General features: G+C 44.7%; 1 protein-coding gene across 1 annotated transcript; it reads right to left on the reverse strand.

Moving 5' to 3' along the window:
* Window positions 1-10308: 10308 nt before the first annotated feature.
* LOC144093607 (glycine receptor subunit alpha-2-like) lies at window positions 10309-93638 on the reverse strand. The gene is made up of 9 exons (XM_077627166.1): window positions 93204-93638; window positions 32016-32101; window positions 31842-31909; window positions 27849-28072; window positions 21091-21173; window positions 20502-20636; window positions 18429-18811; window positions 13290-13322; window positions 10309-11462 (listed from the first exon to the last, which is right to left on the reverse strand). The coding sequence occupies exons 1-9, from the start codon at window positions 93320-93322 to the stop codon at window positions 11286-11288; spliced, it is 1308 nt and encodes a 435-aa protein (XP_077483292.1). The 5' UTR covers window positions 93323-93638; the 3' UTR covers window positions 10309-11285.
* Between the last annotated feature and the right edge of the window lie 50541 nt (window positions 93639-144179).

Raw genomic sequence — 144179 nt, forward strand, 5'->3', positions numbered from 1 at the left:
ACAAGTTTCGGACTCCATGCGTAACTTTTTCTCTAAAAATCCTAGCTCGACTGCTGTCGCCCGCTTCCAGCATTGAGCAGTTTGTCTATTGCTGCAATAGTGTTCAGGAAACAAAGTCATCATGAGCGTAAAAAAAAACTAATTCAAGATCCATCTAATTTATTATAACTGACTGTGCTTTCTTATTCGCATACTCCCCCCATGTTTTACATACTGAAAAGTTTTCAAAGATAACATAGCTTGTTGTGCACAAAGAAGGAATCATGCTTTCCGCGATATTTCCCCCGAGATTTCGTGTTGTCATCCGCATGAAATGAAAACATCCTATACAAAGGACGCATAACACAGCGCGATCGGCCGTGTGAGTGGGTATAAAGGGTCATGTAAAATGGCTCATCGAACTCAAAACACTTGACCACAGTACCCTTGCATTCTATGACCCCCTTAAGCCCTTTCATAAAATGGACCTCCTACCGGCCGACACCGCTGGAAAAGTTCCACGTTAGGTAAACGTCGCTTGAACTTTTTGTCGGTTTCTTTTCGCTAAGAAAGACATGAACAGAAGCACACATGTCAGCGAAAGTAACAAAATTGCCGAGAGAAAGGAGACCTGTGCAGTTCTATACACCGAAGCACTGCGAGAAGCGACCGAGTTTCGCAAGACGAACGACTTTGACAAAATGTGGATGCCCTCAACCGCAGAGACGAGCTCCTCGTCCGGGAAGCATCGAGGAAGCCTCCATCTGCATTCCCTTCGGCAAGGAAAATGATCGCTTCGTTGGAACATGGTCGCACCGTTAGATTGTGATGAATAACCTTAATGCGGATTCAGAGAACGAACAACGAGTCGGCTGCAACAGCAGGAAATGTGCCTTGTGTCACGAACGGTACAAATCACAATTTGAATGCTACATTCGCACACCGTTAAGAAACATTCATGTAAAAAAAAAGACTGTTGGAATACGAACCTTCTGAGCTACTTTCTTCTCAAACCTGGCGTTCTACGTGCTCTTTCTAGCTGAGGTAATGTGAATGTCAGGCAATAGGCGAATACATTCTGCAGAAATGACCTTTCCGCCATCATGCTTACACCATTGGCATGGTAGCGGCAGCTGACCTATAAATTCTGCTGGAAGTGTTGCAGTTCACGAAAAGTCAATACGGTCGTCAGTGCACAAGGTCAAATCTTCAGATCCTGCTTCATCCCACATCAGCGGAAAGGAAATGCGGCTCTAAATTTCAGACCCTGCACAGTTCATTTAGGTGCAACATTAATCCTCTTCCTCTCAGTAGGTCCCCTGCTATGTTTGCCTCCTGTATTTCATGTTTTTTTTTGTTAAGGCGGAGCAGAGTGAACGTCAAATCATCATGCTTTATAATATCGCACGTAAATGATCTGTACTATTCATTTCTCTTACATTCATTTGGAAGCAGGACCTTTTAGGTTCAGCTATCTAAGTTCGCAAGGAGCAGTGTTCATTTTACCATGAACCAAGGGTAAGACAGGAGAGCTGACTCTGGCACGCTGCAACGTAATTAGCCGAAGGAATTTCGCTGCATCAAGAGCCAGTACGCTTCCCGCGCTCAGCCTTGCGCTATACTCTCTCCCTCCACTCCCTTTCGCCCGCCGACGCGGCTCTGTGCACAACTTCCCGCTTTCACTATCCTCCTTGCAGAATAGATGGATGGATGCATGACTACGGCTGAACCCTATAAATCGGGCGGTGGCTCAAGCCACCTAGCCATGACTTATGAAATTTTGCTCTTTTCTTGATTTTAGCCACCAATCAGATAATCTTCGCTTGGTTACTTCTACCCTAGAAAAAGCCACATCAATGTGCCACCTATCGACGTTGCCGCAAAATAAAATGCTGCAGCGACAAAGGTGCAGCGGGCGCAGACGGCTCGCAAACACCAATAACTAACCGCAGCGCACCCTAACAGATGCCCCGTCGAGCATTCTCTGATTGAGCACAATCGATTCCCTCTTTTCGGCAGAGTAGGAGTTGTCTTTTTTGCGCTTACCGCAGGCACCCAAACCAAAGTGTTTCTTTTTTTTCTTTATATAGATACATTTCATGTGATTATCTTTCCAGCAACGCACAAGTTTCGTCTTTCTTGCCACTTAGCCTGCAGGGTAGGATTTTCTTGCAAGCTTGAGCTTGACTGTCGTGAAGATAAGCGTGATTACTGAAATCACATTGGTTCATGTATATTCGAATTTGATGCATATCTGCTTGAAAATATTGAGGGCAGCACTAGCCCAACACTTATGTAAGGCGGTTTGCAAGAGATTTTGACGTTCTTTTACTTTTATCCTCTTTACATTCTGCGTCGAGACGCAAAAGCACAGAAGTCATGAAAATTGTTGCATATCAAATGTTCGTCGTACGAGTGTCTTCTATCGTATTTGGATAAAATAGAGCTGCCTGATGGTTTTTGACAGGTCGCCATTTCCAGTTTTATTACGAGCCTTCAACTACTGCGAAAGGCGGCTGGATATTCAAGCGATCAGATAACGAACGGAGGAAAATGCACTATTTTTCGCTGCCTTATAGATAGCATTGTTTAAGAATGTATAAAAAAGCAATTGCTGTAGATATCACATGTTAAGACCCACATTAAAATTAATGATGAAAGTTTCATTTACTGAAATTACTCGGCAAGAAGTCGCCCGTTTTACACGGTTAAATATTTATTCAGTTTAGACCTGGCCACATTCTGCTCCTACCGCAATATGCATATGTGTTCCTACCACTATACAGCGATATGCACCCTACTGGTGGGTAAAGCGCTTCGCCGGCGCGTCACAACACCACATAAACTAACGTTCACTTATGTGCCTGCATGAACCCGTAGCTCACTAGTTTTATCGCTCATCCTGAATGGAATTTAACGTGTGATATCGGTTTTTTTTTTCCGGTCAGCCTGCTTACGCACTTTTAATCCCTCTGTTTCATCATAGCAACGTGTCTTGTGGTTTGGCGGGAGTAATATTTACCTCTTTCCCTTTTCCTCTTTCCTTTCTTTCTGCTCCTCCTAATGGCTGTTCATGAAACCAGCTTCCGCCAATCCAGTACGCTATAGTTTGTCTCCCTCAGGCTTTTTTCACAAATAAGAAATTCACCATCACCTTCAACGATACGTCCACTTGCTCTGCCTCAGGGCTAAAGACCTGCTTAGCCGCTATGCTGCATTCTGCGCACGTGTCGCAATTCCGGAAGTAGGCACCTAACATGTATACTCTGTATGGCGGTCACGTGGTTACGCCCAGCTACAGGCGCTGTTTTTTAGCACGCCAAAGCGTAGGCTTCTGAAGCCAGCATGAATTACTTTGCCCCCGAGAGGCGACGTTGTTTCCCTGCTGATCGCAACCGGGTGGGTGACCCAGGAATGAGTTAGCTCACGAAATATGCGCAGCTATCATCCATAATGCGCTCTGTTAGCCAACCCGGGGAATCTTTGGTTTAGAAGATATTTCTGCCCCTTTCATGCCAGACTCATTGAGTGAACTTTGTAAGCCAAGCTGCAAATCTGAGAGGTTTGCGATGGCTATCAGTGCTACGCACCTTGAATGTTTTGCAAGGCATCGGCTGTAAGAGGCCGGTCGGGCGCTTTCCATCTACGCTTGCCGACCTTTACTTCATCCCCCTTTTTCCGTCCCCTCACCAGCACTAACTTTTTGCCCACCTAGATAGCCTAGACAATTTGATTAAGATAAATATTCAATCAATCATTCATTTAGATTTTTCGAAAAGATATGCTGTAAGGTGCTCTGATTCAAGTGGCTGATTTCTGTCTTCCTTATGTTTATTGTTTCTACTTGGCGATACGCTAGCGCACGCTATTTGCTCACAAATTGTCCTATTGTCAAAGGCAGGAGTGTCAGTCTTTCGTATGCAACGACGCTTTCCCAAAGATTGTCTTTGTCAGCATGAATCTACTTTTGCGTTAATCTTGAAAGTACTGACGGCTTAACCGACCACACCAAGCATTTACTTTGTATATTAGGCTCAAACAACATATATATTTTGAATCAGGGTTATGATACAAAATAAAGGCCACTTCTGAACTGCGAATTACTTGAGCAGCCATTTGGAAGTTGGAACGCAAAGGGTTTATGGCTTACGGGGTTTAACGTCCCAAAGTAACTCAGCCTATCAGGGACGCCGTAGTGAAGGGCTCCGGAAATTTCAACCACCACGGTGGTTGTTCTTTAGCGTGAACTGACATCACACAGTACACGGGCTTCTAGAATTTCGCCTGCATCGAAATTCGGCATCCGCGGCCAAGATCGCACCCGCGTCTTTCGGGTCAGCAGCTGGGCGCCATAACCACAGGTCCACCGCCGCGAAGGAAAGAAGAGAGGACATGGCATTATGTAAACGTTCCCTTGAACCCAAGCCTCACTGTATTCATACAACCAATGAACTCGACATGTCCCGCCATTTAAAGCTTTTCACTTTTTCTCTTTCTCTTTTCAAGTGCGGTTTTTCTTGTCCACTTGCCGGTCCAATTTTTCTAAACCTTAAAAACCTGATTTCCTCGCTGCTTAGATTCTGCTCGATAATGCAGGTTTCATACAAATAAATACAGATGACACCTTTCACTTCGTCGCTCCTTGATAAAACTATCGTGTAATTCACCTTTTGTGTGATTGCCATGCATTGAAAACGTTCGTCAACATCACTGCACTTATTCTGCTAAGTAAAATTCTCGAGCATTCAGAAAGGAAAGTGTGCATAGTGATCCGCACCCTAGCACTTGCTGTTATAGTACGCAAGCTTCCCTTCAATAGTTTCTTCGGTGCCTTCCCCGTGAAGATTGCTAAAAAAATTAACTAAATATAGTGCCAACAAAATCGTCACTGCACTCAGCAAGCGCACAAGAACGCTGCAATCTTCTATGCTTTCCTTGGTTTCAATAACTGTTGGGTTCCTGCGCGTAAAGTTTTGCAATATCTGGGCGACCCACTTCTCTAGAACTGCATAAACGCTCGCAAATTTACTTTTTGTTACACAAGCAAATATACGATTCCTGCCCATCATCTAGAGCTAAACACAAAACAAGGCCACCGTTACTGACATCATTTCTCGGCTTCACTATGACAGGAAGTCTGATTTCCAGGGAACAAGCCATACGCCGCTTGAAAGTCGCTATCTAGGGACACCACGCCGTTAGCTAATTATAGACGCTTGATCTCTTCCGCCGTATGTGCTCGGCAAACTAAACAGACTGTAAGCCTTTCCTACACAGCATCGTATCAGTTATTTCAGACTGTCGGGCTGCGATATCTTCCTGCATGCAGTAGCTATGTCTCTGTTTTTGACAGAAAAGGCGCAGGAGAAAAATGGGCGCTTGTGAGGTATCTGAACTTATCTTGACTGAAAACAGTTCTCTTGCAAGCCGTCCATAGAAGGCGGAAGTTGCGAAAGTACGAAAATGACATCCTAGTCAAAAGGGCATTTATATATGCCATTCATTAAAAAAAAAAAAACTCCGACGTTCACTGAAGCCACGACGCGTTAGAGAGGTGAGTATCAGCATCGGCTAAGAATAAGGACGAATTAGCAAATTTAGTCGCATATGGATCTTGGCTCAACTAAGAGCTTACTGTTCGTAATTAACTCTCAAAAATCAACGCCCCTTCCTCCCAATCCTTATACATACCCATTCACAATAGCAGATTTATCCTGTTTGTAAAATGGTTTCTTGACTTGTAGCCAGCCTTTCTGGACGTATTTTGCTAAACATTGCACATGTCCAACGTTCTTGGACAAAAATTTTGGATATTGAGATCGTGAATGTAATGGCTCATTCTTCCGATGTGTAGCAAAATTTTTCTTTTAGAATACTTCCATCACTCGCATCGAGCGGTTAAGATGGCCATAGAGAATCAATGGAGAACGCTTTTTGCGACAGCAAAGACATTAATAGAAAAAAATTCAAGCGTGCCGACGAGAGGTCTGGGGATCTATAAGCCAAACGGAGACTTGGCTACCCTGTGGCATCTTTCCAGACTTGCGATATCATCGTACCCCTGCGACGCATCTTTGCAAGTTAAGCGACAGGCCTGTGGAGAGACGGAAGTTCTCATTTTTCTGCAATAGGAACATTCTACTGAGCGCAGCTATGACGATGAACAGTTTAATCGAGCCCACACGTCGACAGACCACCCGGGAATCCACCAAACGAAATGCCACTTTTTAAGCTATATCTTACCCAATATAACGTCGCGCGAATTAATGCGGCGCACTAGTTGGAAAGTCTCCACAATCCTGAACTCTGTCGAGTTTCTTCACGATGTCAGGAACTGTCGCAAGGCATGGAGGCTAATTTGGGCCGACCATGGAGAATAGAAGTTGACACCTATGCCCTGGTCTTTATTGTAGCACCATTTTTTATTGTGATCGCGTGGTTTTCAAAATCATTTTCAAAGTCAGCAAAGCTCGATATTCGACGTTATGTGACTCAAAGATAATCTGTGAGGTAAAATGGCAAACATTCTTCCCACAGCGATACGATGGCTACGCCCTAAAAGAGCGTTTATGAAGCGCTCGGATCAAGTCTTTCCTCCGTTTTGTCTTAACGATGTCACCTTCAGGCTAGACCGCGAAGAGAAAGCCTAGGGTGTGTCAAGAACTAATGTTTCCAAAAGCTCGAGATTTAGCCGGTGGGTGTAGCAACCACTCTCATTTGTCATCAGTTATAAACAGCAGTGTAAATCAACATTTTGCCACAACACGCTGTTTGTCGCTTCGCATTTAAAAACGTGCATCATTCCTAAGTTACATTCTGTCACTCATATACTAGTTTTCTACCCAAAGTGCAATTTGTAGATATGGAAGCTAATAGTGTCCACTTCGTATATGCGTCAAGTACAAAAAAAAATACCCCGAACGTAACAATAAAAGTTATTGATGAAATCATATCATTTGAAAGAATTCCCAAGCTTACCTCGGAGCACCGTGCAAACTAGGAATTCTATGCATTCCAGGAGCCCATTTCAGCAGGGCTCGCGAAGATACCGTATTTTCGATTTCTCGACGCTTATAGTACCGGTGCTCTACCTAGCGCCCATTAGCGTTCTACGGCCACAAACTTGCGGGCTGGCACCCCTCGCCGTGGATCGTGAAGTAGGCTACGCAAGCCATTTCTAAAAGCGCACATGCACGCTTAACGACCTCCTTGTCAACCGGGAAACGATGATAGCCTGGACGTGCTGAGCCAAAGCTAGAACACGTGGTCATATTCGACAAGCAAGCGAGATTGCAGTGATAAGCGTATGGGCGCAATGAATATTTGAGAGACGGAAGAAAGTGTTTGGCCTAAATAACACAGGAAGACTGCAGGCAATTCTCACGTGTTCGAAGCGCTCATGATCACCTGCAACTTCTTGCAAATGTGGTGGATGCATTATGCGCGCCGCAGTCTCGGCTGCATGTTGTGCGGTCCAACGAGACCTGTTCATAATGACGTAAGAAACGCCATTCCTCACGAGTGACTGCATGACATGGAAGAGAGAAGCTTGCGTTTTGTGCTGCCGGCGGTGAGGCTTATTCTGCAAAGTTTGCTGTTACATTCGATTCGAACGCGCATGTATTTCTGGGATCTGTTTCTTTGATATAAAAACACGAATCAAGAAAGGATAAATATAGCAGTTCGTAACTGGTGCGTGCACACCTGTGTGCATGCGCAAGAAGAATGCATTCCCTGATATAAAAAAAGTAATGTGCCTCTCCGGCGTATTAAAATCGAACGCAACATTCGCAAACTTCATTCAACTCTAGGACGAAGCCGCCTGCGAGAAATTGTTTTAGACTCCATTTGGTGATATTTCATATAAAGTGAAGGCATTGCATTGCTTGCGCAGCAAGCTTCGGCGCGCTGGAAAAAGCCGGGGTTCCAGTGCTTTTAAGTTTAGTGCCAGGCACGCACTTCAGTTGCCCTTAAAAACATCATATCCACTCCAACAAGCTGTTCGTGAGTTCAAACTGAGGCAGAGTTAGAGTAAGCAAAGAATATATGAAAGTCATGAATGTATTACATTCTAATGAAAAAATTCAAATTTCAGTACAACGTAGTAGACGTTACGACGACCTATATAATGACACACGTCATGTAAAGAGGAGATAAAAGGTGATTGTCAGACTTAGTAAAAACCACTATTTTCCGTCTAGTAATCACGGTACGTATGAGAGACTCGTGCAGCCATACGCACTTCTTCCCGGACGACTTCGGCCAGCGACGCAGAAGTCAGTACATCCCCATGTGGTCGAAATTATGCCGGAGCCCTCCATTACGGCACTTCTTCTTCCTTTCTACTTTCACTCCCTCCTTTATCCCTTCCCTTACGGCGCGGTTCAGGTGTCTGCCGATATATGAGACAGATACTGCGCCATTTCCTTTCCCCAAAAATCAATTATTATTTTTATTATTATTATTATTATTATTATTATTATTATTATTATTATTATTATTATTATTATTATTATTATTATTATTATTATTATTATTATTATTATTATTATTATTATTATTATTATTATTATTATTATTATTATTATTATTATTATTATTATTATTATTATTATTATTATTATTATTATTATTATTATTATCATGCAGATCAACCATTGGAGTTGGTCCCTGAAGAAAGGGCAGAAAAGTTTCGCGCAAATCATCCTTGCTGCTAAAGAGAGCCGCAGAAAGGTATCAGTCATCAGCCAGTTGCCATCACCATTTTATTGCTTGGCACGTTGCTGCAGCGTCTTCTACTTGGTTGTCGCCACTCTGGGAAATTTTTAATCAGTGCACAGTGGATACGCGCACATTGCGCAAATGTAGCAGAGCTTCTTGTAACGAGCAATGTGTGCATCCTCTGGGCTGAAAAGTCGAGTCATTACGTCAAACTACGTATACACACCTTAATTTTGACTTTGGTGCCTAGATTAAAGCCCAAGTTCTGCTTTCTCGTGATGTGTGTTGGGGATTGTGGTCAACAAGTTTAGGGGGATCTAGCATGAAAACGGGGATCAAACCCTATCATGGGAGCTTACATGGCTAACTTAAGGCGGCTTCAGCGTTGCTCCGCGGCTTTACTAAGGAGTGTGGTGTGTGTGATTTTTTCCTCCAAATTGAAACGTTGCTGCAGAGGAGAGAGCACTGGTATATGCCACGGATAAAGTGAAAGTTAGTTGTACGGACCATTTTGAATAGTGTACCCGTAGCATTCCGCTCGCCTACTCTTGGACTCTCAAATGCGCCGGCTCGAATTAGGTAGTGCAGATTTATTTTGACGTAAGCAAACTATCCGGTCTATAACGCACAAATATGTTGCGCGCTAAAACGTAAGCTGCAACATAGTATGACATTTCTCGTGGCAGCCTTGGATGACAAACAAACTTTTTTTGTGTTACTGTGCCCATGAGTATCTTAATGGGTACGCGCAATCACCGAGAAGAACCCTCCTAAAGTGGACAGCAAACTTTTCTATAAACCTTCACAGTTTTTATGAAGTGATTCAGAAAGCAGACCTAAAACCTGCGATAGATATAAAATACGCGCTAGCATTCGTTGTACCTAAAAACTCTAACCACTATTATTATCAGGGATAAAAGTATCGAAATAAAATTTAGGGCGTCCAAGTTTTACTTGTTACAGATGCGATTAGTTCATAAGGACGTACATCTTCTTAGAGGTGAATTTTTTTCCGCCATATTTTTCCCACGTTTTCTTGCAAGCTGCATATTTGTCTTAATCTGTTCATTTTTTGTTCTGTTGTTCTCCCTGCCATCATTTTTGTCCTTTAGGCTGTTTTTAAAACTTCAAGACACCCTTTTCTCTGTTATTATCCATTCATTGGTTTTCTTGTTTTTCTCGCTATTTTGTTTAAGCGGGTGCGTTTTTTTCCCGCCTATTTTCACTTTAACATGGCAATTCGCCGGGCATGCCGCCGTTTTATCAGCACTCACAGCTTTGCCTGCCCGAACTCAAGTCTTCCCAAGACTAAGTGCATCACATTCTGACCCTCTCTACATCAAACCTCTTCCTTACCCTCAGACCTATCCTGGTCCTTCCTCATCAGAATGAGGGGCCCATATGATCCGGCTGGAATGATTACCGTAGTCGCTCAGAAAAAAAATCTCTTCTTGTAAAAATGTCATTCAGTGGTCTGAGGCTTCCTTCCCTTTCATCTTTACTGCTTGCCCTTTAGGAAATTCATCATGTCTCCTATATTCTGTCATGCATTGCACTATTTGGAATTTATGTCTTTAAAGAACAAAAATGACAAACAAACACGAAGAGTTTGCTGACGGCGGATATTTATTCACTAAAACGTATGTTTTCACGACCATAGCAACATTTGATGCTCTCGGAGTTAGTCAACAAACTAGTACTTCTAGGTTTACAAAAACACAGCAACAAGAGGGCGCTGCATCTGCACTCCGAACTAATAAAAGGAATGGGTAACCTAGTCTAAGTGCTGTTTTCAACGCACTTGAGCAACGCATTGTCACCCAGAAATAATTATCGTAAACAAATGACGAGCTTTGAAGAATAATTTCTACACCTGAGCTTTATTGAGTTATAAAGGACTATAAAGAGGACTTACTTCCTGGTCAAGCTGACAGCTAATTCTAAATCCCGTTCCAAAAAGTAATTAATACCTATTTGATTTATGCAGCATGAGAATAAAAACTTCGCAAGAATTGCGTACGCCATGCAACACACCACGAAATGTCCAATGTTGGCTCAATGCTTTGTTGATGATTTACCTGCAAAGTCTACTGAAGTATCTATAATAACTAATAACATTTATCTTGTTGTATTCAAGATCATCGTGGATGAAATGGTTTGAGCCACACTGATAGTTTAAGGATTAAAATTTAGCAGTATTTGACGACATTTCCTCCATAATTCATTCATTAGGCAACAAGACCAAATTTCTTGTCAGATATGTACTGCTATGCATTTCTAGCTATCGAGATGATGTTTCAAAATAAGCGGACATGAGAAAATGTGGAAGATCACTGAATGACGTCTAAAGAGCAATAGCTGTTAAATACTGCTACTGACCTTCTCTGGATGACATGAAAAAGATGATAAATTGCTAAAAGTAAAAAAAAAAACGTCACGAATACCGGTACGAATGATTGTGCGGTGAAAACTCCCATCACAAACACGCACACAAAAAAGAACGGGGATGCTACCGCCGCCAGCGCCATCATTTCCTGTCTCTGTTCGTGCTTTTAATACGGACAACCGGGTGCGTAAGCAAGACATCACAAAAGGTAGTATGGCCAGTAGGCGACGCTGAACGCCAGAAATGCCATAGGAAAGGCTACTCGACACATCTGGTCGATTCTTTTGGCCTGAACCTTGTGCTTGTTTCTGGTGCCTTCGACGTCTGTCAGTGACGGGCTGATGTCAGTATTTCCAGAGACGGGACTGCACGGCACCTGCGGAGTTCCAGGAAAACGTGTGAGCAATGGCTTGGCTCGACTGTCGACGTCCGTCGTGCGAAAATTTGTGAGCGTTTGCGCACAGCTGCGTAAATCGTGATACTCCGAGAGAGCATCGTGATGGTGACTCTGGGAAGTACCGCAGTGCAGATCACTTATTTCACAGCGTGCAACGAAAGAACTGACTTAGCTGCCGTGCGTCGATACCCGCGCCTCTCCGCGGACAGCACGCGGCCCTATATCTGCAACGTGGAGCAGGCGCCAAAGTAGTGGCGACGTTGCCCTTCCTCGTAGTTCCAACCGCTATTGCCCTTATTCTTATAGCTTTAGCTCGGAAATGCGTCATCACAATGTGTCGAGTAATCTCACTGATGCAGCTGTCGCTACATTTTCGGAGAGCTTCTCGCTGAAAGAGGATTCTGGTCTGGGCTAGTTGGTTCAATGCTTAGGAATGTTGACCCAGCGTAATGAGACGAGTACACAAAGAAAACATTTCACGGTGCTGAAAAGGCAGAAGACGCCTGCATCTGCACCTCTTCAATCTTTCTACAGGAAGAAGAACGGTCATTCGTGGAACACGCTCCATTCTTGCGTATCAACCCCGGACGGGTGGCTCGGTGAAGTGTTTTTTTTTTAGAGATAGCTGTTTATTCACTTCCTAACGCTTTCTCGCCGGCACTGACTTCTTTTGTTTTAACCGCTTTTAAGTGTTTTGCCCGGTTAATCGTTGGGGGCTGTGTCATAGTCTTCTGTTTCCTTTTATTTGATGTTAGGGGTTCCTGGCGTGTTCTTTGTTGACCATCGTTTTCTGTTTTAGCGCAATGGCTGGGTTTTTTGCCTTTCTTCAGTTCTTTTAATTGATTTTATTAGTTTTCGTTGTGTTAATTGTTGGCAGTTTGTTTTAATCTTTTTTCATCGCTGTCTTTTTTATGCCGGGCCTTAATTTGTCGTGCTTTGCTTGTGTTGCCTTCTGGTGCTATCTTCTCTTCGCGTTTTTTGCTGTTGTTTGCGTGTGTAGGGGACGAAAGGAGGGGGGGGATGCTCACGCTTCTCATTTTTCATTGTTTATGTGCCTTACGCCGTCGGCGGGAACACGTGTCACACTTCTTTGCCATAATTGTCGTCCGTATCTTGGCGATATCTCGCAATATAGGTGGTCGACCGCATCACGGGGTCCACGGGTCAGGCATGTATGTTTTCTTCGTGTTCTCATTGAGTGGCTTATCGCGACCTGGAGTAAAACTTTTCTGTACTCTATACGCGTGTGTAACACAACTGCAAAAGAAAGACAATCTCATTTATTTGTACAATGTTTCTGCCAGTCGTTCTGCACTAGGGCGTTATAATACCCTATGTCCAGAGCAGCGCCATTTCCACCACAGGAGGGAGGGATAAAATATCTGTCCTCAATAGATAAATATAAATATTAAAACGGGATTTTTAGGCATACAGATCAGTTACGCAACAAAACCAAAATGTTTTTGCTCTATCTTCAAGAAAGCCCCTTTCTCTCCTACTGTTCTTGTAATACAAAACTTCTCCCTTATAATACAAAGTTCTCCCTAAGCGGCACTGAGAGGCTTTGTCTCATCACTGCATATCGGCTGTGTCGACTGCAGCGCCTCAGTTGGGATTAGTGAGCGTTTCGCGTATAAGGAGCACAATACTCCTTCTATCCTTGCATGTTTACGTTCAAGCACAAAAAAAAATTGCTGCAGGATTTTTTTGGTCCACTGCAGCTCAGATTGCATGCTTTTTAAAGCACAGTCATTAAAACACGCATAAAGCCGCAGAGCGCAAATATAGAAACGTTTTGAGTCTTACCAAGTTTCCGTTGCAGGCTTTTCCTGGCAGCAGCTGAGCAAAACGAAAGAACATGTTTACAACACTGGCCACCTGCAGTGCCTCAGGGAAAGGAGCCACAAACAGACCAGAATAATCCCCGCCAAGCGAGCCTTCACTGGTTTCATAACGAAAGAACGGTGTGGACCGCTGAGTAGCAAACATCCGTAGTAGTTTGTGGCTTTTGACGCAATAATTCGTGCTACCGACGCGAGCAGACAAGGGACGAATGAAGAGTAGACAGCCCAAACGCTGCACTTCAAATAAATTTTTCACAAACAAAGCCCTTCTACACACACAGCGGGGCCAGACGCCCCGTATGCCAGAAGCTAACTCGAATACAGAAAGACTGCAAACACCTAAAAGAACAATAAAATTACAAAAAAGGGTTTGTAGCATATCAAGGTGCTCAATTCCAGTTGCCTCTTGTCTTTTAGTTTTTCTAGGCTATATCAGAAGCGCGCAGCACATGGATCCTCAAAAAGTTCTCTATTTTCGGATAATGTAGCGGTTTTCTTAATAAAGAAGGAAGCAAAAATAGAGTTTAATGAAACAGACTAAGAAAATAAGAAACAAGAGAAAACAAAAGACTAACTTGGAATGCCGGAAACATGTATTATTTTTGTTGCTGTTTCCTTTGATGCTCGCCGTATCTAGGTCTGCGGGTTGATTTCCTGCCTATGCGCTTTCTAGCGCTGCCTATTGTGTAGAAGAAATTTAATGGTGAAGTAAACTCTAGTTGAACTCCCGCGTTTGTGATGTCTCCACGGCTTTCCCTTATCTCTTCCCGCTGGTACCGTGTTCCGTTGGGAACCGTTCTGCCATGCCCTTATAGGTGACACCACGCACATAGTACCTACCTAATGGCTTTCTCCCACACTGACTATCCAGCGTGCCTTTTTTTTTCTCGCTGGCGGGGCATGCAGTTAATACAATAGGTGTTCGAGAAACCGTCAAGTCAGCGCAATTTGTACGGACTTGACGGAGACTTCTCGGGGACTGCCATACCACAGCTGGTGTTCCGTGCACTGTAGTAAATGGCTTGTTCCTATCACTGCAGACGATGACTTTCGGGTTTCTGCCTGCCTATTCTCCATACGGTACTAAAGTTACGGCGCTAGTTTGAAATTTGCTTTAGAGTATATAATGCCTTGCAACATACCGCAACAACTGCCGAGTGACCTAAACGTTCACGCACTTGTGTATAAACTCGCTACCAGAAATGCTTTACTGCATTTGTATTCGTTGCGTTTGTTACAACTGTAACCGTGGCATTTTGTGAATGGTAGCCGTACATGTCTTTATTGAAGTGAATCCTTGTGTCATATAAGAGACTATTCAAGAGCTGGTATGACGCCACATGAAGACATCGTGTTTAATAATATTGAGAAATTAGACCGCCATCCGACTTACAGACTTTGAGTCCTGTACCGATTATGTGCAGTTCCTTTGCGCTTTGAATCTATGCGTAATCTTTCTATCAAGATTATTCCTCATGCAGCGTGTCTCGATCCGAACTGTTGTCGATATGTCCAATGGGGCTTATGAAGTACGTTTATCGCTTTGAATCAAAAGGAAGACCACTAGTGCTTGACACCTTCTGTATTTTCTTTCACGGCACGGTGCCTTTCATTTTATTTTTTTTTTGCCGTGCGACATCTGTTTGGAACAAAGAACCCGCTCCTACATTTTGACTATTTTGTTATTCCTAGATCGCAAAGAGCATTACCTATTTCTTTTCTTTCCTCCCACAAACGGGAAGCAACTGCTGCAGGCTGCTTCTCTCATGCCTTTTAAGAACATCCCTCGGCACCATTAAGACATTGGTTACTTTTTATTCCGGCCACGCCTCGATCGGTGCCCATTAGCGTCGCAGTTGTATAAGTTCGCACCTCCGCTTTCCCAACGTTTTCTCCGCGGCACAGCCGCCTTTCATATTTTCTCCCTATCGTTACCGCATAATAAGAAACCAGAAGAACGTAGTCGGGCAGTCTTCTCGGCGTTCCTTTTTAAGCAATCCATTTAGCTTGCCTTTTTGAACTCGACTTCGCACTATAGCAACTATCACAGCCATGCGTCCTGCGAGACTACGCGTTCTTGGAGACCTTAGGCAGTTTGCCTAGTGTCCACAACATACTCGTGCGGAAATATAGAAACGGAGCCCGCTATGACCTTCTAAGCCTGTTTACGCGCTAGATATTGGTAAGTGGGAGGTGCAACATGTGCAGGCTGTTAGTCGTCCTTGTTTCGGTTCCTTAAGGGCACAAAGTGTCTCGATACTTGATAATATGTATAAAGGCGTGATTTCACTCAGAAGAAAATAGCGTGCTCCGCCTTCTCAAGCCCGCACCCTTACTTGACTATGCACCCTTCGTAGGATCTTGTTCCTCGCACGGCGCACTGTTCAGTACGTATTTCCCAGCATCGAAAATAAGAAGCGAAAGCTTTGTGGCTAATCAAAACATACTGTGATAGAGCCACAGCAAATCTGTAGTTCACTATGACCGCATTTTACCGCTGCTGACCGTGACCATTTAATTACGGTAATAAAAGTAACATAACGGCTTGACAATTATTTAAGAGCTCTATGGAGGTGTTCTTCATTCCTTGTAATTTTATTATTTACAAGTGGCTTATAATATTAGCTCTGCCATCAACGAGAAATAATTTTGCTTAATATTTTCTCTGTGCACCGCAAGCCAGAGTACATTGCAGATATGCCAGTAGCGGCCACACTTGCTAAAAAACCACAGCCGGAGAAAGTATTTGGAGTTGTTGCTGCCGCTCCTGCAGAAGCTTCTATCACTGCTTGGTGTCGCCCAATTATTTATTTCTTCGTTCTGGGACAAATTTTAAATAGCGCGTTACGAGAGAAAAAAGATTTATGGTGTACTGATCTTTCTGTCCCTTTATTTCAGTCCAGAACGCCCTGAAACGAAGCGGTTCATAGAAACGCCTGCGTTGAGTTAGTAGGCATCCATATTTATAAGCAGCGTTAATAGCTCCAATGCTCCTGGAAATGAATCACGAAAAAACTTTGCTTCGAGAGAGATTCTGAAATTCTGAACAGCGAGTTACGAGAGAAAGAGATTTATGTTGCACGGATATTTTCCCCTCCTTTTGAACCATCCAGAGTTCCTTGAAACAAAGTGGTTCATAGCAACGCCAGCGTTGAGTAAGCAGACATCCACATTTATAAGCAATCCGTTAAAAGCTCTAATGGCCCTCGAAATGACCATAGTGATCACAAAAAAGTTCAAATTCCTTCCTTATGTGCAACCACATCTGTGCAGAAGCTCTCCTTCTGTTGGTCCTAAAGAGAGCAAAGTGATTTCGCCTTATATTTGTTCTTAGCGGCCCGGCGAGAAAAAAGCAACAAGAACTTTGCGGTAATTTCCAACTGCGACGCTTTGTAGCACGTCATTGCAAGGTTCTTCAAGAGAGCCAGGAGTTTTGTGTTCGAGGGCCGTAATAAGGTTCTGGTCTCTGGAGAAATCTGGAAGAAGGAAAACCTGCCAAAAGGACAAGTGGATAAAGTCTCCGTGTTCCGCACGGACCGTTTATGAAGCCTTCCTCCAAATAATCCTCGACAGCAATACAAACTTTCGCTACAGGCAGCAATAGAAGCCGGGAGGCTCTACGCTGCGTCCTTACGGCGTCCGGAAGTCATAAAGCTTAATGAAGGCCAGACCGCGGGACTCCTCGGCTTTGCGAAAATACCATCCAGCTCCGCCACGGCTTAGAAGCCTAGTTACTTCCCGACTGTTACCAGCAAACAAAGCTAAACTTTGCCGTGCTTTCCAAACGCGATAAAGCCTCGATGTATGAGTCCGAAAGTGGGAAAACGCGCAATGTGGTAAGGGCAGAAAAAGTGAGCACAGTGCCACTGAATCTGTGCCGAGGTACGTATGTGAGTGCAGCGGTGGAGCTGCCCAACCTTTATTAAAAGCTATATCTCCTGAAACGACGTTGCAAAAAGGAAACCTTTGCCTGAATAGCGGCAAGCTAGCCTCGATAAAGTTATTAGGTTACGGGAGGAAGTAGCTACACGTGGAAAGGATTTCAGTGTAGCGGTAATCCAGGAAGTTGAACGGTAGGCTGCAGCGGCAAGCTTTTAGAAAAGCCTATGGTTGAGCTTAAGGTTTCCAAGAAAAAGGTTTTCCCCCGTGTAATAATTTTTAGGTTTTCTTCTTTTTTGACTCGCCACTATTACTCGTTCCACCACGCTGTACACGAAGTGTATGGTCTATTTCCTTTGGTGAATTGTTGAGAAGATAAAAGTGCCTAACACGTATGTTTGAGGACCACTTCAATTTGGACTGCAGTTTCATTGATCTGAAGCGAACAAAAACACAGCTAAATAAAGTCAAAGAAGGTCTCGCCTGTCTTTTAAGCATAGCGATTTAGTGCCTTCAAGCAGTCGAAGATATTATCGTGAACACATCAGCCAAATTGCATGAAGCTGAATAGAACCTCGAGCTTATAGACATAGCCTGAAGATAGTTGTCCTCCCTTCTTCCAGCTGTTGTACTGGCTATTCTATCATCGCCACTACAACGCCCTAGAGATCGCCGACGTGTGACGTCCGCGGCCGCAATCGCCGATGTCTTAGCCAACACTACCTCACGAAATTGTGCTCTTGGCGGACTTTCCACACGATACCATGGCCAGACCAGACATTAAGCCGGGTTACCAAACGGATGGTAAAATAATGAGCCCCGGCATAAACCGCTCAAGAATGACAGGCTACAGGACGAGACAGTAGTAGACGCAGCGTTTCGCTCTGAAACGTAGCCCCAAGTCACGAGAAAACAGACTTTAGGATTCCAGTCATAAGAAGCAGCTGCAGCTATGTACTACGCCTGCCACTTTTCAGGTCTTGTCACTTGTACGAAAAACTAAAACAAAAACGCTTGCAAGATATTTTCTAATAATTTTTAGTGATGAGCAAAAAGAGCGTTGTTTCAGGGTTCCTTGAAGATTACCGTAAAAAAGGCTAAGCTTACGAACCCCTCCGATAGTGAGCACGTGAAACAGTAGCAGGCTGTGCAAGTTCCTTTCCCTACTCTCGCTAAATACCTGTCATGTCAGGCTATCTTCAATGGGGGTTGCCATACTTACCACAGCCACTTTGCTCTCAGGCAGCGTCGCCACCACAGGAGGCGGTGACTTTGCAGCCGCCGGCCGCTTCCTCCACAAGTAGTTGACGAAGGTGAACTCGAGTAGCGCGGCGAACACGAACATGGTGCAAGCCCCCATCCAGACGTCGATGGCTTTGACGTAAGAGACAGGGGGCAGGTTGCCCTGTATACCCGCACCCTTGGATGAAATGGTCAGCAGCGTGGTGACGCCTAATGTGATGCGCGCCGGAATGGCTTCCACGTCGAGCCAGAAGGACACCCACGAGATGACCACGATCAGGATGGTGGGGAGATATGACTGGACCAGGTGGTAGCCAATGGAGCGCTGCAGGTTGAACTCTGCCTTGAGGCAGCTGTACTCTCCTGCAGTTTCACAGCCGAGAATATCGGTAAGTTATTTTCAATATATCAAGGAAAATGTCCGCATCCACAACCAAATATTACAGACGGGCATGAGAGCGGTACTGTTCACGAAGTTGGCGCCGAGCCCAAAACAGGATCAAATATTCTATCTCATTCTATATCTTTCGCTAATAATCTTATGAAAACTGTAGATACAACTTTGATCGCGGGTGGTACAACTCTTCAATCCCTTGAATATTTCAGTGTAGTGACCTAGGCAATAAAAAACAAACGTTTGATCCTTTGTAGTCCGGGAGAGCGAGAAAGACAAAGGTTATTGTTGTTAAATCTCGGAGTATTCAGGTGGGTGGACTCCTTAGTTCAGGATTCCGATGGCTGGCGCTGACGTCTGGCCCCGTCGGGTGGTCTGACATTGGTCCTTCATGCCATACGGTAATGAGTGTTCAAGAAATATTCCTGTCGCTCGGCTCAAAACGTTTCTCTGCTGAGCCTAATTGAAAGTCCTATATGCTGACAACATGCATTTTTTTAATTGGTTTTGAGGGAAAGGAAATGGCGCAGTATCTGACAACATCCATTAATGAAATCCGTCTTAACCAGCTTGCAAGCCTTTCCAGAAGAAAGAAGATGGCGACGACAAATAAGAGAGGATGCCAAAAAAAATTATTCGTTTGTGGAAATGTATGCTTAAGAAATTAATATCCTTCAATACGAATGACTTTGCTTCTGCCCAAAGTAAACTATCTGGTAAGAACAACAGTTCGTGATGTACTCATATGCAGTCATGCAACGACTGAACGTAGCATGCGCCATTGGCGACCGGCCGTTTATCTTTGTCCAGACAGTAGATAATGTTCACTGTCTTCAAAAACTTCTTTCTTCAGTCCCTACTCAGTTACTGCTCACAAAATTTTATTCACCAATTTTTTTTTACTTTATACATTTCAAGGACCCAACACTGATTACCTGAATTCAAATAGCGAAAAACGACAAAAAAAGATCGCAGAGTAGACCACCTAGCTAATAAACTTTAGGACGCAATAGGACTATTATTTCACAGTACTTAAACGCATTGTTTTGGTTTCATTTGGTGCGCTGGAAAGGCATTTTTGTTACCTGGTCCTCTTGTGTTAAGTTTACTTGCTGCCAATCTCTGAAGCCTCTTCCACTGGTAACTTGGTTCAAAAGTAATCGTCTCTAAACAATGACTTGAGTGTTTTTGAGCTAAAAGTGTTCTCAAAATATTTAAATTTTTATTAATGCTTATACATGCTAGGATCTTATGATAAACAAAACATTTACTTGTCCTTTGTTGTTATGTTGAGTAGTTTCGTGCTTACTGAATACATCCGAATATAAACTTTCATCGCTGTAAAGGATGCTGCTAACATCAGTGTTATAAATGTCCATCGCCACCGTCGTTGAGTTGTTTTGCCTAATTTATAGCAGTCCTTATATAAACTGCTTTGTATCGCCAGCTTACAGAAAGAGGCTTCAGGGAAGCTGATGTTTAAAGTGTCGATCTCTTTTGAGGGTTAAGCAAGACCGCCGCCCTTAAGGTCTATGACTTCGGTCTGTATTGCCGCCACCCTAACTTTTCTTCCGCGATCAATTTAATACAGTAAAACTGTCGCTGCCAATAATTCATGTTCCATGACCTTCTTCATAAAAATATAGAAGTCATACGTACCGATGTGGAATGTCTCATTGCACAAGGACGTGTTCACATTTTGAATTTCAAATTGAGGGAGCTTCATATTTTCGTAAAGAATGACAGGATTTGTCTTGGACCAGTGTAGCTGTAGCTCGTCTGTCGTCTTTGAGACTGCGCAAACAACGAAACGGAACGTCAGTGAACCGATTTCTTTCGCACTTGCATAAAACTCAGTCTTGCAGAAACACTGTGTGTGCCGTCGGCTGCATTCTAATGTCCGCAAGACTTCATTTACGAAAATAAAAAAATTGTTCCCATTTAAAGTGTCACGCGGAGGAACATATTTCTGACTCGTAAAGAACAAAGATTTTATTATTGCCAAGCATGTTAGAAAGTTATCAGTTTTTGTTGTAAGAGGCTTTGATAGACAAGAGAAGTCCTGTTCGCCCCGGGAACTCAGTAGACACCGACCACATATTTTTATGCCACTTCTGAAAGCCAACGATTATTTTCTTTCGCAATGTAAACTAAAGAATCTGCTTTATTGATGTTCAAGCAAAGTGTTGTTAACATCACTATCATTCGCTTAAATTTAAAGGACTAAATGCAACCAGTAGAAACTTACACGAAGCCAATTCAATCGTGCAAACTTGTGCATCAAGGGGGTACCGGTAAAGATCCATCATGCACGAAAACGTGAGCTTCAACCTGCAAGAACAAGACGCATAAGTTGTTACACAAGAAAGTCTTACCCTAAGATGCATGAAAATGTACATCTGTGAACGTGTTCGGCACGCCAGACAACGCAACACGTCTCTGTAGATATGCAAGAGCAGCACCAGTAAGCGTCTATGACAAAAAAAGTCAAGGAACGCAAGTGAGGTGTCAGCACTACTACAATCGTTTTTCTTTTACACTTCTGATACCTGTCTCCTTTCTCTTCCTTTCTTTCTTTCCCCTGGCATTAAAGTATTATTATTTCAAAGATAAACTAATCGAAGATGAACTTATCGTTGAACTGCGAAAACTTTTTACATCTCTATTCGGTAAACGTAATGTAACCATAAACACATTTTCATGCAGTCATAGTATTGACGTTCTAAATGCGAACACTTGAACAAAATCACAAAGCAGCCCAGAAAAAAATTTTTTTTCAAGCACGCAGTAGAACACTGCAGTGAATCAAACCCTTTCCGACTTACGCGCGACTACATAGAGCCTTCCCTGGCATCTCAAAAAAATGGGCCCCGAGGCATGCACCTGACGCGGGCGTAATTATATTTCCGCACGCTGTCGTTCATCAGCACCTCCTCTCGCCTACGTTTATACGTCACGAACACGCACTTGCGCAAGGCGTTCAAAGCGAACATCCCTCTTTGTTAAGGTTTAAGAGACACGCCCGCTTCTTCTCCGGGAAGATACCCTGTGCGGTAGGCTGTCCTGACTGTCATAACGAGGCGCTTCTCGCAGATGGAAGGTGTGTCGCGAGACACTCCACTGTGGCCACTTTGTATAAAGCGCACGCTTTGTCAACGTTCTGAGAGTGTTACACGAGTTAAATTTAAGAAGAGCACTTTCGCCGTAATCACAGCCTACTTGTTTAAGAAACATGCATGGTCCAATGCTGTACAATGATCTACCTATCTGATCACAAAACCATGTCAATAGCAGAGTTTCGCTATTTTTTTGGCAATTTTTTTTTTGTGGCGTATCTAGAGGGAGGGTGAGGACAGGAGGCGAAGGGAATAGACTGTAACGCGTTTTGTAGTCGTGTATTAAGTTTAATATTCTTTAATGTCTGTAATGATATTTTCCTGAGCTGTATAACTATGTTGTTCATATCTAGCAGCCGCTCAAGAGGAAACGCAGCATAAAATTATGTCGCCTAGTATACAGGGCATTTCCTGGCTTCTTTCTGTACATGCCAGGCTATTTTATATATTCTGCCAAATCTGAGGATGAATTCAACCGCTGCTGCTTACTGATTATAAACCCGTTTCCCAGCCTCATTACTCATCATTGCCCGTGTGAAGCGCCCAGTGTGCATGCTTCTATAAACGGGAAGCATGGCTAAACCTAAATTGGGACTGATTTTGAGTGCCCATATTTTCAAAAAATAAAGAAAGCAATCAGTCTATCACAAGCATTGTTTTTTATGTTTCTTTTTTATTTGATTAGAAACAAGTAATATTCACTGCCATTGAATTCTCAGGCAGTGTTCGCTCACGCTTTTAACAGCGGAGTGGGGACATGGATTTCCCCCCTGGCCACTGTTTCAAAGCCTTCAATTTATACGCCTGGGTGGCTGCAACCATGCGATAAGAGCCACTGCCACCTTTAGTTCTAGGACAATTTCTTGGTTCGTTCTTTTCGCCAGTGCCTGTAAAGTCTGCTCAACGTGTAGGCGTTCTTATCTCAAACTCCCATTTTTCTGCCACAACTTTTCCTGTCTATCCTGAGCACTTAGTCGAAACTAGGGTCCTTAGACTTATCTCTGCTCTATGTTCTGAAAATAAATTTTCGTTGCTGGGATCTCTTTAGAACTTCTTGCGCCTTTTTTTTTCATCTTTCCATTTTCCACAAACAGTGTTGCACTAAAAGCTCGTTCATTACATGGCCATAATGCCTTAGTCTTTAAAAGCTTTCATTTTCATAACCCTAGCCTCGCAAAGTCTTCTTACAAAGCCAATTTACCCAGTCTAGAGCCTCGCACATAATAGAAAGAATGAGCAACCTTTGTTTCCGGAGAAGCGACGGCGTAGTATTGGGGACCTCAAAGCCAGATTTTCGGGGTATTTAGTAAGGCTATTAAATTTAGCTCATATGTTAGAAAAAAATGAATAGAAAATGCCGATGCGGTGCTTCTTGTAAATACTACTGCAGCCTTTAAGATATCTTGCAAATATAAACCAGCACGTTGTAGCCCTTAAGCAGGAATTTTTCAAAATTTTTATGACAAATACCTACCAGGAACCCCATTAAAAAAACAACTCAATTTTAAAACTTCAGGAGCGCCCTTTCATTTTTATTTTTAAAGGGAGGTGAGAGGAGGCGAGTACATGGACTTCTAAACACTTCCGCTGCAATAAAAATAAACTGTATTTGAAGGCTGTGACAAGAATAATTATGTTTGCTGTGTTGATTCCTTAAATCATTGCATTGATGAACTAAACCTTCAATGAATTTACGCAACATGCACAGGAACTACAAAAATAAGCACATTACGGCACCACAAGGAAACAAATGAAGCAAGCTAAGTTGTGTATTAAGGGCCTCTAGAATACGGGGTCAGAAAAAGTGAAAGCGAAAAAAATCTACAGCCCTGTAACTTGATGTAGATGAGTGCAACAAAACTGCGGCAAAAATCATGGTTGTACTTTTATTTGTCACAAGTATGAACAAAAAATGCTTCTGCATTATTTTTTGCTGTCCTGGCATTCCACTCATTATGTATGATGCAGCTAGCTGAATTGAACAATAGTAACATTTGAAGACATTAAAAATTTCAAAATACTCCAAATTTGACCCGATCCCGGCGTCAAAATAAAGCGCCCTTTTGAAAATTGAGATATTGATCATCCTAAAAATAAGTGCACCCATTGTTGGCTTCATGGGCACCGACAAAATTTCTGTATGTCTATCTGCATGATAAACAGTTTTGTCAATAGGATCCGGCACTCTTTCGTGTTATGGCTCCTGCAGACTAGCAAGTTTTACAGCCAGACTCTGCATGTGCCCTGTCTATAAGACGACTTTATATTTCCTGCATTTTTCTCATATTTTTTTCTTTTGTCGTCACATTATTTACTCTTTGGCTCCGATTTTGTTGGACAGACATGTCATTTGGTTCAATTTGTTGTACGCAAACACGAGATTAGGAAAATTAGTCTATGCCATACTGAACAGCGCTTGCTCCTTTGCAAGTAGCCTTTCTTGCCCGCCGGAACAAGTGCGCCGCGGAGGTCACACAGAAACTTTATGCAGTTCCTGCCCTTGAGATTCCTGCACTTTGTTTTTTACTACCATGTGGAGGGTGCCTTCTGGGACACCAAAGCGCTTGTTCGCTCGTGCACTGCTTGATCCTCTCCAGAACTTTCTTCGTGCTTTTTTAGACCAGACAACGATAAAAGTTTTGTTTTCCGCGTTCGAACTATCCTAAACAGCGATAAAACAAGGGCAGGGAATTTGGAGCAACCGATAAAAACATTTTTTTTTGCTTTATACTTCACAGAACAGCGCGACGTCGTGTTTTGGTCTTCGTGAAGCCTGCTGCTAAAATAAATCTCTCGTGAGTACGCGGGGTGCAAACATTCTTAAACTTCGCATAATACAAGACCAAAAACATATTCCAGTAAATGAATACTTATGATAATCTGTCGAGCTACGAAATATTTAATAAAATGCGACATACAGAAATTCGTGCCTTTTTGAGCACTTTCTTTCTCAACAAAGCTAACCTGACAATTTTCTCTCTTTGCTTGGAAAACATCAACCTCGTCAGCTTGAGGTTGAGTTACGGTTGAGATAAGCGAAGTGGTGTTAGATAAGTGTCGAGTTCATGAGATTGCACGTCCAAATGTTGAGAGGCGCTACGTACAAAATTGTAACGTTTAGCCAGCCTCATCCCTACCTATTCCCTCACCTCAAAGAAAGGTCGCGAGGCCCCCAAAAGCTGATGTGTGCCGCCAGCTCTTTTATGCGTGTGTGCGTTCCGCGTCGGACACGCCAAGATGCTCATCACCTCCAGTCCTCACTCATTCTTTGTTCCTGCCCTTCTTTGCCTTCTTCAAGTGCACAAAACTTCGTTGGCGGATAGGACGCTGATGCCAAGCATTTCGGTGCAGCGACCGGGGAACTCAGAGCTGGTAACACTTTCAGCTCAAAGGACACAGCCGCACTCTCACAAACAACCAGAGCAAAAGGCAGCACTGGGAAGAATTTCAGCACACGTCCTGGCCACAGTCATGGGTTGACGCCACACATCTCAATTTGAGCGCGGCTGCACTTGAAGATATCGCGCATACAAAGGCACAGCTGAAGACCTTCATTCGAGCATCCCGGAGAACACGTCTTACGTTCGCATTGAAAGTGCGTGCATAACCGGAGCTCCTTGCCTACCCGTCTTCACACCGCGCATACAAAATGTGCAAACATGCGAGCGGAAACCCTGCCAACCTATATACGGGAAAAGTCAGCAATATGCTACCCACGTACCCCGACCTTCAAGCAAAGATCTACGTCTGCACGACAGTTTACAAGCTGCCCACACGGCCTGGCATCGAAGCCAACAAGCAGGCCTAATCCGAGGCAGGAGAGACAGCCTTTACCATAGCAGACGTTGGTAGGCTGCCTTGAGACGGACGATGCCCCATATCCGGTGCTGAAGCATAAACCTTAAAAAAACCACCCACTGTGCGAACTTCAAAGCTGAAGGCCTGCGGGAACTTGGTGGGTTGCTTGGTTTCAGTTCATCGTGATTAACTAACGGTGGTCAACCCCCTGGTTAAAGGGCCCGTACGGGGCAAAACACAAAGAAGGACGGGACGAGAAGCATCGTACGTCCCGTCGCGTTTATTTGTATTTTGTCCAGCTCGCTTTGTTAACCGAGAACTTCACAGGATGTAGTAAGAAGAAGGTACCGATCCTGTTTGCTTAATGTTCTGTCTCCGTGCAGTGCTATCTTTGTCATTCAAAACTTGCCACGCTAAAAAATAGCACTTAGTAGAAGAGTTTTTCACGAAGTCAGTGAAGGAACCGAATGGTGCTTGCGTAGGTTAGCTACTGTTGTCCGGCAAGTCTATGACTGTAATACGTAATCGCGCACTCGGCAGAAGAGAGTTTGCACTAATTTAAAGTCAGCTCCGTCCGCCTCGTTTCACAGCCTATATGGTTCCCATAGCGCAGAATAGCGCGACCATCTCTGAGCTCTAGATTAAATTTGCAGAGACTGCCACGATTTCACTAGTGACAGGTTTTTTATCACGCATGGCAGGGTTTTTAGCACGCATGGCCGCTATTAGGATTGCGTATTTAAAAAAGGCACCTACTTATGTTACGAGAAAAAAAAACTTCCTAACGCATTCAGGAGTGGCGTGTACGAAAGTGCCGATAGGAAACAATTTTTTTTTATCTACAGCCTTGATGAAAAGATTTCGGTCAACATGCTTTCCTTTGCAGCCATGTAACGTAGTGCTTACGGCAACAATAAAACCATGCAGGCATTGAAAGGCGATGACGACACTCCCCCTTACCCTACACAGATTTTTAACGAAAGTGGGGGAGGCATACGTGAAGTACTACACGAGTGAAGAGTTAACCATGTGGCCAGAAAACTTCTGACAAATGCTGTGCTTGAACACTGTGTTTGTTATTGATCTGAAGTGATGTATAGGCGGTGAAAATGCAAGATGAATTTGCTAGCAGCCTGGTTCAAACAACCCTCCACTCGGCGTGCAAGATGGGACCGCACCGCACGTACACCACGTCATCAGTGTTTGTGGTGTCGGGTGTCCCCCTTTCACTCCTTCACAAAATGCCTCTTTTATTGTCAGATAAAAGTGAAACGTAACGGGAAGTGAGTTCATATTAAACACGAAAATCTGGTGCATGTCGTAAGCAGACTTTGAAACTAATTTCTTTTAAGTTTCCTTTCTAAGTGCCACCACCACAACAAGCGCGGGAACCGCAATGCTAGCTTGCGTGCATTCTTAATTAGTGTCGACGGCTGTGCAGCGAACTTCATATTTATAAATAAAACGTGAAACTCGACTGGGCTATCAATTTTAATTAGCAATCGGCTGAAGTTTATAATGATGCCAAAGTTAAACTAGAGTTCGTTTGCGACAGATTTCTTTGAACCCGCTCTCTTATTAAACTCCATTCGGTGGAAACCAAAGGTTCTTCTTGTGTTTTTAGGTCCAGATATTGAATTTTTTATTAAGCGCTATGGCAAATGGTACGGCGTAATGATACACTGACAGAAGGCTCATTCTTTTGTTTCGTTAATGTTTCTCTTCTAGAATGTTGTCAAAGAAGGGGGGCCAGGCGGGATACGCTGAGAGCGATAACGTTTTCAGCGCGGACCGCTGTGCTTCCGCGCTTATCCAGCCAGTGATAATGAAACCAGCTGCCGTCTTTAACCAGTAATTAGCATAAATTCCAGCCTCGGCAACTCAGGCGTTAAGGACGGCTGAAACAGATAGCCTTGATCTTTTTGCTGCTCTTTTTTTCTCGAAACGATCAATGGAAATTACTATTCAAAATGAATAAGATATACAAAGCGCTCCAAATATTTTTTTTTTTCATTTTCCTGCAGTTCGGTTTATTTTACGTCCGTCAAAGCATTTTCCGCAGTGCCCCAAAGGACAGACCTATGCTTCTTACCTGAGCATGTAGAGGATGTCCCCCGATGGACTGATCCGCACCAGAACGTTGGGTACTGTGACGTACTGAAACTCTGCGTGCTTGGCGTTGGCGAAGAAAACCTCGGGCTTCCATATCCGTTGCACTAGTTTCGGGTCGTTGAGGTCAAGGGGCCCGCTGATGCCGCTCATCTCAAAGCGGTCGTCGTGCCATCGCTGTCTCAAGTACAGGTCCACTTCGTAATCCTAAAAAAAAATGCATCCTCATTTTTTTTTACACAATCGATGTTGCCTTATGCGTTGTCCCGCATCTCAAAAGAGGATTCTTTTCACTGTTAAAGCAACTGTGACTACGAAAGATGGAATGCTAAGCGTTTGTTCATAGGAAATCGGATACGATTCAGTCTCCAGGTTCTTTTCTACTAGTCTTTAACTATCAATCCAGAATGCGGTACATACCTATTTCATCACGCAATGCATGAAGCTAAAATCAATCCCTTTGTTATATTTGTATCAAGTTGTATCTGTTGCGCGTACAGCCAGCACGCAAAGCGACTCATTATGCATGCCTGGATAATCTAGTGGATAAGGCGAAAGTATACAAAATCATTTGTTCAAATAATATAAAAAAAGGTCAAGTCCTTGCTGAATTTACATTTCTAATTCAGCAGCCGAAAGATTTCTATGCAAAGATGATGCAGCCTGCAATTACAGCATCTCTTTGGACACACATTCAAGGTATATTTGAATAAAGTTCTAATACAATATTTTTTTTAGAGAAAGACTCTATCATTGTTCAAAACTAATTTTAAAACAACCTGGCCATTCCAGCACGCCTAGTAAGGCAGACGGCACTCGCCTCAACTGGGATCTTTATTGGAGTTTCTATTTTCCTCGACAAAGCTCTACACAGCATTACAAGAATAAAAAAAGTCTTGCCCATCACTCCACACGCTAGTGTTCCCAACGACTTCTGCAACAGCCCCTGGGTTAATAAACAGAGGAGACCAGTAAAAGCCGAGAAACAAACACAGTCAGCCAAAGACGTAATGAGCGCAAAAGAGGTCACATCTAGTGCTTGAAAGGCAATACACGCTTTTATCCTCTCTCAGCCTGATCAGTATGCACGGTGTGGGGCAAAAGTTTCTCCGGCAGCCTGCCCAAAGGCGTTTTGTATATATTTGCCTCTGCCTAATTCTTCCTTGTCGTTTAACGGGAACTACATGGTAATCGGCCTCAATTACCATTCTCTTCACTTCCGTTTACCGAACACGCTTCGTGGCCCCCGCACCTAAAATAGTACGTTCATTTTGTACTCTGGTTATTGCCTCAAGACGTAAAAAGTAAGTTAGTGGCCATAAGAGCAACTATGACTCTGAATAGCAACTTTGATTAATTTTTTTTCAGAGCTAGTTTGTTTCAGATTGTTCCGAAATACAACTCTGACGTTTCTGAACAGCTGCCTATGTTCTAGCATGCAACTTACTCTTGACTACCTAATGCAGCCTGCAGTGGCGCTAGTGGCCCAAGTGATATACGAATTTAGAGAAATTAAGTGGCAGGTATTTATTTATTATTTATTTATTTATCAATATTGCGAATCCCTGTTTCAGATATTTTTACAGGTGTGGGTTCTGGCCGCAGGCAAACAGTCGACCAGGCATAAACACTATTTCAAGTATGCAAAATGTAAAATGAAGATTATGGGGACAATGAGAATAGGCTTTGGAAAAGGCAATACAAAGATAACCCGTAAGTAATCGCCACCTTTTCTCTTCATAAATGATTGCGAGAAATACAATATAAATCCATGAAATATACAAATACATGGAAAACCCCCAGAAATGTTACAAAAATTAAATAAAAATCACAGTTTCTTTCCTGTCAATAAACTTTTGCAAGCTAGCGCCAAAAATTTCTCAGTAGTTGGCTGTACAATCTCTGAATCATCAAGAGAGTTCCACTCGCGCACAGCTCGCGGAAAAAAGGAGAACATATTAAAGATATAATTTGCGCAGAAATATTCTTGTATGGTGAGTTCATTTTTGTGACGCGTTTTCCTAGAAGCGTTCAAGGTAATGTATTAGCAGAATCAACTTTAAGTTTTTTATGTAAAATCAAGTACAGAATCTTCAGACGGTGAAGTGTCGCACGACTAGCTAGCGTGTCAAGCCCAGTCTGAGATAGCATCACCGTCGGAGAATCGGTGCACCAATATCTGTTGCAGGTAAAGCGCACACTTTTTCGTAGGACAGCCTCAATCGTAGCTATGTTATCTTGCGTGTACGGGAACCAGGCGACGTTTGCGTATTCTAGTATTGGGCGGATTATAGCAGTGTATGCCAAAAGCTTCGCTTCTTCCGTAAAATACCGCAGCGCTCATTTCAGAAACATGAGCTTACGCATCGCTTTGTTTGTTACGTGATCTACGCGAGCTGTCCACCCCAGATTGGCTGATATATTTATGCCCAAATATTTGTGCTCGGTGACTGTCTTGAGTGCAGAGCTGCTATAGCCGTAAGGGAAGCTAAGTTTGAATTTCTTTTTCGTTATAGTCATTGAAACTGTTTTGTCTAAGTTAATGGTCATTTGCCACTTCGACCGCCTTTCTGCTATCTTGCCAAAATCATTGTTTAAGCTTATTTCATCTTCTCGGTTTTTGTTTCTCTATATAGTACGTAATCATCTGCGAACAACCTCAGTTTGGCTTCTACCTGGTCAGCAATGTCATTTATGAAGAGAAGGAAGAGAATTGGGGCTAAAACAGAGCCCTGTAGTACACCGGAAAGGACCGGGACAGTATCTGAAGTGTGGTCGCCGTGTATGACATGCAGTACGGCGTTCGAGCACAACTAAAACGTGTGTCGCCAGAATGCGCAGCCAAAAGGTAAATTTCTTGGTTTTCTTTTCAATCGAGCTTTACGTAGATTACCTTTGTGAGAAACTCATATCACTAGCTCCTTTTCCATTCTTTACGCAACGCATGTACTAGAAATAGCTTTTGTGTGATTCAGCCTCCTCTGGAAATTTTCACAAGAAATTTCGTAACCACATCAACCTATTCCCACTCGCTCCCAACTTTAAGAGAGAATCACAAACACGTGCGCAAGCAAACTGAGTTCTTTCAGTCATAGATCACAGTTTAAGTAATTAATAAATCGTCTGGTATAACTTTCGGCATAACGACACTAATGTAGGCGCTCGGGCATCGTCCGGTAGTTAAGAATAGGGGTTTCCAAACTTCCTCGCTTTGCTCTGCAAGGCAATGTTCTCCAGACCGTGCACTGCAGTCAGCTCGTTTATTTAAGTTATTGCCCCATTTCTTGACCTGGATGTCTGCGCTCCCAAAAGGGGAGTGTCGTTAATTGTTCTCTTCAGCTGACGTCACTGCCTTGACTTTACTTAAGTGTCTACGCTTCCATCGCTGTGCGTTATTTAAACAGTTAGCGCAGCTTGGTTAGGATTCCGATACACATCGCAGTCTTTAGGCGAAATTTCTCGTCGTGCAGTGCACTGCAGCGATATACCTCGCGTTTGGTGGTCCACTCAACTGCAGATAAACTTTTAGGTCTGAAGGTTTCCTTACCAAGTTCCTTTCTAAAGCATTTCAGATGAGAATTATAAAACTAACAAAGAAGAGGAGGATAGAGAAAGACAGGGAGCATAGATTAACAAGGCCACTTAGCAAGACCCTTTGGTAGTTTAACAAGGGTGGTGTATACGCTGACCTCTTAATGTCTACTCCAAGTACCCCATTGAAAATGTGCCATTTACATTTCTTCGGTCACATATGCTAAACAGGACGTGAGCTGCGTTGAGCAACCGTAAAATTACACACAACACTTAGATCAAGAAACCCTTAGTTTATACTTTGTCTTTACGTATCCTCTTTTAGAGTGCAGTGCACTCTGCTAATCGGGCCTATTTGCACGTCCGCAACCTATACTACGTAAATATAGCCTCCGCAGTAACGAATTTTAAGATACGAAAAGTAGCAAGACTAATTTTCTCTTACCATAGTCGCTGGGTTGATGGAGCCGAAACTTCTTATGTAGATTTCGCACGCCACCTGCGTTGGTCCGCCTAATGCAAAGAAAAAGTTAGAAACAAGTTGTCAATATAATTCATATTACGAAGCTTCCGTCAGTAACGTGCGAGTAACGCGCTCGAAAAACGCAGCCCGGCTTACTCATGTGTCCTGTCGGTAGCGCTCGTCTGTCATATTTGCTGAGCAGTTTGTCCAACTTGTCCAAATCACCGACACTGCCATGCTTCCTATGAAGGGGAGGAAAACGGACGACAGTAAGCCTCATGCGTAGCACCGTCAAGGATTTGTGACAGTAAAATGCGGCAACTCTTTCGTGAAGCGAAGAAATTGTCTCAAACTCCTCCAAAACCCGCTATCACATCACGTTCCTTTTTTTCTCTTACAGCTTCACGCACGCTTCAGCTATCAAAATCATTTGCTTTCCCATTCTTTTTCCTTCAACTAGAATGAATGTAAAAAAAAGACGTGAAGTTCTAGCCCCTGCTGACGTCTATTTTGCCATTGACCAAGAAGCTTTCACTGACGGTCCGTTCACTTCAATACCAGTGAGAAGCAGGAGGACGAAGGGTGAATGGGATAAATCTTCCAAACAAATATTGATTCTTCTTGGCGAATCTATGTCACTGTCGGGTATTTATTCACTACCACAACACTCAGACGGGGCTAGCAGAACAATAACCCTGTCACGCCTACGCTATCCGACACGTGGCCAATAAGCAGTGAGGATATTTCAAGCCATTCCACGCGCAAAGGTAAATGCGTTATTCTTGTCGACAGCACCGATCTCCCCAAAGTCACTTACAAAACAAAAGCCAATACCCTTCACTCGCCTCTTCTGTAACCTGGCCAAATCACAGGCCTTCGATTAGTTCAAATCGCGACACGTTACTCTACTAGGTCAAGAACAAAAAGTGATACGAAAGCGCCCAGAGTTACTGCGCATGCCTGTCACCTAAATAAATGGCACGGCGTCGCCTAGTGCTCAAGCACTGGGAACATGGCGCGTGTCAGACAAGTTTCACTGCAGCTGCTGTCACGCTAACAATTCCGGGAAGAACGATAAGGGAAGGCTTGCAGCCAAAAACAGACAGCGTTGTAATGTTGAAGCTGCACGTTTCCTAGGACAAATGTCAAACTTGAAGCTGCCCGCCGCCGACGCTAACCGACACTAACGTACACAGAAGAGGAAATAAAGTATATGCGCAAGCCAGTTAGCGTGTAACCAAAAACAAGTTTTACTACATGGCACAGTCCCACCCTCAAGGTTCCCGCTCATGCTTACAGACCAGCAGCGCGTTTAGGAACATGGGGGAGCTTCTGGGCGCCGGATGGTATTGGCGGCTTCGTCGTCTGCGAAGCTGTTTGGTTTGCGTGTGATGCTTTTTTAGAACTGCCTTTCTGGTAGGCTTTCTAGCTTTAGGTTGTCTAGGCTATCTAGTTTGCGTGACAGTACTTGCGAGCAAAATGTAGCGCGTGTTGCAGCTTGCTGGAACATACAAGAATCTAGACCAGTGCGACGAAACACCCAGCTGATTGCGCGCCAAGGCTTTGTGGCGAAGATGCCCGCCGACACAAATCACATGTTTCAAGGAATTCAAAAAGCATTACAGCTCCAAAATGACGTCTTATACTTTGCTTGATCTTCTCAGCTGTACTCTACAACTGTTAGCGAATGACCGCTTTTATAGGCGCACAGCCAAATCAGAAAACTACTGAAAATATTTGGCATACACAGATTAAGATGGGTGGTGGGTAGTGCCGCATCTTTAGCAGCAGCTCCACGGCGTCTTGCTATGTCACAGATGAGTGTTAGTGTGTAGGTTCTGGCGCTGGCTGTCATGCGAAGCAATGACAAGAAACTGGCAATAGGGGCAAGCTGGCATAGCATTTTTTCAGTGCAAGCGTTAAATTTGATAGATCGGCACAGAGACGAAGAAATTCAACAAGCGCTTACTTTCAACTGTTTTATTTTGCAGGCGGAAAACGCTCTTTGCCGCCTGCAAAATAGAATATTTTAAAGTAAGTGCTAATTCTTCTTCGTCATTTTGTTCATCGTCAGTGTGTCGTTGTATCAAAGTTAGCGCTTCCATTGCAAAAATGCAAGAAGCGATGACCTCCAACCGGTTGCGTTGTGCTTTTTATTGTGTTTTTTTCTACAGATCTGCATTCTTTCTCTTACCGCTTTCTCACTAAATGTTTCTCTTCTTAAAATGTAGACATAATCGCGCACAGATGATAGAGCTATAAAGGTCACACATTTGGCACCTTCGAATAAAACCAAGCTTAACAAACTCCGCGTGTTTCCTTGTAGCCGTGTTTAAAGCCACGCTAATAGAATAAAGCACTTCGGTTGGCGCCGAACTGTCACTTCATCTATGCTCACTTCCCGCAACAAGTCCAGCAATTTCGGACAAAAATTGTGAAAATTGAAAAATTTTAAGGTACTTTTACGGTAATATTGAAGGCAATGGTCTATTTTTCTGATATGCAGCAAAAACTTTCTTTAAAGTGTTTCCATCGGTGGCATCTAACAGGTGAGACGCCCATAAAAAACCAAAGGGGAACGCTTTTGACGATAGCAGAAACGTTAAAAAATTCAAGAACAGAATCATTTCCACTACGCTGACTTCCCGCATCAAGTCCAGCAATTTCGGACAAAAATGCTGAAATTTCAAATTGTAAGGTATTTTTGCGATAATATTGAAGGTAATGGTCCATTCTTCTGGTATGCAGCAAAAGCTTTCTTTTAAAGTTTTTCTATCAGTGGAATCTAGCAGTTAAGACGCCCATAGAAAACCAATGGTGAACGCCTTTCCCGATTACAGAAACGTCAAAAAAATTCAAGAACAGAGTCACTTCAACTATGCTCACTTCCCGCATAAAGTGTAGCAATTTCAGACAAAAATTGTGAAATTGCAAAATTCTAAGGTGCTTCTACGGCAATATTGAAGGCAATGGTCCATTCTTCTGATATGTAGAAAAAACTTTCTTTTAAAGTGTTTCTATCAGTGGCATCTAGCAGTTAAGACGCCCATAGAAAACCAATGGTGAATGCTTTCGACGATAGCAAAAACGTTATTATAAAAAAATTCAAGACTACCGTCGGGTGGTCTGTAGATATGTCGATTGCTACAGTGAAATCCTAAATTATTTGAAAAATAGCGTTCATAAATGATCTCCCGCTCAAAAGTGCTTTTCTCCAGAATTGCTGAGTCTGTCTACAGTAGGTGCTAAAAAAGGTGAAGCTCGATTGTCGTGGTCTTATTTTGCGCTGCTGTTCTTGATGCTCTAGGAAAAAGCTGAACCAAAGATAACGTCTATAGAAGCACGCTGCATGCAACAAGCGACGAAGAAGATATTGTAGTGAGCGCGGAAATCAATTCCGTTTTATGCATTTTATGCAGCGTGCATTTTTTGCATAGCTAGGGTGACGCTAGTCGCAAAGCATGTATTTAGTTTATGTTGGGCGACATTAGTCACCGTTCTGTGCCTTTGTTTTTACGAGGGATGCCATTCCCTTTCAGGCCCGTTGTAAATAAACTTCTCTTGAATTCGTTTTTGGATGTTTCTCACGTAGTACATTTGAGCTCTATTTTTTGAGACAGCAATTTCATATATTTATCGCTGAGAACATATAGTTATTGCATTTATTTTTTGAAACGCCCAAAATAATCAATATAATACAATCCGGCCTTGCTGTCCTGAAAGCCGAATTCGTTGATTGATTGATATATCTCGCTACATTGCGGCGAACTCAGCCTCTAGGTCTCGAACTCCTATTGTTCGCATTCCCTACAGGAGAAAGATATGACGCATGAAAGTTACAACTGCCAGCCGCGCTTTCCTCTATACCGCCAATTCATTTGCGGATCCAATTTTCCACCCTACCCTAAGAAGACCCCGCAGCTTATCTGACAGCTGGAGCCAGCTGCGACTCCGCTATTCTTGGCTATCAATGTTTCGTTCACTTTTATTTCTCCCTGCTCGCCTTGTGTGAAGTTATGTGCTTTGAAAGAAGTTTCATTACCTAGGTTTGAAGAGGGCGACAACGACGTGCACCCATCACGCGCGTAGCGGCACACATACAAAGCGTAAAAATTCTCTTCTAGCGCGTCGGGGTTACACCGGCAAGTTTTGCGAAGAGCTTGGAATCTGGGACAGCGACTGTATAGGAGAACACGCTGCAGACGACGGAAAAAATTAGCAAAGAAATGGATCCACCCATACACCGCAGATTGAAGCAATTTGGGTCTGCGCATCTGAGGCGATGGGCTGCCAGCTCAAGGTTTTGTTTCTTGTTTATTTCGGGGTGCTTTTTTCTTCGCAGTGCGGCCGCCGTTGATTGTCGCTAGCGCGGTACGAAGAGGGTTTGCGCGAACGTGAAGGCGTCGTTCGTAAAGAGAGACGGTGCATCGAGCGATGCCAGCCTTCCCCCGCACATAGCTGTCTGCCGCACCGCGCTGTCCGAGATTTCGGGGCGTTCGAATGATGAGTACGACTTCGCGGGTTCTTTCTCGGCCGCCGCGGACGCATTTCTTTAGGGGCGGTATAGAGAACGTCATGTACTAGGATTGAGCGCGAGTTTTAAAGCCGTAGGTGATTTAAATTAACGCAGGAGTTCTTCTATGGCGCATCCCGATATTAGTTCATGGTATTGCCTTGGCGCAGAAAAATCGATTGCTCACCACATTGGAGTCGCCTGAACTTCGAATCGAACTGCGCGTACCAACAAATATGAGCAAGGAAATCGACCTTGCAGTCAAAGAAAATCAATACAGGCAACATAGCGTTGACCTTTATACACTATTAAGAATGAGTGCGTGTCAGTATTGAGTGCGTGTCAGTTATTTGCAAGCTTTGCACAACGGTGCATTGAAAATGATCTGTCATGTGAGGATCTTCCTTCCCTTTAACCTATGCTTAAAGCCTGTTGTAGCTGTGCAGGCAATTACTATTTGTTTGAAATCTACGGGCGCTAAATTTGTGTAAAAAAAAAAGAGGGTATAGGCTGAAACCACATGCCTCGATATTTAAAAGATAGTTTAGACTGTGCAGCTGGCATAAACCTTAAAAGCAATGTTATACATTCCATACTTCAAATTGTATACTAGCTTAATACAAATAGTCTGAGCTGTGGCCTAAGTAAGAATGGAGAACGAAAATCTACGTCCAGGTCAGCCTCGCCAGCAACGAAACAAGGTGAAATGAGGACAGCTTGCATTATATTTCTTTCATTATTTACTTCATTTTAAGTAGAGCTTTTTTAACATCTTTGTCAGTGCCTGCGTTTGTCATTTTAGTTGAAGCGAATGAAGTACGCGAAGACAATAAAAACGAAAAGGCTCGCTACCTTGCCTGTGTCGTACTGCAACGTTACCGGATGCTTTGGTTCAGGATACGCAACATTTGCTCCAAAATTCTCTTCAGACAACAAATGATAGTAAAGTTAAATCCTAGAGGGGGGTATTCAAATTACACAGCTCAAAAGATCCTTGTAATTTTGTTTCGGCCACTCTGAAGAATCAGCGCTTCTAAAAATTAGTCGCATTAACTTTGAGGGCTATTCAGTGAGAAAGAATAGCTTTTTGTACTTAATTCATTCAGAAAAATACTAGACCAACTGTGCTATGAGTAGAGAAAACTCCACACTTGAAGTCAAGTTTGCCTGAATATTTCATTGGCTCTTAAACAGATGCGAGGGTGAAGCTGCTTCCTCGCCGTAGTCTGTTGATGGGTTCTGTGCTTCAAAACTAGTTACAAAAACAATGCCTCTGGTACAGACAAACTCGCAACAACACACGTTCAGCACTGCACATCTGCACTGTTCCGTTGCCTAATGGGAGGGCGGTGGAGAGGTGCTTGAGCTGCACTGTCAGCGCTAATGTGGCCACGTCGGGCTTATAAATTTTCATTTGCATCTAAATGCTGTCATCACGATACTGCCCGCCATACAGCAGTAGCATCAAGCCAACACTGTGACAATATAATCATGGCAGAGACATATGAGTGGTCTGACCACGGCACTGCAGTGTCAGTGCTGTTAAAGCAGCTGTCCGCTGCACTCACAGTTGGCCGCGCAGCGCTGCGAATACACAGTCGTAAATGAGTGTGGACCGTAAGCTTGTCACTCCTGACGCATTGTTCTTGATGGCACTCTTGGAGCTCTCTGACAGCCCAAATTCGGAATCGGGTGCGAAAACTGAAAACAAAAATCGTCCATAAACTCAACTTATTACTCTTTCGCAGGCTCTGCCACCGTCTTCAGGATTGCGATTGAAACGCGGATGATAACATCAAGTTTTAAAACTTTTTTCACTAATTTTTTCTCATTATTTATAAAACTTGGACCGCTATCTCCTTTTCTCGTCCAAACAAGCTCGCACAAACCTAGTGAATCGCCATCATTTACTATCGCCGTCATTTTAGTTAATCAGGAAAGATTAGAATAGTCATCCTGTATTGCCCGTAAAACATGATTATTCTCTATTGAATAGCGCTTCCTCTATATCAGATAATTCTATGCGGATGTCCTAATTCATTCTGCGGCCAAAAAGAATGGCTTACATCTGCTGGTCGGACAAATTGCTCCTGCCCTCCACAGGTGCAGCTACGAATGGTGGCTCTACGCGACTCGTTTGCATCAAAAACAAGGTATGTTCGTAACAAGTTGTTACAAGCTTTTGTGTTCCTTGAGTAACCCGTCGGGGCTTTTGACCTTCCTTTGAAGCTTTGGAGGTGGGCACACTGCATTTTATCCGTGATACAAATAGACTGAAGTTTTATTAAATCCTTACATTTGTTCTTGTCTTCCCTGTATTGTAAACAACAAGCTGAAGGCCTCCGCAGCCCTCACGTGTCCACAAACTTTTTACTTGTCTCATAACTAGCCATGTTTATCTGGCAATGACATCATGAAACTCTAAATGTTATAAAATTTTACATAAATGAATATGCTTGTCTTTAAGACTGCTTTTTCAGTGCATTAGCAACAAGAGCAAACGGCTACTTGAAAAAAAAAAAAACACGTGTGCTAGAGCGCATGAACTAAGCCTTTTATGCATGCACCTGACAGAGGTGATACCTACTTCAAATAGAAGGAATTAATGACTCGTGTCGCTAGTACGGAAGAACATGGCGTAACAGATATCTTGTACTGGAATTCAATAACGCTTCAGAAATGTGTCCCTGAAGCAGGAAATCGTGTTTCAAGTATGGTACTGAGAACACTGCTTCCTGTGCACTTGCTTTTTTTTTTCTAACTTAATCAGAAGTCGCCGTCTAGTTCGCCTCAGACAGGCACCTGAAAATGTAAATACCGAAACAAACGCGGCTTCCTGCGTGCACGTCATTTTATTTAGTCTACTCTATTGCTTTTCGAATTTCTTTTCCCTGCATTATACGACATGTTCATATAATAATAAATGAGAGAGAGGCTAAGGAAACCAAAAAAAAAAAATGCGCGTTGTAAATTTGCTAGACGGACGATAAAAATTCTTAAAGTAAGGCCAACTCTAAACAAATTCTTTCATATACCAGTGGCTTAAGAGAAATGTTAACAAGGGTTAAAAACTGATAACAAACTATTCAGAGAAACAGCTAGGCGACAATTTATGAATGCGTTTTGCAAACGTGGAATAAAAGTACCTTGTGAAAACAAATCAAAACAGTTTAGTTTATCACAGTGGCGAAATTTTAGTCAATTATAGATTTTCTTCATCACGAGCTTTGACTTCCACTTTCATGAAGCAAGGTCACTGTACAGTGCTTGTACTGGAAAGAATGGCAAGATTTGACTATTTAGTAAATACAAACATAAAATTTGCTTCCGCAGATTAGCACTCCCAACTTGGCAACAATGGACGTGTATATCTCGAAAGGGTTTTTTTCTCAGCCGAAACAACCCCACAAGTGAATATGGTTATCTTATTACAGTTGAACAGCCGCAAGACAGTCATTAAGTCCGCCGCACAACCACACGATGTCCCACTAGACGAGGGATCACAATGGCGTTTTTGTGTCCAGCCAGGGGTGAATCTTGACGCTGGTTTTATAATGTCGATCCGTGATCTATAAGACTTGGCGAATTTAGGACTATGGGACCCAGTATATAAGCATGGTTTAGCGCTTTATAGCACTTGGCAGTCGTCTCGTGATCTCGCAAAAAAAAACTGGTGTTTTTGTTGTGGTGGCGAAAGGAAATAGACGCAGGTGAATACCCGATTCCAGCTCTGCTGGAGTTTTTTATAGTTCAAAGCTCGTCCTTTATGTTTGATATTAAAGACAACCAATCCCCGCGAACAAAAATACGCTTCGACTGCCTTTTTCCACGAGCAGGAGAAAGAGTCATTTCAAGTGTATTGAACAAGAAGAATGCAGGCCAAATGAGTACAAAAATTTAATATTTTAGGAGGTCAACCATGAATAAAAAACCACCAAAGGGACCTCCTAGATACAAGAATGAATAAAGATTTCAACATAGCATACATAGAGCGAAACTGTAAAACTTTATACTGTCTATCACAGCGCATTCGTCATATGTGGAAAATTTTCAGAAGCTGTATGTTCTCTTAAAACAATTCTGAACTAACGACTGTATCGCGCATTTCAGAGAGCAATGCGTTTATTGCGTATCGTCAAAATATTAGGAGGGTCGGGTTTTTTTCTCTAAATATACTTGCATAAAATCATCTGCTTTCATTCTGAGCCTGTTAGCATATACGACGAACCAATGGTTCTATCAATGACCTTCTTTCCAAAATTTGCCAATCTCATCTCCTCATATAAATTTGTGTCATCTTTTTCTACATTTTCTTCCTGCCATAGCGAGTGAGAGGCAACATTATTGTTATTAACATGAAAATCCTTCCGTGCACATTAACTGCACAAATATGTGCTAAGAAGCTTGACCAGAGGATTGTCCCACTTTAGGAGTGTTCTTTTAATAAACATTCCTATCAAAAATAAAATATTAAGAGAAATGGCAACAGATATACTTATCGTCGTCCCATTTCTACTTATTAGTTGAGAATAGTGCTTAATTTATCAAATTTTTTTGTCTTTTGATCTTCATTATTATGTTCACACCCCAATTTTGATCGCCGCATAGTATGATGAAAACTTCCTGCACGCAGTCGGAGCTAACTACTGTCTTTGACTTCTTATTTTGAGCAGCACATTTTAAGCAGCGCAAATATTAACTACAGTGTCAGTGTAAGCCTGGCAGTGAACCTTCCTGTTATGTTTAATCCTTGGAGTTTCCAAAGAGAATAACGCTCTCAAGAATGCTCATTCCTAATTTTTCATTTTGGGCTCCTGTATGAGCAATCTTAACTTCTGAAACTTTCCCGCCGACGTGAAGGTTGGGGCAGTCGCCCAAACTCTTTTTTTTTTTTTTGCGGAAAGGGGATTCTCAGCCTGCATAAAACCAGGCTATCAGCGGGCCTATTGCGTTATGCTTAGAGGTCAACAATGTCCGTTGGCCATCCTCCAAAGCTGTTGCGCAGTACCAGCGCCAGCACCGGCGCTCACCGAGCTAAACCCGGAGCGTTTTCGCGTGCCGGAAAATGTGGTTTGAGGGAATTTAATATTAAATCCTCTTTCCGGCTCATTTTAATGGTACGAAGGACTTGAGCTGCGTGAAAAACGTGACCAGGAACGCTGGCGTCCGCACCACGCAACCAACCGACCGAACAATGTCCTGTAACGCAGAATGGCCCAAAGCGCGTCGCGGCGCTAAAATGTTTTCGCTGACGCAACAGAGCGCATTGTCCGCCGTCAGGGAGCGGTGGTTTAATATACGCAGCCATAGTAAACGCAACCTTTTTTTCTCAATTACATACCTCGAGCAGCCTTGACTGAAAGAAAGGCATGTTGGCCAGCTTATTTGGTTAGGAAGGATGGGTGGAATTCAAGGAATGTGAGCGAGGCTTTGACAGAAAAGGTGCAGGTTGGGTAAACTAAAAAGCGGTGAAAGAGAGATTGAAGTAAATATCGCATATGAAAGAAGATCTAGACTTTTACCTTCCCACAGCTGTGAAGTTGTGGCCACGATGCTGACAAAGACAGCGGTGTCAGTTACTCCTGGTAAGGTCAGTGAACATGTAACGTTTGCTAATGAGCCAGATTTAGATTAACAGTTTTGTGGTTGGTTGCTATTCCTTCTTGTAGCTGTTTCTGTACGAGCGACTTTATCCAATTGAAACGACGCCAGTGCCGTAGGATTCTGTAACTGGAATATTCAGTGTTCAACTTGCACCAGACAGTGTTGCATAGGCGCGTCCAAGCCACAACACACACGTGTGACGAGCAGTAGGCGCTATAGTCAATGTTGACATGCGCTCGAGTGAACTAAAACTTTTTTACTTGATTTCGTGCGCCCACAAAAGATCGCAGGAGCGCTGGATGATGTCATGGGGCCATATAGGCTTGCTGATAAAAAAAAAAAACTCCCGTGGAGGAAACGTACATTTCTACGCGTATAGGGTACGCTGAAAAATTGTCTACCACTCGTGGATATCTGTCCAGTGCGCATTGAGAAGCAGGAAAAAGAGCGTCTTTGCTACTGCAGCGAGGGTAGGGCCATAGGAGGTGTTTTATCGCCTAAGAATTTTTTTATGCGTTTTGCGAAGTAGCGCAACAGTACCCCTCTGGAAAGCTTTCGTTCTTCATAGAGTTCAGGGAAAAGTATATGCAGGAAAGAATCGCTGCATAGACGCAGTGCAAACCAAGATAAAGTTCGAGCCGAAGGAAATCAAAGCATTGCGAAGAGTGATTTATGTCCGCCTGATTGCTTCTAGATAAATAAACTTCGGTTGCGCGAGAACGATCGAAGGCTTCAGCAAAAGTTGTGCTTCGGATTCTTCATTCATCATAGCGAGTGCTATGTGCAATGTTCTGTCACGACGTCTTTCTTACGTGCGTTAGGAAGTCGTCGAGCAAGATAGAAGGCCCCTTGAAGCGTCTGTTCCTCAGTCTGGAATGGGAGCAAACAACAATGTTCGCGAACGCAAATAATGTACTCGCCGGAGTTGGTATAGCAAAACTTGGAACGTGCTACTAGCCCACAGATGTTTTCTATTGCCGTGAAGCCTTTTTTTTTAGTTGCGTCGATTATTCATCGGTACAGCCGCACTTGTGTTATCATTTTCTCGTTTCACCGCAGGGGGAGAGTTAGTCAGTGGCTTTTCGCACTAAGCGTGTGGAATTTTTTCCTTTTGCAAAAAATGGCACTTTTCCAGGGAACTGCGCATGATACTGAGAAGCGTTTGTGATTCTGCTCTCTAGGTGTGTGGAAATTACAGTTCATTCTGAAACAGCGCCGGACCAAGACATATGCAGGCGAAAATACATTAGTGCTTATCATGATCACTTTTATCTCCGCTGCAAATGTTTGGAATTACAAAGGTACCAAAGCTTTGCTCTTTGGGGTTTTTTTTTGCATGTACTGTCCCTTGTAACTGGCGAAGACGTGACGGTGTCGTATGTTAAGTCTTTGCTGTGGATTATAGCTACAACTCGCAAGTGTAATAACCGGGTTAGTTGTGAATTGTATACTTGTATATCTGTTTCTACAGTGCAATATATACCAGGTGTTCCAGGGAAGGTGATCACTAATTTTTAAAAATAAGTTTTTTTGAAGTAACGAGAAGCAATTTGCGGAATAGTAATACCAGCTTTGGCGGACGTCAAAAAACTGGCGAATGATCTTAACTAGCGAAGTGATTAACTAAATTCTAATAGTTATCTTTTAAACTATTGCCAATAGGCACCTAATTGCAAGTAGAGATTTCTACCCGGCAGTTAGTAAAAGCCATATCAGTTTTTAGAATTTTGAAAACTCCATTACTGTCGCCGCTGTCGCACGACAATATTTGGCGTGCGTGCGTGCGTGCGTGCGTTCGTGCGTTCGTTCGTGCGTGTGTGTGTGTGAGTGTGTGTGTGTGTGTGTGTGTGTGTGTGTGTGTGTGTGTGTGTGTGTGTGTGTGTGTGTGTGTGTGTGTGTGTGTGTGTGTGTGTGTGTGTGTGTGTGTGTGTGTGTGTGTGTGTGTGTGTGTGTGTGTGTGTGTGTGTGTGTGTGTGTGTGTGTGTGTGTGTGTGTGTGTGTGTGTGTGTGTGTGTGTGTGTGTGTGTGTGTGTGTGTGTGTGTGTGTGTGTGTGTGTGTGTGTGTGTGTGTGTGTGTGTGTGTGTGTGTGTGTGTGCGCGTGTGCGCGTGTGCGTGTGTGTGTGTGTGTGTGTGTGTGTGTGTGTGTGTGTGTGTGTGCGCGTGTGCGTGTGCGTGTGCGTGTGTGTGTGTGTGTGTGTGTGTGTGTGTCAGTTTGGTCGACACTGTGATTAAGCTATCAAAGAAGAGAAAAAATGTAATGGTGTGAGTCTGTACGCACCAAAAGAACAAGAAACAATTGTAAAAGCACAGGAACAATCCAGCTAACAGAAAAGGAGGGCGTGGAGAGCAGCTCCTCTCGACAATCCTCCCTGGCTTTCCTCCTCCTCCTCTCGGCGCGTTTGTTGCGTGTAGTTGGGAGTCAGTGCCACAGTGCTTTTTTTTTCGTTACTATGGACGAATATGCAGGCATATCTGCAAGCCATCTAACGATGCAACGTGTTTTTCTTTCGTGTTCTTCGATGTAGTGAAGAGGACATAGCGATATGGCGCAACGACCACTTAATGCTGATTTGGGGACGTCGCTGCCTCTAAGTAGACCCGAACGTTTCCTGGCAGTAGCCCAAGAAGACTGCCAGTTCTAAGAGCACGCACTGCAATGCTCCGTGCTGCACATAAAGAAGTGCAAAAGAGTAGCGGTTCTCGGCCGGGTTACTTTCACTAAAAAAGAAACCTCTTTGAAAGCCGCCTACGGACCAATAGAGCGTGGAGACGTGCCGCCTCAAGAGTCAAGCGAATGTACACAGAAGACGGCATCAATTTTTATTCTTTTTAACATGCATCTCCTCCTCGGGAAAACATTTATGGCATACGCATCAAAATGCAACAGCATATTCAGAGCATCAATTGCATAAATTATCCAGAACTAAATATTAATAAATAAGCAGGCCTGAAATTCTATCACTTAGAAAAGTCAGTTGCTTGGAAGAACTGTGGAGGTTGAACCACATTTATTTGACGTCCGGGTAGCCGCGGCGGCTGAGACGGAGGAGCAGGCTAATGACGTTGCTGTCTAGGCCAGTTGCCGAAATCGTTCTCTGTTGCAGCATCGAGAGCTTCTGGTTTGCGCGAGGCAGGTCGCGCCAACTTCATCTTCATCAGCGCTGCTGGCGATACCAGCGCCGCTACAGAACTTCAGTGTCTATGAGCTACATAAGTGAGACTAACAAGCAACGCATAAGGTGGCACTGAGTCTCCTTTTAAGGGACAATCAACCCTTGCTTCTGCTTTAACTTCAAAACCTATGAAAATAATCGTGTAATTAAAAAATACTACATAGAAGGCAAAACGAAACAGGTGCTTTTAGCTCATAACTGCGGACTACAATCACTGACTGCGTGCTAACGTAGCATTTCCTTCTATATTGCTATGATCTTTATAATAGATAAAATTGCATCGCCGCCCACCAGGGATATGAGTTAATAATGCTTCGGCTTTTCATAACAAAAAATTGCCGCGGATAGGTCGCAGTGCTAGAATGTGACACGCTTTGCTTTTGCTTGTGATTTGGGTAAGAAGACAAAAAGGAGGTCCTTTATCTGCAATGTAGAGAATCGCGCATATCTGATAGCATTTCTTAGGAAGAACCCAGGACTAGAAAGTGCGCCTTCCAAAATGAACAAGAGGGAGGTTTAGAGCTACCTTCTTTGATGTTACGCTTGCTCCTCGCTATTCTGTATTTCAAAGAATGATGCTGATGACCAACGTTCTATATTTCTTGGGAGCGGCGGATGGTACGCGGCGCTGGTAAGCTTGAAACGCCCTAGCTGCGTCTGCATAATTAAGTGCGGGTCTTAATGTCACTCCGCATAAGAGACAATTATTCCACCCTTTATGTGCAGGGCACCGATTAGTTCTCGGTGCAATACTGCACAGCAAGATGTCCGCTGTATGCGCACAGATGAATTTTTCATTGAGAGTTTTATTGTGATCTACCGCAATTTGATACTTTCGTTTTTGTTCTGGCCTCAGTGTTATCTCGTTTGCTCCCAAAGACATTTATGTTCTTATGTCAATCAAGACACGCCCGCACGAAGCACACTCGCGCGCATGGAGCAGAGCGCAGCAGAAGCCTAAGGCGTTGAGGCACCCTTAAGACATGACTTTTTTTCTCTCTAGGCTTACTGGCTAAAACACTCTCGGGACGTACGCTGCTCGTTGCACCCTCCAAATTGCACTTACGACGGGCAAAGGAAACGGAACCCTTTTTCTACACCAAGGGAGTGTGGTGGCATTCCGACAGGCGTAGCCAAGGCCCTCCTGCTTTCATTACGTTACCTGACGCCCCAGAAGTCCCAGGAGGCAACAAATACCCCAAAGGGCCAGCTGTGGTCTGCTGGCGGGAGCTCCGTTTTTTTTCGCGCAGTCTCTCTCCCTCTCTCTTCCCTTCGGCACTTAGATCAGGATACGGCCGGTTCGGCAGCCATTTCTGCTTCGCGCGCGACCGCAGGGCTGGCTGGCGGCCTGGCTCCAAATGACTTCCAGTGGTGTTTTCCTTGGCTCAGCTCTATCGGTGGTTTTCTTCCTTTGTCTTCGCCCTCCGCTGCGTTGTGTGGGAGTGAGTTGCTCGTTCCGGGCAAGCAGCGAGCTTTGGCCCGGGTATCTGACAGCAGATGAGCGTTGCGAAGAGGGGAAACTGCATTGCGGGAGACGTTGGGCCCGAAGCACGTCTGTACGGGCGTTTCCGGGAGCTTTTGCAAGCTTCGTGAAATATTGCAGAAGGGTGCCGAAACTTCACCTGTCAATTTAGAAACTGGGCCGGTAAACTTCTTTTTCTTTTAGGTGTTCACCCGTACGGATGATATTTATTGTTATTATATTTATATTTTCCTCTCCAAATGTTGCCGTGAAATCAAAAGGCGTAGCGGATGAGAGTAAATGATGGCTGATTTAGCCCACTGAAATCGTCGCTGCGTGGGAGATCGACCATGAAAATTAGGTCCAAAGCAAAAGAGGCATTAGCGGAACATGTCCGTGTTGCTCATCTTTTTCTCTAAAAAATTATATTAATGCTCCAGAATGCTCCCTGTTTAGGAAAAGCGTTTATGCCCTGTGCAGGTTTGAGCAACGAGAGCTGGAGGCGCAGACGTAAATGAATGGAGCCCACAGGGACGTCCTAGCAGTTTTTTTTGTGCTCTTTAATACACTGCTCTCTTGCCTTCTGTGGGGTATTTTTAAAGCGGCTTTTAGAGAAACCATAATATATTTAACGTTTTTGAGGCTACGCTTTTTGTTATCAACCTAGAGGGCGCACAGACAATTCTGAAAAAATATTTTTCTTGATGAAATACACTTCAATTTTGTTGAAGAAACATTCACCTGTAGGGCAGCCGGATTTTTAATGAGGTACATCGTCGAGGCCAGTGCCCGCATTTTAAGAAGATTATCGACTCGGAAGGCCTTCCGTGTTTATGCGTAAACCGCTGGGCTCCAATTTTCCAACATCGAGGAATGTGACGATTTTTTTATGTTTAGTATGTAGACCAATGGTCCGACACTTGGCTTTTCAATGTAAAAATGCTAGGACAAGGTGCCATTCAGCATTTTTGACTGGATAATTCGTTCTTGCAGTTTTTTGAGCAAATGAGGTCTGTCTCATTCGAATGACTGAAAACATGAACTGCGTTAGGTGCGCGACTATATATAGTGTCATGAAGATACCTAAACATGACACATGGCCAAAAAATTCAGAACTGTTGTAATCTGCGGTTGCGAGCACGGGCATGCTATCTATTAATAAAATGGAGAGAGAACAAGATCAGTTAACTATTTCAAAAATAGATTGTTTTGCAGCTACCTAACAGCCCACAAAAGTTATCAGCCTCCAGGAAACATGAATGGCGATTCATAAAGTCCACTAGGAATGTAAGATCCGTTTTGAACAAATAAGAAGGAAAATGCTCGATAAGATTTGTACTAAAGCGCAATTATAGAGAAAAGAAGACTACTTCAAAACAATGGCTAGAACTACCTCCACTCAAGTCTGTCATCTCTTCTCTCAGAGAACTGCAAGAATCATATTTCTCTGTAACAAATTTTTGGCTGACATGCGATTGCCATCCTGTGTCCTTTTCTCCGTCATAGAGAAGAGATTTGTTGTAGAAGGGCCAATTTTGTCCATAATTTAGAAATGATATTGCCACAGTCCCAATCAATCCAGTGGCGCCATGCCGCGGCCAGTTGGAATCTGAATTGTCAGTTGGAATCTGAACGTGGCAACGTTTAACGCTAGAACTTTATCTAGTGAGGCTAGCCTAGCAGTGCTGTTCGAGAAACTAGCGGGAATTAAATGGGATGTGATAGGGTTTAGCGAAGTTAGGAGGACATTTGAGGCGTATACAGTACTAAAGGACGGACACATACTGTGCTATCGCGGATTAGAGGATAGACGAGAACTAGGTGTGGGATTCCTCATTATAAGGATATAGCTGGCAACGTAGAGGAGTTCTATAGTATTAACGAGAGGGTAGCAGCTATAGTAATTAGGCTGAATAGAAGGTACAAGCTGAAAGTAGTGCAGGCCTACGCACCCACATCCAGCCATGATGACCAGACCGTTGAAAGTTTCTATGAGGACGCAGAATCGGCAATGAATAAAGTAAAATCGCAGTACACTGTACTGATGGGCGGCTTCAATGCGAAGGTGGGAAAGAAGCAGGCTGACGACCACGTGGTAGGTGATTATGGGATAGGCTCTAGAAATAGCAGGGGAGAGCTATTACTCGAATTCGCGGATAGAAATAATTTACGGATCATAAATACCTTCTTCCGCAAACGAGAAAACAGGAAGCGGACCTGGAAGAGCCCAAATGGTGAAACTAAAAATGAAATCCACTTCATACTGTGCGCTAAACCTGGCATCATTCAGGATGTGGCCGTCCTCGGAAAGGTGCGTTGTAGCGACCACAGAATGGTAAGGTCTAGAATTAGCTTAGACTTGAAGAGGGAACGGAAGAAGCTAGTGAAGAAGAAGACCATTAACGAGTTAGCCGTAAGGGGGAAAGCACAGGAGTTTAGGATAGCGCTGCAAAACAGATATTCGGCTTTAACTGAGGAAGACGATCTTGATGTTCATTCAATGCACGATAATCTGACATCAATAATTACGGAGTGCGCAGTAGAAGTAGGTGGTAGGACAGTTCGAAAAGATACCGGGAAGCTATCTCAGGTGACGAAAGATCTGATTAAGAAGCGCCAAAGCATGAGGGCGTCTAACCCTACCGATAGAATTGAACTAACAGAGTTATCAAAGTTAATAAATAAGTGCAAGGTAGCCGACATAAGGAAGTTTAATATGGAGAGAATCGAGCATGCTCTAAAGAACGAAGGTAGCCTAAAAGCAGTGAAGAGGAAACTAGGCATAGGTAAAAACCAGATGTATGCATTAAGAGACAAGCAGGGCGATGTCATTAGCAATATGGATAATATAGTTAACGTAGCCGAAGAGTTCTACACAGACCTGTACAGTAGCCAATGTAATCAGAGCATTAATGAGAAAGACAACAGTGCACAGCAATGCGTCATCCCGCCAGTAACGAAAGATGAAGTAAACAAAGCCTTAGAAGCAATGAAAAGGGGAAAAGCAGCTGGGGAGGATCAGGTAACAGCATATCTGTTGAAGGATGGAGGAGACATCGTGCTAGAAAAACTAGCCATCCTGTATACGCAATGCCTTCTGACCTCAACTGTACCAGAAGCTTGGAAGAATGCAAACATTATCTTAATTCATAAGAAGGGAGACGCCAAGGACTTGAAAAATTACAGGCCGATCAGCTTACTATCCGTAGCCTACAAAGTATTTACTAAGGTAATCGCTAATAGAGTCAGGGCAACGTTGGACTTTAATCAACCAAATGATCAGGCAGGCTTTCGTAAAGGATATTCCACAATAGATCATATTCACACTATTAATCAGGCGATAGAGAAATGCGCAGAATATAACCAACCTCTATATATTGCTTTCATTGATTACGAGAAAGCATTCGACTCAGTGGAAACCTCGGCAGTCATACAGGCATTGCGTAATCAGGGGGTAGAAGAGCCTTATGTCAAAATACTGGAAGATATATATATAGCAACTGCACAGCTACTATAGTCCTCCATAAAGCCAGCAATAAAATTCTAATAAGGAAGGGCGTCAGGCAAGGAGACACGATCTCGCCAATGCTGTTCACCGCATGTTTACAGGAGGTATTTCGAGGCCTGAATTGGGAACAGTTGGGAATAAGAATAAATGGAGAATACCTAAATAATCTGCGATTTGCTGATGACATTGCATTGCTGAGTCACTCAGGAGGTGAACTGCAAATCATGATCAATGAGTTAGACAGGCAGAGCAGATCGATGGGTCTAAAAATTAACATGCAGAAAACCAGGGTAATGTTCAACAGCCTACCAAGGGAACAACAGTTCACAATTGGCAGCGAGAGCCTAGAAGTTGTTACGGAATACGTCTACTTAGGGCAGGTAGTGACAGCTGATCCGGATCATGAGAGGGAGATAACTAGAAGGATAAGAATGGGGTGGAGCGCATGTGGCAAATTCTCGCAGATCATGAGGGGCATTTTACCAATTTCTCTCAAGAGGAACGTGTACAACAGCTTAATCTTACCGGTACTCACCTACGGAGCAGAAACGTGGAGGCTAACGAAAAGAGTTCAGCTTAAGTTAAGGACAACGCAGCGAGCCATGGAAAGAAAAATGATAGTTAAGAGGCCGGAAGCGGGAAGAGTGGGTGAGGGAACAAACACGGGTTAATGACATCCTAGTCAAAATCGAGACAAAGGAATGGGCTTGGGCAGGGCATGTAGTGCGAAGGCAAGATAACCGCTGGTCCTTAAGGGTAACGGAGTGGATTCCAAGAGAAGGCAAGCGTAGCAGGGGGCGGCAGAAGGTTAGGTGGGCGGATGAGATTAAGAAGTTTGCAGGCAAAGGGTTGATGCAGCTGGCAAAGGATAGGGTTAATTGGAGAGACATGGGAGAGGCCTTTGCCCTGCAGTAGGTGTAGTAAGGATGATGATGATGATGATGATGATGATGATGATGATGATGATGATGATGATGATTAATCCGCCACAAGTCCCCTTCCACCAAGTTGGCATGGACTTACTGGGCCCATTTCCGGAGTCCTCGCTGGGTAACCGCTACATTGTGGTCGCCACCGACTACCTCAGCCGGTACTGTGAAACTAAAGCTCTCCCTCGTGGTACCGCTGACGAAATTGCGAACTTTTTTGTTCAAAATGTTGTGCTTCGTCACGGTGCATCCGCCATCGTTTTAACTGACAGAGGAACGGCCTTCAGCTCGGCCCTTACGCAGGAGGTTATGCGCCTGAGCGGCACCAGTCACCGCAAGACAACCGCTTACCACCCTCAAACGAACGGCCTCACCGAACGGTTCAACAAGACGATCACCGACATGATTTCTATGTATGTTGACGCAGACCACCGCAACTGGGACGCCATATTCTCTTACGTCACATTTGCCTATAACACTGCTCTACAAGAAACGACACGCTTCACTCCATTTTGTTTGGTGCATGGTCGCGAAGCCACAACCATGCTGGACGCCATGTTGCTCCCGACTTGTAGTACCTCATCTGTTATGGGTGCTGCCCAATTCGTTCGTCACGCCGAAGCCGCCCGCCAACTGGCCCGACAGCGCATCCGGCACCAGCAAGCCCTCGACGCTCGCCGCTATAACCTCCGCCACCGAGCTGTTAGTTACCTGCCCGCGAACAAGTCTGGGTTTTGAGCCCAATACGCATGCGTGGGCGCTCCGAAAATCTTCTACGCCAATATTTTGGCCCCTACGAGGTACTCCGCCAAGTCAGTGAGGTGAACTATGAAGTTCTTCCCCAGGGTACAGTTCGCTCCTCTAGACGGCCGACCCCCGAAGTCGTCCATGTCGCACGGATGAAGCCGTACCACACCCGCTAGCACTTCAGGCCTGTCCACACCAGCCGCCGGACACATGCGCCGTCCCTTGTCTTCGTGCTTCTCATTGTTGCGGCACCGAGTCGTTGCCCTTCAGAGAGGGGGAGTAATACCACAGTTCCAATCAATCCAGTGGCGCCATGCCGCGGCCGAACTGTTTTAGATGGGACTTGCCATGCCTTGCGCTCTCGAGGGGCTAGAGGTTTTCGTCTTCCTCGCTCGAGCTCCCTGCTGTCCTGGACGCGTAGCACGTCTAATTAAACCTGGTTTTGAGTGCTTTGACCGTTTATCGGTGACAATATTAAGATACGTTCTATTTTTTTTTTAAGTTGCACGCTGCCACTCGCTCCATAATCGCACCCCGCAAAAATAATTGCTATATAACCGCACTCTTTTGACGCGTCCAATCAAGACGGCTAAAGGAGCGAAAGACTGCGGTTACTTCTTGTAATATGTTGTAGGAAAATGTGTTTGTGGCAGTAAACACGAACAAATAGGAATTGAAAGAAAAAAGAACAATAAGAATGCGCTCGCTTTTACAAAAGGTAAGATAAGCTTGAGATACGCATAGTCTCTCACAACTCATTGCTGAGACGATTTATGGATACTTTCTAAACATCATACATTTCTTATTTCTCTTGACTTGCATCAATGCGGACCAAACTACTGGTTTTAAAAGTTTCACCAAAACCTTCTACTCAAAAATCTGTACTATAGATCCCCAAGCTGCAGATAGAACATTAAAAATAAACAGCAACGCAGTCGTCGTGTCGACGCTTTCGCCTGAAGGCTAAAAGAACGTCATGTTCGATCTTTAAGGAGTTCGAAACCGGGTCACGGTAGCCAGAAGCTGGCTTTGTGCGCCATGCCTCGATTGTTTTCAAACTCATATCCCAGACGCAATGGGAAGAACATACTTTGCGGCGTCCTATGATTTCCCGTCTGTGATTGACTTTCAGCAAACTTTTTTTTTGGCGGAATGAAACTTAACAAAACCGGACTCTTGGACAGACTTTTTTGATTCTCGCGAACTGAACTATCTAGTGGAAATAAGGGAAGACTGGCAAGAACTTGAAACCTCCCAGCTGCGGTGCACGCTAATTTTTTCTTTTCATAACAGCCTAGCGGATCGATTTCTGATAGTAAAATAGTTCATTTCGCAAGTTTTCATGTGCAGTCTAACCCACCATGCAAAAAGGAAAGTCAAAAGCATGAGTGTTCCGCCATGTCTACATTCTTTCAGTGAAGAATCGCCAATCTCTTTTGTTAGCCTTCATGCTACCCTTGTTTCATCCTGTGACTCGCTCTCACATTTCACTTCCTTACTCAGCAGGTACCATTTTCTTGTGGCCTTTAATATTTTTTTTTATTTTCTGATGCGTTGTGTATCTCTTAGTCTGAGCTCGTCTGCCCAAGAGACGACTTCGATAACTAGGCCAGCACTCTTCTTGGCCTATGTAGACGTATGATGATAACTGCCGCAAACAAGGCCAGCTCTTTAGAACACACTTAATGAGTCGAGGCTACAAATTTCTTTGCTTCCTCCTATGTGTCTCCGGAGCTACAAAACGTGTGATTCGATGTCTGAATAAAGAAGCAAGTAATGCCATCCTTTTCCGAGACAAAGCTTAAAGTAGCTCGCAGCACAAGAAAACCACAATTTTTTTCTGTCCTGCGACGCAGTTGTGACCGCGCCTGCCGTGCCCGAAGGCCATATTGAGAAAGAACTGCACACATGCTGCCACCAACTAAAAAAAAAGGCAGTTGGAATGTATTTACTCTGTGAGTCGGAAATTTGATGTCATCGAACTTTGATTTCACCGAACTATTGATTTCATCGATGTCAAGAAAATGTCCGTAGTTCATTATGTAAAAAAATAGAGAGAGAAATGCGCAAGCAGCGCAGGTGGCGTTAAAAGCTTCCCGCTTCAAGTGCATCAAGAGCCGAGAGATAGTGCATTTTATTATTTTTTTTTACACTACGCACTTTATAAACGTGTCCTTCAAATCGAAACATTCTCTTCAACAGACAATGTTTCTCGGTAGTCGTATTTGGAGATCTGCTCAAGGGCTGGTTTAAGCGTGCTTGACTACAGGCCTCCAAGCAAACTTTACTGCGACGCACCGGCTTTGGACTTTAGATTATGAACATAATTTCGCAAGATCAAATCTCAGCCGGACCGGTAAGATTTTGCTGGTGGCGAAGTGCTAAAACTTGTTACGCTCTCTTTTCTTCTAGATATTCGGTGTAAGAAGGAAATACATTGAAATAAAAGGCGTTGGGCGCATATCCTCGCCCAGTCGCTTTCGCACGTTGAGCAGCCTACGCCGTCAGTGGCTTTTCTTAACCGATAACTGTGCTCGGCTTCTTTCGCCGCTTTTCGTGCTTTTTGTGCCACCGTGCTCAAATGCCTCCGATTCACGTGATGAGCAGCGCACTCAGCGTCCCTCCCGGCATTCGCTGCTGATGCGCCATAGCGCTCCCTCTCTTAATTACCCTTGCCACGCGTTTGGCAATTTCGGCCACCCTCTCACCTTTGTGTGCGACAATGTAAAGCTGCCAGTGCCAACGTCATCATCAACAGCAGCGCCAGAAGCCTGACTACGCCCACTGCAGAACAAAGGCCTCTATTTTACTTATCTCCAATTACCCGATCCTGTGTCAGTCGTGGCTACCTTATCCCCACAAACATTAAACTCACTCGTTAATCTCATTAATCTCATTAATCTGCCTCCCCCTAGTACGTTTGCCTTCTCTTTCCATCCAATTCGTTACCCTCAGCGACCATCGGTTCAGCATGCCAGATTCGGTTATTAACGAATAATTAAGAGGCCACTAAGTTGGCAGTAAGGTATCATAGTGTTATTTTTTTTCTGGCCATTTAGAAGCGTCTCACTGAAGTAGATGCTGATAAGGTGGTCATGGGCTTGTTCGGACTGCGTCACCCCTCTTTGGAGATATAGGCGCCACTTTCGTGTGACCAGTACCTCGACTTCCTGTTCATTATGCCGAATTTGACGCCGTACATGCACCTGCAAGCGCTCATCTCCACCTCATCGTGATAGGATTCTGCACTTGAGGCTCTTTTATATCGGTGTAGAAGCTCGAAAGGTGACACTCTTGTATTTCAATAACACATGAGCTTCACGTACTGCTCCAGAATACCCTAAGATCAGCCGCCAATTCGCTCTTTCGAAGCCATGAAATGCTCCTTACATGCTGGCCCTATAACGGTTAGTAGTGTTGGCAAGCTCAATTGGCAATGCTTTAAAGTGAATGGTGCTTGAGAGACTTGAATTGTTCTTGCAGAAGAAGGACCTTTACCTAAACAGACTGGGTTTCGGCATGATTGTCGTTCGATCGACAGCGTCATCGATGCTGTACCAACAGTGGAAACACAAAAATGTAGTCAACGGATTGTAGCATCAGACTTTTAACTCCGAAGGTCTTTACGATAACGTCCCTCATGACGCCGTTTTTGATGCCCTTGACGACCTATGTAATGGTGGGTGGAGTTTCTTCTAAAGTGTCTGGTACAGCAGTGGCCGTTCCACTTTATATGTTGACGGCTGATGGAAATTACTCGCCGTCAACAGGATTACATTGATGCCCCACACAGAGGAGTCCTGAGTTAAACCTACTTCAACAGTGCCTTAATTAGTGCTTCGCATGAACTTCCAGATAAAGTGCACTTCACTGCATACGCTAGCGATGAAAGAGACAGAAGGAACGTAGGATGTAGCCACAAAAATGTTTGCGGAAAGCACGTAATGTGTTTTTCTTTGCTTATTATGGAAACTTTTTATGAACATTAAGTTGCCCGCAAATTTACACAAATAAAGTTGTGCAAGGAGCGTGTCTTTTAGCTGAACCATTCGATAGCAAAAAATAAAAGACCTCAAATAAGAGCACTCACGCTAGTGAGACAGTTGAGGGGCCCAGAGTGCTCATTCAACGAGTTCTCTCGATCATAAAAGTTACAGCAAGTACGCCACCTACTCTTACGCTATTTGATCATTTTATTACTTCGACACCATAACTAACCACGGTTTTAGCATGATATTTTATATAACACTGTAGATCCAGTGGTTTACGTTGACAGCTGTCAACTGCGCAAGAAAAGCTATAGGCGTCTAATCACCATCTTGTTTTAGCACGATATCCAATGCGATGGGCGGCAAAACACGATGAAAAGCATGCAAGCGAGACTGGTTTCCGTAGGCTAGCAGCTTTGTTTAGACATTAAAGCTCAGTGAAATCCTTTTTGCTTCAGTTGAAGCTAATTCGCAAAGCAGAAGAAATATGAACCACTGTAATGCAGTGGTATATGATGCGAGAGAGGCCTCCGAACTCACCAAAAGGCGCAGCAGCAGTTTGAAAGGCACCAAATTGCAAAAAAAACGGCACAGTGTGGACTCTTCTGGCAGGAGAGCCAGAACAGCTTTAAACTTGCCCCAAATTTTCAAGAGAAACTGCCGCGGTGATTAATTCTTATGAGCAGCACTCCAAATTTGTCTCCTGCAAAACGAAATTTAAATTTAGGCCGTGTCCCCGAGACAGAAGTGGTTCGTTTCCGCACGCTCCACCTGGAGACATTTGGACCCGGAGGGAGAGCTAATTGGTCCTCCGTGGAAAACGTTTCGCTGAAAGATACTAGGCCCTAGGAACTGTTCTTGCTTCCTTAAGGAAGAAATATTGCACCCGGTAAAATTATTCAGACAGCATACAAACGAAACTTTCTGAACGATCGAAATACTGTCTAAAGAGAGCACAGAGAGTGCCACGAGCACAGTCAGTCAAACGCCTTATGTAAAAAAGGGAGGGCTCAAACGAAAAAGAAAAGTCAGCTTTGAGTTTTCCCTTTATTCGCTCATGAATTTCAATTTCCTGAATATTTTTCGTCCATTAACGAGCTCGTTACCAACGCCGCTCCCATCGGCTTGTATAATACGGGCTAAAACGCTTTAGGGCTTCTTTTTTCAGCCGCTTTCAAAAAGTTTATTGGTAGTTCGTAAATCAGAATAATTTAAACCTAGGCAAACTTTGTTAGCGATGACCGAAAACAAGTTTATTCTCCGCCGCGTATTTCAGTAACAACCATATAGTAATTAATAAACTGTTCCGCACAGGATCAAGTTCCGGTTCTAGCAAAAGGCCCCTAATCCCGATATAAATTATGGCCGCTGATTCCCGTGTGCGTTTTATCTACATCTTTGCTTTAAGTATTAGTTTTCACATATTTAATTTTTTTCATAAGAGCACGAAGTAGATATGCCGTCTAAGAGAATCATTAGTCTTCGCGCTCATCAACCATGTATTAGTTGACAGTAACACAGATTAATAGGTTTTTCATAAAGGCAGGAAATGTCGATGCATATTCTGATGCTTTTGCTGCGTTATTATTTATGTTCTTTTTTTTTCTGAGAAGCGCACTAGGTTAGAGAAAAGCGAACGGCATAAATTCCACTGAAGTAAAATACATTATGGGTGGCACCGCGCGAAACAGACGAAGGAATAAGGCAGAAGACGACACAAATGAGCGCTCGTCTGCGTCGTCTTCTACCTTTTTCCGTACTGTTTCGCGCTGCATCGCCCGGAAGAAACTTTTACCGACTCTTTTTTTATTCTAGATGTGTGCCATGAGGCATAAGTTGAGCAAGGAGTAATGAAATTCAGGAGAGAGCAGGAGGAGGAGGAGGAAGGGCAGGGAGGTTAACCGGAAGAATAATTGGTTTGCTGGAAAGTTGAAAGAATGAGTGAAGACCAGTTTCGCTGAGGTACTCGCAGATGTTGCTGGTGAAGTGATTGATCATAGTCCACTTCACATAGTCGCATTCGCGATTCCACCGTAGGCCCACCTCCCTGAGGAGCCATTTTTTAATAGGAGCTGTCGCTGGGCATGTACACAAGTGCCGACCGTCACAAATGTCCGGTGCAGCGCTACAGTGAGGGCACCTGTCAGTTCCTGGCAGATCGTTTTCACGCCACCGATGACGGACAGATGAGGTCAGTGCCGCCCCTGCCCGAATCCCGCGTACGGATACCTTCTCTTGCCGAGTAAGACTACGGGGGAGAGGGTGCGAACACGGAGGAATTAGAGCGCGTGTTCGCTGGCGCAGAATCAGAAACATGGGACAAGAACGGATCTGGGGGAAGAGGGGAAGCTGGCGGATCGTCTGATGTGTCAAGTTGAGTCATAGCATCCGCTTGAATGTCATGTGGATCCTGAGCATGGCAGCGAATACAGTGTATGCTCACAAGACATGGGTAATTTGTGGAAAGAACATGAATTTATTGTCTAATTTGAATGTGCGCCGAACAGCCTCAAGTTGTTTAAGGACAACGAGGTAGTTGGTGTAACTATGAACTTTATTGAATGGTGGAACGAGCGGAAGGGAAGCAATGGCATTGTAAATGGTCTAAAGTCCCAGTGCCGGGGGGTGCACGTATCCGTGGTGTATGTCGCGCGAGAGTTGAGATACAGAAGAGGGGGACTACACACAGCAGTTACTCTCCGCTCTGCAGTATCTGATGCATCGGTGTACAATATGCGCCGACTTGCCCAGCGATCCATCCTTCCGCAGTAAAATATAGCTTACTTATTCTAAGCAGGACTCTTTTTTTGCAAACGAGTATCAAGTTAAACATCAATATTACGTGTACCCCATAGGAAAAACAAGGATATTAAGTACGATTAATCTTCTTTTTCGAGCAATGCGCGTTTGCTTAAGTATCTGGTATCAGTTCGTGATTATTATACGAATATACAAAATGCTCCAAGCCACCGTGTATATCCTGTGGCTTAGACAATTTTGAAGATACGAAACGAGAGCTTCGTTGTAATGTCCAGTGTCCAATAATATTCTTGCTGTGGGGAAGGCAATAGTTATCCGAAAAAATGACAGCGGGAGTGGGGATCAGCAATTAAACAACGCGTCCAGGTTGGGGTCATGGATGATTAACACATTGTGGCTTACAAGAGATAAACTATAATTTGGAGTGGTCTGTTGCCAATCCGTGTCAACACTCCACAGGACGAATGCATTCTTGCGAACGCTAAAGAAGGTGGGTCCTAGGAGAACCTAATCTATATGTCTTGTAAACAACGCAGAATTTCTACTTTCTTGTCTCTCGTCTTTTTTGTACCAACTTCTCCATTCCTTTGTGCAAACCGATCAGCACTCTTTCTAATTTTTTATTTATTTTCCCCTTACAATGCACATTCTATTTTCACCAGATGAAAAATGTAGCACCAAGGTATAAAATTGGCCTGCAAAATGTGTCTAACGATCTCAAACAGTCTAAGATGACACAAAGGAAAAGCGAATTTGCACATTCGATGGGGGAAACATACACCACGGTAAAATATCCAAACGTGCATCTTTTTGTCCGAAGAGAAATTTACGAATTTGATCTGAAGATTATAATATCCGTGAACAGCGTAACGACACATAGAGCAGATGCCTCAATACTGTATAAGAAAGTTTTTTATCATTGGCACCTAACTTATAGTCAACCAAACCAATCGCAAATAGCATGCCTTCATGTAGGTTACGTGGTTACGTAAAGGAAACAGAAACCCGCCGTGTTTCGAACCAAGGTGGGTATCACGTTCTCCGACAACTTCGATACGGCAGTAAGGGGTGCTGCCGTGTACTAGTGCGAAGAGAATAAATACCCTATTCTAGAGGACGCTTAATTCGGAACAACTAAGAACGCATTGATCGACAAAGGATGCATAATCTCACAGCTATTCAATATTGCCACGAGTCGTCACAATGTTTGTTCATTGTTCAAAGCTGCCGCCACGCCACTTTATCGCTTTGTTTGTGGATGCAAAACGCGACCAGATTTATCTCGATTGTTCGCATCCAGGCTGAGCCGATTCTACCTTGTTCCAGAATGGTCTAGTAACTTTGAACGCTTTATCTCGAAAGTTCACTATCAGCTTTAAATTGAGCATGGCCGACAGTGCCGGGCATTTCTATATTCGACGACCGCCGAGCATGCTTGTTGCTACGTCGCCGCCGAGTGATTCAGTGAATTGTGGGTGCAAGTCACCCCAATAAACACTTTTCTTTCAAAATAACTTTTGGCTGCTTTCCTCCCTGCTTCGACTGCCGTCACCACCACGTGACAATATTAAAGACGCAGTTAACTTCCTTCTATAATGAGAACTGAAAACTATAAAAACTGTGGCTTCGCTTATCCTGCAATCAACACAGCCCTCTGTTTTCCACTGTCGCAATATTTTTCATTGGTATTCATTTTTTTGCACGACAGTGCAGACGTGGCTATGCTGAAAAGCACCGTGCACCGGAACACGGGGAATCGCCTCAGCACTTTCATACATCCCCCCTTTCGCAATGGCAGTGTGGGCATCTAGTGCACAGTGACGGCAGCGCTAGGCACAATTAGTCGCACTTCGCGTACCACCGCGTGTCGTTATTTTTTTTCTTCAGGTCGTCAGAATGCAAGCACGTTTTAAGCGGTTCCACAGCAGCCTCGTTGGGGGCAGCCATTAGTTATACCGAAGGAACAAAAAGTGCCACGTGAAGCTGTAGGTACATTAATCTGGTTGCGCTGTTCAAGATAAAGGGAACGAAATATTCCACAAAACAGAAGGAACAAGCGGTCGTGTACGTGTCTTCCTGGAGAAAGTTGTCCCTTTGTCCGCGTAGAGGAACCAGCCTTTTGTGGGACGTCGCGTTCGTGAAGAACACGTCCTACGCACGCAGCACGTACGAGAGCGAGCGCGAGTTTTCTAAGCGGCCGGGACTAAACTCTCGGTCTACCAAGCTCCACTTCCGGCAAGCACATTCCCTAAAAACGAGGCTAATGGGTGACACGACGAGCAGCCGGCCACAAACGAGAAGAGACGACACGATGGAGGGCACCAACCAGATCGTATCTCATGGGCCCCTGACAAGATTCTTTTTCCGCACGCGAGCAGGCTATGCAGAAAAGCGCGCTTTGCGCAAACGGAGCCAGGCACGCAGGAGGAAGAAGCGAGGGAAAAAGGAAGGAAAAGGTTCAACCCACTTATGCAAATCTCGCTCACGGAGCTGCGAAATGCGCGTCTTCCTTCATTCTCGGTTTTCCTACCTTTCTTTCATCTTTGTTTGCAGTCTGTTTTGTTTTGTTTTTTGGGGGGGTTTTTATGGGTGATATAAGAATTCTGAAAGGACGTCCTACTTTTTCTTTGCACAAGTCGCACCCCTTCATTGAGTTTTATTTATTTATTCTTGTTTGCTTAAAGAAAATCCTCGAAAAAGTTAGCGATGCAAACGAGCCCGAAACGATCGCGATAAAGAGTGCTTTTTGAACTACGCTTAAGGCAGGCAAGAAAACAAGAAAACCGTACAAGTTTGTGCAGCGAAAATAATAACAAATAAATATAAGAAACACCACTTCCCACACGCGTATCACGCGTTAAGAAAAAGCCTGAATAGTCTTAACAGCGAAAAGAGCGCGAGAATAGCAGAAAGACGGGGAGCTATTGCGCTTAAGGCTGTTTTCCAATATCCGATACGACCGGAGAAGGCTGCACCGACAGGCGCGTGGATTCACAGAGAATCCTTCAGGCTAATGGACCCTCAGGAAATGCTACACGCCGTTTCCTTTTAACGAGGCCTGTGCGTAAAGAAAACAAGAATGTCCTTAATCCTGGGGGCTGGCTAGTTACTGAGGCTGGCGTTGTCTGGGGGAACATGAGATATTTCGGGCTATCGTTTTCTCTTGCCATAAAGCCACAGGGTCGTGCACATTTCCTTCAGAATTTGCATGAGTTAAGAAATGACGGGACGCCTTTCCTAAAAGTCCCTTCGATTGATTGCGTAAAAGACTTTCTAAGCCTTAGCCTAGGATGTGGATACATTGAAAGATGACAGCGGGCCTCTTCTGAAACATCCCTTAAATTTATAATACAAACTATTTTCTAAACTTTGAGGTGCTTTCATATTGGAATTACCGGAACGATGCTTGCTTGCACTCAAAATCTGGCTTTCTTTACCGCCTCCCACAGGGGATAGCCGGGCGAAATTTATAGTTCAATGAATTTTACGACAAATTTACCAGAAAAAAGGCAGCTTGTAGCGTTTTATCGCTGTTCTTGCTGAGCTCTACTGTGCCAGTTAGCTTGCACCTCCGGTTTGTTTTTATATGACCGTATGCAGTTATTCCCAGTGTTTCAACACGCACCAGCACCAGACGACGTGCAACGGCCGGCAGTCCTAAAACGTACTTGGGCTCGTAATTGTGAAGACCTTCTTATCGCGTGAACACAGGTTGCGCTCAGGATTTCTGACAACAGTGACCGGTATTGTGAAGTAATAAAACAATTGCAGAAGAGAGGAGCTTGCTACTCAGTGCCATCGCCACCACTGGGCGGTAGTACAGAAATTACGACACTGCAAAGCCCTTCAGAGGTCGCCATCACTTCCCATCTTTCGCTGCGCGCAGCCGTCTAGTACGCTCATCCATCCTGCTCGTTGGTCCCGCTTTCTGTTCTTCTCGCCGAGACATTTTATGCATGATTTATTTTTGTTTCTTTTTTTCAAGAGGCGTGCCCGCCTTAGCTTGGGGAATTACTGTACTGTGAAGCGTTGCGAATAACTGGCCTGATACCAGTGCGAAAAATGATCCATTGATGACGCTTGTAACAGCGCTATATATATATATATATATATATATATATATATATATATATATATATATATATATATATATATATATATATATATATATATATATATATATATATATATATATATATATATATATATATATATATATATATATATATATATATATATATATATATATATATATATATATATATATATATATATATGACATTTAGCTAGCTCTTCAAAGTAAATAATTCTTCAGCCCCAGAGGGAAGTCGGCAAAACTAAAATTGCTATGCTGCAGCAGCATCATCCTTGATTGAAAGTTTGATTTTTTTTAAGTAGCGTTTAGCACAGCACCAACTGAGTAATGTTTTTATGCAAAGAAAGCACTCTTTGAAGTAGCGCCGATGAACATGCATCATTAACCAGCCGGTGGTCCCTGTGTTTACACCTTCAGTGCGGACTAGCAGGTACGTTTGCTCGGACCGGAGTCTCTATGTTCTGTGTATCTCCATTCTCTCACTCTCAATTTTCTTCTCCCTGTTCTTCCTTCTAGTAAACCTAGAAGCAGCAAAAAAAAAAGAAGCTTTTATTCGCAATTTCACAATAGCTATGCGTTCATAAAAGCGACCATACACTAACTAATAACTAACGCACTAACTATACACCAGCATAAAATAGTTCACTGAGCCAGACACAGAATTTTTTCGCGAAGTGCGCTGCTAAGCCAGCACACCGGATCCAAGAATTCAACATTCTTGCTTCGATGGTTGCGATGAACTCCCCAAGAAACCGCAACAATACACTGAGAGCGGCCCGTGCGAGTAGTTCTGGTGAGTTTTTTTCTTCCTCGCGCTCAGTTCGTGCGCTCTTGTGTGCACTTACATAGGGAAGGCTCATAGAGTCAGTACGCGTTTTTCGAACAGAAGTGCCAGCCATGCAGGTCCACTTCTCATGCATCCCAAATCTAGTGGCGTAGTGCGTGAACAATTTATTCCTGCAAGCTGTGCAAGCAACCGTTGAGGCGCTGTGCAAGCTTTTACTTACTGTTAAGTACCCTTTGCTCTCACCATTGAGAAACAGAAATAAAAAAACCTTCGGCTGTAAGAATATAAACACAGCGCTCATCACTATTGGGGAAGTAAACATGCTGGCTTCATTGTTTACTGAAGGAGGTCTAGCCACCTCCGGTGGGACCTCCTTCAGTATACTCTTCGGCTAAGCCTTGGCCTTGCCAAGGGGCTTCTTGTTAAGGAACGAACCACGATAGGTTAGGTTAGGTTAGGTTAGGTTAGGTTAGGTGAGGTTAGGTTAGGTTAGGTTAGGTTAGGTTAGGTTAGGTTAGGTTAGGTTAGGTTAGGTTAGGTTAGGTTAGGATAGGTTAGGTTAGGTTAAGTTAGGTTAGGTTAGGTTAGGTTAGGTTAGGTTAGGTTAGGTTGGAGTTCTGCTTGCTATTTCAGGTGTACGAAAGATGACACGATACACTCGCGGCTCAAACAAATACAGAGTCAGAACTATTTGTGAGGTATTTATTTGTGTGGTTTTAATGGAGGGGTAAAGAGTCTTAATTGCGCCGAATGCGAAGGGGTTGAAGTCCATGGGCCTACGACGTAATGGAGTACAAATAAGCTGTATCATGCGGCCGATATTTGAGTGGGCAATCTTTTCTCGTCAGGACAGGGCAAAATATATGTGTACACTCAAAGCTACGTAGAAGAATCGGCGAACTGGATCGAGAACTTCGCTGGTCTATCTCCTTTAAACAACGTCTCTGCAGTAGCTCGAACTAATAGCTATTCCTTGGAGTTCTGAACAATATCTTATTTCAAAATTTATGGAGCTGTGCCACGTATTGAACAGAGTATATGAGCGCTAAGAAGGTTCTTGGCGCTGTTTTGGCCGAGATTCTGTCTTTGCTTTTTGTTATTTCTATACGCACGCACCTGCGAAAGGCAGAAGAATCCAGCCAGACGACACACGAAACTATTGCTTAGCCAACAGCAACGAGTACGGCATGTCAATAAAAAGTATCGAAATTTAATTAATTTATTTTTTTCTTGCAGCATCACTGAACTCTCGTCCTGTCAAAGCAGCTCTTAGCTGTTAGACTGAGTCTAGGCAATTCACGCTGCAGCGCTACATTATACAGCCTTACATTCTATGCATGGTAAAAAAAAATCCTTGGCATAACACGTTCCTACATATCACAAGACGAAAAGATGCTACCTATGTAAAGGTGTATTTGCAAGTTAGCAATGTGCCTTTTTTTGCCAGGAGTGGCCAGGCAGTGAGGTTCTTTGCTTGTCAGCAGTATATTCGAGCTCTTAAGTCATCTCTAAAGACCAATACGTCTGTTCAGGTAAGAACGAGTGTCTCCTTACCTACGCGCATTTAGACCTTAAGGGTTGCCATAACTGCTCCACCTCACAGCTAAAAAACAAACCGCGCTGCCTGGCTCCTTTTGTCAAAGCAGCTACATAGAAAGATGTTACATTTTTAGAGTTGCATATGGAAGTTGCCAAAAAACACATAAATAGGCAAAAGCAGTAGGCTGTTTGCGTAAGTTCATGAAATATTGCAGTGGCTTTGTCGGGAAGAGCGCCCCCGTATTTATTGACGAAGGCTTGCGACACGATGAGCAGCGGCGGCCAGCTGAAAACCCGCCGGTTCTACCCGCGAGCACCGTTATAGTTCCATTGTGTGCGTAACCAGCGATATGTATATTTTCCAAGCGCCACCGTATGTTGTGGCACAACAACTTATTCTTTAGGAGTGTCGCATTTTCTTCTTATTCACAATAAGAGGAGCGTCACGGTTCGCTCTCGCGTTCAGCTGTGTCGACCCACCGTCAAAATCGGCTGAAATCCATGCATACTTGGAATGTTTTGCATTTCCGCTGATGATCCGCTTCCCTTTTTTCTCGACTAACTGAGCGTGCAAAAATCCACTCTGTATACACTTCGGATTCTTTTCATCACGCGAGACCCGAGGATAGCCTTGCAAAAGCCGAAGCTTGTAAAGTGCGCGCCCAAGTGAAGCCACGGCATCAAGCAGTCACGCGTGTATTATACAGGCACTAAAGAGAGATGCGTAAAGTTTTTATGGTAAGCCGGTTTTTCGTTCTTCTAGCTTCTTTCCACTTTTCTTTAGCAAAGTTGCCCTTCTGGCACCGTTTCTTCATTAGAGTCACTTCGCGATCATGAGACCATAACGGTTCCTGATAGCGGTCCAAAAGCGCGAGCCAATGAAAGGAATGACCGTTAAAAGGCTCGCTCACGCATGCTCTTTTAATTTGAGAGGTACCACTCGCTAAAGGCCTCGCCGTACCCCCTTAAACACCGTTTGGTGCCTGCTTTTTTCTGCACAAGACTCGATCAGTGTAATGCCAGCGCATGTTCAGGCCAGCATTAACGCGCTCTTAGCATCAACATTTTAGCGCATTCCGCATTCCAGCATTTTAGCGCACGGGGCGGTAGTTCGTATGCAGCTGCCGTCTTTCGCGCACATCAAGGAAATATATTCGCTCGAAACGGCAAACTATACATACCCGAAAACGCGTTTCGGTGGCATTTTCAGATTAGTTATTTTTCTACCTCTTTCTTTGCTGCACAAACTTTAGTCCCACCAGCAGAATCTGCCGCTGTACTCTGAAGAACACGCGGCATGAAAGAAGAAGAGTTTACGGACATCACGACCGAGAGACTTGAGTAGCAGCAGAATCCGCGGCCAAGCGAAGACACAAGGGCGCCAGTCAATCCCAGCAGCTTCAAGCAGCGCCGCTTAGCGGCGGATATGCGCACCATCCATCCAACGCCGCCTCTGATGACCCTTCACACTCTGCGCATCATTAACTCGACGGCGCAAGAAACCCAGGCTCCCCGCGCGACCCTCTGCGCGGCGATTCTGGAATTAATTAGGTCCCGGCGACCACAATCGCTGTTTAATTTTTGTTTTGATGCCGTCGCTGGTAATGACTTTAGCCTCTATGCCCATCTGCATGCATTCATTAAGAAGTGGCACTGAGATCGCTTTATTTTCTGTTTTTTAATGCAGTCTGTCTTCACTTCAGCGTGCATTTTTATATTTAGTTCGTTTTCTTTTACTAAGTGCGACGAGGCGGTGCTGTTTACCATTAGCCCTGGTTTATTCTGTGACAAATAGCGTGCAAACAATGTCATCAGTTTCTGCCCCCCAGCTTAATAATAAAAATTGGTTTTTGGAGGAAAGGAAATGGCGCAGTATCTGTCTCATATATCGTTGGACACCTGAACCGCGCCGTAAGGGAAGGGATTTGCGCCCGTCCTTGTCTTTTCTCGTCCATGTCTTTTTTAGCGCAATTCCCTTCTTTAAGTATGAGGGAGTGAAAGAAGAAAGGAAGAAAGAGGTGCCGTAGTGGAGGGCTCCGGAATAATTTCGACCACCTGGGGATCTTTAACGAGCACTGATATCGCACAGCACACGGGCGCCTTAACGTTTTTCCTCCATAAAAACGCAGCCGCCGCGGTCGGGTGCGAACCCGGGAACTCCGGATCAGTAGTCGAGCGCCCTAACCACTGAGCCACCGCGGCGGGGCATGCCCCCAGCTTACCTTTCTTGTTTCGGGGTTAGAAGCGTCCTGATCCAATAATAAACGCAAAACACCACAAATGAGAGCGAAGCCGGCTGCGTTATCTATTTAATGTTCCCTCTTAAGTCATCTATATAGGATCTTTCTTGGCGACATCTTAATATAGGAAGAGCAACCTTCCTTTGGCAATTTTAAACATTATTGTTTTTTTTTCTTAACAATTACGCAGAACATATCGGCTTCTTGAGGGCCCCTTATCAGTGATTATAATGGGTCGCTCACACACATGAGAGGCTTTACCGTGAAGAGTTTTTCATGCCCGTTGTCCCACGCAGGACGGTGGATAAAGTTTCAAAACAAAAATAAGATCGCAGCTTCAACACGGAAAAGAAAGCTGCCTTTAAACACAAATTTGCAAAATAAGGTTACTGTGAAGATAAAGAACTAGCATAAGGACAACTTTAAAATTTTCATTTTTATGTTCAAGTTAATGCTCTTTAATGGTGGCGAAATTAAAAATCACTCAGACATCCAGCTGTTCAGAATCATTCCGGAAACCCCCAGTGCAGCATGCATTGCAGCAGGCATCATTATACAATGTGCTGCTGTTGCGCCTAAATATCAATAAATTATTTTCATTCATTCATTCATTCATTGGTTATCAAGAAATCAAGTAACGGACTAGTGAATTAATTCACTGGGCATTAAAAGGCAGCATCATTTTACCTTCAAAAATGTTTCCACCAAGTAATACAGAAAAGTTTTGGCCATCTAAGACATTCGGTGAAAAGTTTTGAACGAGATTCGTTACCCAAACGGGCGCATTAGAGCGCGAAATGGAAGCGTCTGCTATTTCCTCTTTCTAAAAGCAGAAAGAAAAATTAAATCGGTACAGTTTTGCTACAAGAATTTGAGCGCGTGGACTTTCCAAAAATTGGCGAACTGCGAGTTTCCCCACTTTGTTTAGTTTGGCACAAGTTTGCACTCAGTAAACACACACGGTATGCCTATCACGTGCCCTCCCGCCTCAAGGTATCTTGAACTTGGCACGACCGAACGGCTGTGATCGAGTGGCACCTATAACAGGCCCGGAGGGCAAGGTACTAGAGTTCCTAGGACGTCAACAACAGCTCCGGACGTAACTAGGTCCTGATGGGGCGCACGTGAAGCTGTCTGGTCGATAGCATCCGTGCAGCGAAGCTGGCTTTCATAGGAGGAGCAAACTTAATTTCGGTGTTTGTCTTCTCCCGGGTAAAGATGATTGCGAGTACTTTTACAGATCACCCTTCCTAGTAGCACGGAGACGAGTTGCGTTGTAGAATGAGCAAATTAGATAATAGTTTAGGCGCTGTCTTAATCCGGAACTTCTGATGCTGTGTGTCTTAGAAACCTGTGACTGTCGATAACGAAAATGCACTCACTCAAAGCGTGCGCGTTAGACTGTGCCCGGAGCGAAGTTATAGAAAGATGTCATCGTTTGTTTGTTTTTTTTTTTAGAAATTCATACGTCTCTCCTATTAGAGAGTACCGTCTGTATTTGAAGTTTCATTATGTTCGACTGCCATAAACAGTAGGCAGACAAAACGAGCTCACAGTTCTCGCTTCATTCGCTAAAAAAACAACAAAGGTCGCTTCCCTAATTGCGTGAAATGATATTTTAAACTGTTATGTTAGCATAGCTGATTAAGAAAATAATCCATCTTTATAGCCAGAATGTGAACACAAAGTGCCGTTTTTCATTTTTTGCCAGTGAAATCGACCTTCATCAACTTCATCAAGCACATGTGCTTTCAGCACTTTGGCACATATGCTCACAAAGCTGCCACTGTGAAATCCGACAATCTGAACACTGCTGCCACAACCCAGTGCCAGTATGCCTGTGCCTAGAGGGGTCAATTTCAAAACGTGCTTAGATACGTCTTTCTTTATTTTGATATGTGCTGCTTCGTTGGATGAAGTAAACAATTTCATATCTTTCATTATTCGTGTACGTAACAAATATCCTTCCCCGTCCCGTTTTATTTTATTGCCTGGACTGAACACGTCCTAAAAGCACCCTTGCGCTAAGCTCACTAAGCAAGGGCCGCCGTGGTGGCTCATTGGTTATGGCGCTCGGCTACTGACCCGAAAGACGCGGGCTCGATCCCGGCCGCGGCGGTCGAATTTCGATGGAGGCGAAATTCTAGAGGCCCGTGTTTTGTGCGATGTCAGTGCACGTTAAAGAACGCCAGGTGGTCGAAATTTCCGAAGCCCTTAACTACGGCGTTCCTCGTAGCCTGAGTCGCTTTGGGACCTTAAACCTCCATAAATCAAACCAAATCATGTAAGAGTTCATTGGCGCTTCTATTTCCAAAAATTTCAAAAACGCAAGCCTTCCTCATTCGGAAACCCTCACGACAGCCATGACTACAGCGGTAACTGAGATCTAACGTGCGAAAGGTGAATCATATGGGCCATGTGGGCCACTGCAGGGGAGGGGTGCCGATTAATTTCCGCCACCTGGAGTTCCTTACGAAGTGCACCTAAATCCCGCAGCACCAACCAAATGTGGCTGCGGCAGCCGCATTTGAATGGAGGCGAAATGGAATAACGCCTGAGTGCTGCGGAATTTAAACTGCAGCCTCATTTCGACGGCGGTGCCCTAACTGATATAAAGTTTGTAATTATAGGTTATCTTGAGCTCACCGCAAAATGTCGAAAACTGTGCAGACCGCGTAAGTATTGCACTTAAAATTCTTTTCCTAAGGCGCTTGCGATATTGACTACTGAGAAGCTTTTCAGTAAGAAAGACTTCACAACGGTTTTTTGTTGTCTAGTGTACTTGCGTGCGACCCGCTATTGTTATTGCTTTTGGCCTGGCTACTCTTCGTAGCCACTAGAGAAATGAGCCTCAAAGGGGGCGAATACTTTGTTTCAGTTCGTTTACGTGCACCTATTGGAGATTTTTCGCGAAATGGGCGCCATTATGCGGTGGCGCCGCGTACTATTTCAAGGAGGACCGGCAAGAGCGGGACAACGGCCGCTCCACTGCGCGATCGAGTGCTTCGGTTGTATATCCAGACGTTGTCATCACAATTTTATTGTAGCATTTTATCTCAAAATCACGATTAAATGCTTTTTTATATACTAGAACTACACAGCAGAGCAACTAAATGTCATTGTGCACTTTCTGGAGTTTGCAGTGCACAGAGAGCATGGTAACACGAAGTTTCCACGCAGTCATGGCCTAGTGGTCTGGGCGTCCGCTTCGGCTGCGGGAGATGGTTGGTACGAAACCCACCGCCGGACATCCACCGGTAAAAATGGGTACAAGCCACCCCCGGCCCGGCGCCCGGCTTCTTCAAGGGTGTGTGCTTGGAGGAGGCTCCGCAAACGCCGCTGCCTTCGGGGGCAAACCCAGTTTCGAATAACTCAACCTGCAAAGGTGGTTCGTGTTTCACTCCCAAGCGAAGAGTTCGACTCAAGGCTCGTACGCTGAAATCAGCGTAACCAGCGCTGGCATCAGCGTTCAAACACTAAGGTCCTTCGTCAAAAGCGATCCAGAGTATCACTGCTTTCTGGCTGTCCGACCTTGTGAGAAAAAAAAACTGGAACATTTACTGGAACATTTGTTCAAACATGAAAGCGCAGTGCCTATGAGACACCAATCTTATATTCCCAAAGGGCCTGCCTGGACTAGAAGGGTCCATCTAAATACGAGTCAAGGATTGTAGAGAGAAACCGGGGAGTACAAACGACTAACAAACACATAACAAGCGCGAATACTTCTCTACCTGGATTTGTCTCTTATGGCAGGCCTTATGACGGCCTGCGTGTATCATGAAGTGGGAGTTTATTATACACGAAAGGTTCAGGGATGTTGTGTTATGGTAATTTCATTCTGATACTTTTTTCATGTAGTTATTGCCCTATATCGTTTTACTGCCGCTAGTGTTACTCAGTCAGGCATAAAGTAAGGGGAGGGGGTAAGGTAAAAACAAATAAAAATATTTTTTCTCAGCTCGCACCGCCTAGGGCACAAAGGGCTACTCATTCAGACAAAAATTATTTTTAGACTAAGAAGAAAATTTAAGAAAAAAGCGTCCCGGCTCGTGTACTCATTCAGACAGGCAGATAGTAAGAATAAAATAAAAACTTTCGGCAGAGACACTTAAGGCTGCTTACGTTTATGAACGCGAAAGCATTATAGTTCCGCGAGAGATATGCTCCAGAAAGATGCGTCGCTCGAGACTGCACCCCAGCGTGACTCTCCTGTTCTTGCCTCTGTCGCGTTGCCTCCGTTGCACGTTGTCGCAACTCCGGATCGTTTCCACGATGTTCCCTAATCGCCTCCGGTTCGTGCTGTCGCAAATCGACATCGGGCGCCCGCTTTGGTCGCTTCATGTCATGCAAGCTTTTCGCTTGCGGTGTTCAACGTCGCCCTGACAATTCAACCCTTCGAGACTAGTTTATCGCTTTCTACCGTAGCGGTAGCCGTCGACGGCACTGCCCGCCTGTGCAGCCGTCGTGCAACATTTCTCTTCTGCCATGCATTAGTGGCGGTAGCGTACTTTTTTAGGCTCCCTTGTCTTCCAGTTGACGTACACGCGGCCGCCTCGCAGGCCACAGGCGTTGATGTAGACGCCCTTTCATCACACTCCATCGCACACACACCGTCAACATCGGTTATGGTTTATGGGGTTTAACGTCCCAAAGCGGCTCAGGCTATGAGGGACGCCGTAGTAGAGGGCTCCAGAAATTTCGACCACCTGGGGTTCTTTAACGTGCACTGACATCGCACAGTACACGGGCCTCTAGAATTTCGCCTCCGTCGAAATTACCCGCCACGGCTGGGGTCGAACCCGCGTGTTTCGGGTCAGCAGCCGAGCACTGCAACCACTCAGCCACCACGGCGGCACTCACACCGTCGACAAGGAAGCCTGAAGAAACAATGACGCGCACGCGGCCGCGCTGACTTTCACAGATACACTTAAAGGCAGACCGACATGGAGCGATTTTGCCCGGCGGCATCCGTCCGGTGGCCTGCGGCTGTTCGCCGTCCATCAAGCCGAGTTAGATACACTCGCTTGGCGGTCAGCCGCTCGGTGGAAGCGGCCAATGAGGATTTTCAGCGCGGACCAATCAGGGCACGACCGCGTATGACTTCCGCCCGCCTCTACTTGCCGCTCTACGTTCGGACAATATGGCGGTGCACGTCGTAGCGAGGCTTCCCGCTTCTCCACTAATTCGTGATTGCCGCTACACTGTGCCTCGCGTTCACCAAAAATGAAGGGGCCACAAACCTCTCGCTTAGTATGAATATGCCCGCACCACAAAATGTTTGCCATGAAATGCGCCAAATTTTCACACTGCTTCTGGATTTTCAGAGCTTAGTCAATACGCTTTGTTTGACGTCATAAAACTGAGAGGTTCGAACAAGTTAATGATTTTGGTCCATAAAGAGATCACAATGAATAAATACTGTTCTTTGTCGCCACTGAATGAATGACGGCTTAATTTTAAGATGTTCTTTTCATCATTTTACTGACTATATGAAATCACGCTGTTTCTAGCAACACTGAAATCATAGCGGCTGTGTTCTGGCGGTGGCCGCCTGTTTTTCGCCGCATGTGGTGCAGCTAGACGACGGCAAGCCGGCGTTCCGCCGCGCTGCTGCTGCCCGCGCGAAGTTTGTCGGGAAAGCTCGCCTCATGTGGGCCGGCCTTGAGACTGCTATCGCGTTAGCGCTGGCGCGGCTGAATCGTGCAGCAGGTGGTCTGATGCCGGCGCCTGCTTCCTCTAACGCTCCGCCCCCTTCCGATGCTTTTCCATTCGGTGCAAGCTGTCCCCGGACCGTCTTCTCTTGTAGCAACACAGCAAAGTGGGCGAGTTGGTATTGCATCTTAAGGTACGAAACAGCGCAGCTAACGCAAGGGACCAGAAAAAGAAGAATACACGGACACGCGCTCACTTACAACTATCTGCTTTAATTAGAAAACCACATAATTATAATCCGTAATCGCCGCTGAGCCTCACGTCATCATCAGAAACTACAACCTAAACAGAAAGAAAAATAACGATTGCTGAAACGTAAGCACCTACAGGCTCCCACGTTGATCCATCAGTCATATCTCGCGCTTAGATAAGGCCATCGTAGTGCTGCTCACACACGAGTCAGCTTCTGTGAAGATATGATACGCCTCTACTATATCTCGTACTAGTTGCTCTTTATGACGATACAGCACCACAGTGTTGTCAAAGTACGGTGTGCACAGGCAGGATTTTCAATGTGCAACCAACTTTGATGAACAAGAGCCTCCCAAAGAATAAGCACGTTCCAACAGGCGATCATTGAGGCACCTGCCTGTTTGGCCCACGTAGAAATGGCCGCACAAGAACGGAATCCTGTAAACCACTCCAACGCTGCACTGCACAAACTTAGTGCCATGACCAACACCACACCCTTCTTTGGTGTTACCAAATTCTTTCTTGCGTTTCACTAACGCAGGAACCTTGCTCAATTTGTTTGGCGCAGAAAACAGGATCTTGCCTCCAAACTTCTCCGCTTACTTCTTCCATCTGTGCGATAGGCGATGAACTATGGGATCACCGCCCGTTTGTTCTCACAGCATTTGCGATCTTCAGCTCCTATTTCTTCTTTCTTTGCTTTCATTTTCCGGAGTAGCCTGTTGCACGCAGACACTAGTACACTTTCCGGAAAACCTGCCGCTCTGCAACGAGACCATTGTGTGTCAAAGCTTGAACCAACTTCATACAAGCACGACTTCCTAATAGGCGCTCCCAGGCACGCCATGGCGATACCATTCTTGACCATTCTTGACCATTCTGGAGTCAAAATCGAGAAGTGGCTTTTGCGTTCTTGGGGCGTAGCGCCAACAAACATGGTTCCTTTGAAACTTGAAGTCTTCTCTTCCGACGCCATCTGCAGTCTTATTTCTTTTGCACTCCTCTCACGCCCTCTCCACTCCGACGAACTTTCGGGCTATGCCTCCTCGCTCTGACGCTGGTGCGGTCGCTTCCCTCTCCACTTCTCGCTATATCTACGGATCTCCGATTTTTTGTACCATGACGCCGACTACGAGCTATGTCGTAATGAGATATATAAGGCTTTTGCCTTTTAAAAAACACAATTTTATCCTAGCTGCATTTAACTTATTACGAGGTTCCCATTTCTTGTTAACGAACAAACAGAGAGCAGAAGGCGCGGTTCACTGGTGCGAGAAAACAGTGCGCGGAAAAGACGACCTCCACCATAGCACACGATTATCTATAACGGTATTTAAAAGAGAACGAGATTAATAAAACTCATCAGCTTGAATACACGGAAAAGGGTGCACTTTTATCACTACACACTTTTATCACTTTACACTTTTATCCCTTTACACTTTTATCCCTTTAATACTGAACAATTTAATGGGCGTGACATAGCTTCCAACTTATACCTCATGTCTCTTCGAGAGCAAAAAATGGCGCGCCGTAGAAAGAAGGCAGCAAAGCATGAAGAAAATCTCTTAAGAACAGCGCGTGCATCGCAGATCATTTCTTTCTCGGCACCTACAACAGGAGCAGAGGATGCCGTGTCAATTCTCTGAGCCAACCGGAATGCAAGCAGAATTATAATGACAGAAAAAGAGGGCAACCAAACAACCAAAAGCAGGCACTAAAGGAATCCAAACGAGGGGTTTTCAGCCTCGCTTCCAACACGTGCCTCTAGTAATAGAGCTTAAATGCTGAATCCTTCGAACTGCTCAGTGCTTTGCAGACAAGGAGCAGCGCCAAAGCCAGCAGAAGTCTGTTTTTCGGCAGCCGGGGAGCTCTAAAGCGGCTCCGGAGCGGAAAATAAACAGCGTCCTCTTATTCTTCGTCCAGGACACACGCAGGCTGAAGACAAAATACGGCTCAAAGCATGTTCCCACCGAGGTTCCAGACACATCATGAAAGGCGGCTGCGCGCTTGCTTCCATTAAAGCCGGCTGCATGCTGTCGGAAGGTTCTGAATACACAAATGTCGTGTTCTCCAGAGTTGTCTTTCGCTCGGTTATTTATACTGAGTCTTGGAAAGCACTGCTTGGAAGTCTTGGAAAGTACCCAGGTATGCTTTCCTTCGCACCATATGTGGAATGTTTGGCGGAACTTGGGAATAAAGTCTTGGCAATAAAGCCTACTTTGCATCGCGGTAGATTGGATTGGAGTTCTTAATCTGCCTTGTTGTACTGGTCCCGTGCGCACCTTGTCAACGCCAAATTGTTTTACTGTTACAGCTTTAGAAAACGAGTAGACGTTTAAAGTTTCACAAAATCTGTTTTTTACAGAAAAAGAAACGCGTAAAGACCTACACTAAATGCTCGAATCTTTTACGATAGCTTTCCGTGTTGCCTACCACCCAAAAAAATTAATTCTAGGGACATTACCAGTTGTTCGGACTCAAACACAGCTTGTGAGTTTCACGAGTTACAACCAAAGGAGAGAGTAAGAAGGAGTGAAAGAGGCGCCGTAGTTGTGGGCTCCGGAATAATTTCTACCACCCGGGGATCTTTATCGTCCACTGAAATTGCGTAGCACATAGGTGCCTTTGGCGTTTCGCCTCCATCAAAACGCGGATGCCGCGATGTAAGAAGACTCTGCCGTCAAGGAAAAAGAGAAGTAAAAGGAGCAAACCACGATGCACAACTGCGCTATAAATCAGGCGTGCGTGCTCTTGTCGCGCACAGTGTTTTCTTGTTCGCGGCCGCCGCGTTTCGATAGAGTCGAAGCGCATAAAGCGCCAGGTGGTCAAAATTATTCCCGAGCCCTTCACTACGGTGCCCCTTTCTCTCCTTTTTCTTTCACTCCATCCTTCCTCTCTTCCCTCACAGCGCGGCCGGGGTGTCTACCGAGAACTGACACACTCGCTGCGCATCCAATTTCCTCACAACCAATTTTCATTTTCATGCTTGCAAAAAATATATAAACGGGGTGTTCAATACAAACGTTGTATATCACTCCTTCATTCACATGTAAACCAGAACAGCCTCTCTTCCTGCAAAACAGTAAGTAGCAATGCGAGTTTGAAAACACCCGCGCGGTGGCTCAGTGGTTAGGGCGCTCGACTACTGATCCGGAGTTACCGGGTTCGAACCCGACCGCGGCGGCTGCGTTTTTATGGAGGAAAAACGCTAAGGCACCCATGTGCTGTGCGATGTCACTGCACGTTAAAGATCCCCAGGTGGTCGAAATTATTCCGGAGCCCTCCACTACGGCACCTCTCTATTCTTCCTTTCTTCTTTCACTCCCTCCTTTATCCCTTCCCTTACGGCCCGGTTCACGTATCCAACGATATATGAGACAGATACTGCGCCATTTGCTTTCCCCAAAAACCAATTATTATTATTATTATTATTATTATTATTATTATTATTATTATTATTATTATTATTATTATTATTATTATTATTATTATTATTATTATTATTATTATTATTATTATTATTTGAAAACGCTGATGCTGCAAGCCAGGCATGCCGCAAAGGGCTAAGTGCAAATATGTGCTCGACCTCCTGTCAGAAACGGCTAACGAAAAGTCAACGGTGTTTACGATCTGTGCTAAGATTGACTGCAAGTATTCAGTCGCATCGCAATATAAGTTTTATATAACAACTGCTTGCTCTTATATCGTACATTTCTCTAACCGCTCTGTTGTGAAGAGGCCCAAAGAGAAGACCACGGTATGTTGAGCTGAAGTTCTACGTGCGGTACAGGCCCTAGTAAAGTACTGGATGTAATCAAACCGCTCTGACTTGCAAACAAGTAGCGCCATGGGTTTAAAAATTTCTACACGAAAATAAAAGTCAAACTATCGATCTTGATGTTATTGTCATAAAAAAAAACTGGAAAAGATTCACGGGTCGTTGCTTTACACCAAACATTATTTTCCACGACACGAATGGCTATAACAAGCACTCGATGGACGGTGCAGATGAGGAAAGCTGCCCGCGATCTGAACACAAAAAAAAAAAATAAGACAGCCAAGTACGCACACTGCTAACCACTCGTTATGCGGAAGTCGTAGATAACAGCTTCAGTGCTTTCCAAGACAAACTGGGACTGTCGTTCATTATGATCGACCGGAACTTTCTTCCACTCACCTCTCCATATCACTTTAATCCTGCGCGCTTTAATACTCATTTATACCACAAGAACTGAAAATTTTCACTCTAACAGCCGTTACCTTTTCAGACTCCATTCTGTAAATAAGAAATGTTTAAAATTAATCACTTCAAAAATTACCTCTCTTAAATCTTGTATGCAGGAGCAAGTTTTCCGAAAAGGACCCGCTTCGAAATTTTCATCTCAGGGCGAGCTAGCGCGGCGACTAGTGCACTTGAGCCAAATACATCCAAAATTTCAATGCCGCTTATTTGTTTATTTCCTTGCTTGTTTGCCTAAATACTTTCTACCCCAAGGTGGTTCACAAAGTCGCGATATTAGATATTGCTGGAAACAATAAGTACAAAGAATGAATTAAGAGGAACAAAATGGTTCCAGTGCACCATTCTTTAAATGGGAGTCGGCCGAGATGGCTGCGGTGAGACATGACTCCCTGCGCTTCTCAAGAGCCATCGCAACAAATTGTATGCCGACACCGCTCCACCCAGAGACTACTGTAGAGTGCAATAGACGTGTTTCGTCTTTCCCACTTGTTTTCAGCCTCAGTATATTGCTCCCAGAACGACCATTTCCGCCTAAAGCCGGAGACTTCGCTGCAATATTCAACGACCGCTTGAAGACACTTGCATAGATGCACGGTAAGACGCGAAGATGCTAGTCTCTGCAGAGGTCAAAAAACTGCCATCGCTGCAAAGATGCAGACGGGGGGGAGGGGAGGGATTATGGAGCACATAGAAATACGAGCATCGACATCGAACGCTCCTGCCTCTGACAAATCCTTTCTCTGGAAACACGCCGCCAAAAGAGAAAACATCGTATCTATTTTACAACATAGGACTTGAAGGTTTAAGATCTGAAGCATTGTTGCCGAATAAACCGCGGAAGATACGCGTTTACTTTAAATTGGGGAGAGGAACCATACCTTAGGAGAGTAAAACTAAACCTACCAAATATGATGAGAATTCAAATATAATCTATATTCTGAAGTGCTCGCTGAACCACTATTTGTAGTTAATTTAGGAGGGAAGATTGTCGATGTGCGTGAGTACATTATAATCCAGAAAATGTTGGCCGAAATTTTCCTTTTACAGATAGCAAAGTGTAAAAAATTGTTAAAAAATAATTTTCTTTTGTGTATGCAGATATGTGCAGAAGTAAATGATTTTATTGTATTGGGCTAAGTAAGCATTGCCCGTATAATGCACCAGTCAGTCAAGCGTAATGTGTATAGAGATGTAAATGAGTAATTACTCCCTTATCAGAAAATCTGCTCCACCTTGGGGGATTCCCCTAAGCATTTGACCAACACTGTTCCCACTTCGAGTTATTGATCAATTCGCTCTCTCCCTACCATATCCAGCTCAGCTGGTAGAGCAACTGCTGCAGTGATGCGATGATTTCGGGTTCGAATACCGGACCGGGACGAATCTTTAAGTACGAATTTTCTATGGAAGCTGTATAGCTTTCCTTTGTAGCCGTATGGCTGCGCTTTGGCGCATGTTGTCGGAGCTGGTTCTTCCTCGCCTTAGCTCCGACCGGCCACTGACGGCGGCAGGTGGTGCTGGTAGGCGGACATGCCGCCTCTTTTAGGTCTTGGACAAGATTACTGGCACTCGTTTCCTGGTCGACACGGGAGCACAAGTCAGCGTCATAGCGGCCTCTTGGGCACATCGCCGTCGCAACGAACAGACCTCCCCGCTCCAAGCGATCAACAACTCTCCCATTCACACGTACGGCCCACGGTTCCTGACTCTTAACCTCGGATTGCGCCGCACGTTTCGCTGGATCTTCTTTATCGCTGACGTCTCGCAAGCTGTTCTCGGCGCGGACTTCCTCAGCTTCTTCAACCTAGCCGTCGACATGAAAGCTGATCGCCTCATAGACCTCAGCACGCACCTCCTTCGTCAACGGCGTGCTCTCCACCACTGCGGCGACGGGGCTTCGCACTTTCGTGCCTGTTTCGCCGTATGCAAAAGTTCCGGCTGATTTTCCCAACCTCACAAAGCCGCATACCAGATAGTCACCGGTGAAGCACTTGATCACTCACCACATCCGGACTTCTGGACCTCCGGTGTTTGCTCGCCCTTTCCGTTTGTAAGAAGAACGCCTCGCTATCGCTCGCCATGAGTTCCAACACATGCTTGAACTCGGCATGGTATGCCCTTCCTCCGGCAACTGGGCATCGCCACTTCACATGGTGCCAAAGAAAGATCCCGGCGACTGGAGACCGTGTGGAGATTACCGCGTCCTCAACGCTCACACTTTACAAGACCGCTATCCCCCTCCTCACATACAGGACTTCACATCAAATCTGGCTGAGTGCACGATCTTCTCTAAAATTGACTTAGTGAAGGCTTATCCTCAAACTCCTGTGGAGCCCGCTGATGTTCCGAAGACGGTCATTACCACACCGTTCGGCCTCTTTGTGTACGTGCGGATGCCTTTTTGCTTGCGCAACGCCGCGCAGACTTTTCAGCGAGCTATCAACGAGGTTACGCGAGGCCTCCCCTTCGTTCATCCGGTACTGAGCATGAAGCTCATCTGCGCGCCCTCTTCCACCGACTGAATGAATGTGGGCTCGTCATCAACCCGAACAAGTGCCTCTTTGGCGTAGCTACAATACAGCTCCTCGGCCACCTTGTCACTCCACAGGACATTCGGCCTCTCGACAGCAAAGTCAAAGCCATTCAAGATTTCCCCGCCCCCATGTCACTCAAAAAGCTCAGAGAATTCTTGGGCCTCCTGAACTTTCATCGCTGCTTTCTCCCGAAGTGCGCCGGTTTCCTGAAGCCTCTGACTGATCTTTTGGCTACGAAAAAAGATTCTGCTGCGCCATTTGAGTGGACTGAGGAAGCTGCCGCTGCATTTGCAGCTGCCAAGAAGGCGCTCGCAGACGCCACTTTGCTCATACCTCTATTTCCTGATGCTCCACTGCGCCTCGTCGCCGACGCCCCGAACATTGCCGTCGGCGCAGTTCTCGAGCAGTACGTCTCTACTTGGCAGCCCCTCGGCTTTTTCTCTCAAAAGCAGAAGCCGCCTGAGACTAAATTCAGCAGCTTCGGTCGAGAATTGCTTGCTGTGTGCCTCGCCATCAAACACTTTCGCCACTTCCTGGAGGGCCGGGGCTTTCACGTCATCACGAACCATAAGCCCTTGACGTTTGCCTTCCAAAGGAACCACAGCACCTACACTGCGTGCGAGATCCGCCGACTGTGTTTTATCTCCGAGTTTACAGTAGGTCTCCGTCACGTCCATGGCCCGGAGAATGCGGCTGCTGATGCGCTTTCTCGTGTTAGTGCAATGGCGTCTGAACCACAAGTGTGCATGGAGGAGCCAGCGGCTGCACAGCGCAATGACTTAGAGCTGCTTCGTATTAGCTCCTCATCCACGTCACTGTCCTTCGCCGAATGTCCACTGCCGTTTTCCTCGCAGTTCATTACGTGGGAGACATCCACTGGCGTCTCGCTCCCCTACGTGCATTTGGCTTTCCGTCGCACCATTTTTGAAAAACTGCACCACCTGAGCCACCCTGGTATTCGAGCTACGCAGAAGCTGATCACATCTCGTTTCCTTTGGCCAAGCATCAATGCCGACGTCCGCCACTGGGTACAAATCTGCCTTCACTGCCAGCGCGTCAAAGTTCACCGGCATACCGTCAGGCCTGCGTCTCCTTCTCGGCCGCCTGACGCACGGTGCTCCCACGTTCATATAGCCATTGTTGGACCACTCCCGTTATCACGTCGGGCCTCTTATCTGCTCACCTGTGTGGACCATTTCACCCACTGGCCCGAGGCGTTGCTCATTGCTGACACTACAGCCGAGACCGTTGCTTCGGCCTTCATGGCCGGCTGGGTCTCTCGTTTCGGCTGCCCGACTGTCGTCAGCACCGACTGCGGCCGCCAGTTTCGATCGGCCCTGTTTACTCCTCTTGCCAATATTCTGGGCGTTCGCCACATCCATACAACCGACGACCGCCTACCATCATTCGGCCAATGGCATAGTGGAACGTCTGCATCGACAACTGAAGGATGCCCTTACCACTTATCAACAAAGGGAACGCTGGTCCGACCCCCTCTCCCTCGCCCTCTTGGGCATTCGCTCGGTACTGAAGACTGACCTCGGCAGCTCTTCTGCTGAGCTGGAGAATTCTTCCCTCCTTCCTCCCCTCCGTTAATCCATGACGCTTCCACCTACATCCGAGACCTACGCAACACATTTCGCCACATTACTCCTGTCACCCCTGCAGCCCGTCACCCTCAGTCCGTGTTCGTCAGTCACGACCTGGCCTCCTGCACCCATGTCTTCATCCGCCGTGACCGCGTCCGTCCACCCCTCACGTCGGCCTACGATGGACCGTTCCGCGTCTTCCATCGTGCACAGAAGACCATCACGTTACACGTCAACGGCCGTGAAGACGTCGTGGCTGCTGACCGCCTCAAACCAGCTTACATTGCCACTCCTCTGCCCGTCGGCCCTACACTCACTCTCGCTTCGACTGCGCCACCATTGTGCGCAGCTTCCTCCAAGCACATCCGCTGGGCGAATCCTGCGGCTTCGCTCTACGGGGGGGGGGGGGGGGGCTCTGTAGCGCCCCTCGCGCCGCGCTCGGCAAGCAGGCAATGGCACGCGGCGCCGGACAGGTCGAACCTCAACGCTGTCGGAGCTGGTTCTTCCTGGCCATAGCTCCGACAATATCAATGAATAATCACTCCTTTATTACAAATCTACTCTACATTGCAGGATTCCCCTAAACATTTGAAGAACCATTTAAGACCTTCTCTCGCCAACGCAACCTCCGCACCTGTCAATGCACCCACGTTTAAGACGCTTGTCAGTATTTCTGCATTCTTAAACAGAGAGTACTAGTGCCTGCTTCGGTAATCATAGTTCATGAGTCGCAATTTCTGCCCTAAATATTCAAGACTCAGCTTCGCTGCTAAATACTTCTGTTGTCAAGTACAAGAAATAAAACATGACAAAGCATGTTTTAAAGAACCTAGCGGTCAGCACAAAGTCACCGCTCGGCGAAGTTGGGGACACCTTTCTTCCGTTCCTTTCTTCCATAAAATACGAAAAAAGCCCGACTCCGCACGCAATGGTCCTTATTTTCATGCACGCGATTACACTTTACCGTCATGTGTCTGAGCCAGTAAGGCCATCACTCTTTATTTATGTTTTCTTTGTCGTTTTTACTGTTACTTGCCGTCTTTCTCTGTGCTGTCCCTGGACATATAATCGATCGGGAAAAGGAAGTGATAAAGTACCACATGGCCGCGAGTACGGCAGGCACCGGAAAACGCGCGTTGATAAATGAAGACGCTGGTGGCCAAACAGCAGGCGCTGGGCAAAACGAACGTGGTGGCCCGCGCGTTCGCTTTACCGTCAACTTTCCGGAAACGAGCGCACCGAGCTTATAGTCAGCGGTGGGAGGAAACACCCGGTGTAAACCACGTTTGCTTAGGACTTTTGCGGTGAAAGGCCATTTCATAAAAGCCTCCCATTCTTACAGGCTCCGACAACAGCTTGATGGCATGATCGTTTCGCCTGTTTGCGAAACATCAGCAATAAGGCACGGTTTATAAATATCTGAACGACGGAGCCTCCTTTTAAAGTGTATTCGTCGTAAAATTACCGCCAGAGGCTTGGAAAGAATGTCTCTTTGCCAAGTTTTTCAAGGGGACTTATTTGATGACAAATTTCTCGTGCAGCCTTGCAGAAGTCAGCAACCACTGTCAATGCATATCGAATTATACAAGTAAAGATTTTTTCGTATGGGGCAAGTCCATCCATGCGCCACAGATTTAGCTAGCTGTCAGTACAAAACAGACCTTTCTTACCTGCCAGATTAAAAAAAAAAGAACAACTGCGCTGATTGAATTACAGGAAAGAAACCCATGTCTCTTATTGCCAGGAGTACAGTGTGTTGGCACCGTCTTGATCAAATCTGTTTCCTATGCAGCGAGAACAAGCAATTAGCCGCTGCTTAGAAGCGGTAACTCTTTGTTTTTTTTTAATACTTTTGAACAAATTTCAATTTTTACATACCTCTATGAAATTGCCTTTGTTCTCCTACGTCGTTTTCTCTTCCCGCATGCGTTCGGCTTTTTCTGTGCTCTCAAGATGACCTTCGCCTCTTGTTTCCTACGCCTTGGATTAAGAATATATCTGAAGCAGATACCCCCTGGGATGTGCGCCCGGCGTGCTCAATGTCACGTGGTCCAATTACCAACTTCATCCATCACCGAGCCTTCTCCGTCTCCACCAATTCCCTGCACTTGGGAGCAGCTTCGCATCACTCTTATTACCATGGAAGGCCACTGCGCTCAGAGCTGAGCAATATGTTACTAAAAGGTTATGAGGATTTATTAGTCACAAGTGCAATGCGAGAATGACTGACGTAATTTATCTTGTCTCTGTTTATGTGACGCGGTGACTGTTACCAGCTGCACATGAGCGACAATCCTATTGCCCTAGTGATAAAAGTCGCATTCGATGGAGCAGTTTAGTGAATGTCCTTGTCGCAGAAAGAGGTGATCGATCTACTACGCTTTCTTAAAGTCAGTTATTTGCAGGTTCTTTCGAATGCGCTGCATCGGAGATATTAAAATCATCTATTATGCAGTCGCCCTGTGTCCAGGCAGGTACTAGGTGCAAAATTGTAAAAAAAGGCTTTTTTTAAGGGGAATCCTTTTAGGCTCTATACATCACGCGGGAAAAAAATGCATAGCTAAAGAGACAGCAAACAAAAACTGCCTCTTTCCCTCCCACATTTTCAGTGCAATATTTTATTTATCATAATGGATAGATTCATCTTCACCCAGGTGTCGCCTTATTTCTCGGCTTCATAAATTCTTTGCAAACTTTTACTTCTTTTCTGCCTCAGCTGCCTACTTAAAACACTTCCTTCTTGAGAAAGAACCGTTCTTGGGCCTGGCATGACACTGGCGCGTACAGAAGAGAATGGATTTGTAGCTGAGTACTTGCAGATAGTGAGTGAGTGAGTGAGTGAGTGTGTGTGTGAGTGAGTGAGTGTGTGAGTGAGTGAGTGTGTGAGTGTGAGTGAGTGAGTGAGTGAGTGAGTGAGTGAGTGAGTGAGTGAGTGAGTGAGTGAGTGAGTGAGTGAGTGAGTGAGTGAGTGAGTGAGTGAGTGAGTGAGTGAGTGAGTGTGAGTGAGTGAGTGAGTGAGTGAGTGAGTGAGTGAGTGAGTGAGTGAGTGAGTGAGTGAGTGAGTGAGTGAGTGAGTGAGTGAGTGAGTGAGTGAGTGAGTGAGTGAGTGAGTGAGTGAGTGAGTGAGTGAGTGAAAGCGAGAGTGAAAGTCAGGTTTAGTCATCGGTTTAGCAGGCGGGGTTGCGTGCAATAGATTAACTGATCGATTCAACAAGAGAGTAAGCAGATGAGTAGAGATCGAGTCGGTGATAGAACGAACGTGAAAAGGTTTTTTCACTATACTTTTCATTCAGTGACCAGGCCTCCGGAACTAAATTATATTTATTGACGCCTTAGAGGTCTGCAAGCGCATTGAGTTAGGAGGCCACAGCTTGATAATGAACTTGAAGTTGCAGAATGACCTTTAAAAGTTCACAACATAAGAAATGAAAAGAACAACTGATACCATTACGGGTTAGGAATGCGAGAGCATCAGCGGCTGCTGATGCTTTTACCGGAAGCGATATCACGTCTGGTCTATGACATCACATCCCTCCATCCAATGGAAATGTTTCCATTTGATTATGTCGCTTCCTTCCAGACAATGAAAATGCTCCGGTCCGGGGACGTCACTTCTGTCCAGCCAATGGGAATGCTCCACTCTCATGATGCGACTTCACTTCAGACAATTCACGAATTTTATGACCGAAGACTGTCTTGGCTCCATGGGACTTCTAACGCGATAACACCAATGCGAACTTTAAGCAATATATAACTTTTCACGAATCAACTGTATAAAGCATCGACGGAACAACACTAAAAAAAGAACGGCAACAAACAAAAGGAACAAGAAAAGAAAACAAACATTGTGGACAAGTAAACTCAGTGATAATTGAAATGCTTCAGCAGTTGCTGGTGACATTATTAGCGGTTATATGTAAAAGTGATTTAAAAGAGATCATTCCAGAGTACGGTGGAACGAGTAAACGCAGTTTATTTGAACGCTTTCGTTTTGCTGAAAGTGATCTTGAAACTGAGAGTATTATCAAGTCGTCTCGAGCAAGCGGCAGGGGATGCCACTTACTATTATGGACATATTTGAAGGAGAGTTAAATGAACGACAGTACGACAAGTGTATAACGGCTCAAACGAATTTTTTTTGTTTGATTTGTATTACGCTAAAAGTTATCCTGTAGATTCGAGCAATAAACTGTTCAGCCGCCCCATTCTGTACCTGCCTACTTTATGATGGCCTCATGCCAGAGCCATTAAACTTTTCTGGGTTCTTTCATCTTCATCCGAGAAAGATATTACGGCACCCATGGACAAAGGAAACACAATTTCACTGATTGCTTTGCCCAGTCACGTTAGCAGCTCGGACACTTCACATTTAATCTCGACGAGTGGAGCACGTTTGAGCTTCTCATTCAGTTGCTGCTTCTTATTCCTCTCCAGTGTATCCCCGAGTGGCCGCACGTGCTTTCAAAACAATGAATGCGCTCTCTCATTTTCAATAGGGTTCCAATCGTTGCCTTCAATTCCTATTTATAGCCTCACTCTTTCTGGTCGCTGAGATCTTTTTAATCCTCTAGTATTACAAGCTTCACGGGACCAAAGAGCGTCTTCGGTCATAAACTCGCCCATTGGCTGGAGGGAATTGTGCTGTCACAAGACGGGAGCATTCCCATTGGCTGTAAAAAAGTGACGTCACCAGACCGGAAGTCACGTCAATTCTGGTAAAGGTATCAACAGCTACTAATGCTCTACCATTGCCAACGCATAATGGAATAAGATGTTTCTCTGTTTTTCTTCTACGGCTCCCCTGCTGTTAATCACGTTAAAAGAAATTGACAAGAGGCGGAGAACGGCATGTCATTTTCGATTCACACTATTTATTATTGCGAGATTATCTTGAATGCACCACCCGCATTTTGTCCAGTGCTCCCATTGTTGTTGTTGTTGGCTTAGTGACATGGCACATACCCACGACGGGAAATTGGCCAGGGTTCAATGAGGAGGGGCAAGAGAAGAAGGTAAACTGGTGCTAAGCTAATGGTTGTGGTTTGGGTAATAAGTCAGAGTAATTTTGTTCGCCTTTGTCTCGCCAACTCCATTCTAAGTTGGCTTGGATCGCACCACTAAGATTTGTTCCGCGCACAACTTCATCTTCGTCAGGCCATGTAAACTAGACGTAGGGACCTGAGTACGGTCATCGCTATAACCTCAGCTCAGTTCTCATCGGAAGTGTTCCTGACCGCGTTAATGCGTTTCGGGGATACGCAGTCAACGAAAGTAAAACTCGATAAACTGAACTTCAATAAGCCTAATGGAGGCTTGTGCAGAAAGCGGCTTACGCAGAGAAATAGGAAGTGGCCAGGAACAAAATATAACGAAGAGCCGTAGCGGGAAAAAACAAATAGGGACTGTGAGCAAATTGATCTAACCCATTGAAACAAAGAGCTACTAGGCCAAAACGCGTAACGAGCAGCACCTATTCCCTCTTCTTCTCACAGACAAGTTTCTATCCCTGGTATGAAAACAAATAGATACGAAGTAACGCCTCCCCAAGGTGCATTATATACATCAGCACGAAATAGATCACAGAAGAACGGCCTCTATGACTGAGGCACTGAATCATTATGTGCTTTCCGGCGCAGGTGCACAGAGACTGCGGCACCGGCCATTCATCTCTGCAACCAATCACGTCAGCAGTTTCGTAGAATCACGTCCTTGTATCCGGTTCCTACCATACCCAGGCATGTCCATACCGGCATTGCTTATCCTCCGGGAATGATTTCTGGTCTCTCTGGCAATACACTTTTTTTTTCTGGCTCCAATGCTCTTATAGGTTCAGATATCACATATAGTTGATCATATAGTGTACGAATTGTTTGCGTGCTTCCATGTATCGAATGTGCCAGGACTCATATTGCACCGTAGAGGTGGCCGTGTAACCGTGCCGGCTAGGTTTGTGCATTCTTTTACGTGCGCTTCTAGCAAACAGCTGAAGGCCAATCTGTGGCTGCTCTTAGCACAAGCCGTTTTTTCCCAGATTTTTTTTCTCAGAATCATGCAGCTGCATTACCAACAATTAGAAAAAGCACATTCCTTGCACTCCATTGGTATTTATTTTGCTTTCTTTTCATTATTTAAACGGTTCTCATCCTGTTCAAATTCTGCTTCCGGCACACTAGTAAAGGAAAATTGTACACAAGGATTTCCGCGCGCATAAGAGATATAGTTGGCAGTCTCGACTTTGAAATAGTGATTTCGTATTTTCTTTCGCCGGTTATTTTAAACACTGGATGCTCGGGTATACACGGGCTATGTGCAATTTTCTTCCTTCCGAGCTCCCCTTTCAGTATTTATACGGATAAAGTACGGGCTGCGGAAATGAACTTGCGCTCGGGTCTACTCTGCCAGCTAAGTAGGCCCCCAACGAACACATCTGTCATGAAGCCTTTTTGCGGAAAGCACTGGGGCATGTCCTATGTAACAGGACACGCAAATTAGAACCTACATCATTCATGTCAACGAGAACGATAATGAGGGAGTATTCAGATAGATTTAAATTACCGCCTTTAAGTTTTATCACATATACGGATTCTCTCAGGTGCACATATACATGTAAACGTTTCATGTTCACATGTATTAACCGAGAAGAAATCGGTAATAAATTGATATATTTAGCGGCGGCACTCGTTTTCTCTACTTCTATGTTCCGTAGCACAACGGGTGTCTGGCATCTATATTTTTTCCTACTCTAGAATCAGCCTCTATTGGTGCCACCCTCAACCCCCCCCCCCCATTTTTCTTTACTCTAATGCTTCAGTACACGAAAGAAATTTCAGGCACTGCTAAATAATTCAGCGCATATGTTTGAAAAATTACTGACCCGTGCTGCTAGAGAGTGTCGTGCAGAAATTCAGCGTTAGGAACTGTCAGAAGCGCCGCCTTCTCTCTAATAGTGATCTCTCTCGCTCGGGTCATAACGTTTGCTAGAAGGAATTTATAACAAACATTTTTCCCAAGATGGACAACACTACAGCTCAGCGTATACAGCTGCGCGACTGCGCCTTTTGGGGGCTTCAATAGAGGCGTTTTCTGCACTCTGGCCGGAATATTTGACTAAGCACTCAAATACTGCCTCGTAGGTGAGATTTAGAGGCAATCTTACACGAGTCAGCTTAAACTATTCTAGGAAGTATGTGCGAGATCGTCTATATGTATGTGTGTGCACTATTGGTGCCAAAAGTGTCGAGATGCATCGCCAGCAATCGAGAATGGTGCTGATGCCATATTTTTATAGGTGAAAGTGGAAGGAACATACTGTGATGTGTGTTATTAGGATGTGAGGATTGCTCTTTGTACTAATTCGTATACTGATGCGCATAGAATATATTGTAGTGATGCACTTCGATCCGTTTTCGAGCTTCCTGAAAAGTTTAGTCCCCGGTAGTACCCACGCATCACTGTGTATGCGTGTTACGGAGACAGCCGAAACGCAACGCATTCACACTTAGTTTTCTTCTATGATGTGGAGATTGGTTAGAGAGGTCGTCTAGTCTTTCGGAGGATTATAGGTTGTGCAAGAACGTTTCCGCGACTTTGTGCAAAATTAAACGCGTGTGCAGTTCAGTAGTACTGCTGCCACAAGGCTGACTCGGAGCTCCCTTGAACTTCCTTGGCCTGAAGGAGCGCAAAAGAGTTTCGCCTCAAAGGAGAGCTGTCGCCGCGTCACACGGTCCGTAACGAGCTTCTCAGAGGATCCTCCAGGGGCCCAATAGGCGCTGTTCATTCAGTACAAATGCATAAAGGTTTAAGGGGTTTTAACGTCCCAAAGCGACTCGGGCTATGAGGGACGCCGTAGTGAAGGGCTCCGGAAATTTCGACCACCTGGGGTTCTTTAACGTGCACTGACGTCGCACAGTACACGGGCCTCTAGAATTTCGCCTCCATCGAAATTCGACCGCCGCGGCCGGGATCGAGCCCGCGCCTTTCGGGCCAGCAGCCGAGCGCCATCACCACTCAGCCACCGCGGCGGCTACAAACGCATAAAAGAATGACGTTCAAAAGAACTGAGTTATCTTATACCACTTTTTTTTTCTTCACAAAAATCAAATGTTACACGCACAAAAGAAAACAATTTTCGCAAAAAAACAACGACGAACATTTCCTCAGCACAGCGCTTTTGGCTGCTCTGCGGGGCACCACGTGCGGAGTTGGGCTATTCCTGCGCAATGGATTGCGACTCAGTGCACTTTTCGCTCTGATGCTTCGCTAGCGGAGATAGTGCGGGTTGCGCGAATGCATCGCCCATCTCATAGCGCCACATGGCATTATACACGGCTATATGGGCGTGATGCGAGCATGCATGTGGCAGATCAAAACAAAAAAATGGCCTAGTCAAGGCAAGCCGTCAACCGCCTGATATGAGAGTATAGTGAATTCGCTAGAAATAAACATTAATAAGCAAGCTAAAACACTTAGCGTATGCTATGCAATAATGTAATTACTAATAAATGAGAAATCATTGAAGAAAAGCGTTATTTACTTACTCGCAAGTAAAAAACATTGGAAACTAGAGTACTGCCATCACCCTTCGAGGGAGCTGATCGATCTCCTTTCGCTAGGAACTTCTTTAAACATCCTTGTCTTATTTAAGGACTGCCGTGTGACACGACGCGCATCTCCATCAAGATGAAGACAGCCTTGGTTGAAGGGAGTTGAAATGAGTTCATCCTTTCCCGTGTGACAGCGGTATAAGAGGGCCCAGTTGTGCTGATTGGTAGATAGCTAAACACCACAGCCCCAAAAAATAAATAAAAGGACTACTAGTGGGCCTATCTTTGTATGGGTCAAAAGGCGGCTTATGCCACATTCTCTAAAGCACCCGCATTCCGACCCTCGCGACGCGCCTGACCCTAGTCGACCTCGGTCGCATTCCAAGTGGCCGGGAAAGAAACGTATGAGTTTCCAGCCACACAACACTGCGCTTTCCCCGGTTGATGTCCAGCACGCAGCTTTTGTAGGAATATGGAGATGGCATAATTAATGTGAACAGCGCAAACTTGATGGTGCGAACACAGGTAAATATCAGTGGAAGAAAAAGCACGTAGGCTCTTGGTAGGCCTGCAGTCGTTAACCATTGCTCGAAAGTAAGTTGCAATGGTTAGACTTGTGACAACGCGGAATATCGATCGTCACAATTTCAGGCCGCGGAGGCTCCGGAGCGCCACGCTTTAGCCGCGTAGAACGGTAAGCATGGATCACTAAGTGCCGTAGTTCGCATCTCGCAGCCGTTAATGGAAGGAAAGAAATGAGGACAGAATATGCTCGCCATGTCCCGTTAATCTTTCCTGATTCGTTTACTACGGTGACGTCTTTCTGCGTGGCAGCTCTCACAACCTCAAGATTGCGTGAGCGCCTTATAATAGGGTCAAGTAATAAGTGAGCATAGAGTCAGTACTGAAGCTGCATTCAAGTGACACTAAGAACAAACACAAGTTAGCTTTTGGAGACAGGTTACCGCGTTGACAGAATATACGCTACGTTTCTGAAAACAGAGGTTATATAAAGCATAAAGGGTCGAAAGCTTAAATACAGGTGTCGCCATCATTGACCGATTCCACTAGTAACGGTGGCATGTCGACACAATTTTTTTCAAACGCGGATCTCAGAGACGAGGCTACATCACCATCCACTTCAACACGGCGATCACGGGGTCCGTTTCTATGTAGACGTTACTGGATTGAACCGAGGGACGGTAAAAATTTCAAATACAATTTCCTCAGGGACAGATGTGTCTTTTGCTGCTGGGCAAAACAACAACATGCCCAGAGAGAGCAAAAAATGAAATTTTAAGAAGAAAAAAAGATGACGTGAATTTGTCTTTAACCTCCTTTAACTGACTATGCTAGATACACAAAGTCTAAAATCCAGACACAGGTTAAAGCAGGAATTAATAACAGACCCGGGGATTGCAAGTGCTACAGATTATTAAAATCTCCCGCATAAGTGCAAAAGCACAGAAGAAATGCGTTCTGGCTCTTCGCGCGCTCTTAATGATGTTGGAGGAATTATAACGCTGCATCAAGATCAGATAAACGAAGGTCGTTAAATAACTCGAGCCAACACACTGTACAGAGTAAAACGCGCCTTTCATGAACTCCCAAGGGAGACTAATGGCCAGTTAACCAACCAAAAACACTTGTATAACGGATGCTCTTACCAGACGAATTTACATTTAACTATATAAACAGCAACGGCTCCTAACACGCGGTTGCAGTCACGAGTCTGACATAGTGAACTTAAGCAGAAAACTATTAACTGCAGCCAAGGGGAGCATTATGGTCGGGAATGTTAGTGTAGGACAAGGCATAAAACCGTATTGTGGTGCAGTGTGGACGCGTCTGCTCCTAATGCCTTCTCTCTGGAGAGAAGGCGCTCTATTTTGTCGGCAGGGAGGCGGTACTAAGTTGACGCATTTCATATGAACCGACTGCGTCACTCTGAGCACAATAATGTACATTCCAGGATCTTCAAAGCACATCGCGCCGCCCTTGCGCGAAGTTTAAACGTCGGAATATTAATGCGACTGCAGAAAAAGAAATTGCGATGTTACAATTTTTATTTTCCTACGCGCCTCCGGTTTCAGGCGGCGAGCTCGTCTAAATGGCTCCGGCGAAATGCATTTACGAGAGCACGCAGGTTGCGAGGTGCTACAAAGGTCTTTCGGAGTGCGTGCGCGATGGACTGGGTTCATGAAATATTACACTCTGCTGGAACATTCGCATACTTCTTTTCAGAGATGCTAACGTTGTAAGGAGTGCCTCCAAAACTGGTGGAAAACTCAGAGTCGCTTGTAGAATGAAACCACTTTGCCCGTTTGCCATATGCACGTTCGTCTATGTGAAGCTTTCATAAATAAGCGTCGCAAGAATATTATCTGAAATTACCCTCTGAATATTGAGAGCAGGCAACGTTCCCTTAAATGCTGGTAAAATATGGTTGGTAAATATCTGAACACAGAGTATATTTGTCAAACGTCAGGCATTAAAGCGCCAGCAAAAACAGATGCGCCCCTGGGGCAAAAAACTGGTGGAACTCTTTTCTTTGTTCGTGCTTCTTTTTTGGTACTTTTTGAGAATATCTGTTTTTTCATATCTTTTGTTTGAGGCCATTAAACGTTCAAAACTAGTTTCAAATAAGAGGCACAGAAGAGCATAACGCTTTATATAACCAAGGGCTCTGAAAACGAACTCATTGCGTATGAATTGACGGAGCGCTATACCGAACCTGTGAGGGTACCTCGACACTTATTCTGATTATTAATAAGGAGGCACCGCTGTTCATCGCACCTGAGAAAACTGACAACACAAACTGAGAAAAGGAGATTTTGTGTTCTTGACGCGCCCGCGACTCGAGAACAACCTCTCTGAAAACAAAAAAACCTCGAAGCAAACAAGTTTTAGCTACCTCTTTTTCATGAGGTATTTTTCGGCGCTGTCACTTTCTTGGCGCGAACACCACTAACTTGTTCTACGGACCTCATCTCGATGCTTTGTCTGCAGCTTCTACGCAGATTTTTTAAACAAAAATTGGAGTACAAGCCAATCTTATCTATTTTTACAACCGGAATCAACAAGTTTGCATTGCATTGTTCAGTTCTGTAACAGCGTTAGGTTTTGATTCCTAAAACAAACATTACAGGCGAAGAAGAAGCAGCATGAGTCCAGTCTCACCTCTGAGCCAGAGAAGCATGCACGGCGACCAGCAGCAGCAGGTAGCGAGCCACGAGCGGTCGCAGCAGTGTCATGCACCTGTCCGCGCCAAGCAGCAGCCGCTCAGCGGGTGGACGCATGGAATGAATGGAACGCGACGCCGCTACCGGCAGTCAGGATACCACGTGACCATGGGAGAGGAGAGCGAAAGCACGGCGACGGACGTGGGATGCAGTCAGAAGCGGAGGGTGGTCCGGTGAGGAGGTGAGAAGAGGCGCAAAAGGGGCCGGGCAGTGAACACCGAGCCCACCGCCGATCTGCACAGCGAGCGCCGGGAAGCAATGACGCAGGGCCGGCGCGCAGGCCGCGTGTTCGGACCACGACAAGTAGGGACCGGTGGCCGCCGCTCCTCGGCAGCCTGCGAGTTTGAGCGCCGCACGCCGCCGCCGCCACCACGCGCACACGCACGCGCTTTCATCCTCCTCGGCATCCTCATCCTTTCTTCCATCCCCTTGCACGCGCTTCTCTTCCACCCACTCTCCTGGCACTAGCCGCGTCGTTCTCTCCACCTCCCCTCTTCCCCGCGCGCATGCGCCCTGGGCTCCTTTCGCCGGAGGCCCCTGTAGTAGTAGCAGTGTTCCAAAAAGCGAACCAGAAAGGCGGGGCTCTCGCCGGTGGAGAACGCAAACCGCCAAAGCGGGACCCACTGTTTTGTTTTCCTCTTCATGTCTGTCTTTTTCCATCCGCAGCTTCTTTCGCCTGCTTTCCAGCAGTGTCGTTCTCTGGAGCGCGCGCGCCTCTTTCGTCGCCCACAACTCATACCTCCTGCGTCCTCTATTTTAGATGTGTTTTTTTTTTTTCACTTCACCTGCGTTCCTGCATGTCCGTCCGGTGTCATCCTCCTACACCGTGGACGAAAACTCGGCAGCCTAGCTCGTTTCCACAGCATTCCCCACTGCGTTCTCTCTCGCGTACTCTCGGTGCCACATTCTCGTTTTTGCAAGTCGGGATGGAAGGATGATGATTACGGTTCTCGCGCTGCACGCAGGATGCGTTCCCACTGCGTCCCGCGACTACAGCTGCCACTTTTACTCTCGGGGGCTAGTACATGGGCAAAAGTTTTATTTGGGCCCTTCCGCGCAGAGCGCTGAGTGTGTCCGTTATCAGAGCTGAACGTATGCTCGTGGGGCATCGGAATGCCTCCGGTGAGCGTGTCGAGTGCGTTCAGCAAAACGAGACGAGGCCGCCGCGCGAAGCAACACTGCCCCGTTATTCCGCGCTCGCTCGTCAACTGCTCTCAGCGCGCCAACTTCCGCTTACGTCGTCAAGTGAGAAAAGCGACGGGCTTATCATCCGTGAGGCAGAAGCGGAAGTTCACGGTGTGTTTTAGCTATTGCATCAAAACGATTATGGCCCACTTGCCCGCCGCATAATGACTACTACGAAAGCCTTGGTCGAAATATTATCCACGCTTTTAATATAATAACGAGTTCACTACAGAAATGAGGGCGCAAGCACAATGATAAAAATAAAATTGAATACTATTCCCTACCCTCAGAACTGCGCCGCAATCTTTTGCCTTCCAGCAGAATTTTCTCCATTGAAACGCACAAAGGCTTCTTGAGACATACCAGCCAATAAACGCGGTTACGTAAGTTTGGCAGCTTTAAACACCTATGCGAGTGAAAGCTCCGATTTCGGGATGAGAGAAGCCAGCTTCGATCTAGTGCGAATTGTGATTAGAAAAATTTCCTTATTCAAAACCAATTGATTGTGAAAAAAAACTGCAGGAATTGCAAGTAGGCGCCGAAACGGCGCCATGACCACGACGGCAGCCGATCCCCACGTGCATCGCTTTCTTAACTATTTACTCCCTCATGCTGAATGCAACATACAAAGCAGTGCACATGATTGAACTCTCACACTTATAGTGACTGCTTTAAAGTGCTCTGAAAGGTTCTGCGACTTCTCTGCTGTGCTAACGCCGCTATTTTTTTTAGATTTCTTTCCTTTTTCTTTTCTCTTCCACCATTTTTTTTCGGGGGGGGGGGGGGATGCCCGGTCTCGTCGAACTGTTTTCTCGCTTCCATGCTATGCTTTAGTTTGGTAAATTCGATCAGAAAACGTTTATTTTGTTTCAAAAATGAAATCGTCTCGGTTTTATTTTCTTTGTATGAAATAAATTGTGCCATCTAAAAGGCAGGCAATATGGGCATTGGACAAAAACAAATAGAGAAACTCGCTCCCGCATTCGGCTCAGTTCAGTTGAAGCATCTGCCTGGACACCTTTGCACTCCCTTTCTCAGCCCCACTGCATTTAAATAGGTTTAATTTTATTAGCTTTCATTTTACCTTCACTTAACACGGATACAGTGTTGGGAAAGTGGAACTTCCGTATTTTATGAGAGAAACAGACAGAAGAGCCATTTTTATGCTGTTTTTCTTAGAAAACCTTCTCAACTCTCACTTCAGCGAAAGTCAGTACTGGGGTGCAGTGTGTGAAAGCAAATAAGTAAACGCGTATCACAGTTAATCAGAAGCATCATGCAAAAAAATTTCATACATTTGGCCAATTGCTTATTTTTCTTATAAATTCAATTCAAAGCAGCCAGCTAGGTTAATAATAAAAACCATGAATTCTATGTTGCTGCTGCTTTTGCTGTCTTGGACGGAAATTTGGGAACTTCCTTTCTCTTTCCTTCTTTTATTTGATTTTTATTTTTCCAGCAGGAAGCCAGATTTCGCCTTGCCTACTACCTGGGTTTGGGACTTTTTATTCCGGCAGGTCTACCGTAAAAGAAGTTTTATTGGACGCACAGGACACGCGCAATCCCGGATAAAGGTCCCTTGTTTCATTTTGCTTACCTTTGAGCATTACTGTGTAGAAAGCAAACTGGTGTGAGTTTGAAAAGTTTCAGTCTTTGAAGCTCATTATTTCTGAGAAATCATGCATTCCCTCTAGAAACCTTTTCCAATGCACAGACGGAGCTTAATTATGCTGAATGGAAAGTGAACGTCATTAGTTATCTCTGGTTTATTTTCATTTGAATACCAACGCCCGGGGAGCCAATTTGCCTGGTTTTAGGTTAAAAGATCGTAGAGACATTCAAGAGCTAACAAAGAATTGAATAGATTGTGCGCAGATATACAAGATTAGTGTTCCCTTGCAAAATTTCTTCTGCTGATCTTTAAAAGCATCGACTTAATTAAATATACACAAATACATCGCACCGGCTTTAAAAATTAAAAGGTTTTAGAAGAACAAATGTTCGAAGTACATAAGCAAAAATTCAACAAGCACGACATTTTATGCCATGACAGGAAACCATTCGCTATATTGTCGATAGAAAAATTTTGTCGACTTATGAGCCAGTTTTATAGACTCGATTAGTTATCACGAACGCTGCAAGAACATTTTGCGGTAGGTACCTTTGCAATTAGTTCATTTCACTTCTCCAGAATTTGAAGTTTAAAGAAAGGCGACATCTGGCCCTGATAAAATTCAATAGCGATCTCCATCTGTTAGTAGCTGCGGCTTCATGGGGCCTCTTTTTATGCCACATGGCAAATCTTCGAATTAAAAAAAAATAATTGTGATTCAATTTTAAGCGTTGCTTGTGCATCTAAACAACATTTCACTGCCACAGCCTTCTGTACCGCTTTGAGTTGTGCAACAAAACAAGCATAGACGCTGTTTTTCTTTCTAATGATAGTCCACGTTCAAAAAAAAACTCTGCGGCGACCCCTGAACAATATACGGCCCAATATGTGAAATAAAAAATAAAATAAAGCATTCTCGACTTGAACAAAACTTGAAAATATGCTCAATATGACGGCAACACGTCTGCAAATTTAAAATTATAAGGCTAAGGGAAAATAGATAGCAATGCTTCAGCCACAGCTGTGCTTAGATTTTGTTTTAATAAGTTGGTTTCGCCTGACAAGTTGCATGATCATAAAATTTAAATATCACTGCTTCTTAATTATTCACGTAGTGCCCAACCGAAGAAAAAAAAGATTCGTGAAAGCTACCTAAAACAAGCACTATGTAGCTAAATTTTTTTTTCTAGACCGCAGCGGTGGCCTCAGCATCAGCCGCGCATGCGGGAGGTGCAGGGTTCGATCCCCCGTGACACCGGGCACCCACCGGTGATTCAATGGTCACAAGCTTTCCTCTGGTCTGGTGTTCGGCCTCTTTAGGGTGAAATGCTTGGGAAATGGGTCCTTCGCTCCACCTTGATTAAATGAAAAGTACCCTGTACCATGTCGCTCTTTCGTCGCAGATGCCCTTACGCCACAAAAATTCACTGTCATTATCATCATAAATTTTTGTTTTTCAATTCTTATCTTAGTAAAAGGATCAGACGACGATACTTCTACTGACTCTAAAGTCGTTTTGAGAAAGGCAAACTGTAGTTCTCTGGAAATGCAATCATATTTTCCTCGGAGATGACATTGATTGAAGTTTGAAGCCATTCAAGAGCGAGCTTTCAATGAACACTAGGGAATGCAAATTTTTTGTTTGTGGACTTCTCGTTCTCAGCTGCGCTACGATTTCCGCTCATTTACTGGTCTGCTTGTTCGATATCCTTTCTAGTTTTTTTAATAACTTCACGTGTCGTCGCCGATGCATTCAAGCGGTTAGTACGATTCAGGCAATGCAAAATACCTTAATAAGTTTAGAAAAAAAGCGCAGCATTACCATAACCCAAAGCATTTTTTACATCTCGTAGTACTTATCATATGTCATATTTGATTGACCAATATTGTTCTATGAAAGCCAGTTTTCCCTCATTATGATCTCCCAGCAGAGCATTGCTGATAGAACCCAGGGGTCGCCTCTCAAGTTGCCTTTTCTACGTCTGATAATCGAATTCCCGGGGCATACCCAATGGTTCGTAAGCAAGCCGTACGTTGTGCACATCGTATACAGTGGCTGGGCAGCTGTGACAGCTCAAGTATCAGGAGTTAATGCAGACACTGAGCATATTATAAAGGCGGATATTAACGCCGCGAGTAAGTGTGCGAGCCTGAGATTGCGATGAGTGTCATCATGCCGCGCTTTGAGCAATGCGACATGAGCTGTGAGCAGCTGATCTGCTTATCGTCAAGATACGCGACGTGTAACAAAAACTAATCTGATACAAATTCTTTGTACATATTTGCATCTACAATGTAAATGGCTTCAATTAGTTCGCAAGAGCAAGCAGAAAGGACGAACTTTATGCGCACAAAGCAGGGAAGAGGTGAAACAATTAAGGAACTATGAAATGCGGGCTTGTAAGTGTGCATGAGCCCGCAATGAAGCCACATCGTCAATGTAAAAAAAAAGCAGCCTAAAACACTTCTTCCAGATGTGGTTTGGTTTTAGTAATATGTTAAAACCACAAAACACTCGGTAAACATGTATAGTTGCATTAATCTTGCACCCGAGTGTTGTGCTCCAAATAAAGACATCTCTTGAAGGTTCCGCTTCGGGAGGTCCGATGTCAGGCGGGCACAAACGATAACTTGAGGAAAGCCCCGTTCAGGTTCTTTTTCTTATACGCCTGCGAGTAAAGATAGGCTCACTGCAAACCACTCCAATACGCTTCCTGTAAAGCACTGCTGGGATTATCAAAGGCAACGGCACCTTACATATTTTGAAACCACCTTGAAGAGGGCCACTCACCGAAAGAAGACGAAGTGGACGGTAATCAAGCTCTAAATAAGAATGAACGAAGATGCAAAGTGTTGGTAGTTTTTAAAGGACGCAGTATGCAGTATGCAAGTGCTTCTCGCAGATTCTCACCGCTTCACTGTTATTGAAGGTAAAATTTGGCACTTTCCACTTTGCCAGTAGACAAAAACAAAAAGACGCGCACCAAAAATTTTTCTTTTCTCTGTGCCACCAGTGTTCTTGCATCCCATCTCACATTGTGGCCAGAAAGCGCTAACAAAGAGAGCAAGAGAAGCTGGCGTTAATTTTCCTCGAAAGTGTGCCATAGCAGTAGTGTCCTAGATATTTCACACCGCCTATCAAGGTTCGGGATTTATATTCTTGTCCAGATCAACTCATACGAGAAATTTTCACCTCCAAGAAATGCCAGTGAGATAGTGTAATACCGACTATACGATCAACGCCAGACTTCATGGCCACGCACCCTCTGTGTGTAAACGCGTGAAGAGCATATAAAGGTTGCCTATAAGGTCCACAAGGATATAATTGGAGTCCAGTTGAACAGGTTTCGTATTAGGCACGTCAGATAAGCAGATATCCCTGAAAACATGATTTTGTTAGGGACGATACTGTGCTAAACCACAAACACCGTTAGATTATTAGCTTTGCCTCTTCCGCACTACTAATAATGACAATTCTAAAACAAGTGACGTCACTGGCAAAGCCTCAGAACTTCTTTATAGGGAATAAAAACATTCTTATCATCACAAACAAAGTCTATTATGGCCGTGAAGGGCTGTTTCTTGAGTTGGCCATAAAAGAGATGTTGCAAGAAAATAAAAAAACAATAGAAAGGGTGTAAAAATTAGCGCAGGCATCATTGATGCCGTCAGACGAAGCCGATCTAATTATGGCACATGGTTTAGTAACAACACGTTTAGAGATATCTTTTTTGAAGCGCTGGTACTGAGAACGAATCGATCTTAAGTTCTGCGTACGAAGCAGCATCATTACCTCCGAGTTAACGAACTGTGTAACTAGCAAAGACGTGAATTTTACGCCGTTGTTAATCAAACCTTAATGAAAGAGCTTTAAGGCATCAGGAAAGTAATTAACCGCACGCTTTACTGCGTATCGTGAAAGACTGGACCAACGAAGTCGGAAACAAATCTATTGTTGGCATTAAGTACTGACCATGTCTGCCCGTTTACTCAGGCTGCTCCCCCATGCTCAGGAAAGCAAACTATTTATTTCATAAAACCAATGCACAAAAATGTCCACAAGCGCTCAAGTCACCACCATGACCGAATGTGCAGGCTGTAGCTTAACATCGCCTTCCGTTTTATATGCATAATTTGATTTCGGTTCACGGTAATTAACGGCGAATGATTCCGGGCAGAAAGCCAACTCAAGCCGAATGGGCTTCGGCAGTAATGAGACGGAACACCAGCACCTATATTTTTCAGGGACCACTAAAGTAACGAGGTTCGGAGCACAAGTACCGAAGCTAGATTCGGCTCATCGATCATGCAAGCCTGCGTGACTCCGCGGTCAAGTATCGAGTGCCGGCCGAATGTATATAAATATACAAAGGTTAGTGGCTTCTCCGCGGGAACACATTTATCCCCATGGCGGGCAGCCCTGCAAGAGCGGCTTTCTTTGAAGCGAAAAGCTTCACTACGCTAGATAAAGCAGTCGTCGAGTAGGCCGGATAATGACCTTGAACGACCTTCAGCCCAACCACGTTAGTCATGCATGATCATGTGTGGCAGAGTGATGCTGTCGAACCCTTGACCCCTGACCTTGACCCATGATCTTTAGTTGACCTTTGACATTGAGTGACCTTTGGGTGGACCTTTGACCTTAAGAACGTCCGATGGGGTGATGTGAAGCCACGTGTTGACATCCGATGGGGGTGTCGTAAGACCGCGTGATACCACGTCAAAGCCACGTGGTCGTGTGGGTATATATATAACGGCTGTCGCGAGCGTTTAGTGGAGCTGCCATGGACGAGCCTCAGGCCCTTAGCAACAGTGATTGCTTTTCGCTGAATTCCAGGGTTAGCCAAGTTAAGCCGCTGCCAATTTTTTTTCTTTCATTTATTGCGAGCGCCATTCTTGAAAATAATAGGAAAGCACAAACATGTCTTGTATTGCATTTATGTGGTCTTAAAGCAGTACAACACAAATGTAGTGAACAAGGGAGGCTGTAGCGTTAGACTCCTTAGTCAACGTTTCGCCAAGAGGGCTTGTCCTCGTTCGGGGTCAGACGAACACAAGTCCCCTTGTCGGAACACTGGCATGCAACCGAGGCTCCCCCCTCCCCCGTTTCCTTCATTTGTGTTGTCGAGAAACTCATGTACCTGCCATGTAAATGCAGTACAAGATATTTTGAGTCTTTTACGGCGTTTAATTAGTCCACCACCTATGAGTGATCTGGTTGAATTCGGATTTATGCGGTGGCCACTTTTAAGTATCAACTTATTACTGACCCGTCTCCTCCTTAGCCCTGCTATCTTTTTCCGGAAACTCACTCCTACACTCGACGCTCGATTCCTCTTAAGCGGCTCAGAATTCATTACCAGTGCGTTTCGACGGCCAAAGTAATTAGCGCGCAAGATGGACTGTACGCAAGCTCGCTATAGCGTGCGCTTCCAAATAAACTTTCGGGATTGCGGGAAAGCTAAGTCCCCTATTTTCTCATTTATTTCGGCAGTTCCGCCTAATCTCTTGACCCCTGGCACCTCCAAAAGTGTCGCGGGCCTACTCCAGGCCCAGCTTGGAAAGCCATATGCGCTGCCCCTAAGGGGGCTCAGTTCCAGTACCCTCAAACGCTTGGGAGAGGAAGGTGACGGGGCTGAGGGGACCGGCGGGCGTGAAAGATTCCTCGTCGTGTTACAGCGGCATGGCGAAACGCTAATGGCCGCGTATAGAAATTTCTTGGCGTCCCAGATTCATGTTGTTTTTCTGTAGTTGAAAGGGTTAATTAAAATTTCCTCACAAGCGTCGCCGGCACCTCGTTGTTGCGACAACCGCGCTACCGACCAAGGCGTTAATTTGGGGTCCCTCGTTGGCGAACGGAGTTGTGGAAACCGGAGGTTTAAAGCTGGGCTGCCCGGGGTAGCATTTTCTCAACGCACTAGGAAATGACTGCGTGCGCGTCGCATGAAACTCTTTACCCAAACATGCAACGTTTCCAAACCAAACTCGGGTTACTTAGCTTTGACAAACAACGTAATCTTCCGAACGCAGCCGGCCTCAAAGTTCAACGGAGCAAACATGATGGCAGGAGCAGGACTAGTTGATCTCGCGACTAGTGGTTAAAAAGCAAACATGTAGTTCTAGTTCTACAACTGGTGGACGAAGTCGTAATTGAACTCGCGCAAGAAAAAAAGTCGTATAAAGCAAGAACTAATAGTGCACCATCCAGGACACCAGTGATTGTTTCGTTGTTCCAGTCACTCGCTTTGGGGACCAACTCTCACCGAACACGTATTGTCGCCTCTCGGCTTTTGTTCTTAATGGTTTGCGACATTGCAAGAGATTGATTCCCACGCACCGAATAAGTAGTGCTACACTTGACCGCTTCTATTCTTGGGCGAAACTTTTGGCATTCTGGTTTCCTCAGAGCAGCTCTCTATGTCTGGACAAAGAAATAAAAAAGATGGAGACTAAGATAATTAAACAGAAAGAAATTACTTTTTTTCGGCCTCAACATGGGTGCATCGCTCTTGATTTACGTTAATGTTGTAGCGGAACTATATACAGCTCGTTTCATTTCATTGCTGTTAATATCACGTTTTTTTTATTTGCTGCATGGGAAGGAGCAGCGCACCAGTGTTCTGTAGAAACCGGGATGGTCGAAAGCCCTGCTCATGACGCCTGTAGACCTTCTAATACGATTACCAGCCTACCTTCTTTGTTCCCTCGATTTAAAGAGAATGGAAAACGAAAGAGCCGCAGATTACACTGCGCCATTATACGAGGGTAACAACAATCACACTGCGCTGTCTTAATGGGCGCCCGCGGGCCGGCTATCACGGGTACTTGGAACAATGATCCCCGTGGTCGTTAGCCTAGAAGGTTTCGCTTCTTAAGGCCGTCGCGGTTTGGGCAACAGGCAATGCGTTCTTCTCTCACGTGCGCAATGCGCTGTTCCTCTCTCCCGTTTCCTTCCTCTTTTATACGTATTTCTCTTTACCATTGCCGTGTAGCTGGTCGAGATCTACAATGTTTGACCTCCCCGCCTTTTTTTTCCTTTGTGCTTTCTTTCTCTCTAAATGGCAGTACCTCCACATCATGCTGTTTACAAGAGAAAGGAACCGACCGTAATGTCCAAATGTTGGACTTAAGCCGTGTCAAAAGACTCAAGATGACTATAAACTCGCCACCTTAGTATAGCTCCCCTATCTACTGAGCCAACCTTAAGCCGTGTCTAGTACCCGGGATGGAAAACGCTTGACCTTGTTCGTAATTTAAGTACTTAACCCAAAGTTTTATTGCTGCGCTCTACAACGATGCATCTTCGGACAAAGAGGCATCATGGGACCTTTTTAACTTCTAGAAATTTGTATATAGCAGCAGAATTCATGGCGTTGCTTCATTGTAAATAAAACTACGCTATGAGGAAATTATATACACCGTATTTGGAGCCAATTGTAATGAAAAATTAATTCTTAAGAGGCAACTTGCCTTCCGCATCCGAAACCTTAAACAGGCAAATAATACGCGCAATGCTCCCTGCTATAGCCGTGCAGCCGCAGAAAAGCATCCTGTCTTCAAGACGCCCTCAATTCGTTAAGCTGCGCACTTACAGAAAGTAAAACTCATAAGTACTGTTTAAAATCCTTTCGGGGTTTTTATATCACTTTGGCCTGGCGCACCTCTTCATTTTTAGATCTTTTAAAAGCTTGTTCAACAGTTCGGTCTTCTGAAGAAATCGTGATCCAACTTTCCTTTGCATGTTCGATGTGAGTTGAATGGCAGGCAGCAAATTTGAGTACAGACGCGAGATTTTCCACAAAGGAGGACGGGTGGTCATTGCGCTCTCCAGGGCTCGGATGATTTCAATTTTGCTATTCAGGACACACGGTTACTGAAGACTCGGGTCACCTTTTCTAACTACCCAACGTAGCGGTCTTCTTTTGATCTATACACACGCTCGCCGATGAAAACTACACTAACACGCAACTGTAAGGTAAAGTAGGTTGGTTTATTTCGCCACAATGAAGCTCTTACGCCATTTATTGTCGTCCCCTAGATCATCAGCGATGCCTGTAAAAATGCCCACTTAACTATTCCTTTCGTTAACTTTTAATAATTAACATCCGAATTCTAGGAAATTAGCGTGAGTTTTCGGTTATAACGCTCTGTAGAGGGTTAGCGCCCACAATGTATCAAAATATTAGAAACAAGGGCTTTCTTCTGAACAGTGCACTGACGAAGCGCGCTAAACTGCAGGTGCCCGAAATTGGAGCAGTTCGTGGCCACGTCCACGATCATGGCATTTTTTAAGCCCTTGTCCTAAACGCAACGTAGCTGTGCGTGTGTGCGTGAGCTACTTCGCCTAACTCATCTGTAAAGTGAACACAAGCAATCAAACAATAAAAACGCGTTAGTAAATTTGCTACCCGCCGCAGACATCCTTGTTTCGGCTTTCTGTGGAAAAATTCCGCTCCTTCTCAGCATTTTTCTTCAGGCTGCGTGAAACACACTGTTCGCTTTAATCTTTCTCCCAAGTGATTCGGAATGGCACAAACAAACGGCCCAGCTAAAACGAGCTGTCCTTTGGTCAAAGCCTTTAGAAGAATGCTTATGCTCCCCGTACGGAATTCGTCCTCCCGATTGTTTTGGTGAAATCAAATTGTCCTCGTGACTAATTTGCCTTTACTGCGAGACGGCGATTTTCGCTAGGTACGCTGATCACTTCGGAGCCTCTAAAGCGATTAAAACCGATAACCTATGAAGATATCACAGGCCAGTTCCACTGATTGCAGTGGAATTCACCTACAACGTTACAGATCACGAAGGAGAACACACGATTGCATCTGTTGTATATTCGACGGCCGTTCGTCTCACCAGTAATGCGCCCATTTAACAAAGGAAACGGTACTTGTATTCTTCAGGACTACAGGCCTTTGTGGCAACATATGCAAAAATTGGCATGCTTTTTTGCATGCATGCGCGTCCTTACTGTCCCACCCCTTCCATCCCCGCCATTCATAAAATAAATGGTGCAATATATAGCGTGGTTAGGCCAAATGCGACGTAGTACGTGCGCTAGCACTTCAGTTTCACTTCGGTCTCGGTTCGAGGCTCGTTTCTCAAGGGGAAGCAAGCTTGAGAAAAAGATTGTCGAAATTAGACTTAAGCTCCGCCCATAGGATATGACACGGTAGTGTTGATAGATTAATGCCCATATCTGCGGAATTAGTCATTCTCTACATTAATAGATCTCCAGGAGTCTTCATACAACTTTTTTTATTTACATGATAAATAAAGAAGAGGTTGGTGCTCCGGCTACTCTTTTTCACTAATTCATAACCACTTGGTTCGACGGTGTACAGTTAAACATAACACAAACACAAACAGTACACAGCATATAAAACAGAGCACAAGCGTCAGGGGAACTAACATTAATGAGCGAACATAAACGCGGTGATTGTTAAGAGAACAGTACAAAATTCAATATACATAAAAAATATGAACAAACAAGGGCAAAATAAAAAAAAATTACCCTATTTGCAATGCACACAGCCAAGTGAATAACAACGCTATTGAAGCACTCACTCACGAAAACAGAAATCACAACAAAAACAAGTTTGTTTGCAGCAAACACAGCAAAAGCAAACAACAAAGATATTCCTGGCGCAGTGGTGGAGCGGTTAAGCGATGCGCCACTGCGCTGCAACGGCAGGTGCTACCATCAGTGTGGCTTGTGCGACCCATGTTGATCTTACCAAACAGCCTCAAGGTCACGGAGAGAATCTTCGGGCAGTCAAACATCAGCGAAATCTGATATTGAGGGTTTTAGTGTTCGCGCACTTAAAAGAAAACATTGCAGTAGCATAGGTCTTTAGATAAGCACATAACAGTCTCGCTGTGAGTCCTGCCTCTGCCTGTTTTGATCTTTCAGCCTTGGCCCGACTTATTGTAACCTACGTTTTTATTCCTGTCTTTAGTGTGCGGATTCAAAGACGAGGCTAGAAAGCTACTGTCCTTTACCAAGGGTGTTCGAAATTATTATTTCACAGCACAGCTGTGCATTCTTCTCGTAAATATATATTACGGTACTGCCGGAAAGTAGCTTTGCATCGCTAGATTTTACTCAGCAGAGGGTTGCGTGTAGCTTCGTGTTGTAAGCCAGTGCATGCTACCCGTCTACGATAACGCTTATGAGACTATGTTGATGAATTTTGTTAAGTCATTTGACAGCGTTTATACGTGTTTTTGCTCCTGTTTTTCTCTCCTTCTTTTAGTCGTACATAGCTATTCACGTCTTTATATAGCAAGGATATTTTTGTCATGGTGTATATTATTCTTTGCGCCAAGGTGATAAAACAATTTATATTATTAAAAATGGCATGCCTTGTCTTTAAACCGCCAATAATTTCGGCATACTACCTGCGATTTCTCAAAACAACTTTTTTTTGTCATTTGAGCCCGTAGCACTACAGCAGAAAACATCAACATAAACTTTTTAGTTTGGCGATTAGCAGCACAATGTCACGGAAAACTTGTTAACTTACTCAAAAATCAAGCGCTGACAAAGGTAACAGAATCTCTCGTTGGGTTTCAAGCAGCCATAAAAATTTGCATTCCAGAAGTGTGCACAAAGAGAACCATATTTAAACGAATTAACGCCAGCTGAGTGCACTAGATTGATTGATTGGTTGGTTGATTGATCGATCGATCTATTGATTGATTGATTAATTAATTAATTAATTGATTGATTTAAAGCGCATTGGTTACATCGAGATATATTTCGGCTAGGTGAAGCTCTTTAACATCTTCTGATATGTAAATATACTGCTTTTCTTTTACACACTGCCTTCATAGAAGTGTAGGTGCCGCTGAAGGCATCGAACGCGCGACGTTAGGCTCAGCAGCCGGATTCCACCCACTAAGCCGCATGGCGAGTGAGCCATCAATCCGAACCTTGCCGAAAGACAAGGACAAAACAAAGGAGTTTGAAAATCAGAGAGTGTTGCCGAAGTGTCCCGTTTGATAAGAAGTCAGACGATGCTACAGCGCACAAGTCTCATATTAGTCTGCTCAATCCTCCTGACTTCGGCAGCAAAGCGAGGCTTTCGTTCCCTCGTCCATCAATGACTGGCGAGGTCATCGTCCAAGGATTTCGTGTTCCGAAAGCGATTGAATTTTTATACCGTCCCTGCTGAGACAGCGAGCCGACGCTGGTCTCTGCAGAAGCGAGCAGAGCTGCGTGAAAGACCTCAGTCGTCTCCGCGTGCCCACATACGTAACGGGGAGTACTGTAGGTTGCAGCGTTAAGTAAACATCGGTGCTGGGGAAACCCAGGTTCAGCTGGTCCATACAGAGAAGAATCGTTCTGCACAGAGTGTGGTAATAATCAATGATTTATATATATTGACAATCAATCACTTAGCGAGTGTGATTAATCCTCAAGTTAACATTAAGCTATTTGCCAACGACTGTCTTCTACAAAACGCTACCTCCACAGCCAATCAAATAATTTTAAACAACAATCTATAAAATTTCAAACTGGTCTACAGGTTGGGATATGTTTCTTAACATTGATAAGTGTTTGGTAGCCGGAATATGTAAAAGGAAAAATTGGTTTGGTTTATGCCTTAAGGGGGTTTAACGTCCGAAAGCGGTTCAGGCTACAAGGGACGCTGCAGTGAAGGGCTCCGGAAATTTCGACCACCTGGGGTTCTTTAACGTGCACTGGCATTGCACAGTACACGGGCCTCTAGGATTTCGCCTCCATCGAAATTCGACATCCGTGGCGGGATCGAACGCGCGTCTTTCGGGGCACCAGCCGAGCGCTACAACCATTGAGCTGGTGTACAACTCAGAGAATCAGCAGTTTTAAAATATTCTGGGTCTCAAAGCAGTGATACTAAAACTGTGATACGCATATTAACAATGTCTGCACGAGTGCTCTAAAGTTTCTGTGGTTTTAGAGGCGTAAATTGTCAAAAGCCCTGATGCAGGTGCAGTTGGCAGCACATAAGGCTCGGCACGGTAGATGTAGAGTGGTGGCGCTACTTCCACAGAAGCGCATGCTTTCAATACCACGCTGAAATCAAGGCTGCTTTTTAAAACACATGATGGACAGAGATTTTTGGCTGGTATAGGCACCCAATGGAAACGGCACACCATAGTACCAAAGCGACAGTAAACCCCAACCGTTGAAATTCGATGCCAGCGCAGCAGTTCTTACTATCACACTTTCCTACGTAGTCCCACTTCTTCGCGTGCTCTGCGCGCTTCGTCACGAAACACGCCGCCTACCGGAACGCAGCAGCGTCGAAATCGTACAGCCAGAACTGTGGTTGGTAAGGCACAAGACAAGAAATGCACAGGCAGCCGACGAGAACGTAGCACGGGGACCAAAAGTAATCAAGGGCTTGAAATCAACTTAAGAGAAAATAGCGCAAAAGACGGGGACAAGTGAAGAAAATAACAGGACCAGCGCTATTTTCTTCACTTTTTCACTTGTCCACGTCTTTTGCGCTATTTTCTCTTAAGTATGTACCACCAACTCGCCCGTCTTGCATCGTGTTGGAATCAACGCTAGCTGATGAAAGGCGGACAGCCGCACGCAACAAAGTACTGAGATGACAAGATACGACGGCGCTGCCAGCGCTAGGGGCGAACAAGCCGCACAGTAATCAAGGTGGATTGCGTAAGAGCCGCTGACCGCTTCTGTGAGGGAACGTGAACATACATAATTTTTTTAGAGAGTTGTACTTTCCGACAAAATGCGCACAGTTAAAACATTTTTAAACGAGTACTTCAAATTCCTGTTTAAATCGCTATATATTACAAATATGAAAGAAAATATTTTTCTCTTATTTGTGTTTTTCCGAACACTTCGTTTTGGCCATTCAGTTCCGCAGCTTTATTGATGTCGCTGGTGCTTGACCACATTTGAACTCCGGCTTCGCGACCTATGTAAACTGACCTTGGCTTTGGTGCGGTCACGTCTTCAATATGCATCCTGTTTATGGGGCCCGTTCGCAGCAACAAACGGAGCAAAACTTGAAAGAGTGCAAAGAATCGCAGCTCGATTTGTCTGTAATAAGTATAAAAGAACAGACAGCGTAACATCAATGAATAATTTTCTTGGTTTACAATCGCTCCAGACAAGACGCGAAGAAGCCATGCAGGCTAATTTTTTTCTATTTAATATATAATAATCAAATCAAAAGAAACAGTTCCGAGTAGCTTACTCCTGTTTCCCGCACAAGTACATGTTACAATTATGGAAAAATGATTCAAGAGTATCGAGCAGACAGGAGCAAATTTAAATTCTTATTTGTTGCATAAACAATTAGCGATTGAAATAAATTGCCAAAGTGGGTTGCGGATAGCCCGAATACGGAAATGTTCGTTGCTAGCTTAAGAGCCTCTCATGTGTGACATTTTTTTTTTGTATTCATGCCACGTGTATGCCACTATACGAAGATAATGTATGATGTGTTTGCTTATAATCTTTTTTTCATTTTATTTTGTGCTCACTCCTGCTAGGAGTTATGCGACTTCGCATTATTGACAGATAAACCAAAAATAAAAATTAGTCTCGCTGTCATCTCTGCAAAAAAAAAACAGAACAAAACGAAATAGCACGAACATCAAATTTATTCTTTATATGGAGATGTGTAAATAGATGAAGTTCGCATAACAGTTAGCCAAGATTGTTTTTGAAGCGTTCTTCATTCGGGATGAGCCAAGTGACGTTTTGTTAATCGATTGTTTTAACGCGACAACGTTAAGGATCCCGTTCGGCGGAAAACTCAGCGTCGTCGCGGTGGCGTCGTTGTGTTAAGAACCCACTTGTCCAAGCGACGTTGTAGAGTCGAGAAACGTCACGCATGACGCCGCGTATGAAGCCACGCGTGTGTGTCTGGAATGAAAATAACTTAAAAGAGGACTTATATTCTGAATTGAAGGCCGTCAGTCCATATCTGAAATGACCCAACTTTATGAAGTAATGATTTTACCTAAAGAAAAATGTCTACAAGCTATAGTTTTAATTCGAACATGCAACCCTTGTATCGCCAGCCAAGCACGCTACCGACTGTAGGCCATGTAGGCACGTTGTATTGGTTGGGGTTCAGGGGGGGGGTGGGGGGGGGGGGGGGGTGCTGGCATAATTTGAAACTTAATGTGGTAACTCGTGGCGTGAACTAGAGAAGTGCTAATTAGTGTGACACCAATTACAGTACCATTATGTGCGTAAACTGCACAGTGCAAGAGTTCGAAACAAAAATGCGGAAACTGTGTTGGGTTAAATGCGCGAATATAAACAAAGAAGAGTTCGTGTATGTAAAGAGAGACTGCCGAAGGGAGCCACCAATGCTGTCGCGTTACGCCCTTAAAGGCGGAGCTTAAGTCTCCCCTAACTTATTTTCATCAGTGCTTCTGCTGCGAATAGTTCTCAAGTATTTAAGAACAACTAAATTACTTACAACGACCAGAGCGGGTTTTGTTTTTTGCATTTCGGTGACAATAAAATTGCATCGTAAAAAATTATCTTGTTAGTAGACGGCCCTGAATATAAGTACTTGTGTGAGTATTTAAAGCTGGCTTTAAGGCAAGGAAAAACACACCACTCTCTCATTTCACGGCAAACATGTGAAACGCGCCTAGATGGAAGGAATGAAGAGAAAAACAGGCGCCGCAGTGGAGGTCTCCATTATACCTTAAACTAACTAGGGGCCTTTTAAAATGCGCTAACACCGCAGAGCACATGTACATGTGTTTTGAATTTCGCCTCCATTGAAAGGAGGCCGCAGTGGCCGGAACTGAAACTACGCTAGGGTTCATTTTAATTAGAGGGAGGACGTTACTGCACCTTTTACTTCGCATTCACTTTCAGCAAGATTAGATTTCTCTGCTTTTATTTTTTTTTCGCCATGCTATCGGGTCTATTATGCAGTGAATGTGCGTCAGCGCTTGCACAGCTATGTGTTCCTTCGTTTTCTGTTTCTTTTTCTTGCCCCATAAGAAAAATTAACCAGTTGGGAGCGTGCTGATTGTTCTCCACGTGGGGAACATGTATATAGGATTACAAATAACACGGCTCAACCAATATTATAATTAGAACCCGGAAGTCTCAAAACCATAGCAAGCGCCCCCTGAAAGCAGTAATGCTTTAGAGCGAACGCAGAACACATGCTAAAGAACCAAATATACACGTCATTAGTAAAGGTTTTGATTTCTTAACCACTAATGAAATGGTATTATTGGTCCCAAGTCTTTTGAAGCCGACCTCTGCATATATCTAGTGTAAAAACAAATTATCCCGTCGTCTATTCCTCGGGTAATGGGATTTCAGTCGGGACTGGGGTGTTTTAAAATGGTTATGCAAATGGATTACTGTTTTACAAACTCTGGGTAGGGGTTTAGGTTAGGCGGGCGCCATGCATAGTCGCTTATACATCAATATACTTAGAGCGTCCGGCATGGCAGGTGCAGTGAAGGAGCGATTGACGGTGGAATGCGGGAGCGCAGGAGTGCGGCGTTGACGGCGTGGGGTGCCGTGAGCAGTTATGGGATATGGAGGGTGGCGTCTTCTTCCGACGCTACAGACAACGATGGCAATATGATTTCGCCGAACATCGTCCATACAGCTGTCACGGCAAAACAGTGCCAAACTGATCTATTAGTCAAGAAAGAAGAGCTCGCACTCTTGTAACCACAACACATTAAGTTGTAAGCTCTGGGGCTAAGACTTGAAGCATCCTCCGTTCTCCACACGCACTGTTTCCGACATTAAAAACGCCTTTTCACACAATACCAGACTACGGCGAGCCGAGGGAAGCGAAGGAGAGCGGATCGGCCTGGTTTCCGGCTCTTTCAACTACACCGCTTACGCAGTTCGTGCGTTGGTCCGCTAAGCTAGCCTCAATGCCCTGTTGTAAGGCAGCGGTTGCTCGCTTGCAAGTTTTAGGCTCACTCTTCTATGGACTTCGCATCAATTGCATGGGTCGCCCTTATTGGCCGGGAATACTCCTTGACTCGAAATTCAAATTCAATTTTGTTTCGCAGGATACGGTTAGAAAAAACATACATGTCAATTATCTGGGCCCTTAGCCTTCTCGGGTTGGATTGGGCAACATGTGATAGGTATAAAAAAAAGGTAGGCAAACAAATTCAAAATGGATTTCTTTCAACCGAAATTATACAATAGTTACTTAAATATAATAACAAAAAGGGATTAAGATGAAATGCACAAAAAATAACATTGAGACTTACAGTAGGGCGCTCGACTACTGATCCGGAGTTCCCGGGTTCGAACCCGACCGCGGCGGCTGCGTTTTTATGGAGGAAAAACGCTAAGGCGCCCGTGTGCTGTGCGATGTCAGTGCACGTTAAAGATCCCCAGGTGGTCGAAATTATTCCGGAGCCCTCCACTACGGACCTATTTGTTCCTCTTTTCTTTCACTCCCTCCTTTATCCCTGCCCGTACGGCACGGTTCAGGTGTCCAACGATATATGAGACAGATACTGCGCCATTTCCTTTCCCCAAAAACCAATTAATTATTACAGTGCCGTCTCAAACTGGTCACATCAAATAAACTTTTTCAGTAGTTACATATAAAATAACAAAGTGAAGTGAAATGCATTTAGAACAATATTTATTTATAACGACATCTCACACTGCTCACACAGATTGAAATTTTTATTTCAGCGATAGAGGTGTGTCCTGTTTTTAAGTCTACTGAAATCTTGCTGCAGAGCCACGAGATAATGTTTTGCAAATTTCTTCGAGGAATGAAAATTTCGTTTAGAGTCGAAAAAAACGCGAAAAAATGAAATAATATCGCATTTTGTCGTGTAACGAATATTTATAAAGAAGTACCTAAAGTTCCTGGCACTGACAATAATACAGTAGGCGCTGGAGCGCTTCTTAAGAGCGCAACCGCGGTGAAAGAAAACCATTTCTCGGTGCCGTCAAAAACGGAGTGTTTTGCATTCGTGTTTCGCAAAGAGTGAACAAACGTCATACACCTTCACGAAAAGTTTTCCAACAAACTTCTCAACGCGAGTGCAGCTCAAAGCAGGCGCACATCGGCATGCATTGAAGGATGGTCCTAAACAGAGAGGGCTGGTTCTTCGAAATGTTTTCAGTTCCGAATGGCGCCAAAATGCACATGCATTTGGTTCGATAGCAGAGCACGGTTCCGAGTACAAGCAGGCTGCGCCCAAGCATTCCCGCCAAGGCTCGTGCGTGGTGCCCAGGTCTTTTTTTATCAGCCTTTTCGCCGCTATCCCCCTTTCTTTTCCCTCAGTGCCCGCTCTAAATCAGGCAGTTGCTACGCTTAACCGCCGTTTACGAACTCATCCCCGTTTTATTAGTTTTATTAGCAAATTGCTACGCTCATTCTCAATACCAACCGCAGCGGCTCAGATGTAACTGCTCTTGCCTGGTGATCACGAAAGGACGGGTTCAATCCTGGTTTCGCTGGCCGAGTAGGACAAAGCACACTCGTGTGCTGAACGATGTCAGTGCGGGATAAGAAACTCCAGGTGGTCGGAATTTATTGAGAAGCCCTTCACCACATGCCTCTTTCACTCTTCTTTCACTTCCTCCTTCATTGCTGCGCCTCTCTTTTCTTTGAAGCCATATTTTTTTCTCTAAATGATAAAGCCGCTAAAATTCAATATTCCGCATAAAAAGAACCACGCCGTGCCTTTGCTTCCGGAGGCTATACGGTGTCCACATGGCGTTCGGAAAAAGGGCAGTAAAATAATTTCTGATCCAAATAGCCTTAAAAATAACAAAAAGCACATATGCCCCACAGGACCAAACAACACCTGCGCTACGCTTAGTCCCTCTAATTTCTTTCGAAAAATATTAAATACTATTGTAAAAAAGTGCAAAAACCGTGTAGTGCGCACTCTTCTTCGATGAATTCTGAAGCACTTCTCCGTATAGAAATACGCAGATATTTCTTATTGCAGTATCAACCTGCGAAGCGATTGCTGATTTTTTAAACTCAAGTTATTTGGTCCAGGGACTGCAAGGATGAGTGCAAAACCTGTGGGAATATTGCCCACATTGCTCGACTAAGCTCCTAGTGTACAAATCTCTCGTTTTACCTGTTCTAGAATATGTTAATATAATATGGGATCTCTAACCGTTTATCTCTAACCGGAATGATATTACTTCCGCTACTGAGCTGAGGGATAGAGTGCGTTTGAGGGCATTATCAGCCAGAAATCAGATTGCGCGCTTGCGGTTCCTGATTAAAGTTTTTAAAGGTTATGTAAAAACCTACGTTCATGAATTTGTCACATTTCTTGCTCGGTACGCTACGAGACGTAGCAATACTTTTACTCTGCTGCTTTCTCAAACAAAAACAATGCTTTCAAATATACATTCTTTCCATCAAGGTACTCGAGTGGAACTGCCTCGACAGTATTTGGGTTGAAGTGGATGACGTGGATAAATTGCAGGCGTTGGTTGAACTTCGCACGCGAAACTGTTCCTTATCGTTTACTGGTTTCGAATGAATTGTTCTTTCATTCTGGTCTTTAATGTATCACATCTCTTTCAATGACTTTCTTTTAACTGTGTACTACCGTGGTGTCTACTGATGCATTTCTCACCCTGTTAAGGCCCCTACTTTGTGGCTAGCTGCATTAAAAATAAATAAATTAATAATACATAAATAAGTTTCTATCGTAGCTCCATTACAGAAGACTAGGGGCAATCTCTTGAATTAAGGAGAAATGAGACGAAAGCTCGCTGCATGTTGCGCACATCTAGATGTGGAGCGGTCGGCGAACCTTGAGTCACAAGAGTCAGGTGCCAACTCGTATTGACTCTTTTGCATACATATTAAAGTGCTTCCCAGCCACAACTACCTAGGCCGACAGAAACCATGAGCCTTACCTGGAGGAATCGCTGATAAAAGTAAAGTCAACTTCAAGTCGCACCTTGCTGAAACGAAAAAAGATAATAAACAAGCTTGTCTAAGGACAAAGACTTCATTCTTCAACACATGAATCTGAATGCTTCCGATTATCAGCCTCTACTGCACTGTCTATATTACCTTTTTCTTGCATTTAAAGCGCATTATTCCTGATTTTTTCTCTTCTGCCCTTACTTCCTCCTCTTTCCTGCTTATATACTACTCTACCGGTCGAAGGCAAACACATGAACAGTCTATATCTGCGGACGAAAGACGGCTTGATACTTGAGAGAAGACTTCGGGTAATAAAAGTAAACAATGCCTTTTCTTCTGATTAAAGAAAGCTGGAACGCTTTTCTGAGTATTCGACGAGATTGAAGGATTCAGATGTATGAAGCTTGTAGATTAACTGTACCAAATTCTACTGTTTAAAGTGATGTCGTAATCGCAGATTGAAGTCGCAACGATTTTCAGGCTGCTTCTGAAAGAGTGGTTGGAGCGTGGAGAAACTATACTATGACGATTATGATTTCCGCTGTCTTAGCCGACATCCTGCTACGCGTCGTCCGATGCCGCCAAACAAGGCTTTGTGGCCTTTACCTTCGGTGCCATTGGTTTTGTTCCGCCGAGCAAGCGTTTCTACATTGCAAATGTATACCGCAGCTGAAGTGGGCGTCATCATCGGGCTCCCTGTCCGCCGCTGTGTGCTGCGGACAAGCGTAAACATCGCCGCAGCCTTATTCAGTGATTATGTCATCATTGTAAACGCTCGCGCACAAATACCTGGCATGCTTTACATTCAATAAAATTTCAAACAGTCAGCAACTTTAAGCTCGCTGAATTGTAAAACCTCTTCAGATGCCCTTTTATGAACGCTCCGAACTTCGCAACCGCGTGCACTGTTATTATATGCCACCCGCCAGCCTATGAAGCGCGCTAGGTAGCGATGAACAGTTAAACGTATTCTGTCACTAACAGTCAATGTTATGAATTTGTTTTCTCCTTAAAGAGTGTGTTGGTGGCGCACTCTACGAATCAATGCGCCCTTTCCACAGAAATGGTAGTGAAATGAATGGATTGTCACCATTGTAGATGCTCTTCTGAAAGCCGTTGCCTAATTTGTCGTTAAGTGAACATTACGCCCAGTTCAGTTCCGCTTATACTGCTCAACACAACATCAACCAGCACGGAGGTAATTCCGCCCACTGGACATAGAGATCCAAATGTGCTTAACCTTCCAAGGTTTCCTTCCTTCTATTCTCTCTCTCATGAAACTGTGCGCGCTAACAGGACGCTTTTTGTTCTCTGTGTGCTGTCTTGCCGTGCGCCTTATATTATGATCATATGACAATCAAGCCCTACGTCCTACGCTCAAAAAGTCGCTCTTTACTTCTCTACAATGATCGCTGCAGTGCACACGCAAGGAAGTGCGCAGCCCTTAATATCACGAACATCATAAGTTAGTCTAGGCGGAGACGACGATCAGGAGGCTGAAATACTTTTCGCCCGGAAACGCAGTGTGTCTTTTCGTTATTTATTTCACGATGGGTTCATATATCTGGCAATAGACGTTCGTTGTCTTTCTTTGGGGCCCAACAACAAACTATGGACAATTCCTCAATGTGTGCGCCATTTCAACAAAAGACGCTAATAATAACAGTCTGCCAGCGCCAAGGAAACGTGTTATTGTCGATTACGTGTAATAACTGACGTACTAAAACTGCGAACTACCCGCGCTCGTAGGAGCCACGGGTGCGAAAGCGTGATGACGTCCGTCGCCGCGCCATGCTCCGGTTTTCCATCTAAGTATTGCTCTAAAGGACTTTCCCTCAGTATCAAGACTTGCTTGGATGTTATACAGGCTTGTGTCTTGTCCTGTAGCTCCTACTAATACGCTACAACGGACGCTCTGAGACAGCCTTACCGCTTTATTCCCTTTCGAGTAACGCAATGTGCTTTCATGATTGAAAACTTTCCCCGGTGAAACATTTCACTGTACTCCCCAGTGAAATATATCTCTTCGAGCTCTTCGTTTCAGAGGTATCTTCAGAAAATTTTCATACAAAATGCGATGAACAAATCGCCGGCACAATGCTGCCGGAAACCGGAAGGATGTTGTAAACTGTAAGAGAGTGCGTTCCAAAAAACCTTTCCTTAAATCTTTTCTCACGTTTCCTACAGACAGTGCATGTATATCTTCTAGCGGGCGAAGACGGAAAGCGTTCATCAGCAAGATATCTTGAGATACAAGAGACGCTCCGGTTCGGAAAACTTGGGAGCAGAGAGGAAGTATTGCAAAGTCACAGCAATTTTTTAAAAAGAAAAGAAAGAAGAACAAAATGCTAGAAAGCGGTAGAGCAAGAATGACGAGCTTGTTGTTTTATTTCTCATCAGATAAACCCGTGTTTTTGTTCGCAGTAGTCTTGTTCACAATGGAGTCGCAAAAGCATCCGGTCTGCGCCTTTCCACCGCTTCACGCCTCTCTCACGCTGGGCCTAGCAGCGAGATTTTACTGGAGCCGTCGTGCTGGAAGCGGAAACAATACTTCTCGCCGGGGCAGGCAACCTCCACTTGCCCTTGGGCGTCGTAAGCAACTCGCTCTCAGTGCTTCGTTCTTTCGTTTATTCTTTCTTAGTCTAAGCACGGCATAGATCGGTGCTGTCCTTTGTTCGCGCCAGATCTCCCAAGACCGATGCAGACGATACAGAGACGTGAAAGAAAAAAAAAACAACAGTGCCATGTGTATCGTCAACTTGGGGTGTCGTAAAACCAGAGCACGGACTTCCTGGTTATCCAGCTGAAGGCAATACCCTCGCAGTTCGGTGTGCGCTGGCTCTGGAACGCTGTTCGCGGAAGGAAAGGCCGAAGGCAGAAGCTTCCGTCGCCGACACTTAACCCAGTTTTAGGAGCCTAAATATTGGCCTTCACGCGCCGTTTAAGCGATAAAGAATGTCTAATGTGCGGGCAGTCTTTGGCTCCTAACAAGCCACAACACAAACATACGAGGTGAAGAGAAAAATGCGCGTTTTGATGCAACATCTAGTTTAGCCATTGCAAATATAAAATGTTGATAATAGTCACTATACAATTAAGCACCAGTTTTGGTCCCCGATAATTCTAAACAATAGAGCATCCACTTAGCATCCTTCTCGACTACATTACCCCAAACGACGCACTATCCGAAGCACTTATCATTCCGCCTCCTCATTGGCAGTAGGCACTGCTTGAAACGCTAGCAGAGTGATTGGCTAAATCTCTTATCTTCTTATTGTAAACGCTAAAACATTATCTTCTTGTTACAAACGTATAGGTATTAATCGCCAATGCAATTTTAATATGACTGGCAGTTCGTCGCGCACCTATAAAGAGTTTCCGCTATCTGGCACGTGCTTAAACGCTTTCCCTCCACAAAGTATTCCACGAACACGCCAGCGGTCCTTTCAGTATTGTAACGGAAACAGTAAGGAAAGCAATCAGAGATATTCTGAGCCACTAAGTGGAGTGCAAATGATCCAAATCAAAGCCTGAAAACTTTGTTCGACTGCAACTCTGCTAAAGTTTTTAAGTACCACAAAAAAGGTGGCGATTATTACACACTTTGCTTTCTGGCACGAACCGCTGAGCCGCGAACGTCTTTGACCTAGCGCTTGTCTAAGTGGGTCATCGCCTCCATCAAATAGGTGCTGAGGGCAGCCACTGGGTGCTGGTGTTTCTTATTGTTTTCCTTCCCTTGTCTCAACCACCGTTCACAGACAGCAGTCGATAAGGACTGCAGTAGATGTCGGAAAGGCCTAGATAGGCAGGTCGATTCCGTTCTTCAAACTGGATCAGATTTCATGCTCACGAACATTCCAAAGCTTAATCGCAGTGCACTGCTGGATGTCTCCGCTTGGCAGCCAAGTTTGTTTTTCTTTTTTCAACCTCAGCGCAGGCGCCATTTTCCGAAAAGAGTGGAGCGAATGTGCGCCATTACCTTCTATGATTGGCTGCTTTCAATTCTCGGAAAATGACCTGTGCCGGTATACTCTCAGCTTCAGACAAGTGGTCTGATCAGTCGTCTGCGCGTTTCGAAAATGTACTTTCTTGCTGTTTCTCTTTTTCAAAATCATCTCGACGAAAAAACGAATATGATACCCAGTCAAAATTGGAGCTAAATAGGCAGCTGCCTGAAAATAGCTTTCGTGAATCAGCACCCGTTCACCGATACAAACTGACTCTGACATCGGTTATGGTTAAACTAATACATTTCTTGCATTACTCAACTGACTGCAAAATGGCATTCTAACTGATACGAAAAGGGACGCAAAGTAAAACAAAAATTATGGAGCTAAGCTTAGCTGATTAGAGGATTTTCTGCTTTCCGTAACTGCTAATGTCGTTGTCGCTTACAGTTAGAAATAAGGGCTTTTTGTAGTTGTTAAAATTAGAGCGTTTTTTTTTATTGGTTCTCGAAAATTAGCACTACGTGTTTGTAACTGCAATACAATCGTTCTGTCGTGCATCCACTGGTATCCACCGGTGATACTTTAGGTACAAGTTTTTTCTAGCCCGGTGCTTGGTTTTTGTGGGGTGAAATGCTTCTGAAATGGGTTTTTACCAAACTTGTGTTTTTCTCTGGCCTGGCGTTTGGCTTCTCTGAGGTGAGATGATTAGAAAATGTGCTTTTGACCCTCGCTAGCACAAGGTCGCGTCAAAGATACATTTTCCATCATGTCATCGATGAAGGTGAGCTTTATGTTCAACTCAATCACAAGCAATAACGGGTCGATTTGATACGGCTGCAAACAGGCGCAGATAAAATGCTCTCTTCACAAGTGCCGCTGGCGGAAAGCAAGACCCACGCAAGCGACCACCATGCTGTCGAACAGGCTAACACCACACACTTCTCTGTTCTTCTGTTCTCAGACAATTTTTCCGTGTCACCCACCATATGCGCCATGGTGAGCGGTGCTTTGATTCTGCGAGCGTAAATTTCGGGACCGGACGCCTGGTTCCGGGGGGCGCTGCTCGCCGCACATCTCCAGGTATGGGTAAACGAAGGGGAGATGTACACGGAAAAGCACGAACAGTATATCATAGCAAAAGGGCGAAGAGATGCCGGGATAATGAATCATAGGGCATTGCGGGGTTACAACAGGTATGAAGTACTGAGAGGTATTTGGAAAGGAATAATGGTGCCGGGGCATAATTTGCACTAAAATCGATGTCCAGCCTAATTCGACTATGGCGACCACCATGGAGACACCCAAATTTGGCCCGGGTCACCCCCAAAATTTGATCTTGGCCGAGTTGCACCAAAATCGATGTCGAGCCTAATTCGACTACGGCGACCACTATAGATACCTCCAAATATGACCCGGGTCACCCCCAAAATTTAACCTTGGCCGATTTGCGCCAAAATCGATGTCCAGCCTCATTCGACTACGGCGAACACCATTGCGACCCCCAAATTGGCTCACCAAGCCCCAAAGTTTGACGTTGGTCGAAGGCTTTCGCCTCGCGCACTTTAGATCGCCAAAGTACCTCCTGAATCTCTTGGCAAGTAGCAGAATAGGTAGTTTGCAGACACGACTTACTACACTGTCGACTTCCATAACGAACGCATTAAACACACAACAAAGTCCCTCGAACTTCAGGTCGTTCCTTTCAAAGGTGTACTACTGTGTTTACAGAATTTTTTTTTAGTGTTAGGGTCTCATCCCACAGGGAGAAGCTGCCTGGCTATTGGACATTGCTCCTGACCAAGGGTAAAAGAGAAACAGCGATAACTACGCCACCGGATACCTCGCTAAACCGTGAGGTATGTGCCGTATGCAAACAACGCTGCAAAACTGCTCGAAATTTTTTTTTGCGTCGCAAAGGCGAATGTTTCAGTGAACCGCAGCGTGGCGTAGCATTCTCAGTTCAAAGGCTATGTAAATCTCGATCGTACAAATTCTTTCAGGGATAACGTCATTGAATTTTCGAATAAGCCAGGCATACGTCAACGATGACTGCAAGGTCGAGAACTCTGAAGGTTTCTGTTATTGAAGTAAAAGATAGTCAGTAAAATTCATGGCAGTGCTTGCAGCTATCATGTGTTTTTCTACAAGCACGCGAGAAACTAAATCTGCGCAAATGTCCAAGTCCCAAATCGTTCGCTTAGACTGAAGGGAACGCACCTGTGTCGCGATGTATACTGAAAGGTTCGACACGCGAAGCTACACTCAAGCAGTGCTTCGATGTCGCTCAGGGCCCACAACTCGCCCGCTGTTATAGCAAACAAAGCAACGCAGAACACAGCATCGTCAGTCTCCAAACATTGGTATTCTTGCAGCTGCCTCTATCTATCGCCGTCCAATGCGCGAACTTTTCCGAAAATAAAACGTCCTTTCAAACTCGTTTGCAGAAGACATGATGAAATGCAGACTGTGAGCCGCCGACGAGGATTTCACCGTCAAAAAGAACCCTAGTGTCTGCAGCATCGACTGCTTCTCGATACCCTGTACGCGACACATTTCTCTCCCTCGATGAAACGAGCGCATTCCCGCAATGCTGCTACGGCCATCAAAACGCTTGCGAATGCGTTCAAAGGATCATGGTCGGTTGGCATGAGAGCCAGAGCAACTAAATTTGTTCGGATATATTCGTGCAGGTTTGAGCGTTTTTGACATACAATGTATACACTCTGAGAACAACCGCACTTCTTTTTTTCTCGATTTTGGCGTGTTGCAGTCCGTACACGAAAACCACATTTCTCAGTTCAATTTGTAAACTATGTTTAGAACAACCTAATTAAACCAAACCAAACAGTCTGACGCTATATCTGGCGCCTAGCTGTCGATATCTTTCAGGTTCTTCATCGCTTTTCAGGCCACCACAGTGACCTAGAACACCCCTTAAACATAGCTTTTCCCTTATTGCATGTTGCAATTCTGAGATTCCCTAACGCACCTAACAGGAGAGGTGTTGAATCAGTTTTTTATATCCTTTGCATGAATGTGGTTCCAAACAAAGCTCTGGGAAATGGCCTGGCTTAGCTAAGGTTAAGCCTAGGATGCGAAGCATAATAGATTTGGGAAAAGGATTCGGTATCGCCTGCCCGTAAGTCAGGCTAGTCTCTTCGTTGTTTAGCAATCTCCTGGAGGAGCGGGAGTTAGCCTTGGTGGTCGCGGCCGCGCGGCGACCGCGCGAGTTGAGCCCCGTCTCTCCTCAGCTGGCGTGACGTCAGACCACGTGCTCGGCTGCAGCGCCCCTAGCGGGAGGAGCAGGAGTTAGCCTTGGTGGTCGCGGCCGCTCCAGGCTGGGCTATGGTTGAGCTAAGTAGTGTCCCTATTATGCTTCGCATAAAAATCTCATTTTTGCGTGGTGGCACTACTGGGCACATTTTTCGATTTCGGGCGTGTCGGGTTGTGGGCAACCTGCCAGGTTTGTACACCTGCATGTTGCTGGCGTTTACGCCTGGTAGGTCTTCATCTCGGTGAAGGCCTTGAGGCCTTTGCCCAGGTCTGCAATTAAAAACAATTAGGCTAAAGGCCTTCATGCTGAATGTCTTCCGGTAAAGGCCTTTAGGTAGAAGGCCTTTAGGGCAAGGGCTATTATGATAAAGAACTTCAGATAAAATGCCTTTAGCACGTAAGGACCTTAAGCGCCCATCCTAACTAGTTTTACCGCACGATATTCCGCGCTTAGCCATGCTAAAAGATCGTTTTTTCTGCACTGCTGTTCCTTCGAAACTTATTGCTGACTTTGTACTATTTATTCCTTTTATTTTTTTATTTTTATTTATTTACTGACTGTGCCTTACAGCAGCAACAGCCTACGTTATGGCATACAAACAAACACACCAATCACAGATGCAGGCAGAGCTTCATGCATCAAGAGAGGAGACAAAAATATCAATAGCATGGACACCATTTCGGTTGTCTAAACTATCAAATAAATTTATGCGAGTATTACAGTGTTAGAACGACATGGTGTTTCAACAGAAAAAAACAACATAGGGTGCCGGCGCCCTTTTCAGCGGGCTGTTTGATGTTTATGATTGCGCACGTCGGAGCACAATAAGTCGTGAAGAACTTAATGGCAGATTTCATGCGGATAATAGCACCAAACCTGATCGTAAGGTTCTTGATGAATGGCACTAAATGTAAAAGCAATTGACACCTCTTAACGTCTCCCGTTAAGTACTGGTGTACGAGAAGATTAATTTTAGCATTTGATTTACAGTACTAGTTCACTATCCATAGAATTAGCAACTGAGATTAGCTATCTTTCGGCTTTTTCATAATTTTCAGGGCAGGTAAAAGTGGCAAGTGCCAGTCATTATGAAGAAAGACGTTCTGGTGGGATAGTTGGTTCATAATGAAGCGAATGAGTACAAACACCTACAGAGGGTACCGCCACGGTACTGGGCAATGTTGACCTTCCAAGAAACATCAAGGAGACGCTGCAAAAGGCACCGAAGTTTTGCTTCGAACCCTCAGCAGGACGTTCCGAACTACTAACCACGGTCTCCGCTTTGTCTGTCCTTTTGTGTGCCTTACGTCCCGTCTTGTTCGCGCAGTCTGTACTCAGTCGTTATGAATTCAACCAGTTTAAAAGGCATACAGTAGAGGTGAAAATGCGTCACTAGATCCGATCAGTGACTGAAGCAAAAACAAAAATATCCAATACATTTATGAACAAAAAAACTCCTTTATAGTTCTGGCTCTCTTTTACACGCGTAAGTTTTTTAACGATAGCGATACCACTTTCACCTAGGGCAGCCCCAATACATGCATATTTCTCCCGTTAAAACCAGACTGCTGCATCTCAGGCGTGTCGAACACTGATTACAACAGGAACGCGCACAACACAAATACGACAGCAGTTTCCCAACCGGATCGTTCTCGTGTCCCTGCGAGCACTGCATTTCCTGACGAAAACGTCTCCCTTCGTGTCCCGCGTAGAGAAGAGCGCTTAAGCGGCACCCAAATGTTCAGCATAAATTAAGACCAAGGTAGGACTTCGCAAAATTACAGGTCTCTCGGCAGTACGCCAAACCGCTTAGTCTGAGCGGTGTTGCTAGGCAATTCGTGCGCCCAAACGACCCTTCCTAGGTGCACGCGACACGACTGGCGAAACGGTTTTAGCAGCGCCGAGTGCGTTGCAACATTTAAGCGGGCTGCACTGCGTAGATCTGCACGACGACGAGTTGGATCCATGCCGTAATCCCGCGCTCCTACGTCGGCTGCGCTGTTATTCGTTGAAGCGCAGAGGAAAGAAAATTAGGCCTGCACTTTTCCGAATAAAAAAAATGGTTAACAAGGACGGCGGTGATGGTTCTGCCGCCACTATGAAACCACAGGCAGACAAATCAGAGATGTTCGATACTTGCAAATTTCGAAGTTTCAGCAGCGAAAGGGTCTGACTCTCTCGAGCGCTGGCAACTGCGCGCGATTATTTCGTGAGGAGTTTTAAAGCGAAAGCTTTACTACTCCCTTCTGTAGCTTTTTCGCCGTGTGGGCGGTGTGCGCGTGTTTTGCCTTGAACCGACATTGAACCACGTGACACTGCTATGTCGCCACTTAGCCGCCGCCGCCGCCACAGAAACCGAGCGCTCGCCTCTGTCTCTACAGACTGTCGGCGTTCATTGTCTTTATTGGCGTTGGCGTTGACAACGTTCTAGACTCCAATGATTTTGAGGAAAGGAAGGGGACATAACTGGCTCCCTGGGTCATTGGACACCTCAATAGCGCTTTGAGGTACGTGGCGGTGGTGTGAGAGAATGTGGGCTGCATGCATTAGCGCTGACAACGTTGTGGCAGCCACGCGGCACTGCAGCAATAGGCCGCAGCGTTCATTGGGTGACCAACCTCTCGCGATGAACCATTAATTTAACTGCCATCTGCCAGCGCGGCAGGGTGGGGCGCTGCCTCCAGAGTCCGGAACACACTCAGCGTTACAGGCGCCAAGTTCCGCCTACTTGCCGATACACCACAGCGTTCGCTCTCTAACCTGGCTCAGCAGTAGTTAAACCGCAGCTCATTTTTAAGAGCCTTAGCTGTTACTACTCGCATTCGAACGTTTCTTGCCCGCCCGATATTTCAAGATGGCGGGTTAGAACCCAACCGCAGAGGAGCGTTTCAATGGAGGAGAAACGCAAACGCGCCCGTGTGCTGTGCGATGTCACAGCGCGATAAAGATCCCCAGGTGGTTGAAATTCTCCCGGAGCCCTCCACTACGGCACCTCTTTCTTCCTTCCTTCACTTATTCCTTCCTTTATCCCTTCCCTTACGGCGCGGTTCTGGTGTCAGCCGATATGTGAGACAGATACTGCGCCATCTCCTTTCCCCAGCAGCCAATTTTAAATTTTCATTTTCCGGTCATGTGATCAAACTGCTGCAGCACTGTGCAAAATGTAACCCCATCACATATTTAGCACCGGAGGGCAACTAAATCCTGATTGATGATTTCGGTAGAGTGCGAAAGTTCTGCCCTGCTCTACATTATCTGCGACACTTGCGAGAGGCGGGGCAAGAAACTAAAGTTTTGTTATCATTTTTATACTCTGAAAGCGTCCTAAGCGTTTCCAAAACAGGGCAGCCGAATAGTCAAACTGTTTTATTATGAATGAAGTCTTTATTCTTATAACCATTACAAGAAAGCATATCTACTAAATTCATTAGCGACTTAAGAGAAACATATTTTTCTCTCATTAGGATTTTAGATATGTATTGCTTTTGTACATATTTTCCGCTACCGTAATAAACATTCACTCAATTTTGTTTCTTTTTTATGTTAAATGCGAAAGCATTATATGTACAATTACCCGAAATCCGCGCAAGTCGCAGTCCATGGCGCAAAATTCCTCAGCGACGTCACCGCGCTATCACATGACGTCAGCAATAGACAATAAGATAGTGAGGTGTACAGCAAAGACGAAAAAGTAAAATTTCTTGCGAACGTGCGAGGAATTGAACCAAAGACATTCATATTGTGAGGCGAGCATGCCATGCATAGGCCAAAAACTTTTTTCGACGCGGTATTTATTAATGTGCTGCAATGTTTCATGTAGAATAACAATGTGTAAACATTGAGAAAACAGTGGCAAATCAACAGGATTCATAACACAACCCACCTAAGCAAGCATACACGAAGGAGGAAGCACTGCAGAGCACATAACAAATATATCGTAATACAGCAGGCCTAAGCAACAAACCACTAGAAAAAAGACAATGAAGAGCACGGCACTAAGAGTGAGTGCCACTCCGGTTCGAACTCGGTCTGGGCATACGCTATTTGCTCGTGAACAGTTATTCTACTCAAGATGTCTTTTGCAGAAATAAGATTCACAATGTCGGTTCGTCAAGCGTGTTTTCCAGAGGCTGTGTAATCCAATTAGAAGGAACATTTCTAAGAGTTCATAATAAAATGGCAGTGCAGAGAGAAATCGTACAAAGTATGGTGTCAAATTAAGGTTTATTTTATGTTCAGTGTGTTATATCACAGAAGTGTACTGCATCTTTGCAATTAATGAAACAATGCTCAATCATTTCGGGAGCATCATAACGGCGGCAATTTACCGTCGACATAAAAATATCCTTTTCCTCTGGCCATGTTTTAACGGGTAATGCCTCGGTGTGGAGCTCATAGACAAATGTCTTTGTACACACCGAGAAGGGGAATTTTGCGCACTCTCACGAGTGCTTTATGTGCCGGTAGACCAAAATACACAGAGCTGTACATAAAAACAGGGAAGAGCATACAAATTAAGTCTAAAAAAAAACGTTCCCTCGGCAATGAAGAGAGGAACTCATGGGAGAAATGACCAACTAGGAAACGAAGCGCCAAATACACCTCACGCATTAATCCCCACCAACACGGACGATCCCAAACATCAGAAGGCACAGTGGGGCTCGGTAAATCGTGAACTGAATTGACTTACAAGAATTCACATGCTATTAAGAGTGTAGTGGGCCGGAAAGACATAATTGTTTTTTTTGGGAAAGAAATGGCGCAGTATCTGTCTCATAAGTCGTTGGACACGTGAACCGCGCCGTAAGGGAAGGGATAAAGGAGGGAGTGAAAGAAGAAAGGAAGAAAGATTTGCCGTAGTGGAGGGCTCCGGAATAATTTCGACCACCTGGGGATCTTAAACGTGCACTGACATCGCACAGCGACTTAGCGTTTTGCCTCCATAAAAACGCAGCCGGCGCGGTTGGGTTCAAACACGGAAACTCCGGATCAGTAGCCCAGCTCCCTAACCACTGAACCATCGCGGCGGGTTCCGAAAAGACATCAAGCTTTAAATTATTTGTAGGGCATTTAGCTGGACTAAACCAATGCCACCAGTTCTTACAGGCCGGAAAAGGTTCTCACGCCTCAGATATTCAAACGATGAATTCCACACACACCGAATTACTTCTTTGTGAATAAACGTGAACCCAGTGTATGCGTTTCCTTACGGCTCTTCACTAATGAGCACACGTGTCATTAGAAAAGAAGGAATATCTAATGAACCTCGCAACAGAGCTTAGGATGAGACAATGCTTTCGAATTTAAAACGCGTAAGCAGTCTTAAGTGACTTCAGTATTTTTTTTATTTATTAATGCTTTATTCCCATTCAAAGATCTTAGTACAAGCTTGGAATACATCCAAAAAGGAAAGAAAATACTCAAACGGGGGTAAAGAAAACAACGGCAAGTTTCAACAACATGCAACAATATTAAATATGCAACAAGCACAACAATACATAAGATGACGAAATATAGACCGATATCCGGCTCAGTACGAACAAGAAAAGCCAAAAATTAATTTACAAGTGGTATTTAAATAATTTCCCGAGTGGCTGTCGGTCATCGTGGGACATCGTGGGTAGCGTCTTAAAATTTTATATCATGTAATTGATGGTCATTACAAGGCGGTCTTTGCTAACATCACATCTTATTATTCTTGGTATGCCACAAGGCATCTTCATAATCTGACAATAAGCCTTTTTCGCATGAATAATTACACCTTTAGGCACTTATCTTCCCGCCTTGTAATGACCATCAATTACATGATATAAAATTTTAAGACGCGACCCACAATGTGTTTCAGCTATTGACATTAAATCTCCTCTAGTTAGTAATGCACAGGTTTTTTTTTTCCTATGTGTAGTAAAACCTTGACCCTCTTGTGGCTAAATGTTTAAGCGGTACTATTTTCTGCAAGAAATAAGATTACTGTCACACAGTTTGTTTTAGTATTCAACAGTGTCTTTGTTACTCACTACTTTTATCATTCAATGTACTGATTTATTGTATAATGGTAGCCTAATATTTATGGAAGTTTTTTCTTTCCTTTCTGTACCATTGTATTTGTGATTTCGCAAAGCTGAACACAGGGTCGTTTCTGTAAGGGTTACAGGCCCGGTCAAGCCTTTTTATCTGGCTGTTTGCACTCCTGCCATGCGTGCGTGTATAGATGCAAATAAACTTTAAAAACCTAACGGTAAAATGCGGTGACAGGCTGCAGAGGATACGCCGCTATGGTCGCTCACAAATAGCGATAAAATATTGTAACGCTTAGAGAATACACCGGCAATGAAGAAAGAAAAGGCTTAGTGCCCTCTCACTCAGGATGCGCCCCCTAATGGCGCTGTGTGAGAAAGCGTGAAGGAGGAAGTGAAAGAAGGGAAATAGAAAGAGCCACAGTCGTAGTGAGCTCCGAGAGTAATTTCGACCACCCGGGGCTCCTGAACCATTCACGGAAATCGCACAGCACACGAGCGCCTTTTGCGTTTCACCTCCATTGAAATGCACCTGCTACAGCCTGGATAACGCCATATCCACTCATTAGCCGCGGCGGGTTCCATCTTCAAGAGCCGGAATAACATGGAGCGTGTGCATAGCGGCGTTCTCACGTCCCGCGTGACCAAAACACAAAACCCTTGGGATCGCAGCATGAGGAACTTGAAAAAGGCTTCTTTGTTTGTTTGTTTTTTGCCGCTTCGCATGCGGCACGCAGTCAGAGTGCCGTTAAGAGGTCGCCTGGGTCCCGTGTTCCGCTTAAAATAGAAACAAATTGCGCGGCGGCAATTAAGGAGTTCCTGACACATCGCCGCCTGGGGCGCCGAACTTTCGGGAGCGGAAGGCGGGTGCTCGGGCGGCAGCTGGTTGCTGATGCGAGAAACTCGGAAACGGCCAAACCGTGTTACCTGCTTAGCCCGGGAAAGTGGCATGCGGTAAGTGTGCACCGGATGCCACGGAATGCTCTAGAGTGGCCTAATTTGGGCAAGATACGAGCAATCGTGGTCTCCCTTGAATCGCGCTAAGCTCCAAACGAGTGTGCCTGGCGCCTATTATTATCGTGCTAATGACATCAGTGAGCCCACTCTCAAGCAACCCCGGACTCACAGGCGCCGAGCAAAACAAAAAGGAGCGCGGTGACTGTTTTTAACTCCTCCGACTTGTTCCAAAGAAGAAATTGACAAGTGCGGCGTGCTGCTCGTGCAGCAACGTAAAAATTACCAAGCTTTTTAATTCTGCTTACGTGGAGGAATGCGAGAGCATGGAACTTTCTTGAAAGCTGGTTTTTTTCTAAGACGCCAGAACGCGACCTATCTATTTTTATTTTGTTTGGTTTTTATTTTTATTCTTCTTTTTATTTGTTTCCTTTTACTTTCATTTCTTTCAAACTTTAATCATGTTTTTCTTTATTTTACTTTTCACGCCCAGGTGCTATGTCAACGTCTGTGGCTGTTTTGACGTCCAGGTGCTATGTCGATTTTATTTATTTATTTATTTATTTATTTATTTATTTATTTATTTATTTATTTATTTATTTATTTATTTATTTATTTATTTATTTATTTATTTATTTATTTCAGAATACTGCAGGTCACTGCTTGGCCCAAGCAGGAATGAATTAACATTGTTACATAACCAAAAAAATAAAATTATACAATATTAGCAGCACACGGATACAAAACATACATATAAACAATATTAGCAGGCAAGTAGACGATGTAACGCATCAGAAAAATTTTGTGCTGAAAAAAACAGATGCCGGTAACGAGCTCCAATCTTGCAATGTTCTAGGGCAAGATTGCCTTATTGTGTGGCTATTGTGTCGTCGAAGTAGAATTTTTTGCAATGCACCAACCAAATATTTCCCACAACAATATGTCATCACGCACTCTCTAACACAATCAAACATTTGCATATTTATGCTCACAAAACGACGTAATAGTGCGCAGAAAGCTTTTTTTCACAAAACACGTGACATGAACACGGGCTATTTGTGACGTCAAATTGTAATTTTGTCGTTTAATTAATTAACTACTTACAATTCATCAACCAAATTTTTCACACAGCAAGACCTCATCACGCACTAGCACAGTCAAACTCTTGCACATATATCTTTACAGAACGACAAATCGTGCGGAGAAGCTATGTCGACGTCCGTGGCTATTGTGACGTTAAAGTTTAATTTTCACGTTTAATTAATTAGCTAATTGCACCACACGTACCAAATTTTTTCCCACAGCGAGATCTCGTCACACACTATCCAAATTTTGAACATTTGTCTTCACAAAACGATGTAATCGTGAGGAGAATGTTTTGCTGACACGAAACTCTGGAAAGAACCATCTAATGCTTTCGCATTAATATGTGTGGTCCAGCACGTGCAACCACTAATAAAAATGGTAGGATTTAAACGCACGGAAACCGAGTAGATGTGCGAAAAAATGTGTTTAACCTGGTTGGCTCATCGTTTTGCGTTTCTTGGTCGTCGGCGCGACTGGCGACGATATTGGACTCGGGTGAAGCTCTGATCGAGGTTAAGTTGACTTGATCTGGTGGCGTCTCAGATGGAGGTTGACGAAGATGACAATGTACAATGCACAGCACGAGAGTGTGTTGCCGTTTAGCACCAGGCGTGATTTGCTGCAGCTTTAGTATCGTGCTCTCGTGCAGTGGCCAGAGAAGCTGATCTGTTCGCGACGCCGCGGGTTGGAAACCCAGTCGCGGCGATATTCATTATTTCTTTTTATTTGTGCACCCTCAAGGTCAGGAATACCACAAGATTCCTTATGGGTTTTACGTCATGAAGTAGTGCTTTTTCACTAAAAAAAGTTCACAGGACGCGGGTTGGTGGGAAGAAAAATATTTCTGCCTTGCCTTGCAACCCAGTGAGTAGGTATTCCTTCCAGGGTATGGAGCATGCATGCTCCAGGCCTCTCAGCGAATTCGTTTTTTTGACAGCGCAGCAGTACGTTTTCTTTTTCTCATGCCAGATCCTGTGATTTTTTTGTGTGATTGGCTTTACAAAGCATGGCTCAATACTTTTCATTTTTCGAACTGGTGATAGGGCCGTATAGCATGCTACGCTAATTTATTTCTGGGTGCCTTCCATTCAAACCACACACGTTGAAGGCCACACCACTTGAGATATGGGACGACAGCAAGCTTCTACCAGGTTGCTTTGAAAAAAATAACGAATATTATATTTGTCGAGACACCGGTCTTTGTTTTAATGCGGCAGCTCGCACATCTTACGTTCCCTTTCCTGGAAAAACCAACAACCGATGCTACTTTTGTTCAAGCCACCAGTCAATATCTTACATTTTGAACGGCGCAGGGGAATCGAACAGTTGTTCGTATCTCCTGCCTTGGTGGAAAGCAGCCATTTGCGTAACTCGGGAAACGTATAGTGAAAATAAGCTAAGTTCAAATGCAAACAAACAACGCCTTTCGAGCTCAGCCGGACGCACCCAAAAGCGAAGAAAACAAAAAAAACTGAGGCGGAAAATAGAGCCGCAGATTAATATCAGTGCCTAGTCCAATATATCCAACACCAGCCGACACCCGCAAGCTCAAGTCCGGCGGCTGGATGTGACACCTGATATTGAGCTATGGCTCCTTTGCCGGGCAATTTCTCACCACGCAGACCACCTCAGTGCTTTTTCTTCTCTTCTTTATTGTTTGCGAAACAGGTCGCTGCCATTGCGGCGTCGCAGATAAGCGCGCAAGCAAAGGCAGCCCGCAGCACGGACGCGAAGGGCGCATAGCGCGGCAGCGTCTGGGCCGGCGAGCGAAAGCGATCACCATTTCTCTCGGAAGGCGTCTTCCGATGGCCGGACGCTCCGAATTCGCGCCGATCGATCGATAGCTGCTCTCTGGCTTCGCGCCGCTGATAGCTGCGACGGCGCGAAGCCGCCGGTGAACGGGACAGAGAAGAATGGAGGAGGGAAGGTTGGCGTTCCTCTTGCATTACGCCCTGGAGGCTGTGACTTCCCCGACGCACGCTGGCGACCCTCTAAGATTATGTGATCCTCCGTACGCTCCCAACGTCCGCAGCTCCCCCTTCTATCCTATCTCCCGTGAGGCTTCCACGCTTCCACCCTTCACATTCCGCTGTCGCCTGTCGCGTGGGAAAGTTTATTGTTGCGAAACGCGGAGTGGGGCTACAGACACGATTAGATGTGAATGCGAGGTCGTTTCCGTTCCTAAGTGTACCTAAGGGATAATTATTGGCCTTAATTTTGGATTCCCCTTAACTTAATTTGCCTATCTGCTCTGACCTTTAGTAAGAAAGAAAAGGATCCGTGCGGCACAAATATCATGGCTGATATGTCCCTCTTACAACAGTGTGATCGTAGACGGGATGTACTGTCGTATGCTTTATGAAAGGGAACGCGCCAGAGCGTGGCCAATAGTCTCGGACCCTACTTGTGGCGACACGCAGTGGCCGCTCTACACATCACGGCGGAAAGAGTTTTGCTGCCTTGCCTGCTTCTGGCAATAGAGGATCAGACATCTCTCTCTCCACTCTGTTTTTGTTTAAAGCGGCCACTACGTCCATTTGATAAAGATGACGACAGCACTGTGTTAAAGAAAAGAATAAGAATTACAAATCAATATGGGCGCGAAACGGACGCAACATTTTTGCAGTGTCCAAAAAGTACCAAGAGCCGAGTTTTGATTGCTGAGATAGAATGAATTATCGCATTGTTAGTCACCCTGCAACCACTAGACACAGTGCGAAGCCAGCACTGTAGATGTCCTTGTTCTATTCCGAATGGCTGAAGTTGTTTTAACTCCTTCATTTGGAGTTAACCCCAGAGGAGTTAGGAACTGAGAAGCGCGTGGTAGATCAGCAACATTTGGTGTTTTTCGAACACACTGGAGTTATAGAGCTGCAACAAGAGATGCATTTTTTTGTTTTCAGATTACGATGGACAACTAGAGCTTTTGCCTTACTGATAAATGACAATCTAATGTAGCCCAGTTTTATGCATCATTATTCTTTGTTGGCAGCGGCTGTAGCTAGACGCCAGCACCGGTGCTATGCACTCAGCGTGGTAGCAGGCGTCGATAACCTACCTATCTCTCCAGCAGTGTTCAATTACTGAAAACTTGCTCTTGCCTCAGTGGCCACAATGTTGTATACGTTTCCACATGCGCACAAACTCTGACACTGTACCTCTCATAGATACCGCAGCATACCGCACCACGACGCGTTATTTCAACTTACAACTTGTAGCGCTGCATTTAATTACGATTATTTTGTGGAATCCGTAATACTCGAAGGCAAATTTCTTGGACGGCGTATGTTTAAAGCAGTTATCCAGAAGTTCCGGGCGACCGCGGTAGTCAGTAATAGTTTGCAATTAGCACACAGTTCAGTTAAAGTTCGCTTATATTCTCTTTCAAAAGAGTTCCATTCTTCCCCTTTTCAATAGTTAGGGCTGTTTGTAAAACTGGAACTTTCGCTTGATAGCATCGCTCTATAGCTCTCATTGCTAACTTGACACGCTTCAGAATGTATTCGGCAAACCAGGTCAGGTTTGTTTTATTTCTTCAAGATAAAATCTTACGACACCGTGAAAGGACCTTTAGTTCGAAATAAAATTGGACTTGGAAACAAAGGCTTCGGTTAACAAGCTTTTTCTCTCACAGGAGATTATAATAGGATATATATGTCAACATCGTGTGGCAGTCGGTCCAGTTATTAAGCTTGTTTCACTGTGCACACAAGTGGCGAAGCGGAAGGCAGCAAACTAAAGTAGGAACCGCCGTGTTCACTGTAATTCTCTCGTTCATCTTTTGTCCCCCATTTCTGCTCAGGCGGCTACAATATATACCATAGCGCAAACATACTGCCAGAACTACAGCCATAATTCAACAGTCTGATATCAGCACTCACTCTCATGGCATCAAATGATTTGAAACTTGGAATTTAGTATTTTTCGCTCAGAAAGGTGGCTGATTTTTTTGTTTCTTACGGGGAAATTTTATTAGATAATTTCGCAACATAGGCACATCACCAGACAGTAACATGCATGAGATAACTTACTTTATGTCTTGCAATAGGTCATTTGTAAGCCATAACGTGTAAGGTGTATTTTTTTTCAGAAGCTGGGTCTTCCTTTGTTATGACTAATCAGAGTCGTCGTTTTAAAAAGAAAAGGTCGCTTGTGGCATCAAATCATTTTTATTAATTATTTGCCTAATTAAAACTCTAAATCTGCGGAACTAATTACTTGGAAATTATAGTGACCATACGCTGCCGAGCATGTTCATATATGTGGCGTAAATAAATGTTTATATTTCTTCTCACCCATAAACAAATGATGGAACATCAATAGAGGGGGCTATTTTCAGACTTTTATGAGTATGCAACCAAAATCACATCTACAAATTTAATCCACTTAACGGCTATGGCTTAAATGTATTGAATTTAATTTAAATTATTAGAGAATAAATAACCTAGCAGCTCCTGTCCATGATAACAGTAGTAGCCACGACGCTTGACTGAATGACAATGACCGCCTGTGATGACCGAGACTTTTACCGGAGAAACGGTGACAGCCAACATTCGTAACTAAGGTGAATGATATACGACGTGACAAAAAAGTTGCGCGCATTATTTAAGTTTCACGATAATCAGACCGGAACGAAGCTTTCATATAATTTCTACGTCGTTTCAGCGCCGTTTAAACTCCTGCTCAAAAGGAAAAAAAAAAAACAGAATTCAGGTGTTCAGCACAGTCCCGTGGAAAAAAAAAAGAAAGATAGCCGGGTAAGAGCCGAGGCGATCTTTCTTTTCGGGTTGTTGGCCTTCATGAATTTGTGGGAAGGTTTTGCACATTCATGTGTCTAGCGCAAAGACCGTTCCATATAAGGTACACAAAGATGCAAGCAAGCTCGCATAGAGCCAGCAGTAAAGCCCGGGACACATGCAGCGTTTTTGTCGGCGATTTTCGCCCGACGGCGCCAATTTGACGCCCCGCCTCGAAAAAAAACGCCCGCCGCCGCCGATCTGGCCCCGCCAGATATTGACGCGCAGCGTACGGCGAGACCGGAAGCGGCAGCCGAAGCAAGCCAATAGCAGCGCAGAAAGCCCCCTCTTCCGGTTTGGCTGCCTCCGCCGCCACCTCCGCCAACATGGCCGCCATGGCCGACGAGCACTGCAGTGTTTATTGCACGGAAATGTTATTATCGTGGAAATAAACGCTTCACCAGACATGAAATGTCACTTCACTTGGAGAACACGACCGAATCTCGGATCGAAATGCCCGCCTTTCCTCCCTGAGGCGAAGGTGCCGAAGAAAACCGCAGCCGATGGTAACCACGGCTGAGCGTGCCTCGAAAGGTACGCGATCGCATGCATTCGAGCATTCAAAACCTTGTAGATATCTATGCACGCGTGCTGCAATCAGTCAATCAGTACAGTAGTGTCTAAATGAACAATTATTCTAACAGAGGAGTCAGCGCCGCTGCTCTCAAAGAACTCCTCGCTCAATGGTATTTGCCACTTGTTGATCACATTGCTTTCGCGCTGAGAGATACGCGGCGGCGGGCTGCCGCTTATTCGCTCCATGTATCTCCGGCCGGGCGTCGCGCCGCCACGACGTTTTCTGCCGGGTAAACATCGTCGAAAAAAACGTCGCATGTATCCCGTGCTTAATAGGTGTTCGCAGCGGTAACTCTGCATACAGGCTTTGAAGCAATGCTACGAGAAGAGCGAGCAATTTTTGAATGCCCGCTCTTGAAAAAGAACTTTACATCTCAGTGATGAACAGAAGATCAATTGAAGTATACATACCACATACCACAGCCGCGTTTAACAATCAATTCGACTCAAGCTTTTCAGCTAACGGGCACATATTGAATACATACCGTTAACTTATTGTCTTACTTTGCTACTGAGACAACTTCGGTGAGGCTTAAGGGAGGATGTTTTCAGGTCAGGCTTTTTTATTTGTGTCTGCCCAGACATTTTGAGGTCTAAAAAGCACTGGCGCGTTTAAAAGTCGGCAAATAAGGACCAATTACGGTCGCAGAAAACAAAGAAAATGGCATAAAGAGCGTGATGATCAAAGATACCGCTAAAGAATATGTCAGAAGTCGTCTCTCGGCAGAGTCTGCAGCGAGAAATCGAGGACAAATGCGGAGTATTTCTGATGAGGCTTCCCGAAAATTCTGGCCACAGCAGTGGCCAAGTAATTAGAACGTCAGCAAGCTTTCCACTGGCCTGGTGCTAGGCTCTTATAAATCTTGGAAAATATGTTTTTGACCCACCTTGAGTAGCCGAGAAATGTATGGTTCAAGGGAATTCTTTTTAACAGCTGCCTTCCATCTAGAGCAATTTATCCTCAACATTATCATCTGAAAATGCTTATTTATAGATCACGCTAAATACACAAGTAAAGTGACCTCGGGTATATAATAAACCAGAAATGAACTTCTTTGGGACGGTTCTCAGCGAAGTAAAAAAACTAAATGTTACTGTCCAATGTGCCATTTATGTTTATATTTAAACCGCATGTACTTCACCTTCAGCAACAGCACTGAAGGAGTTAATCGCAACGTCATAAGTGGTAGCAGCTGTAAGAGATATTTACAAGCACTTCATGGCCCCCCTGAAAGCAATCCGCGATTAGCCGAAATTTCACCTTTACGATGCGGGGGGTGAAGGGAAGAGCGGCTACAGCGATGTCCAGATATGACACCTCACACGGGTGCCTACGTCGCCCTCAGCGATGGCATAGTCGGAATTCGCCGCCAGAATGGTCTAGGATGATAGCGATAATTCTAGTATATCTAATTTGTTCGCCTAATAAACGCGGTTGCATTAAGAACGCATCTTACACAAAGCCTGTCAAAAAGTACCTTTTTTTTCTACTCCAGTAATAAACGCAGCCAATTGTTTGTGTGTTTAGTCAACCGATGTCAGCGAATGCTAGCAGGGATCCTTTTCTGAACGCTGAAACATCTACTCAGTACTGAAAACCGAAATCTGTAGACAAGCCAGCATATTTAATCTCACCTTGAGGGACGAACAGCCAACAAGAAAGTTCTGCGAGGAATGTGAGAACTAGTAAAAGCCACGCATGGTCAAAAGGAGGTTTGGTTCCGGCTTGACATATCAATGATTTTAACAACTTGTTGCCACTGCGGCTAGGTTTCGGCTGAGTCTGTGTGTTGTGTTGGAGTGAACTGTAGTTGAGTTTTTTTTACGACTGCATTACATGTCCACACGAGAGTTACACGCGTGAGTTTAAGACAAAATTTGTTAACTATACTCTCGAGCAGGGAAACCTTGCGGAAGAGTGCGTTTTGTTTAAGTTATAAGAAGAGTCATAGCGGAAGAAGTACCTATTGCGTCAGCCTGGTTTTTGTTCTGTTTTTCCCCCTTCAAAGTTTTCTCCAGATTTTACGTCGTGCATTATGCGCATCGCGCAAATTTTCAGGCAGTATTTTGTGAGAGAAAAAATCTGTTCATTACGCGAGTAAATAAGGTAATTCTGTTGCTGTAACAAGTGCCTTCACGACAGATGCCTGAGTGCAATAGCAGACAAAGCAGCCGGCGAAGCTAGTTTCGTTCCTAAAAAAAACGCAAGAATTCTGAGTCACAACAAGGTGTAACGTTCACTCTATAGTATTCAGAAAAACCTACATTTTATATTAAGCTTACACCTGCACCATACTTATGCAACCACTGCGTCTGGCCTGCACTTACAGGATGCCGCAATAGTATTCGGGCTGAAGTGTTAATTAGTTCAATTTAGATAAGTATTTAGCTAACTCACGTTTTCAGCTCTTTTAACGACGTTCGCTACCATAGCTCCAGATTTCTTAAGTGATCCCATTGCCTATTTTAAAATATTCTCGGAAACATCTCGCGAAGCGCCTCGTAAACAAATAGGCTTTAAAGGTGGTTTCACAATACTGTTACGTGCAATTTCGCTCTACTATAAACTAAAAGCTATATAACAAAACATCTTGCATACCCTTCTTAAACTGTTTTGAAGCCCAATGACTTTGAACTTGGCGGTGTGGGAAGGTACTCTGAATGGTTGATAATAATAATATTAATTGGTTTTAGGGGAAAGGAAATGGCGCATTATCTGTCTCATATATCGTTGGACACCTGAACCGCGCCGTAAGGGAAGGGATAAAGGAGGGAGTGAAAGAAGAAAGGAAGAGAGAGGTGCCGTAGTGGAGGGCTCCGGAATAATTTCGACCACCTGGGGATCTTTAACGTGCACTGACATCGCACAGCACACGGGCGCCTTAGCGTTTTTCCTCCATAAAAACGCGACCGCCGCGGTCGGGTTAAAACTCGGTAACTCCGGATCAGTAGCCGAATGCACTCACCACTGAGCCACCGCGGCGGTTGGTTTTTGGTTTCTGGTTTTTGAGGAGAGTAAATGGCGTAGTATCTGTCTCACACATGGAGGAAAAAAAAAACTTAGAAGCGAGTTCGACGCCAAGCGGCCAGCCTTCGCAAGCCAAGCGCTCGTGAAGCCGCTCCCTCCCCCGTTTTTTCGCTCTCTCAGTCAGTCCTTAGTATTTTGGGGTTGGTATGTTTTAGTGCGCGCGCCCAGCGGCGCTAGATATCACCGCACACTATCACGTGGCATGGTCACTGGGGGACCAGCTCTCTTCTTTGTAATGCATTTTTACTTTTTACGACTAGGATTCAAGTCTCTCGCCGGATGCTCCCTCCTCAGTTCTTTTTTTCCTCCATGGTCTCACATCTCGGTAGACGCTTGAACAGCGCTGTAGAGACCTTTTTGGGGTGTTGTAGGCGCCCAGCAAGGTTGCCAATGTCAAATGCGTCCGCTTCCCTGCGAATTTTGCGTTCACTGACAGCTAGAGCACCATAAAGCCATCAGCTAAGGCTGTATTTTCCACCACTGCTCAGCCATGTATTATCGATGCTTGAACAGAGTCCTGCCTCATGAGGTTCCTTTCTAACTTGACATATTCGTCGGTAGAGGGCACTCCTGAATTTATACGTCCTAGACAGCCGTAGAGTAGCGCCCTCGCGTGGTTTGTGGCATAACCTCTTTTTCGATCAACTGAAAAACAACCTGGAAGGTTTTTGGCGCGACATTCAAACAAAGACAATGTGATGTGAATCAGCTGACGGGGCACGTTTTGTTTCTGTTTCTTTTTATATATCTAGAGTAGAACGTGGAGAAGTGACAAACGTAAGAGATAATTTATTTATTGCGCCCATGAATGCAACAGCCTGATTATGGTATGCGCGCACGCATAAATTATAGGTGCAAGGAATGCTTGAATACACAAATACAGAACACAAAACGTAAATGGCAATTACACAACCGGTAATGGAGGAGGGCAGTGGTAGTTGGCATGCGGTAATGATTGTGCACAGAAAGATGCAGCCCGTGCGGGGTACTCTAACAAGAACAGCTTCGCTGGTATAAACGCGTGCCGATGCCGGAGTTGTATTGTTGGTGCGTAAAGATTAGATCAAGGATGGGCAAGTAATCAGTTAGGCCCTGCAGAGTTTTGTAAGATAACATTAGACCTCATTTTTCTCTCCGAGTTGACATATATTCGACATTGTACTTTCTGATCATTCTGGTATACTCTCAGCAAAATTGGCGACCGAGATACCTCTCAGACTATATGTGACGAAAACGACGTTGAACATAGTTGTAGGGAGACAGAGATAAACACACTCAACAATTCTCGACAAAAACAGTTTTGAACGGGAAAGAGTTTATGGGCGATATATTTCTATATCAGTACATTACAGTTTTCCAATATCAAAAATTTTTGTCCAAGAATGTTGGACATGTATGCAAGATCAGTGAACGCTTACCATGCTATTTTAAGGTTTGTCTCACGAAAATTATGGGGCCCGGTTGCTTCATGCAGCGACGAAAGGGGGCAACGCTCTTCTTTGCTGTTCATTTCATGCTTTTAATTACCTTCAGAAAATCGGTACACTGTCTCAGGGTTTATCATCACCGTCCAACTTCGTTGTTTGGTTCTACACTTCGCTTCCTGGAATGCTGGCGTGTAACCTAGACTTAAGATTATGCTTCAAGAAAATTTCAGCAAAGCCGAAAAAGCCGGGAGGCAGCAATGGCGTAGAGGTACACATCTGTCATGAGTGCGAACAGACCGCGGCTCGATCCTGGGTGATGCGCCAATCTCCACCGGAAGGCAAAAACAAAAAAAAAACAAGTGTCGATAGAATTGAATAACCACGCCGGAGGGTGCGGCCTGATCCTCGCAACAAGAACTGACAACGTATGTTCTCAATAGAACAAGATTTGACCACCTTGGTGTAGTGCTTGGCCACCACCTTCTATATGAATACACTAATAGGTCCCCAGTGCCTGCAGTGCATTTGACGACGGCAGCGGCTATATCTATAAAGGGACGAAGAATTATAAGAACATTTGGATGTTAAAAAACGCTTGAAACTTATCCTGTGAGGATAGACTAGCAGCGATGTTCGAGGAGCTAGCGGGTATTAAATAGAATATAACAGATTTAAGTGGCGTAAGGAGGACAGATGAAGCATATAGAGTGTTAAAGAGTCGGAGTGTACTATGCGTCGCCGTTTGCCTACCAGGCGCGAAAAAGGTGCAGGATTTTCGGTCACTCAAAAGATGGCAAGATAGAAGAATTTTGCAGCATTAACGAGAAAGTGGCAATCATTTTAAGTTTTATCAGAGGTACAACCCGATTGCACAGGCCGGCGCGCCTACATGCAGTCATCTTGACGAGATTATGGAAAGGTTCTATAAAAACATAGAATCTGCCGTGAGTTAACTAAACACGCAGAACGCTGAATTATACGGTGACATAAATGACACGGTACGCAAGGAGCAGTAGGAGGCCAAGCATTGGGAGAGTATGGACTGATTCTAGGAATAGCAAGCGGGAATTATTAGTATAGTTTGCGAAACTGAACAGTTTGCGGATGAATAATGCCCTTTTCAGTAAAAGGCAGAGCTGGATTTGGACTTGAAAAGCCCGCAATGGGAGACTGAAATGAAATAGACTGTGTATTGTGCTCGCATCCTGGTAACCTGCCGGATGGGGAGGTGCTCGACCAGGTGAAATGTATACATAGTGCCCCTAGAATGGTATGGTCCCTTATTAGCATATATTTGAGCAGCGAAAGGAGAAATCTAGTGCGGAAGGACGCATCCATAAGTTAGCTGTAAGGACCTATAAGTTAGCTGTAAGGACCTAAAAGCAGTACAGATACTCCGCTTTAAGCGAGGACGCATAAATTGGTGTCCAATGAACGATTGGTAATCTTTCAATTATCATTATGAAGTGCATGCACATTAGAGTAGGGGGCAGGGTAGCTAGAAAGGATAACAGCAAACTCTCTCCGGAGGGGAAAGGTGTGATGAAGAAACTCCAAAGCATGAAACCCTCTCACCCCATAGATAGAAGAGAACTGGCAGAGCTGTCAAAGCCAACCAATAAGCGTAAGGTTCTTGTGTGGAGCTCTTATACAGGCCTCAATACTGACCTCGCTTGTAGCTATCCTTCAATCTCAGCTTTGAAAGGCCTTTTCTTTAACCTTATTCTTTTTGCACATGCTGTTTTCAAGCCGGCTGACAACCAAGAATTTGTAGATAAGTATATTTTCGACAACAAAGTGAAGTAATGGTAGAATTTCATACCTTCTGACTGACTATAAAATTAAAGAGACTGTAAGCAATCAGAGTATCAGCACCAGCAAAAGCACGTGACCACTCAACTGTAGAGATGAGGCGATAAAATTACGTGTGGGTGTGGTTGAAATTAGATTTAGTGAAACGTGGCCCTTTAATGACAGTCTAGTAGAAACCGGACAGGCCGCTATTGGAATCTGAACCTGGCAACGCTTAACGCTAGAACTTTAGCTAGTGAGGCTAGCCTAGCAGTGCTGTTCTAGGAACTAGCGGGAATTAAATTGGATGTGATAGGGCTTAGCGAAGTTAGGAGGACAGGTGAGGCGTATACAGTACTAAAGGACGGACACATACTGTGCTATCGCGAGTTAGAGGATAGACGAGAACTAGGTGTTGGTTTCCTCACTAATAAGGATATAGCTGGCAACGTAGAGGAGTACTACAGTATTAACGAGAGGGTAGCAGCAATAGTAATTAGGCTGAATAGGAGGTACAAGCTGAAAGTGGTGCAGGCCTACGCACCCACATCCAGCCATGATGACCAGACCGTTGAAAGCTTCTATGAGGACGCAGAATCAGCAATGAATAGAGTAAAATCGCAGTACACTGTACTGATGGGCGACTTCAATGCGAAGGTGGGCAACAAGCAGGCTGACGACCACGCGGTAGGTGACTATGGGATAGGCTCTAGAAATAGCAGGGGAGAGTTATTAGTCGAATTCGCGGATAGAAATAATTTACGGATCATGAATACCTTCTTCCGCAAACGAGAAAACAGGAAGTGGACCTGGAAGAGCCCCAATGGTGAGATTAAAAATGAAATCGACTTCATACTATGCGCTAAACCTGGCATCATTCAGGATGTGGCCGTCCTCGGAAGGGTGCGTTGCAGCGACCATAGAATGGTAAGGTCTAGAATTAGCTTAGACTTGAAGAGGGAACGGAAGAAGCTAGCGAAGAAGAAGACCATTAACGAGTTAGCCGTAAGAGGGAAAGCACAGGAGTTTAGGATAGCGCTGCAAAACAGATACTCGGCTTTAACTGAGGAAGATGATCTTGATGTTCATTCATTGCACAATAACCTGACATCAATAATTACGGAGTGCGCAGTAGAAGTAGGCGGTATGACAGTTCGAAAAGATACCGGGAAGCTATCTCAGGTGACGAAAGATCTGATTAAGAAGCGCCAACACATGAAGGCATCTAACACTACCGATAGAATAGAACTAACGGAGCTATCAAAGTTAATAAATAAGCGCAAGGTAGCCGACATAAGGAAGTTTAATATGGAGAGAATCGAGCATGCTATAAAGAACGGAGGTAGCCTAAAAACAGTGAAGAGGAAACAAGGCATAGGTAAAAACCAGATGTATGCATTAAGAGACAAGCAGGGCAATGTCATTAGCAATATGGATAAGATAGTTAACGTAGCCGAAGAGTTCTACACAGACCTGTACAGTAGCCAATGTAATCCGAGCGCTAATGAGAAAGACAGCAGTGCACAGCAATGTGTCATCCCGTAATGTGGCAGCCGCCGCGGTCGGGTTCGAACCCGGGAACTGATTCAGAGTTCCCGGGTTCGAACCCGACCGCGGCGGCTTCGTTTTTATCGGGGAAAAACGCTAAGGTGCCCGTGTGCTGTGCGATGTCAGTGCACGTTAAGGATCCCCAGGTGGTCGATATTATCCGGGAGCCCTCCACTACGGCACCTCTTTCTTCCTTTTTTCCTTCACTTCTTCTTTTATCCCTTCCCTTACGGCGCGGTTCATGCGTCCAACGATAGATGAGACAGATACTGCGCCATTTCTTTTCCTTAAAAAACGAATTATTATTATTAGTGCGCCATGTTTCCCAAGTTTCGTCAACTCTGTCGCTTTGACCTTCAGCGACCTTCAGCCGCTCCGGAGCTGCGCCAATCTCTATGAAGAGCGCCAGCTTCGAAAGCAAAGGCGCATAACTGGCCCCCTGGGACAGTGGACACCTCAGTCGAGCTTAAAGTTACGTGGCGGTAGTGATGTGCGCTGCATGCGTTCACATCGACAACGTTGTGGCAGAAACGCGGCTCTGAACCTATAGGCCGTCGGCGTTCATTTTGTTCATTGGCTTTGAAAACGTTCTACACTCAGGTGGTTTTGAGGAAAGGATGAGCGCATAACTTGCTCTCTGGGTCAGTGGACGACTCAACCCCGCTTAGGGGTACGTGGCGGTACCCGCCGCGGTGGCTCAGTCTGGAGTATCCGGGTTCGAAACCGACCGCGGCGGCTGTGTTTCGATGGAGTCGAAACGCTAAGTCG

This window comes from Amblyomma americanum, chromosome 6 (assembly GCF_052857255.1).
Source record: "Amblyomma americanum isolate KBUSLIRL-KWMA chromosome 6, ASM5285725v1, whole genome shotgun sequence".
Taxonomy (NCBI): Eukaryota; Metazoa; Arthropoda; class Arachnida; order Ixodida; family Ixodidae; genus Amblyomma; species Amblyomma americanum.

Coding starts and splice junctions, on each gene's coding strand:
- LOC144093607 (XM_077627166.1), bottom strand. CDS start 93,322: ATGCGTCCACCCGCTGAGCGGCTGCTGCTTGGCGCGGACAGGTGCATG. Junction 32,102..93,203: donor CATGCTTCTCTGGCTCAGAG/GTGAGACTGGAC, acceptor TCCCCTTCATAG/GAAGCATGGCAGTGTCGGTG. Junction 11,463..13,289: donor AAGCCTGCAACGGAAACTTG/GTAAGACTCAAA, acceptor GGAACTCCGCAG/GTGCCGTGCAGTCCCGTCTC.